The following is a 144,179-nucleotide window of genomic DNA, read 5'->3' on the forward strand; positions in this document are numbered from 1 at the left end:
TAAAGCCACATATTTCCTCTGTCACTTCTAATACCCTAGTCATCTCTACATAAAGGAGTCCTACAATTACCACAATTAATATTCATTAACAATTTATTCATGGAAGCATTTTTTATTTAAATTCGCTATTCCTCCTGGAGGGTACTGCTTCAGCCCCCAGATTTCAAAAGGTGTAAAAAATCTTTATAGCATCCACCTCATTCTCGGAAAACTTTTATGACAGAAAACCAAATAGATGAACATTCCCTTCCTCAAAATAATGCAGTTCAGCTGGATTAACCAACGAAAAGTGTCTCCTGTATTTATAACGCATGATAAATATGAATAAGTGAAGAATAATTTTTGAAGAAATCATGACTACTCAGTAAAATTTTGATTTAAGCCTGGGGTTTACTCTCTGTTAATGCACAGTCGTTAGCTAACAAACTCTAAAAACGCTTATCAGACATACTCTGCGCCAGAAATTTTCCAGGTTCAAGTGATAAAATAGAAATAAAATCGTCCCTCATCGCAAACATTCAAACACGATGGGAGCAAACCTGTCATCGCGGGGACATGCCGTGGCGGATAACGCCACGCTCACGGGATTATTTTTTTTTTTTGTATACGATGAGTTTAGTGTAGCAAACCATGGTTCCACCTGATTAAGCCAGAAAGGTGGAATGTCTCCCCCTTATCACCGCGAACCGCGGGGACCCATAGTTAAAACCGACCACTGACCGGGTGGAAACTACTCCGTTCGCCTATGCGCCAGGCTTCCTTCTCTTCCTGTTCCCTGTAGGTGAAAGGCGGACGGTGGCTGACTTTAGGAAGGTTAAAATTCTTACCCCCGGGTGATCGGATGCGAAGTCATGGCCTGTGAAAAACCGACATCGTAAGATGTTGACTTTCCAAGCCCGTGGCTGGTGGGTTGGCATCGAAGCTGCTAACGCCCCTGGGGAAGGCTAAGGGGCAGGGGCAGGGCCACCGGGCTCTCTGGACTTCGGGAGTGCGTGGCCCTGTCCTGCCATTCTGAAAGCAGAGAATAAAGCGCAGTTCAGAAACCTACAGGAGCTGGTTATGGGCCACGTAAGGGAATCGAGAAGCTGTCTGGAGCCGGCCGGTTCAGAACTATCCACTAGAAAGAGGCTCCGTGGGGCCTTTTCATTTCAGCGCCATTTCGAGATAAATGGCGACCCGTGTGGACCCCCACGAGAACCGAGGGACACCCGCCCCGCGGAAGGGAGCGTGCGTTCATTACAAACGTATGCGCCGCGGCCACGTCGCATGTAATACCCGATGCCGTGGAAATGATGCTCCGCAAATCGCTGAGCCAAATGCCTTTGTACGGTGTGAAATTTAATTTGCGGAGTTTCATAAGTCAAGCAAAAGAATTTCAGGGACATTTTTAAAGTGCCCTCAGCAAAGAACGTAAGTTAAAATCCATCCGATCAGTGAAACAGAAAAGGCACGCGCTGCATGAGCAGATGCAGGGAGCCCGCGACACGGCGCGGGGGGCTGGGGGAGGGGGCTGGGGGGCAGAGGGGAATAAGGAGGGAACAGCACACGGATAAGCTCTGCAAAGCCCGACCAGCCCCAGGGCGAGGAGACAGTGCGGATTAACGTGTGTTCGGGATCTGGAATCCAGACGGCATCACGCAGAGGCAGAGCTTGGAGCAGAGGAGGCGGATAGGGCAGGTGCCTCTCGGGGTGCAAGGAGGCATGGTCCCCAAGGGCCAAAGCAGCTGGAGGCTGCTGTTGGATCCTTGTGCCTTTCCTCGGATGGTGCGGACAGGGGCGGGGAGCAACAGGAGAGCAAGCCCCTTCCGATCACGGCCCCCCGTGGCCTTCGTTCTTCCTCTTCTGCCCTGTTAGGAGGTCCGAATGGGAGTCGGCTGGCAAAGCTCTGGTCAGTTCGCTGAGGCCCAGCCCTAGTAACTCAGGGCAGGGTCGATCTGAAGATGAGAAATAATATCTTACCAACCGGCACGGTCTCTTAAAAAATCGTGCCTATTATAGTGACGGAAGGGTGAGCATCTGCTCAGGAGATACCTAGATGGCTTATGAAGGTCTCAGTATCGCTAGGCAAGAAAGCTCAGCTATAGAAAAGGAATGGAGAGAGGAAATGCTTTAAAATTATCAAAATTAATTAATTAGTTCATTAATTAATCTTTTTTTTTAACATGTGAAGACTGTCCTTTCAGAAAAATGGGCAAGTATATTATATGAAAATGTATTCATAGGATATAGCTTAATAGTAATGATCTACTTGGAAAAGCTGCCTTTTAAAGAGTAATTTAAAAAAAAAAAGACACTTATGTGCAAAGTTAGCATATGTGAGAAACAAAAAATCTGGAATGACCCATGGTTTCTAAGTATGCTGAGCTGATATGTACTTCGAACAATTCTATTTAAACGTTATTCTAAGTTTTTGTGCTTTAAAATTACTTTTTGTGTGTGTTTGTTTTGAAAACACAATCCGCAAATTACATTTCTTTTAAAGGGAGAAAGATAATGTTCCCATAACCAGGCTTATTAAACAGTACTTCTTGGGGCTTTCTTTAGAATCCGGTTTAGTTCTGCAGCTTCTACAAGTAACGACTAATAAATAAAAGCCTGGCATTAGGTCAGGACAGTGCTTCTGTGACAAATACAAAATTTATTTATTTAATTTATTTAAGTGTAATCTTTTTACTCATTTTCCCGTTTAACAACCATATTGATGACGCTCTTAGCAGCGATTCTGAAGGACGCCCACCGAATCGGTCGGTCCCGATGCCTGTCTTCAAATACGTTCCTGCTAGAAGTCAGCAAGTCTCAATGACGCATCGTTAACAGCTTCCCGGCATGGTGTCTCTTCCAGAGCCGTCTTCACAGGTGCCCAGAGGTGACACGGCAAGAGCTCCCGGCTCTCTTCTCACATACAACGCGATTATAACAATAACCGCCACTACTGTAACAAGTCCTATTATTAGTCATAGAATTGCTAAAACGGCTAAGGACATATGTACGTGTAGAACACTCGGAATGGTGTTTAGCATCTAGCATTCAATTTTTTTAGTCTTCTTTTATTCTGTATTGTTTTGAATTCCTTTACTTATTCTAGCCTCATTCAATCTTGCAAACACACAGTTGCCCAAGGATTCTACTTAAAATACAGTTTTTAACCCATACTTTGCTAAGAGACATGAAAATAGGCTACTTTGAAGAAAACATGAATCCCTCCAGCTGGCATTACATGTGCCCAGAAACCACGACGTGTAATGTTGACCCAGTCTAAGCTTACAGTCTCTCCTTTCGTGTGCTCCTGGGCTCCAGCCCAGCTCAAACGCGCCCCCGCCCCCCAAGGCAGCTCCCTGTCTAGTCTCTCTGGGTAGAAACTTCTCATTCCACTCGACAGTGGTTTCCAGCGTAGAAGCACAAGTATTCATGAAGCCTCCCTTGTCCCCTTGAGGACATACATTTATCCCCGTGTTTATGCTAACTTCCTTATTATAAAACATCATCTGTATTACATACTCCTGACAGTCGAATATATTTTTATCTTCCATACTAAATTAGAAGGAAGTAGCTAATTAGCTGTTCGAGATGGAAAACTTAGCAAATAATTTGGGGCTTCAATTTCTGTATCCAGCTCCTCCAAACACCTTTTCTCCTATGAGGCATCAGAACTCCGTCCCCTCCAGACTGCCAGTATAGATCGTACAGGCTCAAAAAAAGGCTGACTGTGTTGATATTAAACGTAACTTATGAGAAAGTGAATAAAGAGTACAAATTGTATAATGCGATATCATAGGAATGTTGTCTTTTAAACAATTTACGTGTTATGTTTTCTGGGCAATTGTGAATTTTGTGTCTATATCTGTGACTATTATTAGGAGGGCAAAAAAAATGAATTTTTAGATAAAAAAACAAAACAGCATGCTTCAGAGAGCTTGCACAGGTGACAGAGCTGGGGACAGGTAAGAGCATGTTGACGGAACAATCACCATGGGTGTCAGAAGAGGTTTAATTAAATGACCATATTAGAGCAGGAGTAAGAACCTTCTAGAAATCAGCCCTGGTAAGTGCCAGAAGGCTGAAGCATGCTGCGTTTATTCACACCCACGAGGAACTAAGGACATATTGCGAGTGTGATTTTTAAATGACGCACTAAGGAGCACAGAGCCAGGGGACACAATGAAAACTAACGAGGTGTTCGGAGTGTCCGGCATCAATCACCTGCGCTTCTTGCATTGCCCTATTTGATTTATTTGAATGATATGATTTGGCTTTTTTTAAAAAAGCCCATAATACAACTTAAGGAAACTCATTAATAAAATTAATCGGGATAATTCTATATTAACGAAGGGCCTCCTACTCATTACACAGGTTTTTATTTTTTTAATTTTAACAATATAATTTATTTTGCTACTTTATTCAAACGTTAAGAGAGGCATGGGAAATATTAATTAAATGGGTAAGATATTGATAATTAATTTAAACGTGACCTTTTTTATCTGGGGAGCAAACGGTTCGGGGCCTCTGTGTCGTGAGCGAGACGGACAGAGCAAAGGCAGCGAGGTGCACGTGACGGCAACGCTGACATTCTTCGGTGACATTACACCGACCTGAAACCCGCCGTTAAAAGCACAGACATCTAGGAGTCAGAGAGTTTTAAAGCTTTCGTTTATTTAACCCCGCCCCCGAAGCTGGATTCTGACTCGTTTTCATCGTCAAAACATACAAACGTCGTATGAAGATAAAATGCTATTGTTTATCACCAAAACGCCAAAAAATTATTTGCTGTTACTTTAATAAAGGTATCAGGAACCGATATCGTATTTTGCAATTTATCGTGATAGTCTGTGGTTGAGGAAAATCCATTCATGGAATTTTTTAAAAAGCTATCAAATTTGAGGAAAATTCAAATTTCTAAGGGATAAAAAAGTAGGAAATTGAATGCAATAGCTTAAGTGAGTATTCAGATTATGTTGAAGATCTAACTTTATTAAACACCAGGAATAACAGTTTATGGCATCAGACCCAGTGAAATACTTTTAGTGGAAAAAATAATAATAATGCAAAACAGAACAGCGACATCTCCACAATGTGGACTGTTCTTTAAAAGTCCAAAGATACTGATCTTCAATTAGGTTTGTAGCCTTGTTTTAATTATCTAACCAAATGGAAGTTAATTATGGCAAACCAAACATTACATATCCATGGCACAATCTGATGCATAAAAATGGCATGTGGATAAAATCAGGTACAAAAAAAATAATAATATTTCCAAATCAGGTCACTGACCTTGAATTAGGCAACTAAAAAGCACCTGAAGAGAAGTAAAAAAGCTGAATTTGGGGCTTCGTAGGTATCACACAAAATGGCAGGCCTCCCAGATTTTGAAAGTGAATTCAAACAGAGAGAAACAGAACGAAAAATGGCTATTTTCAAGTTAACTAACACGGTGTGTAATTACGTTATGGAAAACATCTTGTGGAATTAATAAAGCACTTATGTAAGTAATATTTTGAATTCACTTTATCAAAAATATAATTATTTCTTAAAATAACTTGACTTGAAATACATTGAAACATTTCACGAGTCTTGAAGCATCGCATGCCTGGCCTCCCTGGATCTCCCCGTCTGAAGGTACCCCAAAGTTTGGTGATATTCAGGTGACATGGTCTGGTACAGTCCGTAAACAGAAGTTGTTAACACATGGCTAGATTTCAATACTGGCTTTTAAGGAGCCTCCCCCAGGAGCCTCCAGAGAGCGTCTCCTGAGTATGCTGAAGCCCCACTCCTAAGAGCGGCACCCAGAGTCAGCAAGGGACAGCAGCAGCTCTCCAGGCTCTTGCCTTGGCATCATCACTGTCCACCTGCCTGATCTGTCAAGGCCCACTGTTAAGCATTTCTCAGTGTGACCACTAAGGAGGAGGCCTATTCTTCATTTGAAGTCTTTCTTTTTATTTTCCTATGGAGTTTCTGTATATTACATATATGTAAGCCATCCATCTTTATCGTTATAGTTAATGTAGGTTGGAATTTTTTTTTTTTAAGTCTCTCCATTAGTGGATTTCTGGTGCCAACATCTTCTGAGCAGCGAAGCAGCAAGTCAGAGGAATTCTGTGTACTTAGGAGGAGCTGGGGGTCAGGGGCGGCCTGTGAATGGCCACACGGGACACGGCCGTCACCTGATTTATTCACCTGCCTTTCTGCTGTTCTAAAGAGTCTTGGCGTGAGTATCATACTTTTTTTTTAGATTGTTCATTCAAAGTGTACAGGTCTCTATGAAGATTTCTGAATAAAGTAATATAAAATATGGTTAATTGCTTCAAAAAGGAATCTCCGGAGGCATTAAGTTTGAATTAAAAGGCCTAAATTTTAAAGCAAGCAATGTGTATAAAATACACAGCAAAATAAAAAACCAGTCTTTCTTTATTATGGTCAATATATTTTTTTCTATTCACTGGTTCACCAAATTCATGGGAGTGATTATTTCTCTGGCTTGACATTTTTTCAATGTAGACTACTGAGAATTGTTATAATTCTTGAATTCGTCTATCATTAAAAGTTTCTTTTCCATTTATTTATTCTTGTGACTTACAGGACATGGAATTCATAACAGGTGTGCGAATGCAAGTACTTCGTCTATTGGGTTTGTAAAGTGTGCTGGATTTACGAGGTTTGAACTGTGATAGATTAGACTGCTTTGCTATTTGAATGACAGGGTTCTAGAGAATTCAGCGGTTTTGAAAATATCGGTAAGCAGATTAATAGTAATTCTGGTCTTTAAAATTTATTTTCTAAAAAAATGTACGTTCAATATTTTAAAAGTACCCAATCACTGAATCAAACTTATAGACTGTGTATATAATTCAACGGCAATTAAATATATGATTTTATTTATATTAAACACATCTGAATTAGTAAGATTTCAGGTATCATATGTGTGCCTTAGGATAAGAACAACTCAGATGGTGTAATTTGGGTCATAACACGGCCTATGATTTTGAAGCATTTAAAAAAGACTTTCCTGTTCTAAAACAAGAACATAATCCATCAAATTTTGGGGACATCGACCTCAGTGCTAAAGGACATCCTGTAGCCTAAAACGTGGAAAGAGCTGATATAAAGTGTGTACTTATGTAAGTCAATTTATCACCCTAACAGAAGAAAACATTTCTCTTAACTCAAATTAGGAAATTATTATACATTTTATATATCTTTATATAAAAAATTACAAGTAGCAAGCATATGACACAAGGAAATGGAGGGGTAACAGTAGTATTCGAGAATGCATGCTTTTTACAATGTGTCTAATAAAAAGGATATTTTTTCCAACTCAAATATCCAGAACGGACATGCAGTTATTTTCTCAAACTGTCAATTCATCATATTGCTAAGTGCTTAATCAAAAAACATCTCTATTGAAGGGTATAAATGGTAAAATACCTGATTTCAAAAACTATTTCTGAAACTGGGTATTTTCCTTTGATATGAAACAAAAAGGGGTACATAGGAAAGACCAAAAACATGAGATTGTTCTTATTGCAATCTAGTAATTTTACTCGTCCCTTTTGGCTGCGTTTAATCATAATACGACGACAGGTGTTTTTCTAGTCCGTAAGACCTCTAGCAGGTGTTTCCACGGTCGACATTTTCGCTTTTCATGGTAGCATGTTCCAAATCACTCAGGAACGCACTAGTCTCAAGCAGTCTATATAATGAAAACAATGTACATGTAACACAAAGTTCATCCAAAACTGTGTTTTCTTTTTTTTTTCACATATCACATAATGCACAATTATATAACAGAGACGTAAAACGACATAGAAACAAAATGAAACTGACATTAAAAAAAAAAAACGGTGGGATAGTCTTAATCAGGAACTAATTTCTTCTTCAAGTTTCCAGTAAATCTCAAAATGTATTTAAATACTAAGGAGCACTTGGTGGCCAGCAACCAAATTACGAAATGAACACATCACTGTGTGGCGGGGGTGTCTTGCCGAAGAAATGACAAATGTCTGTAATTCTTAAGTTTGGATAAAGGCAGTGGAATGAGTTTAGAAATATGTCCACTTTTCACAATTCACTATAGAATTTTCTTTTCACAGTCCCCATGTTTGTATAAATAGTTCTTCTCTGAAAATAAAACACAGGTAAGACATTTTCTCCCAGCGAAAAAGGCATACAAACACACCAATTTATTATTTGTTATTTTCAATATGGAGCGTGGAAATGCATTCACCTAATCCGAGAATAGTTGATAGGTCTGAAGAGTTTTTAAGCGATTAGCTGTCAAGCAAGTTTTGTTGGAGACAAATTGGTCTAATCGAGACAGACTATCAAGTGCTAACGGTGCAGCCATCGTGATATCCAGCGACACATCGGAGGTATGCACGGACAAGTGGTGTTTATCAACAGGGTCAAGCATTCAACATCACATGCTGCGTTTAATTCCGATGAAATAACCTACAGACGCATGCAAAAATGCGAGTGCACACATTGTATGAGAACCACCAAACATGCCGTGTATGAGTCTGGAGTAAAATACTGCCAGATTAAATCAATCAGATTATTATCGATTTTATATATTGGCTTCAGTCAGATTGAGATAATAGTCAAATTTTTTTTTTTAAATTATGAGAACCTTGGGTTTCTTCTGGTAGGACTTGGAAGAAGTCACTAATTTTAGTATCTTTACCTTAAAACATGTACAATTTAACTTGTCAATTGAACATCCTTTTGAATAACGTTGTAATACAATGCTTGATGGTAAATACAGTAACATTTATTTTAAAGATACATGTATTAAGAATCATTCTCCCACCAGCATTGAAGCCATATTTTTCATTATGAAATGTTAAGAAACATGTATCTCAGAAAGTGATGAATAAATAGCTCATTCCCTTAAAAAACAAACAAACAAAAAAAAAACGACAAGACAATTGCAACAAAACGGAACAGAATAGAATACGACAAGCAGAGAGGGAGCCAAGGGCGTTTGCTTACCTTGAATTTTCTTTTTAGACCCTAGTTGTATTGTATTCGGATTCGTGTTTGCTTAGAGACCCAATGAGGCAGAACCTGGAATGTTATGGCTATTTCATTCAACAAATATTTGCACAAAAAAATAAATATGCACACAATTCCTTAAAAGCATTCGTAAAAATTCATAAAACTACGGAAACAGACTTTTGCCATCGGCATGCAGAAAATATTCAATCGACTAAAATATTTTAGATCTCGAAGATGTATGAGGAGTTGAGGCAGGACGGACATTCGTAGAACAAACCGAATGCCCGGAAATAAGCGAAACCAGATGGAAATGGATTGGACTTGGGGATTTAAAAGAATGATTTCCCTAAATTTAAATTTGCTTCCTCAAAATTTTTACTAATTTTAGGGCTAATCATACAATACAGATCATACCGTCTTTACATTAAAAGGAAAATGGAGCAAATATTCCTACTAATCTTTGCTACAGTTACATATGAATATTTAGTATTTTAGCATACCATGCTATCCTATGCAATTCGTGATATAAGTACTATACGATATGTGGAAAAAAGCATTTTCATTTTTATACCAAAAATATAATACATTATATTGCAAAATATGCTGGTTCTCCATTAAAATTATTGAACAAGATGGGTTAACCACCTTGGTAAGGCAAATGCTTTGCAATTTTCATCTCGGATATTAAAAACCATAAATATGGATTGGGGCATTTGTGACCACATGGAAGCAAATTAGCCATGTAAATCTGCAAAATATATTAAAACCGTTAATTTTTATAGAAATAAGTATTATCCACGTGCAGAGGTAAGTAACGTATCTTTGGCCTCGTGTGCCCACACACGCGTACGCCTGCGGGATTTCGAGAGAACGTAAAAAGACCAAAGAGGAGTTGAGACGCTATGGTTTAAAGCGTTAATGCCAAGAGCAACAGAAACGGGGAGACAACGCGGAATATCCCGGAAGCCTCTCCGTCCTCAGGGTATAGGCGCCATCAAAAACCCTACGGATACTGACCGCTGGACGGCTTTGTCGTGCCGGGACAGCCTGTGGCTCGTGGTGGGCACGTCCTCCGCGTCGTCGAGGTCGCAGGCCTCCGCCGCCTCCTGCGAGTAGCTGTGCTTCATGATGAGGACGCTCCTCCTGCCGGGCGGCGGGCCCAGGGGCTTGGCGGGCGCGGGCGCGGGCGGCAGCTCGGCCAGGACCGCGGCGTCCCGGATGCTGAGGTTGCTGCGGCTGCCCCTGGTGCCCGACAGCTGCGAGCCACAGTGATGGTCGTGGACGCACTTGGACGAGGACCTCCGCAGCGCGTGGTAGCTGTCCAGGTCCTCGGCCACGTCGGCCAAGTCCGCCGGGACGCCCGCCCCTCTCAGAGTGCACAGCTCATAGTGCGGAGGCTCAGACACCTCCCGGAAAACTGTCTGGTCAAAGTCCGACTTCCTCTGGACATATTTTTTACGAGGCTGTTTGATCTGCACAATGACAGAAACGATTATAAGGACGATCACCACGCAGGAGGTCACGCCGATGACAGCCCCGCTGGTGTTGGTCAGCTGGTCCAGGAGACTGGCTTTCCTCTTTTCTGCAGGTCGAGGAGAGTGAAAACAACGAGGAAGACAAGACACAACCCGCCGGGCGTCAATATGGGACAGGCGCACACGCGGGACTTTAAGACCAAACAGGCTGAGCGCAGAATTCTTACGGGCTTAGAGCAACATCAACGAACTTTTCTACATCAACGGCGACTTTCACTATTCGCAAGGACCCCGCCTTCTAGCCCGAGACCCGGCCCTCCCTGCTCCAAATGCGAATAAACGTGCGCAGAAGGTCTTACGAGGCCTCCGGGATGGGGATGGGAATGACCTCTTAGTTCAAAAGCGGTTCCTTCTCCTTGCTCTCCCAGCCCCCCACGCGGGGACATGGCCTACGTTGTCCTGAACGTATTTATCCCCGATGCGGAGAACTGGAGCCGAAGCCAGAACCATCTCCTGAACCCAAAAGGTAACTAAACTTCGAGACGGCCGTTCTGGAATGGCGTCATGACGGCGACCGTGGGCCTTTTCCCGAATGCAACGAGCATAACTGGTAACAATATTTTTTTAAAACCCCAACAATTTAAAGCCTGGGAAATTGTCCTAGTGGCGTACAGCAAAGGGAGGCACGGTTACTCCAAAGTAGCTCCTCAATTTCTTTAAGAACAGTGAGAATCTATGGCATTTAAGCTCCCGCCACCCCCAATTCATCCTGACAAGAGCTGTACTCAGGGGGACTTCCGATGACCCCGGCTTCCTCTCCCCAGGGTCCCCGGCCCGCAGCGACAGAGCCTCCCCAGGGAGGGCAAGCTGCCAGCCTCCCTCGCCCCTCCCGTCCACACGCAGACGCTCGGCTCCAGGCAACCTCAGAAACAACGGGCATACGTGAACAGTGCTGGTTGAGTCCTCACACAGGACTTAATTTCCCGCCCATTCCGACGTGATCCCTTAGACACGAAACGGCTGTGCTCCCACCCGCCCGCGGACACTTCAGACCGGATCTGCCTCCCTTAGCGCACGTGTGAACCGCGGCGGCCATGCCTCGCCTCTCTGCTCCCGGCCACGGAAGGCATTTTAATAGATAATACTGGACTTTGAGCATGAGTTTTCGCCTCGTTTCTTTCCCCCTGCAAAGTGGTTAATGTCCACTCTGAATAAGAATTATTTGGCTTAACTAAAACGTGCAAGGTTTATAACCAAGCCAAGGATTGCTGTCAACAGAAACACACTCTTGCGGACAGGCTAGAGGAGGGAGCAGGGTTTGGGGGGAGCTATTTTCATTGGAAAGGAAGAACAGAATCTGGGTACCAAATTGGAGTTGAGTTTAAGTGGCCGAAAGTACTTAAGAGTATAAATGTTCCTTCCATACACCTCCTCTCTAGAGCATGCACGCCGTGTTCAATGATGGCAAAATGGAATTATGACAAGTGCCACCGCAGACTGAGGGGCACCAAGTCTGAGAGGGAACAACGCACTGGCTAAATCTCTCATTTCCTTTCCAAGGCCCCTTGGGGTCTAATGTGGAGCGTTCAAGGGTTAAGGACGGTCCACTGAGCACTAACAAATGAGAATGAGTAATGGCAAAGGAAAAGGCTAACCGATCCACTACAAACGCACGCAGAATTTGTAAAAGCCTCTCTCCACTCCATTTTTAAGACCGCCTGATCCATCTAAACGTTGGCACGAAGGTCCTCCCCACCTCCAGGCGGGGGGTTTTGCGAAGTTCAAGGACGGATCGCTCATTACCTTTACAATGGTTCTCATCCCAAGGATACACACAGTTCTGGAGTCCGTTGCACACCAACGTGTTGTTGATACACATGTTGCTGTGGCAGAAGAATGTGTTCCCTTCGCAGGGAGCTACGAGCGAGGAGAAAAAGGAGAGAGAAGTGAAACCCGACGCTCGGCAACAAACCGTTCACGTCGCAAACACAAGGCGAGGTGGCCGCGGCCACCGCGCGCCCTGGAACTGAGATTAACGACACGGCCTCGCATCCTCAGACACGCGAGCGGAGCGGTCACCGCTTCCTGCGTTCCTAACAGAGCCGGCGTCCCTCCGGAGATGCGTGGCTTATCGAACGAGCATGGGAATTCTCCCTCATAAAAATGAAGTCCATTATCCATGCTTTTTTTTTTTTTAACTTGGTGCATTCATTTAGCAAAACTTAAGTGCCTGCCATGTGCAAATCGTTATGCTTTACATTCTGTACATATAAATGTAGATGTGCTGTGCAGAAGGACTCAATTGAAACATTGAAATACTTTTGAAAAGTTTATGCTTACAAGATACAAATGAAGAAGGTATAAACAAAAGCCTATAATATTACTTAAGGGTATGGAAAAAAAAAAGAATGTCACGGAAATTCAGAAGAGGGGAAAATTAATCCTGATCAATATAAGAAAAATATGTTATTCCCATCAATATTAAATAGACATATGATGACGAGATCAGCTCCTTTGCTGTATTTCACACATTCTGGTAACTTTAGGTACAAGCGTCCATGACCCCCATATCATAACGCACAGTTAGGGCGCGGGGAGGTCACACAGAACTCCGAGGAGGTGAACAATTTGGCTACATATACATAAGAAATAGTAAAGAGTTTAATACAGAAGAGTAAAATGTGAGGTATGACTTCACTATTAGGAAAAACGTACTTCTTTCATCATTAGAGAAATCGGGTATTTTGAATAATCAGGTTTCCAGAGTCATAGTGCCTTAGGGATTACAGTATATAGACAGTGTAAAGGTAAAAACATCCCACGTAGCCTATAAAAATGCAATTTTAATGTTTATCTTCTTTGATAATAGTTTTGTGACCCTAGTAAGAACAGGCACTGTAGGAAAACATTAGATGCAACTCGAAATTTACAGTGGTTAATCAATCAGTAAAGGTTTATTCACGATCAGTGTTATCTGAACAGTGCAGTCACATTACAACGGATCTTTCACGTTCCAAGCTACATGCTGCAGGTGTTTTCGAAAGTTACCACCATCTTTAAATATCCAGCTGACCTTTGAACAGCATGGGTTTGACCTGCACGGGTCCACTTATACACGGATTTTTTTTTCCAATGAAAATTGAAAATGCAATTCTTCTTCCTTATGATTCTCTTTTCTCCAGGTTACTTTACTGTAAGAATGTGGTATGTACACACATAACATACAAAACATGTGCTAATCAACCATTTATGTTATGGACGAGCCTCCCACCCAGCAGTGGGCTATTCGAGTAAGTTCAGTTTGGGGAAAGTTAAAGTTACACAGGGGGAGATGGCTGGCTCCCTGAAGCCCTTGCCTTGTTCAAGGGTCACCTGTTTTTGCCATAGTAATCGCAATGTTCGGGAAAATACTTTGCATATGACAACTTAGCACATCTTAACGCTCCGAGAGGAATCCTTAAAAATAAAAATAAAAAACGCTCAAGTCTCAAAAATCAAATAGTATGGCGGATACAGTCAGCTCAAGCAAAGTGAATCCTTCTGGCTCTCTTTGCCCTTCCTCCTCCCTGCCCCTTCTAGAAGAATGAAGTTATTTCTCTCCTCTGCTTGGTTTGGCATTAGGTTCCTGGTTAAAGAGTAAAAAAGATGCAACAGTCATTTTGGAAAAAAAAAAAAAGGATTAAGGACTAGAAAATGTGCAGTAGTCATTTTGAAAAAAGTCATATGCCTAACATTTTATCGGGCTAGTGACTTTTTAAGCACCATATAAACCTTTTATAATGTAAAAGGTAATGACCCGATATATTGTTGCAAAAATCTGCTTTTTCGTAAGAAACTGAGTTGAATTTCTGTAGTCAAGCATAATGGCTTTTGCAGAACTGATATGGTCTGTTTAGCAGATAATGAGCGTTGTCAAAATGTGTACACAGGGCAAAAAGCAGCCTTATTCTCATAGGTTAGAGGGGCCGCAAAATGCTCTAATAAAAAAATGCAAAAGACACATTGCCTCATAAATTGCAGTGGTTTTGAAAGTACAGCTATCCATCAAGTAACGAATACCTTTAAAAGCACATGAATATTTATTGACCTTCCGGAATGAGTGGATAAAAATGATTATAATTACTCTTCATACGACTGTTTAGCTTTTAAAAATTAACACACACATAAACATGGCTTTGCACCCTATCGTTGAGTGAAAAGCAACCAGAGCACTGAGATTTGGATTCCAAATTCTCCAAATGTGACTCTTGTTTCAGTTTCTGCTTTTCAGCAGGTGTGAAAAGGCCTCATAAACTTCCCATCCATGTCCAAGCACCAGTTATCATTAGATATCGATGGCTGGCCTCAGAATGTAACAGGTAGGCCAGGGCTCTCCATAAATCACATTCCAAATACAGTTCTTTACATAACTAATTATCACATGTGCCAGTTAATCGGAATCATCCTCAATTTTTAAAATTATTATTCCAGGCGCTATTGCACCTCGTCCCCCTTACCTTTGCCAACAGATAAAGAATTGATATAAATACAAAAACAACAAAACAAACAAGCAAATCTTGTGATGGCTAAGAAACAAATGTATAAAAACTAACGCCCCCCTGAACAAAAATCAATTTTGTTTCATAGACACCAACATAAAATACATTCAGTTCTGAGTTTTCTTGATATTGTATGTCTGAATCTTTCCCTCCTATAATTGCAGACATGCGGTGGTTTATGAAAGAATCTCATTTCTAGCTCCTGCTAAAAAAAAAAAAAATAAAACGGCACCTTCCTGCCTCCCAAACCCAGCGAGGTTCGCACCGCTCTTCCGAGGGCGTTGGGGTTTGCTCTGCACATGCTCCGCGCGTCCCACACCCTCCAGCATGCGCCCCGCGTCTGCGGCTCCCTGGCCACTCGCCCTGCCCCTCCCCTGCCCGCCCCGCAAGGCCCCTTCTCCACCCGGCTGTCCAGAGCGCACGCGAACCACGTGATCAATGCAGCTTTGAAATATTCCAATCTAACAGGCAATTATCTTTCTTTCCTGAATCCTGTTTTAATTTTAAAAAGAGTTTGGCATGCGGCGTAAGTTACTTCTCCCAATGAGTTCTTAGAGGCATGACTTCTTAAAATGGGTATTTTTACATCTCTTAGGTGGCTTAACTCGTCTAGGTGCGCAGTACACATTCAACAGATATTTTGAATTGATTAATCCTTCCTGAGCAGAGGTTCGACTCCGGAGAGGCCGCAGGCCTGAATGCAAGAGACTGACAGGTGCGTTCATCGGTGGAAAATTACCTCTCAGCGCCACAGGTTTCGAATACAACACAAACCGCGATCTTCTCAGAAACTAAACCTCAGCATCGTTCCTTTGCTCTCTTACTGTTGGTGAAAAAGCATATATTCTACCGATCGGTGGAGGACTTATTAGAAATGCTACATGCACATATCCAAAGCTAATGCCTCTTAAAAACCAGCCGCTGTATGTCCGAAAGTTGCCTGGAGGAAGCCCGACGTGAGGCTTGTCTTGTCATCGGGCGGCAGCTAAGGGAGCAGGATTTCAAAGTCGGAGCCCTCGCCGGGGCCTCACCCATCAGCCTCGCTTCCTCTGGGTTCGCCTTTTGCATCCTTACCTGTGCCTATTGCTACCACCAGGTGGCGGCGTGCACCGCGCTTTGGCGAAGTCGCCTTTCCATCCATCCTGATGTTTCAACCATGAACGCACCTGGGGTAAACAAACGTTTGTACCTATCCATACGGCCCTGATTCTCCTGAGATAAAAACTTTCGCGAGAGGGAACCGAAAGAATCTTGAGCATGTTCGAAGTAGGTCGGGGAGGGCAAGAGGAAGGATGGCAGCCACATTACCCCACACGGCGGGAGGCTTCTTTATAATTTTAATAAAGAATCATGAAACATACGCCGTGATGTTACAGGTCTAGCCATGATGGACCAGCGCTTTTCGGCGTTGTGTTGCATGTTGATAAGCGCCGTTCCGATTTGTAACTAAAGGGGTTTTAACTGATAATGGCTATTTTAATGCTAAGGTTACTAAATGCTCGTTCTAATTCTTAGTCATTTCTTTCCTCTCTCATATATCTTTCTAAATTCAGAATCCCAGTAAGCACTATTTAGAAAATGGTAAAACTAAATAGAAATTAAAGTGGCAGATTTCTCTCTGAAATACTGATCTTTGAAACACCTGTGCTTTGTGGTTGGTTAATAAAACTATCTATCACTGGCAGATTGGTGCGAAGTCAAAAAACGTCATACTGCACCGAGAAAATTTGGAAATGGAAGTGATGTTTGATCCTATCTCCCTTTAAAATCATTATGCGGTCCAAACAACAGCTCTGGGCTTAAGGTCAGATGCTCCCCCCACCTCCCCATCTCCCAGACCCTGACCTGAATCATCTCTCCACGCACATTCTCCTGCGCATTCTCCATGCTTTCTACCTCCCTCGAAACCTTTTCTTTTAACTTCTTTAATTTTCGTTTGTCAAAAGTTCACACGTGTACACACACACAGACATGCGCACGCGCACGCGCGCGCGCACACACACACACACACACACACACACACACACCGTCTTGGATCTTCTACTTCTGCTCTTTTATTCCCATTTCCCCAATTTCAAATGGGAATGGAAATGGTCACAGAAACGTGCGGAGAAGCAACGAGATGAGGAAATAGCTTGGGGGACATTTACACGTCCTCGCTTCATTTCCCGAATCCGACTTCTACCAGCTTTGAAGACATTGATTTATGAAAACTTTCTGGGGCTCAAGGTGCTTCGGTCCATCCCTTTCTCTGCCTGAGTGATGCGAACAAAGCTCGAAATTATTTTAAGTATGCATAGCTTGCTGCTAAGGTTCGTTTTTAACAGTGGTATTCCAATTACAGAAAAAGAAAATGTGAACAAAATTAAATATAGTTGGAAGTCAGAATTAACCCCAAAACAAATGTTTTGTTTTGTTTTTCCCAAAATAAATGGAAAAATTTCCTCTGCCATTATACTTTTAACTTAAAATGGCCCTCAGGCTATGCGATTAGAAGAAATGACATTTTGTTTGAAAAATGATGACCAGATTTGAGGCCAGAAATAGATTTGTGCATCTTCTCTTCATCTCCTTTATCATCTTTATATATTTTTTTTGAAAAATCAATATCTGCTTCTAAAACTCTATGTTCCACTGTGACTGAGTTATCAGTCAAAATATCCAGTATGACTAAGATATATTTTAATCTCTTTTTTGATACAGGAAATTCTATTCGCAAATTTCCATTTAATACCCCTCTCGTTAGACTCCCCCATCTTTCTGCTACATGTGCATTTTCCTGACCTTCCAAAAGACATCATATTAAGAAAAGAGGAGCGCCTTCATGAGAAAATTACATTCCACGGAGAGAGACCATTTCTTTGCTCATCTTGGGAGTGAACCACATATGACTGAATCATTACTATTTGAGTCCGAGAAATTATTACAGCTTTTGATACTATGATTCTGTCTGCCTTGGGTAAGCTACATGATTTATTCATTGTTTGCAATTAGACTTGACTACCACCCGCAATGAGGATACTGTACCTCGTTGGGGATCTGACCTTGGACATGTGGCTCTACTTTCATGAATGATATTCACCTATCTGCAACATTGTTAGTTTAGACGAGATGTTCTGTTAACAGTTTTGTATCTGGTTTCCTGGCGGAATGTGGGGAGCCCCCAGAGGAGGGCTTGCCGCAAATAAAGGCTGCATCCAAGCGTGAACGGACCTCCAGAGACTCAGTCTGGTGATTCCGCCATTTCAAAGGCTAAGGATTCAGAATAATCATTTTCCATCTCCATACGACTTACGGGATAGTGCCTGTTTTCAGAGGCAAAGATCGGCGACAGTAGCTGTGGGGCCAGAATCAAAGGGCTCAGTATATATTATGCCCACGAATCTTACCAAGAATTACAAAGAATGTGCCGCCTTCGCTCTTGGCTGCGGGACCCCGGCAGAGCCCACAATCTCCACTGAGGACCACGTTCACCTCGACGGTTCAATGGACATTATGTGAAATTTCCCAAGGAATTCAACACCCAAGCGTAGCAGCCAAAATTATTTAAATTAAGGTGGTTGTTCTAGTCTAAAAAAACTGCTTGAGGAAACTGACTTTAAATTTTAACTATTACACTAAACTATGTATCTACATGCATAACATTTTTCAATGCTGTGAATTAAATAAGCAAGTCAGTGATAAATGTCCAAGAATCAATTTTATACATTAGCATATTTTTGACAGTTACTTTCTTTATGGTACATTTGGAGTCATCTAAATGTTTAGAAGGAAGGGAGGGAAATTGCTGGCAGGTTATATAATTCTATATCGTTTTTTTTTTCTTCGTTCAAAAGTCTAATTATATTTGAAAGCAAGAAACTGCTAACTCTAAAAGTTTCAATATGCTGCGAACCCATGGAAAGACACAGCTGTAGCCACCTCCCACTGCCGTGAGCCACACTCCAGACGTATATATTTAAAACCTGCAGCTGCCCTGTAATGGTTCTCCCATTTTTTTGGAAAAGGGTTTGAAGCTTAAAGTCAAGGTGTTTCAGGTAAGAAAGTGACAAAATTAATGGACTAGTACCACGTGCATACTCTTACACATTTTTTTGGCCTATTTCAGATTTTTTTTAACAAAACAACTTTGTCGAATGATTTGTGATTTTGTTCATGCAATTGTTTAACATTAATTTGAAAATTCCAAACATATATACTTTCGAAAAGTATCTATTTATATCTTTATGATATATTACCTTTCTGTATTTTCTATAGCAATGACATTTTTAATTTTTAAGTATTTTCTTTGTATTGAAGAATATTTATTCAGCAGTGGGGTTTGATAGGGACATGAGTATAAATAAACCATTACCATCTGGCATTATATACCTTTGGTCTTCAAGTCAGCCAAGTTATTTTTTCATAATTTCAGATGAAGAGTTTACCGGTTTAACAAAAACAAACGAGCAAAAACAAGGGAAATATCACGCCTACCATGATAAGCTGGACAATGGCTAGGTAAAAGTGCCACAGTCCTAAGGCCTGGAGCTTGTGTATATCACTTTGTATGACAAAAGAGACTTTGTGGATGGGGTTAAGTGAAGGATTTCAAGATGGGGAAATTTTTTTGCATTATCCAGGTGGGGACAAGCAATCCCAGTGGTCCTTAAAGAGGGTGGCGGTCCCTCAGAGGTGCACAATGGGATACAACAAGGAAGCACAGAGACTTGAGGGGTCATTACTCTGGCTTGGAAGATGGAGAAGACACTATGAGCCAGGGAATGCAGCTCCAGGCCCCGGGACAGGTGAGGAAGTGTGTTCTCCCCTCCAGCCTCCCGAGGAGGCGTGGGCTTGTCGACACCCCAGTCTGAGCTAGTGAAACCTGTTTCAGACAATCTACTTGTGTTGCTTTAGGCGCTGAATTTGTGATAATCTGTTTCAGCAGCAACAGGAAACGAATATACCTATTCACACCTAGTAGCAGGTTCCTCAGGACCGGGACCTTGCTTGCCCACCCCCGGTAGGTGCAGCTACGGCTGCACAATACGAAGACAGGAGCAGGAAAGGGCAGATGTGGGCGAGCGACAGCTTTCAACCAGGACACCCTCCCTGACAACTCCTGAGTCACGATTTGCTGTGAAATGTGTCAAGAGCACATCACCTAGTTACGTACATCATTTAAACTATCTGAGCGAATTCAAAGCATCACTCACGCCACCCGGGAGAGAAAAGGGCCAGCACTGCTTCCGGTGTGCTCAGGACGCCCCAGAAACGTGGGCTTAGCCGCCAGCCTTTGTCAGGCAGTAAATAAGCCATCAGTCGAGTGTATCTTGGAGGTGAATCGTGGAGACATTACAGTGTAGACAGCAGTGATTATTTAGTCTGAAAGAACAGGTCAGAGATAGCAGCGCCCTCAGCTGTGGACATAATTATCGCCCATCTATTGTTATAGATGAGACCTAATTATTCCAGTATAAAAAAGTGTATTACCTTTGTTTTCTTAGATTTAATAAATCCCTTTGGGATCCTGTCAAAATAAATTTATTGGTTTAAAAAATGTTTACCAAAATAATAAATATGCAACATAGAAAAATCGGAAAATACTGGCAAGCAAAATCTTACAACCTAAAAAAATCACTATTAATATACTAATTGCATTGCCTTCTATGCATACATATTACAAATAAAATATACTGTATATTAAATATTTATTGCATATATTTGCAAGAGTATATTTGTAACGTATGTATGTTTTGTTTGTTACTTGCTTTTATAATTTCATTTTTTAACGTAGTTCGACGTCATTAAGTATCGGTCTAACATATCATCTCAATAGTTAAAAGAGCCTACGCATGTTCCAAGAACCATTTAACCAAGCCATTTAAGCAATTTCCACTTTTTAAATGACTCTAAACATGCTCATTACTTGTGTGTATCATTAGGTTAAATTTTCAGTTCTACGCGTGAGACCCCACTTTTCTTTTCTTTTTACCTGTTTTAGAATCGTGATGTACAGCGCTCGACTGCCCTTGAGATAACTTTCGCTTTCCTATCAGTGCGCACATTTTCATGTTACCACACCAGCTCCACAAGTCAGCACTCCGGTTGCCCTTTTTTATAAACTATCCGGTAGGTGAGAATCACGTCTCATTCTTATTTTGATCTGTATCTTTGTGTTTACTGATACGTAGAGGTGTTTGGTTCCCCTAGCAAGGGCCATTTGTACTTCCCGATGATTTTTTTTTTCATTTTATTTGCCCCGTTTTCTATTAGTACCCTTATATAACTTTTCCTTATTGTCTCTACAAACCTTATTATTTACAGCCTAAGAATGTTTGCTTACTCGCGGCCTGTCATTTATGGTGCCAATTATTCTCCGGCTCAGCGTTTCCTTTTCTTTATTTTATTTCAGTGTTTATACTAACACGTATTTTAAATTTTGTATATCTATATATAGTGATATATCCTTTTATCCACACTGTTCATGTCAACTTTAGAAAGATGTGCCAAAAAGACACACATTCAACAATTTCTCCAGCATATTTTGTGTATTGTCGATATTTAACTCTATTCCATCTGGTATTTATGCCACTGTATGACATATATAAGTAAATATTGTTTGTATTAATAAAATGGTCTTGATCTTTTTAAGATAGACCTGCTCACAACCGCGAGTCGTGGTGTAACCATTACATTTCAATCGAGTGTCAATTCACATTTCCGTTTATGTTACATCTGGTCACATTGCTTCCTCTGCTGCATAACATTTTCTTCCTTGATGATGTCTGAACTAAATACAATGACTTTTGATCTTAGCATTTACCCCAAACTTGTAAACGTGTTTGGTTTTGCTTTTTCTAGTGAGAAAACGAAGTATCGTTGCACATTGATTATTACCAACATTTTTTGGTGTATATTCTCAGTGTTACTAAACTCTGTGCGCTTTTATGTTAATAATCAAATTATAATCTATATGTATTTTCCCCTTCAGGATCCATCGAGTTGACTTAATTGAGGAGACATGGCAGTTTTCTTCATGTGTCATAGAATTAGGAACTTGCACTGTCCAGGACAGGACGCAAATTGTGTGCACAAGAGGCAGACGGCAGCTCACACAATGTTCCAAACAGGAAAAGGTAATAAAACGGAGCCGGGAAAGGAGAATCACGGTTCAGAAGCGCAGAGATACGACTAAGATAAGCACCTGCTGGAGGAGAAACACGCTACGAGGAGAGACTCAGCCTCCTTAGAGTTCCACACGTCAGCGCGTGATTTACCAAGGAGACGAGGAAGTACGCGGCGGGGGCGGGGGCGGGGGCCAGGGTGCCGGATCTAAGTGCACGTTTTCTGAAGTGAGTCATGCACTCGAACTTAATCTGAATGAGTGTGGTAGCACCTTGGGAGGGACGAAAGAATGAATGGAGGAATAGAGACAGTAACAAAGAGAAGACTCGTCCATGGCTAGGTTAATAAAATACCAGCAGACACTCAACTCGTAAGGTCGAGCTGACGTTGGACTGATTATTTTTCTTAGAGTGCCTATAATTGTGTCTTGCCACATCTCCTGAACCTCTAAATTTAGAAACAGTAATACATTTATGAGTAGTAATATATTAATTAACATGTTTAAGCAAAATGTTAACATATGTAGGTTGATATTTGTTCTGTCCATTGCATTAAATGATTATGTTTTAGCTTTCTATTGCTGATTAATAAATTATTATAAACTTGCTGGCTTAAAACAACACCCATTTTTTTATCTCACAGTTATGTAGGGCAGAAGTCTGGGTTAGGTGAATTTTCTCCTTCGGGTCCTGTAAGGTTAAAATCAAGGAAGCAGCCTGGATTAGGTTCTCCCCTGGGGAATGGAGGCTTCTTCAGAGCTCATGCGGATTGTTGGAAGGATTCAGTCCCTGAAGGTCATAGGACTGAGGTTCCTACTTTCTTGCTGGCTGTTAACTAGGGACACTCTCAGTCCTTGAAGGCCACCCGCCATTCTCTGCTGAATGGCCCTCTCTACGGCATGGCAATGTATTCCTTTAAGGCCAACAGGAGTATCTGCTACAGCTTAGAATTACAACTTCATCCTGACCTTTCAACCTTCTTTTTTTGTGTATAGTTGGACCAACCAGAAAAGTCTTCTTTTTGATTAATTCAAAGTCACGTGATTAGGGATCTTAACTACTATGCAAAATCCTTGTAACATGATCGTGGAGTGACACCCCATGACATTCACAGATTTTTCTTGCATTTGAGGGGAGGGCTATATACAAGGCTTGTACTCCGGGGGCGGATATTGGGGTCTCTTTGGGTCATCACAAAAGTCCGCCTTTCATAGTCCACCTGCTGGGCCCTACTGCTTTGCTCCCTCACCCTTTCCCAAGTTTCACAAGAGAAACACCCCATGACAGCATCAACCCGAAGTCTAAAACCTCATCTAAATCCCACCAGCTCAAAGTCCAAACACTCACCATCTACATCATCTCAATATGGTGTGGACGAGGCTCCCGGGACTGGTCCCGGAAGGATCCTCACCTTCAGTCCCCAGGGCACAGTTTCTCTCCATGTATGTACTCATGAAACCAGAGAGACAGGTTATCTGCCCCAACGCTCCACACACACGATGGTGGTACAGGCACAGGATGACAGGTATAGAGATCCTGGCTCACACAAGAGAGACAGGAGAGTCACAGGAGTCACTGGTCCATCACAGTTTTGAAATCCAGCAGGAGACATGTCAGATTTTCTTAATTATGTTTCTGGTTCTAGGACTTGGCCCTCCCTCCAGGCTCTTGGTTCTGTTCTCTGAGTCAGACTTTCTTTCTCATGAAACATACACATGTTTGCAGCTGAGTGCTTTTATTGGATTGCTTCATGCCATTACGATTTTGGGGTTCCAACATCCTCTTTTTATGTGGTCTCGCTGACCCTTTCAGTCCAAGCTGATAGGGTTTCTGCTGACATGTTTTTCTCAAGAACCTTGTGGATCTTTCTTGAAATCCATTGGGTTTTGCTCTCTTAGATGAAAGCCATGCCTATAAATCTGTCTGAGACAATTCCTTCTCTCTCCCTGGCTCCTGCTGACATGGCTGAGCGTCCCTGCCCACACCCTCCTGGGGACGCTCCAGTTTGATACAGGATCTGAAATGTGCGACGTTAGCCTCTTGAAAGGACCTTTTCCTTACTGACATTGTAAGCTTTTGGAGTTTCCGATGATTAAGCAAAGGTCGTACGGTTACGATGTTTAGCAAATTTCATTATTTGTTTTGGACATTTAACTGTTAAATAAGTTATCTTTCTTAAAGAATATAAGATAAATTTAATACTTAAAGATGCGAGGTCTCTTTTGGGGTGCCGATATGTGTGCCCATCTCCATTGGATAAACGTGACAAAGCAACATAGGCAATGAGAGGCAGAATAAATTTGCTTCAGTGGAAGCTTACTGTAAATGTATGAGCCGTTCACAGGGAATGCTATTGTAATACTCTCATCCAAATGAGAGTGATCGCCTATCCACTGTGTAGGAGCCGAAAGCGTAGGCAGCTTTCTTCCTGTGGAGGAAGAATACCCTGTGTCTTGTGGATTAGTCATTGAAAAGTCCACCCACTTGACTGATTTCCAGAGATCATTTAATTATATGCATGGAAACTCTTACCTGTTAGCTCAAATAGAAGGATTTCTAGTTTTATATGCACAGTATGATAACATTCACCATTTCCTATATGAGCAAAATTTTAAAGACTCATAGCTCTCAATCAGTCTCACAGCTGACAGGGACTGAGAGGTGACCCAGTCCCTTCCCCTCTCCAGGAAAAATACTTCCCTTTATCATTCATGCCAGATGACCATTTTCAGACCCAACCCTCCCCGTATTCAGAGTCTACATCCTCTATGGGGACGCATTCAGTTTTGGAATATCATAGACTAAACATTTTTTGACTGAATTAGACTCAACTTGATTCCCTATCATTAATAAACATTAATCTTACCTTTCAGACATTAATCCATATCACTCAACACAAGTCTAAGGTATTTATCACATTTTGAAAAACAACAGAAAAAATTCTCTAAGATAAAGATTCCTTCTCCTTTTGCCTTTCCTCACAATTCTAGATGCTTCTCCACCCTGTCAGCCTCTTCAGTCAATTACCCCCTCCTCATTGATAATACCCAGAAAAGAACAGGCTATCAAATGTGCAGCTTCCCATGAAGATTTCTTCTTTGAGCTCTTTATTGGACTTTCCCAGTATAAGCTAATACTGAAAATAAGTATAAGATATTTTTTGTCAATTATAAAAAAAACTGGCTTATATTGAGTTTAAGGAAATAAAACCTCAGGAAGTTCTAGGAGTCAGGGTTCCTTTTTACTATTGTTGTTTGTTTAATATTTGAAATATAATATATATTTTAATCAACCCCTACTACATTTTATGGTGTGGCTTTGATAAAAATTGTAGGTTTCCATGATATTTTAAAAAACTTGATTATATCATGTAAAATATTAGCCAGTCCTTTCATATTTGCATCATTTAAATTAGCTAGTTCTCAATATGTTGTTATACAAGACTAATAAGAATATTGGATAACACATACTCTAATCTCTTATCAAGGCACAATCTATTGGATGTGGTAGAGCGATCGGCAGTGAAAACATCAAATGTGCTACCTTATAGCCTGATTCTTCATGTTCTAGTCAAGAAAATAATGAGAAATTTTTTTTGGGGGGGGGGCAAATACCTTGTTGAAATAAAGACGAACTACTTCTAACATTGTGATCAACTACTAAAATGAAGACGTAGATAGCAACTTGCTGTTTAAATCTACATTAATGCTGGAAGAGACGCCCAACACACTCCGTGACGGTGTCGAGATTTAGGAGGACCGAGGGACAACCGGTACTTCTTGCGTCTTAGAATTCTCCAACTGGGAAATTGGAGAGCAACGCAAGGCCAAAACGTTTTACTCACTATATAAAAGAACCACCTTAAAGATTCAGCGTTTATGCATTGAAAAATTATTGGCTACTCTATGCCCACCATTTAGAAATTCCCGAGATTTCAAAACTATTTTGTTTTTTCTATTTCAAAATGTACAGTTTCAGATGACAAGGTAGTGATGCATTAAAGGTGAATTTCTCAGGATTATTTTCTATTTGTATACATTTATTAAATATGAATTATTCAGGGTTTCTAAGTACAAATCTATTAATATGACTCATTATTTGTTGGAACATAATTTTCTAAAATCGCTGTGCTTTGCACTAAGTCTGAGTATCGCCCACTGTGAATTTTAAATATTTTCTGAAACTTTTTCTATTTACTCCATTCCCAAGCGATTCTCTCTTTTGCTTCCTTTAATGGGAGCGAGATAGTCAGACTTATTTGAAGTAAAGGGGACCGCAAGAGAAGCGTGCCAAAGAGACCTTACGAAACGTTTTTTATGCAGGTTTTTAAGATTTAAACTTGAATGTCACCGGAAGCGGCTGCGTGAGTCCCACATGCTTCGTGAGAACCAAACCAAAGACCAACGTCATCATCTCCCAGTTGCATAGTGGAACCGATGCCTACGCAAGAACAAGCAGCCAGAACGTAACCTGCAGCTCCTGTCGCTGGAGCAAAGCGAAGGGAAGGGACTCCCCGCGACCGGCACGACGCACGCGGTCGCTTTCGCGCCCCCGTGGGGCGCGGCGCACCCAGCCGCGCGCCGCGCACCCAGCCGCGCACCCAGCCGCGCACCGCACATCGCGCGCCCAGCCGCGCGCAGGGCCGTCCCGCGCCGAGGGCCTTACGTTCTTGGAAGGACGTGAACAGCATCTGGAAGCGGCTGCTGCGGCTGCCCTCGTCCGCCCACATGCGCACCACGCCCAGCCCCGTGCGCAGCATCACGTCGTTGGCCACCGTGCTGCAGAACTTGGCCTTCAGGTCCTCCACCGAGCTGCTGCCGTCGTACACCGCCACGAAGTTCCTCTTGCACTCGTTCGAGTTCTGCATCTCGTAGTCCAAGAACCGCAGGTAGATCTGCAAGACAACGGACGCGCCGTCACTGCCCCGGATGGAAACGCGAAGGCGGTGCGCGCCAGGACCCAGGACTCAGGTCCTGTCTCTGACCGCCCCGATGACAGTCGGCTTTGCTATTTCGCCTGCGGATCGCGGGAAGAAAAATGTATAGGTAAGCCCAGACGGTGTTTCCACGTTTCTCAGAATGTTGTCCTTTTTATATGGGAAGGTACCATTTTCTACAACTGTTTTTACCCAAATGGCCCTTATGTCCTCTTACAACTTATCTGGAGTCAGTTCTTAGTTGGCATACTGATATACTTTTATTCTGATAAAAACATGTTATAAATATTCCCGATACATTCCTGTTCAAGTTCCATAGCCTCCACTTAACTCTAGAAATGTATAGATGTAAGTAGTTCGTGTTAATGCAAAGGGAAACAGAAATGGTACCAAAAAGTAGTAATCTCCGATTTCGTTTCGTTTAAATTATGTCACGTGACTTCACTGTTTCACTTTTGAAGGAGAGTAGATTAAAAAGGACAGCGAATCTATGATTATTCTCACTGTAATATAGAGCTAAGCCATTTAGCTAAGTCCACATAAATACAAATTAAGTGAACATTTAATGAGTAAAAATTATCATTAGGTTACTTTATAGGTTACTTTAAAATACTCGCAACAACGCTATAAAGTTTTATTATTGTGGTTAAATGAAAAAGCTCAGATTCGGACGGTCTAAATTCGAAGTTAGACGTGAGGTCTTTCAACTCCCTAGTCCAACATGGCACTGCTTTGCACACATACTGTTTCATGACCAACAGTTATTATTCGACTCTGTTCCACTGTGCATTAAACAGCACAAGCAACCAATTCAACCAATGCCTTCAAATAGAAAGCGAAGGCATTTGTCCATTTGTCCGTCAATGCAGCAGCATCCGCAGCCTGGCCTCGCACTTTGTCTCAGACACTATTCAAGGCACTGGAGATAAATGGCAAACAAGAGAATGTGCGGAAAGTGTGTGTCCATTACGAAGATGTAACGTCAAACCGTGAGACGTGGTAGGACACACAGAAGCTCTGCGCTGTGGGAAGGGTACCGGGGGCGGATCTGGAATGAAGAAGGCGTCCTTCACACAGACCGCTCCTCGGAGTTTGACGTCTTGTCAGATGCGGATGCCTCTAGGCTACTTCCTCCTGAAAGCTCTCCTGTTAATGTGTCACAGACGTAAACTAACGATGAGCATTCAGTTAAAAATTCGACTCTGGCCTCACTCTATCGTCCGTTCGTCTTATTTATTTCATAATCTGTGACTCTCACAAGACAAATCCCTCCCAGATCTAGTATGCCTGCCCTGCACTTAGAAGTTTTATTATTTCAGTTAAAAGCGATTTCTCTTTTGCACTCGACGCGGTCATTGGGTTGGGCGCTAATCTTCGTTAATTTCACTCTCAGAACGATCGTTTCCCACTTCCACTGACACTTCTGCGATATGCCAACGGTCTCCCAAACGCCTCGGGTGCTTCTGCGGTACTAACTTCCCGGTTCACCCCCGAAGTCCAGCCCCATCAAAGTTATCTTTCTAAGAAACAAATCTCATAATTGCTCTAAATCTTTAACTGGCTTCAAAATGGTTATAATGAAACACTTTAAAAACCTTCAACTGGAATATTTCCCCTCTTCATATCTTCGGGCATTACACACTTATTTTTCTAAAAGCTATCCTTTATGTGCATGGCTTTAGTTCCACAGAAAGTGACCTTTCTCCCTTCTCCACCAACTTCTTCCTGATTTTCAAGGTCAAGTTCAATGGTAACATACACAGTGAAGAAGGTCCACTGCGCTCACTCCCAACCATGGCAGAATTCTTCTCCACATGCTCTGTGCTAAAATATTATTTTGAACATATTTTAAGCTCTAGTTATAAGTTACATATATCTTTTTCTAAACTGTGTTTCTGAGCTGGGCTAGGATTAAAGCGCATGTCACATATATTAAACACTCCATAAAACGTGAATGGACGTACCTTTGAATGACTGACTGACTGAAAATTCTGGGTTCTTCATTGACTTCATTTATTTAGCACCATCAAATATTTATTAGGCATCTATATGCCAGTGTTTAAGTGCTACAAATAATGATAATTATATAGAATAATTGACATACTATTTGCAACAGGAAATTATGTGATAATGCTCAAAACAACATATTTATAACTCTAAACTATGACAAAAAATCCAGACAGTGTGTTGCAGAATTATAAGGAACACCTGTTATAACCATCTTAAAATGAGAAAACAAAGTGAGGTTTAGAAAAACTAAATGACTTTCTCAAAGTGACAAGGGCCCCAAGGTCAGTACCGAACTCAGTTCTGCCTGGCTCTGGGCCACTTACCATGCCACATGGCCTCATGTAAATTCTTAAATTCTCACAGACTTATATTCCAGAGAGAAAGTTAGAATCTTCAAGAAAACAAATTACAACAAAAGAAAAAAATACTCAAGCCAAGCCAAGCCCTTTCCATTTCCCTAAGGGCACGAGGAAACAGGGTATTGATCAACATATAAATGAGATTCATAGAAAAGAAATGTGTCCCTCTGGAACAAATGGCTGTCTTAAATTTTCTCAGAAGATAAAGTGATTTCGCAGAAGGGCATTGCTGCAGTCAGAAAGGCGCTCTGCATTTCGGGCCCATGTTTCCCCATTTGACATTTCTAGAGAGTGTCTATATTCTCCGTAAGAGGTGGCTGGTTTGCATTCATACAGGAAGGGCAGTGACTGAGGTCTACTCAGAGGCCATTCTTATCAGACACGATACTGTTTGCAGTGGACATGAACAGATACACTCACTGGATTTTATATATGAAGCATTCAGTTATTTTGTAACGTCATCTTCTTATTGTTCGAGAACAGAAAGAAAAGACGCCAGTGGGCATTTAGCTCTCCTGGGTGCAGAGCTGCTACTGCAGTTGTCCTGACGAGCAAAGTGGCCGGGCTTTCTCACGCTCGCTCTGCAGGGGTCACTCGAAAGCCCTCCCTGCGTTACGGTTTAAGTAACATCTCATCGGCTTCGATCTCATGCCATCCTGTCCCCGAGGCGAAGGATGCCACGGGACGATGTTTTTATTTAAGGGAGAAAACCAGAGAAAGCTCTTCATTCTCTCTGCTGAAGAACAGAGAAAATGATCAACAAGGTCATATGTAATTCCAGTAAAACAGTAGATTACGGTCTCCTCTCCGTGAGTCTTTTTGATGCACTCTTCTTTGTAATTGGTCACAAAGTTTGAGCTGACATCATGAATTCTTAAACAGGACTTGGGAAGCTTTGGAACGCATAATCAATTGCTAATAATATCTGCCTGCCAATTACGGTAATATGGAGAGGAGACTCTCTTTTGTATATGTACAGAAGGTAAATCTAACTAGCAATTTACTGAGTAATATATTTACAAACATTCGTCACCAACTGCCCATGCTGGTCCCTCTCTTCGTGTCATAATTATATGCAGAAAACAGACGTTGTTTGTGGCAGTTACTTAAGACTTGCCAGAACAGTGTCGTCCATGATAAATACACATTAAATAAATACACCACGGTCCGAGAAATGCTGTCCTTCGTTTCAAAACGTCACACTTTGATAAATGAAGCCACATTCTAAAAAGCGAGCAGCCCAGGACTTGTGTGTTGCCGTTTCTTTTGTCACTAGACGCAGCAGGTCTTACCCCTTTAGGTAGCTGACTCCACGAAGCTGGAAGGTGGCACCATGCAGGAGAAAACTGGAACGTTATACTCTTTCCTAAAACGTTGGAAAAAACACACACCCTACAACAAATGCCGGTAAACACTGTTACAACGCTCTCCTCATGTGCACAGACAAGTAGCAAAATGATTAGGGGTCCACTTGAGTGGCCGAATCTGACAGTACCCAACCGAGACTTCGTTTAAACACAGAGGCGAATCATAACGTTTTCACTGGTCGTTAGTTATCTAGCCAGTTAATTTCTTTTTTCTTTTGTTCACCCAAGTTCTATTTGGGGGAGATAATAAGGGGCAGACTCAATCTTTAGTACTCTAAAAGTTACCACTGTAATCCATTCTAGTACCCTTTGTCTATTGCATTAGTTTTCTCCTTACTCTGTAACAAATTACCACAAATTGAGCAGCTTGAAACAATACCATTTATCACCTCTGAGTTCTGTAGGTTAGAAGCATTTGTAGGCTGGACTGTGTTCTCTGCTCAGGGCGTGTGAGGCTGAAAACCCAGTTCTTTGTGGTATTGGGACCAAGGTCTCTGTTTTCCTGACGACCATTTACCGGGAATCACTTTTAGCTCCTAGAAAACATATTCAGTTCTCTGAGTCTCTGATGTTTCCCTTGCCCACAGCCAGAAAAAAATTCTGCTTATAAAAAGCCCATGTGATTAGATTAGGCTCATCAGAAAAAAATTTATCTTTTAATTAACTCAGAGTCCACTGATTAGTCTAATTGCATCAGCAAAATCCTTTTGGCCAGGAATTTAACATAATCAAGCGTGGGATATTTTATCTTATTCACAGTCCCCAGGATGGGCCAGGACCCTTGGGTGTCATCTGTAAGATTCGGCCCACAACGATGAAGTTCATCACATAATCGACTTCACCACAACTTCACAATAACATATCAACTTATTCTTTTGCCAAGTTTTTCTGTTTATTTTATCCTAATTTTATTCAAAACATTTTTGAATTAAGTAACAATGTATTAAAAATTAGTTTGAAGTTTCAAACGATGTGTAATGAATAAAAGCTAGAGTTTTATTCTCCCAAGATCCAAAATTGTTAAATTATCTTCACTTGCACCTTTTACAAGCCTTTGACCTGTCTCTTTTCCTGCCCTAATAGATTTGACAGTTTCCCCAAATGATGCGGTTCTGTGATATCGCATTGGACTTTGGGAGGCAGGAGATGAAGATCTTGCTTCGGCACTGCTACTAACCAACCAAATATTTGGGCAGTGACTCATTACAGACTCATCGAGTTTTGGCCTTAAAAGGAGTCTAATATTTTCTCTGCCAAAAAATTTACTTGACTTTTTTTAATGATGATACAAAATCCCTGCCAACTCTACTTGGATTCCTTCTGTGGAGTCTCCTTTGATCCTTGGGCAGCTCCATCATTAAGACAAAAAACAAAAACCTTCTCTAGATTCAATCGAAAGCTATATTTCTCCATTTTCAAGCATTCGAACAAATGGTGGGATGTTAAACCATGCCTATTAGCCTTATCCTCTCACTCCTCTGTCATAGGACAATCCATCCTTCAGATGTTCGAAGTTGGCTAACGTATCCATTTCTCTAGATACACAAGTTTGTTTTTTCCAGTTTTAACAGAATGGCAGGCATTTTGCTAGGCACCGATAAGGAAGCACAACCTTCGTGCAGTTGATATTCGAGTTGCTTCTATGGTCTGATCACCCAGCGTCCTGTTCTGGCGGCTCTCTTCTGGGCCAGATCCAGACCTGGACCCCAGTGTGGACACCAGGGTCCCCTCCATCACCTTTGCTCTAGAACCTGTGTGAATACCGAACAGCTGCTTACAGAGGCAAGTTCCTACATCCCATCGCTAACCCGGGCAGAACTTCATTATCCTGACTCAGCTTATTCCTCTGTCAGATGAGTTCATGGGAGAAATAGCAGATTTTCAAAGCCTTTTCTGACTCTGGTATTCGAATTCTAAGAAATCTGGATTAACCACATTCTGATTAAAGGAGACCATCTGTATTGCTATTCTCAAAAAAAAAAAAAAAAAGCAGATATCAGATAGTTCATCTTCCATTGGTCGAAAGGCTGAGGAACGATATATACTTGACAAATTTTACTAGACCTCAAATGAGCTAGTTAGTTAGCACTGTGATGATGCGATATGTTTCTGTCACCAGTTGTCATTCAAATATTCACCGGGAGCCAGAGCTCAGGTTTAAATCGTGTCTCGGTAGCCTATTCCCATAAACTGCTAGAAACTCCGTAAAAACAGAAAAACCCACACAGACAGCCATCTCCAGTCCCTGCTTTTCTCCGTGGTGATTCAAAGCATTGCTCTCCTCTAACCTTTACTTTAACAGAGGAGGCCTGTCACGAGGCAGCCATCTCCGTCCGGCTCTGCTGGTGACTTCCCCTTTGGGCCACGGAATGCTACATTCTGTAACAGACGGGTACCTTGGGTATTGTTGTTCTGGGAATGTATAAAAAATCAGCCTATTCACCGCCTGGAAGAAAAGAGTGAGTGTTTACACGCCCATGCAAACCCTCACTTCAACGATGACAGTGACAAAGAAGTGGGCTATGACAATAAGGCGGGGCTCCTGTGTTTCCTGTTGAAAGAAAAAACTTAAAAAAAATCTTTAACTCATAGAGTCGAAGGAAAATGAATAGACTAGCGTGTGAACCCACATATTACGTGGAGGGCATAACAAACTTCAATCTAATTCCCTATAATCTCTGTAGGCAGTTGAGTTTTAAGGCACCAATAGCCTTTGATTTTTTAAAGGAGGAGTCAGTCTTTGTTTGCAGTTAGTTTTTTCAAAGTCTTGTTCAGAAGCAAGGAGACGTGCAAATGGCAAAGCTGGAACCTGGACCCTGCCCTCTGAATCTGTGCTGGAAGTTTGGGGAGACTGTGCCTCCCTTCCCGAAGACGCGGGACCCAGAGACGTAGCAAAGGAAATGAAGTGAAAAAAGACAAAAACGTCTCCTGAATTGCCGGCTGCCTCATCCTGAATACCCCGCTACCAAATTCTGCTGCATCTGTCTATCGTCAGGAGTCTTTTCACCTGGCCGCCATTGGATGCTGGCCTCAGCCATCGGGACGCCAGTCGGGGCTTCCTCGTCAGCCCCTCCGCCCTCACTTCACAGGGGAAAAACTAGTTTCCAGAATGCCGATCTGATCACGGCACTTCCCTGCCCCCCACCCTTCCACGTGTCCCTGAGGCCGTCCTAGGTCCAGTTCCCACTGATCGCCGGCCTTAGCACAGCCTCATTTCACAGGCCAGAGACACATGGTTGTAAGCCCTGGGCAGTTTCTTCCATAGATATGGTTTTAGGTTAAAGAGCAAGCCAACTGCAGAGGACAATGAGGACTTAAACTTGTCATCTTTAAATTATACCTGGACCCACAGCTACGTATAACATTTCCATTCACTCTTCAGAGGAGAGTCACATAAGGGTCTCTCGTTCAGGTTGTCAAATGATCTCCGACACCTTTATGACGTGGAAATTACACCGGACAGGGGAAAAGTTGCACGTCAAATCCACAATAAAAGGATAGCTACGATCACTCTCTGGAACGTTCTGAGCACGCCCCGTTGGTGGAAAGCAATGCCTGATGCAGACACCTCCCAAGTCTGCTGTCGAGTCTGGGTCTCACCTGGATGCTCACCTTGGATCGTGGAGGTGCCCGGATGTACCACTTGCAATCCACGGCCTCGCTAGCAGAGGCTTTGCCTTCCTTCATAATTTGCATAGATTCCACAATTCCTTCGGAGCCGCCCATCTCAAACTCACACACTAAATAACAAAATGCCAAACAAACACAAAAATGGAGCTTGAATAATAAACCAAAAGTATACGTCAGAACAGAAAACAAAGGCTTCTGAACATGATTAAATATCTGTTTTACCAACCTGGTAACGGTTTCAAAACTCCAAGGTCCTTGAAGTCAGGATCTTAAAAATCGAGAAAAAGACAATTAGTCTTATTCTGCATTTATTAGTTACAGTGATGCTCAGTAATGTGCCACTAAAGGACTCAGGAATCTACCTAAAAAAAAACACACACACACATTAAGGGAAATTAAATGGTTAAATAAAACTGCACGATAATGCTAAGATTGAAATGTTACTTTATGTGACATTTTATTACTCCAGATTTTTTTCTCAATACAAAATAAGCCATTAAAATAAAAAAAAAAAGCTTCCAATGCCATTCTTTTATCTAATCATCAGATAAGAATCTTATTCATTTTCTACTCCATAATTGAACAAGAGATGTTTTTGTTAAATATATCCATAGGTAATTCAAGATCGGGGCAAACCTCCATCTCCTCTAGATATAATTATTTTGTTTGATTCAAAAGATTTTATAAATCGTCGAAACACATTTATCAACTGAAATACTAGAGGCACGAAGTTGGGGTATAAAATCCTGGCGGATGGCGCCATCCTGTCTTCACCGGATTCTCTCCCCTAACTTTCCACACCATGTGGACTTTCAGAGTCCCCCGAATCGTGCGGTGGCCACTTGACACCCATCCCCTCCCCGGTCTCCCTGTGACTCGGCCGCGTGGGCGGATATCCATCCGTCTCTGCCCGTGAACGACAGGGGAGCTCGATTCGTCTTGGGCCTCAGAAGAGTCCTTGCTGTCACAGGCCCCAAGCAGTGCCCTGCCCCCCAGTTCCCGGAGTTGCCTTTGGGATAGGCGTGCAGCCTGCATGACATCACGGTGAGCCCGCGGGAGGGTGCCGAACAAGTTTTTCCCAATGACCGATGGACACGACGCATAGTTTTCCAGGCTCCCATTGTGTCATGTTCGATTTGGACCCTTTGGGATCGCGTGTGGCACCTTCCGGTGTCAACAGGTGCCGACGTCGGAAAACGCCAACTCTTCCGATGAGCAGCACGGACACCCGGAGACCCGGGTCCCAGGGGCCACGTCGCCGGGGCGCCACGTCCGCCGTCTGAGCTGGACGCCTCGGCTTTTTCCTTTTGAAACAATCCCCGTCCTCATGTCTCGGTTTCTCTGAATTGCATTTTCTTTTATTTATGGGTGAAGGCGCCGCAGGCCGCGATTTATCTTGGAGACGCACGGTGTCCAATTTAAAAGATGACTGCGAAATTTAGTTCCATTTTACCACGAGGGCACTAGTTATCGATTTAAAGTCTTACGAAGGTAGAAATGCTTCACGCCTGCCGCACAGAAGACAGGGGCCGCGTTTCATGTCGTCATCGAATCGTCTCACCCATATTTTCCCTTATTTTGACATCCCGCTTGCCCACCTCAGCTATCTGGATTCTTTATTATTCATTATCTCTTTCTTTCTTTCTTTTTTTTTTTTTTTGCTATTTTGCATAATACTTAATAATAGTCATTATTTCTACTCACTAGCTCTTTTTCGATTAGACAATTGCGGCCTTGCATGACTGTTCCTGATTCTCGTGCCGACGTAGCCGCTAGTCTGTCTGTTTTCTAGTCGAAGGCTAACACTTGTCATTTTTATAACTCATGCCAGACAATGTTGAGGGACATTCCAGCTCTGGGAGTTAAAAATTTATTTTTATCTTTCTATTAATGGTGGGAGCAATGACAGTTAATTTTTTTTTTTTTAGGGGGGAAAAAAAACCCATTTCTGCAATTCCGTTTGAATCAGACCCCAGTAATATTGCCATCACCATAATAGATGGCCCATATGACCTGCAAAAACAAACGAAAATAAATAACAATGATTTTTAAAAACAGCCTACACTGAATTTATGAGCATTAAGATCGATTTTCTGCCCCAGCTTGATCAAGGGCAAAAACAAATTAGCATGCAGCACAATGAAGCTGAGTTAGCGAGTCGGTCTTACACTGGTTCTTAGATCTACTCTCCACCAAGCAACCTGAACAGAGTTCGAAAAATATAAATCCAAGCGTAGTTCTCACTCGGCTTTCCATCGACCGCCCTTAGCATCAAGCCACGCCTGTCTTGAATGGACCGTGACGTCCTGAGTCCTGGCGCCCAGCCCACCCCATGCTCCTCAGCTCTCTGCTCTCTCCACTCAGAAATCCTTGGCTCTGTCCCCTCCCACAGCCCCCAGGGCTCGGGCCTCAGCACTCTGAGCTTAAACGCTTGACTCTTGACTCCATCTGCCGCGTCTTTCCCCCAGGGCCCGGCACAGCTGGGTCATTCTCATCCTTCAGTTCTTGGCTTGAGCACTGCCTTCTCGGGCAGGCCCTCTCCTGCATGGCCCTCGCTCCAGAAGCATTGTCTTCCATTTCCCTTCTCCCTTCATGGTTTCTTATAGTACAGCCGACTATTACTACGCTACCTGTTTACCTTTTTATTCACCGTACACTCCCGCTAGACCAAAAGACTCACTTTCTCTACTACCATTGCACTTGTCCATGTCTGAAGTTGGAGTAAAAAGTGAAACTGATGTTTCGAAGACGTCTTTTGCTTATGGAAAGGAGAAATCAACTCCAAATAAAATGAGAAAGCTGTACACGGGAGATGAAAATATGACAAAAGCCATCATTCCTTCAGCTTTATAGAGGTTAATAATTTGCCTTATCGCGATTTAGGAAGAAAAAAATACTTTCTAGTAATTTTCTTGCGGCAGTTTTATTGCAACATTATTTTGAGACAAATAATTGTTTGAAAAGTATTGAATATTTCAAATGTAGACATAATTAGCTCTTTAAAAGCCAAAAACCTCTCCAGCCAGTGTGATAACTCACCCGTTAAGATGCCGCGGCAGCTAATTCACTTCTAATTCCAAAGCTGTAACGAGTAATTTTTGAATTTTAAAGAGCTCATCATACTTATGTTTGAAAAATTCAGTTCTTTTTCTTTAACAATTGATTTCAAAATGATTTCACAGCTGCACTAGTGTGATATACTCCATCCAAAAATGCTCTGTTGTATAACACATAATAAGTTAAATTTTAACATCCACCAAGCCCAGGGAAGAATAAATTTTATTACACTTTTGTTTCTTATTTAGCATTTCGTCATGTTTTTTTGAGTAGATTTTTTTCATTTCCACGAGTCAGAGAACTCTGCTATGCTCATTTTTTGACAGCATCTTTACATGTTGAACAGTAGAGTTGGGTTAAGAGACAAGTCTTTTAATTTTCCTTTTAAAAGTTTGAAGTGTCTTTAAATATAAAAAATATATGTAAATATTTTTTCACTTCTTTTATAATGAAATAATGTTAATATAATAGCGTAAGTATATAATAACATGTTATTACATAATTATATAAAATGAGTATTATAAATTATTTATTTAGGAAATTTTTGAAAAAAATTAAAAAATAATACTGCGAAACAAAACGAAAATAAATAAAAGCTAAAAACTGTCATGCCTCTCAAACTAAAAATGGTAAAGTCACTGAACCACCTTTCAGGGTAAGCTACGGTATGGCGTTGGCTGGACAAGCACACACCCCAAATCTGGGAGACTGATAAAATGGGGCACAGTCGCCATGGCAAATGGCTACCGGATGAAAAGTCGGTAATAAAATCAGGACACTGCTGCTTCCCAACCTACAACAACTCTCTGATTTAGAGTTTTCGGTTAACCAAAGACGGAGTTAACGTCTTGTCTGCAGAACTTGGCTTCTGCCTGACGCGTGGGCAGGGGTACAGATGTGGCCGAACGAGCTCATTCTGCTCGAACTCATCCGGTTTCAGCACGACTCGCCATCGAAGATCTTCCCTCACGTGGAGGCTTGGCGACAAGTGTGAGCAGTGAAGAAACATTCGGTTTACCGCGCAACTTTCGAATCTCATGACTTATCCTGGGACATCTGGGTTGACGTTTGCGTTGATGGCGCAAATACAATGGTGAGTAAGCTGCTGATGGATTAATGACTCAAGACAATGGCACCAAACCTCAGCTATTAGCATCCATTGGATAATTCATCACCACGCACTTGTGGGGTGAAAAAGAAAAAAAAAAATTGGGTAAATGCCTTTTCTTCAGTATAAACACAGTGAATCTCTTGACTTTTCTCCTGGATAAGCATAGTAAATTTGTTGACTTTAAGGCAAACAACTGACAATGTTGGCTGCAAATAATAAAATTCAAGCGTTAAGCAAAGGAAAATGTAGCCATCGCCGTATATTTGACAGCTTCTCAATACTTCAGAATTTCTAAGTGTGATTGTTGACATGAATAAATATGAGTTTTGATATCAAATAGTTAAGTGTGTCAACATTTGGAAGGCAAGTATAACAGTGATGCCAACTAGCAGCGTAGGACCTTAAACAACCACACATGGGCAAAAAGCATTTGAAGAGCAAAATACATTGATAGATGTTAATGTTACATAATATAAACGTTACATAATAGAAACATTCACTGAGTCTACGGCCACACCACCCGGAACAAGCCCGATCTTGTCTGATCTCGGAAGCTAAGCAGGGTCGGGTCTGGTTAGTGCTTGGATGGGAGACCACCTAGGAAGCCCAGGTGCTGTAGCTGTTAAAAAAAAAAAAAAAACTTCACTGATATAGCTTCACATGCCTCACTGCAAATAACCTTCGGCAAACTTATTTTTCGAGGCTTAAGGTGGCATCCAACTGAAAAAACTACAGAAAGACGTTCCCCTTTTCCTACTCTTCATCTCTTGAGAGGCTGAAATTTCTTCACGGACTCCATCTGCAAGAACACAGTGCAGCAGGCTCGATGCAGGAGCAGACACGAGGATCTAGCTGTCTTCGAATACGACAGCCGTCAAGTAGATTTACGAAAATATGAAACGATGTAATTCTCCAGTTATTTTCATATTTATTAATATGTTAATATTAATCGATGTCTTCAAAATATGCTTTTTATGTTACAATGTGATTGGCTTGTTAGTGTGATTGTTTCTGTATTAATTAGCTTAAATAGCTATTTAATTTATTATTAGCTTAGATGTATGATATGATAGAGACTGAATAACATAGCTCAACAAACCTGAGCAGTTGGGGGTCTTCAGTACTTTTGAAAAGATAAGGGTATTGAAACCCAACTATTTCAGAATTTCTGCTCTAACCAACCATCTTTGTTTCATGTGTAAACGCCTTTTCCCAGCAAAACTCCAGTTGCAGTTAATTAACCTCTGCAATGCATTTATTTCATATTCCAGAGAAATTTCTGCAATGCTAGCCATACTGTACATCCTGTAGATGGACTTTCAGTAAATTGTTGTTTATCTGATTAGACTATGAGTGAATCAAATCAGAGTCATCTTCATTTTACAAATGGACAAGTTGGAGGATCAGCAACCTTAGAAAAATGCAACTTGGGTTGACCTATAACCGAAATAGATTAATAGCTATCTCTATAACTTTGAACAAATCACTAAATATTTCTGAAACTCAGGTTTGTTGTTGTTGTTGTTGTTGTTGTTGTTTTAACTAAAATGAGGATGTTGTTGGTCTAAACTTTCACAGTTCAAAAACGCCATTGCACACAGAACACAGAGATGTGCCTAGAACAATGGTTTAAGGGAAAATGGAATTGTCGGACTTGGCCACGTAACTATACTTACAAAATCCTCTGATTATAGAAATCGGATCTGACCCTCTGATACATTCAATGCACAGCTCAGTGGCCAGCCAGGCCTTAGAGAAAGACACTCGACACGTTCCTCGAAGTTGCACAACCTCTCGCGCCTCACGTTACGTCAGATCCTAATGTCATGTCTCCTCGCAACTTCCTTCGAAAGCCCCGTAATATCCGTGGCCATATCTTTATTAAATCAGCCCTCGCACCGAAAATGACGGCCCACCGCAACGGCCTCCCTCCTGTCCGCTTCTTTACCTCTCTGCAGCCCATCACACCGCTGACCCTTTGTTTCCTGCACGAGATGGAAAACCACTGTGTTTCCTGTTTTTGAAATCAGTGAACTGAATTGAAGACGCTATTTTAAAATTAACTGCAAAAGGATCTTGACAGCACGGTGCTAAAATAGCTTGCATTGCCATATTTTAATAATCTGATTTAATTCACTCTTGTCCAGAAGCACCATCACTCCGGCATAAAATCATACCGCAATATTTTAAACCTTTCTGTAAGGTTTACTGTTATCTCTGAGTCCTGGGCTGACAATCATAGCTTCACACCGAGTTTGCCTCCCAACTGTCTTAATGTCAGCACAGAGTTAAATATCATGATTTCTTTTCTCCAGCTGAATTTTAGAGATCAAAACTCACAAGAATTTCAAGAAAGAAGTTTGTCCTTTAAAATATCGCTATTAACACAGATTATACAGATTTTCTGCTTCCTTGCTTTTTTAACTGTAATATATGACGTTTCCTCATGATGCTTGTATTAATATTTTTAAATAACTTAAGAAGACAAACTCCTTCTTACAAATGGATGCACGGAAGCTGGATTTTGCTTACGTTTGCATTAGGCAGGCTTTTGTAATGTCTGTTTTTGATCAGTAGTCCCAAGGCAATAGTTCTATGGAGAATATGTATGGTCACCCTACAGAATAAGGGGGAAAAAAAAACTTGAGGTAAGGAGGGAAGAATAAGTCACCAGAAGACCAAAAGAATGATAAAGACATGGAGAGAACCAACTAGATTGTCCAAAACTTGCGTTTGCCGTTTGCATATTTGAATGAGCTGTCGTAGAACTTTTTTTTTTTTCTGTTCAAGAGAAAACAGAGTTCTCGACTGATCATTAGCAAACCACACCCTCCCCCTCCCCGCGGTTCTCTGGGAATTCCGTCATTCACTCGCTCGGTCGGTTCATCCTCAATCACGCGAACCCTGGAATGAAGGAGTCTCCTGTTTGAACTGCCGTTTTCACGAGAACCGGTTTGACAGAGCGTTTCTCGCTGGCGCAGCTGAGGTGCCAACGCTGTCAGTGAAGAAAACAGCCCCGGTGCCCCCCTCTCTCCGTTACTTTGCCTCGCTCTTTTCCCGATATCCGCTCACGTTCACGGATATGCTCGAAAAGGGCGACCTCGAAATTAGGAGACGGGCAGAGTCATTGACCGCGGAAGAGTTCAGAGCGGACACGTGGCAGAGGTAAAGGGCTGGACTGGAGGTTTCGAGCGGAGCGTGACTCGCCTTGAGGCCGAGGTGACAGTCTGGGCGCATCTAACCGCATCGCTCTGGGACCCGGGCCAGCGCGTGTGGCCCACGGCTGCAGAGGGGCGGCATGAAGGAGCCGCCGCGCCAGGACCTGGAAGCGTGTGTGAGCGTGTGTGAGCGTGTGTGAGCGTGTGTGAGCGTGTGCACACGCGGTGGCCGGTCATGTTATTCTCACGTTGGCCCCTGCCGCCCCGCTCACGTCGCCGCATGCTAAGTAAACGGCGTCGCTTACAATTAAACAGCAACAGCAACAGCAAAGCGTATTGTAAGGAAAATCTGTCTTCCCGATTGTATTAAAAAATGTAAGTGCAAGCACCACGGAAGGCTCGTAAGTGACACGGACGGACGTGCCGTGGACGCGGTGAAGCACGCGGGCCGCGCAAACGCAGCTCCGCGGCAAGGTCGTTCCCGCTTCCAGGGGGTCCGAGGAGCCGCAGCCCCTTCGGAGGAGCGCGGGTGGCCTCTGAGCCGACGCTCCGGGAGTGCTGGCCGCCACCGCCGTCGGCAAGGACACGAGAGTGTGCGTGCCAGGCCCAGCGGTGCCCGTGGGGCTGGGGGGAAGAGCCACTGCGAAATGCCACGTGCGGCCCTTGGCATTGGGCCGGGGGTCGGGGGAGATGCGTGAGGCGCCCCTCGCTCAAGCCCGAGCAGCCCGTGGGGTTACGTGAACAGGATGCGTTAACGCGACCATCGTGTGAGGACTGGGAGAATCGAGCACATCGCCAGTCTGGAGGAAGGGCCGCACGGACCACCTTCTGTCTCGAAAAGCCAGCGTGTCTCTGCTTTTAAGTCACCACTCTGATCTCTCGTCCCCGAGGCGAGAATCTTTGCGTTCCAGCCATCCTTCTGCTCTTCGGATCCACAGAATTAAGCCACACGCTTTTTAAAATAACAGCCGTGCGTGGTGAGTAATGATTTGCAAAGACTGAGATTAAAAGGGCACAAAACGATATACCAGTCAAGGAAAAAAAAAAAAAAAAACTTACATAACGATATTACGCTAACAAAATGGATCTAAAAGCCAAACTAAAATATTCAACCAAAAAGTAGGTCAGATATTAATTTTGTAAAGAATTCACCAGAAAGATTTATCGATGTTGAGCCTGTATCATGAAACCGAAATGACTGCCAGGATCCTGCCTTCCGCGGCTTCGATCTCCTCCTCTCTGAGAGACGAGGGGGGGAAGTATCGGCTGGTTTCGATACAAAGCCGAGGACCAGGTAACGGATACGATGCGGATCCCTTCCAGTCTGAAGTGCTATGGAGATATAAGTTACCCCAGCCAAACGCAATTCGGAACTTTAGTTCCTGGGTGACAAGTGGATTGAAAAACGCCTAAAATATCACCGTTGCTGAAAACCATTCTTTACAGAGTCACATCCCACTGTTATAGACTCACCGTCCCGTTCTGTGCACTCCGCTCATTTCCGCGACAAGGCGTTTGACTTCGGGGTTACTGAGGGGTCCGTCTCCCTTCCTCAAATGCCCGAGACCGGCTGAAAAATTCCTGCAGGAAATTCCAATGTAGTTCCTGCTGCATCCAAATAGTGCCAGATACTGGTGAATGTCCAAATATCCACTTTTCCCGTAATCCATAACAACATGTACAGGATACAACATAGACCAGCTCCGAAATCATACCCACGTTTTAGATAATGGTAACATTGAGCAGACCTAAATATGTATGAAGCCGTTTTAAGACGCACTGCGCCCAATGTCACGACTGGCCGCGTCAGGTCTTCTCGAGGGATGCAGCTATCCGAGTACTAAAAGGATCGTCACGTACTTGTGTTTTCCTCTAGTAAGCGACCTCGGCTCATTTTAAAAATGGGGAATTATTGTTTGCAATGAGATCTCAGAATCATCCCAACGGCATTTGTCACACCCATTTGGATCCTCTGGTGCTCATTTCCCCAATGTGGCGGTGGATCAGAAGGTGTCCGAATGCTGAGAATGCCACCTGAGAATCCAAGTGATCAGAGTCAGGCACCTACTTTTGAACCGCATGTTGAAAAAGATCGCTCCACCTCTGAAAAAGAATTATTTCTCAGAAGCGGAACTCCATCTCGGTGGACTGGGGTGAGCGCCAGACAGAGCTAGACTGTCAGAGGCCACTTGGACCCCAAATCGATCATCTTCGAAGGCTTGTGAGGATCAAGCACATTTCCGGTCTCCATCAAACACAACGTGGAAGCGTTCACTAAAATGTGCCTTAGAACTTTCAGTGGAGCTCCGCTGACATTTCTTTCCACTGGCATTTTAAAACATTTGTGCTATTGCATAAATGGTGCCATGCTGTAAAAATACGGAGTGATCCATGTGCTCTTAAGCCAGCTGTTTGTGGAGACACTTGCTAAATCTGGACTCTGCTCAACTTTCTATCATTCCGATAAAAGAACATCTACCGTTATTTCATTAAGAAGTCTGAAAATAATGCAAGGTTTCCCCAAAGTAATGGACTAAAGCATTATAAATCAATACCTTACTTTTTAGGTGAGAAAAAGAGAATTACGTCCCTTGTGTTTAGCCAGAGAGCATAACCGATAGGACCCCATCGATCAATTTTTTTCCCCTTAGACTTTTCATTCGTATCAATCCTTAGCCCTCTCCTGATTAGCCGAGCTGAAAACTCAGCTAATCAGATGACAGTACTGACTTCACTTCTTCACGCTTTCTTTTCATCGAGAAAGATAGCAAAGAGCTTTCAATTATCACATAAAATCTCTCAGAACCGACCTCCCTCTCCAGCCCACTATGGTTTTCCTGTCCCAGCCTTCATTCTGAAGGCACCAAATCCCAGCCAGTCTCTTTGCCCTGGTCCTACCTTCTTCCAGGGTTTCACATATAATTTTTGAGCTAAACTGACATCAAAGGCTTGTGGCCAACACCAGCTGCCCACCGTGGGAGCGACGGCGTTGGACCAGTCCCGTACTCGGCATTGCAGGAAGCCGGAAACCAACCCGTCACCCAACAAAGACGTGAGAAACATGCGTCGTTGCCACTTTAACACACTAAATTTTAGTTTTTTAAGTCTTTTTTTTTTTTTAACCCTACAAAGGTTGATACAAACACCAAAAGGTCATTGCCGTTCACAAACCTACATACGGCGGTCAAAATAGCCTGTAATAAGGAGCCTCTACGCGGGCTCTCACTGTCCCACTGCCGAGTAACTGTGCCCTGGTGTGATCACTCTCCCCGGAGTATGAGCTGGTGACTCACGGCCAACGAGTAGTGACTCACTCCCAGCGATGGTGCTGGGATGTCGCCCTCTGAGATTTCTTACAGAGTCAGTGACTTCCATCTGGTTCTCCGTCTCTGTTTCTCTCTCGTACGTTTGCTACAAGGACAGTCAGTTCTCATACAGAGACGCCCACAAAGTAAGGACATGCTGTCTCTGACCAATGACCACGGAAGAACGAGCCAAGTAAGGGGCAGTGTGAGCGAGTGAGGACATCTCCTCACCCACTTGAGCCTCGAGATGGCTGGTGATCTTGCACACAGAGTTTTTTGGGGTTTTTTTTGCCTTAACATGAGCTTTCGGTTGACATGCATTAAGAAAATCTAACCCTCGTACTTCTTGATTTTTAGTAATTATTATTAATCAAAGATATCAAACGATGGTGATAAACAAAACCAAAAGGATGCCTACATATTTAGCAATAATTGTTTGAGAACTAGCAGGAAGGGTACATAACATGGATTTGACCATGCCATTTACTCACTTTCGGAAGACTCCTAAAGGCGAAATTTTCAAGCGGAAAACATATGCGCTTGCCTCTTGCAATTTCAGGAAACTAAAAAATATCGACAATACTGTCTCTGAGAATTTCTGCTTCTGGAGTTTTGCTTCTCCTTATTTAAGAAACGCTGTCAAGGCACAATGAGCAGTTTGGGACATTCTGCCACGGAGCGCTCCAATTTCTGGGCCTCGCAGCATAGGGAAGAGTTGAGAAGCTTCTCCTGTTCTTCTTCAAAATAAACACATGCAGTTTCATTTTCAGAACAAAATATCCCCTGTACCATATTAAGTCCATTCTTTGAAAAAAAGTTCTTATTTAGCCTAGTATTTTCATATTTTAAAATTAAACAGGAAACATTTTTTATTCCAGAGAATTCGCTGCTTATTGTGATGTTAGGATGGACTTAAGGACAGAAAATTTATATTATAATTATTATTATTTATAGTGTGATATTTCTTTGGGAAAAATTATATCAGAAAATATACTAACTATAATTTTATAAAAAGATTTTCTTGTTTACCTATTAGTCAAATAAAGCAAATAAACAAGGCATACTTTTGAAACTCCCATGATAGTCATTGTAATTTAATCTTACATATAATTTTCCAATATTAACAGCACAGAAAATTAAAAATTAGCTAAAATATGAAAGTGTGTGTGTATATTATATATATATGTATATATATACATATATATGTATGTATGTATGTATGTGTGTATATATATATATATATATATATATATATATATAAAATTCTATTTTCCCACTAATTTAGACTGAAATGTAGATAAGCTCCACAGAGTGGTCCTTTTCTTAAATTTATTTATCGTTTTTATCTACCGCTGACTTGACAAGCCACAGAGAACCGAAATCCTGGGTCCATGTTCTCCCTCCTCCTCCTGCTTTCCCTTTCCCCGTCTTCCTTTCTCTTCGTCTCTGAACTTCCTTCCCAATTCCTGCTGAGACGTATTCTGGAGGGCTCGGATGTGAAACCACAGCAGTCACGTGCCAATCACACCCAACTCAACAGGAATGACAGAAGTCTGCCACAGGAAAACTAACGTATTTCATTCTAATAAATGGATATATACACTTAAAACGACCCTTAGTTTATTTATACATTCAATAAGTGCTTGCTTCACAGAAAATGTTGAGATTCCAAAGAGCTCTATAATTGCTGAGATGCTGAGAACTGTTTTAACACTTTATAATTAAGTAATGCTATGATTTCAAAAATATTTGATGTCACTATTGGATTGATTTCAGAATGAGATATTTTCATAACATTTCTAAGTTTTGTCCACATAGTCAAGCCTTTACACCTAAGGATGCCAACACTTAAATATATATCAAAATCTGGAATTGAAGAAACTAACTGGAAATATTTTAAAATATTAAAATATAATTGTAATTTCATTCCTTAAACTGCATGTTTAAAATTTCTTTCCTTAAACATTGAAATTTCTAATTGTCAACTGTCATGGAAATCCCCATATAGTGAGACATGCAGCAAAAATGAAATAATATTGAGCATAAAAAGTAATATTAAATGTAAAGGTGTTGCTAAATATGTTGAAAATTAAAAGTATACTTTTTCTTTAAATACATAAAAGTTATTTTGAACTATATTTGACATGAAGAGGAATGTAATTTCAGGATATTAAATTTAAATATCATATTATATCAAGACTTATTTCTCTCATCTCATTCTGTTTTAAAAGAAACACTCCAAGTCTCTATTTCAAAATTTACTTTGTTGGTGACAGATGCACACAATAAAAACTCAGACATGTTTATAGCATGATCGTGGCACCAAAGAGGTTCAAAGTTTTCTGTTTTTGCTTTTGCACCAGAAGGCGGTGAAGAATGTCTCAACTGAAAGCTCCATAAATGGAGAAACTCAAATTTATGAGCTCCTGTAAAAAATTTTAGAGAGGCCTTTTGACATACGGATGCCCATGAATGTTCATTTAATTTTTACATAGAAAATGAGAGACGAATAAATAATTTTTATTTTTCATGTTTCAGGGAAAACCAAGAGTAAATGTGCTAGGATTACATTTTATAAGCTCCTCTTTCCAAAATGTCAACGGATGGCAACGCGCCTCGACGTGGAGGGGTTAAACAGAGGCCGCCACGTCGGAACCCGCGCGGGTCGGAGAGGAGCGCCAGCCGCAGGACACGCGGCCTCGCGGCCTGGGCCACCCCCGCCCCGCCGCGCAGAGGACGCCGCGCCCCGGCCTGCGCCCCCCGCTCTCGCGCTGTCTGCTCGGCACGGGCCTCGCCTCCTCGCCGCGGCTTCGGAAACGTGCAGGGTGGCGTGCTGGTTAAGGGGGGACCTGCTCTGGCCCGTGGGCTGCCCAGGTGTCCAGCCGAGCGTCATTCCAGCCGTGCCCGGGAGGGCGTGTCCGCGTGAGATCCCCCTCGGGAGTCTAGACGGAGTAAAGAACGCGGCCCTCCCGGGTGTGGGTACGGGGGCCTCCCCACCCCCGGGTGGGCTGAAGCCCTCAACAGAACGAGAGGCGGCCTCGAGTGAGGGGGGGCCCTCCACGGGACTCGGAGCCGAGACCCCAGCTTCCCCCGTCTCCGGACTCAGGCCGTAGGCCGCGGGACGGCTCCTCCCAGGTCTGCAGCTGCCCGGTTCTGAGTGACTCCACCATCCGCTCTCCCAGGGCCCAGGAGATAGGCCGGGACGATGCCACCTGCTCTCCGGGGTCCCCGGCCTGCCGACAGCAGGTGTGTGGACAGCCAGGCCACCATCATCACGCAAGCCTGTTCCTTACTATGAGTCTCGTCTACATGGCTGCAGAACCGATCCTGCCTCTCTGGAGGAGGCTGACTGATGCCCACGGCGCGGGCCCTTCCTGACGCGTCCTGCGCGTCTCCCTGGCCTGTCCCCCGCCTGGGGAACGGCCCTCGCCCCCTCGGCTTCCCAACTCTGCACGGACACGCTGCGCCGTCTCCGATCCTCAGCTCCCCACCGTTCCTCATCTCGGAGCTGAGGTCTCTTTGCCTCCCACAGTCCTTTCTTGACATAAGTAAATAAAAGTGCGGGACTTGACCCCAGAGGAATCGGGCGATACTTAGCAAGCCCCTCCTGAGCGCCAGGCCCTGTGGAGAAACTTTACCAATAATCCTCACGATGACGCCTGACTCACAGAGCGGTTATCTTTCCACATTTTAAAGTCGAAGAAAGCGAGAGTCGAGGTGACTGAGAACATCGACGAAGGCCACGCAGTACAACGAGGGCAAGGCTGGGATCTGGACGCGGGCGCGGCCGCCCCCCACTGCCTGTGGGGGACATGCTCCGACACCCCCGCGGAGGCTCCCGAACCCCACGTCGAACACTGTGCTTTCACCTGCACGCACACACTTGCGATAAAGTTTAACCTATAAATGAGGCGCAGGAAGAGATTAACAACAATAACTGATGATAAAACAGGATCATCGTAATAATAACGTAAGGGTCATTCAAACACAAGCCCCGTGATGACCTGACAAAGAGACGGACAGGCCTGGAGCTTGACTGGGGTCCGTCTCCGCGGCTGGAGGGGTGGGGGAGGGGCGGCTGGGCAGAAGGCGGGCCGGTGGACCAGGCAGGGGTGCCCAGCTCCGTGGGCTCACGATGCCACGGAGCTCAGTTTGTCCAACAAGCTGGGCAGGTGAGGGGGCACAGGGCACAACCTGCACCACCGTGTGACTTCGGGGGTGGCAGCAGCCACCCCGCAGCATGGATAAGAAAGAAGACAGGACCAGGGACACCCCATCCTAACTGTCCCTCCCAGAACCTGGGACAGTGGGGGGTGAGCGGACAGCGGGGGCGTCATTGCACAGAGGGCGTCAAAAGAAAGAGAGTTGAGTCTACGGCCATGTCACCCCGAACGTGCCCGATCCCGTCTGAGCTCGGAAGCTAAGCAGGGTCGAGCCTGGTTAGTCCTTGGATGGGAGACCACCTCGGAAGACCAGGTGCCGTAGGCATTAAAAATAAAACATAAGGGATTGTAAACTGACAAGGTCCTTGCAATAGGTGAGGTCAACCAAGGGTTGCCTCGCCTAAAAAAAAAAAAAAAGAAAAGAAAAAGTGAGTTGAATCTTTAGTACGACTTAAAGGAAGAAATTCCTGGATAAAATTAAGTTGTCTACTACTGCCAAGCGAAACCATGAGCCGAGAGTCAAAAGAGTGAGTTCAGTTTCGAGAGTGACATTTTTCTGTGCCTGAGTTTTGTGTATCGTGTAGCTGTGCAATAAATAATAATTGTGCTACTATTATCAGAACGGCGTGGATTGTGATAGGAATAAAAGCTGGAGACTTAGCTCACGGCAGACACGGTTTCATGAATTATTAAATTCGCATATGCAAACAGATTTCTGGAGAAACATGGACAAGGAAAGCAACGGCAGCAATGAATTCCCCAAACTCCTCTCCAAAAAAAAAAAAAAAAAAAAAAGATTTTCGAAAAATGCATCCACGCCCACCCACACATGCAAAGCCCAGCAAATGCCACAGAGGTGCCGCGGCCCCCGGGTGTTTCCTACCTGGCTCTTTACGGAAGAGAAGCTCGGCGACGATGGAAGGACTGTGATCTGGTCGCAAGGAACCAGCAAACGGTTGGTTACATGCAGGAGAGCCTCCGACCCGACTTTAAAAGCTCACGCTGGCTGCGTGGCGAAAACTACTTGTTGGGCACGAGGGCTTGACTTCGTTACACAATTTTATGGCTGTAGCATTTTGTTCTACAGTACTAATGTTTACTCACCCAAAACTCCTACTGGATTCGATACACGCTTTGAAAATAGGTAGCGTGTTTCGGTTTGTTTTAATCTCAGTCAATCTGTCTCTCAGAATTCATAACGTTTAGTGGGCCCTGGCGAAATACCCGTTTAAGAACTAAGCCTCTCAAATCACGTCATGGGAGTTGGCAGAAGGTAACTTAATTTCAAATGATATTTTCACGGCATTCTACTATTAATATGTTTCTCCTCTCATAAACTTTCTGTGAGCCTCAGAATCATGATCTGAAATTGAATTTACTGTTATCTGTCTCTGCAGACGTGGTGCAGGTGAATTAGGCGGCCCTTCTGGCCGATAGAAAGTGTTCTGGGAAACAGTCACTAACCCCAGAGGGCACCGTCACATGACGTGGGGTCCCCAACACTCATTTCCTTTCTCGAGGTAAGAAAATCCACTTACATGATCATAAAAGAGATATCGGATTAAATGTAAAATTAAGATGCTCTCGTTGGAGCAGTAGAACAAGAGTTGTCGTCATTATTCTCGTGGACGGTCTAATCAAGTGAGACGCCTCCAGCCGCGGGCCCAATGGCCAACCACGCCGGGCGCAGGAAGAGGTCAGGAGGGGCCTTTGTCTTTCAGTCGAGGCTTCTCTTTCCACATTCCTTAATTTTCAGCCTTTCGGTGTGTGCACAGTGAGATTTTAGTTTCAGGCGTGTTTCTTATAAATATTATGTTGCTGGGTTTTTTTTTTTTTCCCCCTAGTCTAATCCACTTGTCACAGTTCTTTAATTGGTGAATTTCTCTTTATATTTCCATTGGTTAGTAATATATCTGGGTTTATTTTTACCATCACATTTTGCATCTGCTCAATGCTCCTTTTTCTCCACGTTTCCTTTTTCTGTTTTTTCCTGCCTTTCACCTGATCTGTAAGATTTCTCTCTTGCCTTTTACTTCTTTGACGTCTTAGAAACTATAGACGGTATTTCTACGTATTTAGTGGTTCTCAAGATGTAAGTTACTGATTTAATGGCAGCCTTCCAATATTTATAAAGGCTCAGCAGTGGGTCCGCAGGATTTTAAATATATTCCCGATAATTTCTTTTCATGTTTAATATATTTAGTGTGAAATGTTTTTGAAAATAACTGAGCATTTCTGTTTCTTGTCCTATGAATGGCTAGTTCTGAGAGGCACTGTGCGCGCGCGCGCACACACACACACACACACACACACTCACTCACTCACGGAGGCCCCGCAGCTGTCACCGGCTGCAGGATGACCCTGGGGCTCAAACAGTCCCGCAGCCACAAGCCGAGCCCCTGCTGGGCCGGTGGGGCCCGGCCAGGAGTGACCTGCAGCAGGCGGGGCGGGAACGCCGGGCATCTCGGGCGAGAGGACAGGCCCAGAGGAGGAGGGAGGTCAGGGAGCAAAGGGGCCGCACCCCGGCCTGAACGTCTGGCGTGCGGGACGGGTTTCCCATGCACGTGCTCCCAGAGCACCACTTCCGTGAACCCAGGAAGGGCACACGGGGAGGGGGCCCCGGGGGTCTTTCCTGCACCCACACTTTGGAAGGGTGCTCGGGGGTATCCGTCCAGTGTCATCCTGTGCTACTGGCAGAAACAAAGCAGGACAAGGCAGCTTGGGAGGAAAATGTCCCCGAATGACTCGACAGATGGCAATAGGTCAGAGGACGAAAACACACTGGCACGTTAGGACTAAGCTCCACGGCTCTGAAAGCCTCCCTCCCTTCATCATCGTTGTCACTATCACCATCACCATCATCATCATCATCATTGTAATAGAATTGAAGTTTATGCTTGAAATTCAGGGAAGTAAAGGAGCCGACAGAAAGGAGAAAGGGCATCTCTACACGACAGCCGGCCGCAGCAGCACACAGTAGGTCTCAGAGTTCGAATCATCCAATAGCGTATAACCAGTCTGTAGATACACATAGATACACGCGCAATGTTTCAAAAAGAGGCATTTGCAAAAAAATAAATAAATAAATACACAATAAGAACTTACGAAAAGCAAAGAGATCGAAAATGGAATTTCCATATATGTTTGTCAATGAACATGATTGAAGACTGGCAATATTTAAAAAAATAATATAGTTACAAAGCTTTCAGGATTGACGAAAATATGAAACACTGGTCTAGGAAGTATAGAAACCTCCACAATCAATTGATCAATCAATCGATCAAATAAATGAACGGAAACCCAAGCCTAGATGCATGGCATTAGAATCCCTCAACACAGAAGATGAAGATAAAATATTGAAGGGCCAGCAAGAAAGGCCACGTCGACGAAAGGAAATGGCAGAATGATTGCAGACAGCTCGTGGCAGACACCCAAGCCAACAGGCTTCCAAACAATATCTACTAAGACCTGTCAACCGAGAACCGTCAGTCAGCAACAGGGACTTTCAAGGATGAAAGGGAACTGGAAACATTTAGAGAGTAAGTAAACACGGAGGGATTTTATCTCCAAGAAACCTGTTCTGAAGGGAAATTTGAGGATGCAGTTCGTTCCAAGAGAAAAATGATCTGAGAACTGTCTCAAAGGCAAGAAAGATAAATAAACAGATGGGATAGTAACAAGAAATGCTCTACATTTCCGATCGAAATTCAACTTAGAAGCTCACAGAAACGGAAACATATAAATTTCATTTAGAAGTTGAAAACCACAATTATTGCATAAAAAAAAAAAAAGGCATGGGTCAAAGAAGAATCTTTAAAAGATTTAGAAGTGAATGGTACTGAAAGGCATGAGATAAAACCTAAACAGGATGAGAATCGCCCCCTCGGCACCAAGTTCATGAAATACGACGCTCGACTTACCGAAAAGGGTTGAGCGCCCTCGTGGACCTGATCACTGGCCCACCTAACCCCACGAGCGGTTTTCTTTGTCGGAATGTGAGAAGCTGGTTCCTTTTCATGGAAGAATAAAGGGCCAAAAATATCCAAGACGCTCCCGCCAGTTATTAAATCTTATCATGATAGCAATTATTATTAATCAGCATCGTCATCATCATCGCTGTTTTTCAGCCTTACTACATCCCCGATGCGCCTGGCAGAATTCGCACTCATGAAGTCGAAAGCTGTATTTTAACATCCAGCTTCTACTTTGCCCGTTATAATAGAGCTCTGTTTGTTTTATTCTAGCCTGTGTTTAGTTTTTGGAACACAAGCAAATAATTACCTCCTTTGCCCAAAAGTGGACTGAAAAATGGGATGAGGACAGAAGAGGGGCCTCCGCAGCTCTCCCACGGGGGCAGGGCGCGCACGGGGGCGCTCGGTCAAGGTCACGGGGCAGCTCTGCTCTGGCCACGCTGTCCCGGGTCGTCACTGTGGCCCTGCGAGCGACGTGGCCCCTGCGGGGAGCAGCGGTGCCTTATCCTGGTTGGAGACTAAACCGCATTAAACAGGTGGGTTAAGTCACTTCTAAAGATAGCCGGAGGGTACCCGCGGGGGAGAAACAGAATCCTCCCACCGAGAAGAGAGAGACTTCTGGTCGTGCACGCAGAAGAAGGGCGATTCGGGAGAGACCATCGCGCGCCTCGGAGGATGCCTCAGCCCAGCGCCCAGATCCACGCATCCGGCTGGGATCGGAGACGAAGCCCCGGGAGGTCGCAGGCTGTCCCATCCTGTCGCGCGGTGGACGTAAGTCACCCACAGGACGGGCCGGGGGCCGCCGGGCTGCGGGAGCGGAAACGCGGCTGCCGGGGCTGGCGCGCGGGCACACGTGCCACCCTGGACCGCGGTCGGACCCCGGAAGCCAGGGTGGCGGCCAGCGGCGACCCTCAGCAGCGCAGCCGCCGCACGCATGTCCTCGGAAGGCCGCTGTCCGGCCACTGTTCTGGGCGCGGGAAGGGACTGGACATCTACGCGAGGGTCCCCAGCGAGGAGGACGACGGCGGGCGTGGCCGGGGCCTCAGGGGCAGGGAGCGGCCTGCACTTCTCGGGGAGCAGAGAGAGTGGAGGCGGAGGCCGCCCGGACTTTCCAGAAGCAGACTGCGTTTGGGGAGCAGGATGGGTGGGGGGGAGGCGGCTCTCGCTGGGCAGAAGCAACGCATGAGGAACCTGCCCTGAGCCTGCTGCCGAGTGGAGCCAAGTCTCGGATAAAGAAGTGACTAGAAAAAATCCACTTTAAAAATCCACTTTAAAGCCCCCCCCCGACTCCGCACGGCCCCTCGGGTCCGACCGCCCCCTCGCTCTTCACCCCCGCCCCACACTGTTCCCCTCGCAGCGAAGTTCCGCAGGGTCCTTCTGCCCTGGCGGGCCGCCAGGCGCTCTGTTTTATCCGCCGCTTAGTTCTCGACAGTCTGCGCTCTGCCTTTACCACGGGAGGAAAAGCGCGCTTAACAAGGCGATCGCTTCCTCCTCCTGATTGCAAACATCTGACTGATAATCGTGTCCCATGTGTCTCATCGCACACGCGTCGCCGTGACGCGGTCTCTCCTCCTCGGTGTCCCGGCCCCCGCTCCACTGCCTGGAGCTCGCCTTGCCCCGGGGCTCACGGGCCACCCGTCCGAGTACTTGTTTTCGGTTTCCTCAACGAGCGGCCTGCCCAGTCCCTTGCCGGCGCACCTACTCACATGCTTCGTCTTGATCTCTCTGGATAATTCTCTGCGGAGCGATGCTGTCCACGCCCAGAGCGCTCACAATTTAGCATTCTGTCCACCAAGCGCAGGGACGACGATGAGCTGAGTATGATCCATTTCTGCGCAGAGTTACACGCTGATGCGTCACCTAAAAAGACCCGGGGTCACTGCGCTTCTACGTTTCAAAGGTGCCAGAGATGAACCAGAGATGAACCAAGGCAACTCACTGTCTTTTTTCTCTGCATGGAATCGGAGAGCGTATGTTAAAAGTTTTGACATGTGCATAATTCTTGAAGCTCGGTCTTCCTGTTTATCTCCGGTGCTATGACCGGCACCATTATCAATTCATCTGGACAGCCTCTTGATTCATAAGCAATTCCGCCCTCTTCCCATCTACCGTCTTGTGAGCCAGTGCTGTTCCTCTGTTTCGGCTATGATCATATCCATACATGAAATCTTTCCACGGTTTCCATCGTTTCAAGGCTAAACTGAAATACGTTAGCATAGCAAACGCCGGCTTCCACCTTGGATAACTTTTCCAAACACATCGCTTTTTCTGTCTTCGTGCAGCACAGCCTCTATTTCAACCAAGCACTTTTGTCTCTGGCCGCCGCGGTCCTGCAGCCTGGCGGGTCCTCCGCACCTCCCTGCCAGCTCGCGCTTCTGCGAGCTTCGCAATCAGATTCCGTTTTACCTCTTGGGAGTGTTTCTCCACCGCCTAGCGCATCTGAGCTCAGGTCCCCTCAACTTCCCTAAAACCACATGTTACCTTTGTCACAGCATGTCACACTTACGTGCGCCGCAGACCCCCACCTCTCCAGGTAGGATGTGACGAGCAGGGTCTGTTTGTTTATTTGTCGCCTTCAGTGCCAATCACACAAATGAATGAATAACCAGGAGACGAACTCGCTGCTACCTTGTAAGTTCCTACTGGCCCCATAACATGCTTATTCTTAGATTTCGATGCACTGTAAAATATTTTCTAATGTTTTAGAAAAGTAAATTAAAACGTAGTCCCTAAAGTGTATCATAAATATTATTTCACAAGATCCTAGAAATTTCCATGTAACTCAAAATGTTTTTTAGGCAAAACATCATTGCTTGCAATAGTTGATGAGTCTCAGGTCTGAAATCAGAGTGAATTGCATCATGGTCACAAAGATCAAATTTCTTTTCGGGGTCCCATAAAAACTTCAGATTTTATTGACTCGCATTTATTCTTCTAAAAGAGCCACTTCTAAATGATATTGTGAAAGAATTAAGAAACGGCCTCGCAGCCTTCTTCGGCTTCATTAACCCCAACGCTGCAATAGCGAGTCTTCTCGCCGTCTGTTGAGCTTCCCGGTGGCATCTGGCGGTTGGAGCTTGTGAGTTTTCTCACACATCTGGCTTCTTAGCGTCATCCAAAGGGTTGATATGCGACTGGACTAGTTTACTGTATGTTGCTGGCTGCTCCCACTTACAGGGCTGTTGGTAACGCATAGGCTAAAGGAGGTTTATTATAATTCAGTTTTCTATTTAAAATTTCATAGCTTTGGTGTTCACAAATGTATTTTGACTTATAGAGTAGTGTAAGAAAAAGCTGTTCTTAATACAATTTGACTAGCAAGCGGTACTATTTAATTCCACTTTTTATGTGTAACGTATAAGCTGGCGATGTGAAACTTAAAATGAGTGGAAATTAGAAACGCCCTTGGGATAGTTTAAGGAAAATAACTATGACTAATTTAAAGATTTAAAAAATATTTACTCTGTTTTATTTTCTCTGAGCATCAAACCTAGAATCGATATGTATATATTGATTCCAAAAGGGTCACAGTGGACACTAGCTAAGATACAGCCTCAGGTGGAGGGAGGTGAGATCTACCTGGATACATTTAACAGACCGACAGGGAACTGTACAGAATAAAATACGATGCTAATACCGGCCGCAGCTCTGAGGGTGAAGCCTAGAAGGTGGATGCTGCGGGCATTTAAAGCAAAGTCCCAAGGTAGGAAGATTTGAGGAAGAACAATTTCATGGTTGGAGTAGAGCATTTTCTCTCAACCGGGGAAAATGCAGGAAGTGCTGTACTTCCGATGATAAATAGTGAGGAATCGGACAAAAATACGGCCAAGGGCGGTAAAGAGCTTTTCGGAGGAAACAGAGTTGCTATTTCATTACTTCCCTCCCCGCGTTTTGTCTCTTTGATGGCTGCGGCTGCTGCCAAGTAAACTTTAATAGATAAAATCAAAAGAGAAAAAAAAAATAAGACAAAATAATCATTTAGCTGAATAATCGATTCAATCCAATGGGGAATTTTTCAGTTGCATTTAGGTCATGACTAAAAGTGCCCACTTAGAAATATTTTTTTCTGCCCTGGAGACAGATCTCGCCACGCTTCTCACTCAAATGTTCACTAACGTTTCAAGTATTTACACGGAATCCAGAGAACGATAGTGACTGCAATAAATAACGTACCCAAACCTCCCGTGCCTTCTACTTGCATCGTCACAGTAACCCAAAGAGTTGGATCTGCTGTTCCCACCTTGCAGGTGGGGACCCGAACGCTGCCGAAGGCCAGGGCGACAAAGTGAGGTGGCAGGATCGTCACCAGACTCTCTGAGCCACGGGTACGCTTTGCTGCGGCAGAATCTTGAAAACACCAGCTGAAACTATCTGAATCTGTTTAACTTTATGCCTGATCTTCAGTGTTTGATCCTAACCATTTTCTCCACATAAATACAATCTATGCTAGACACTAAAACACAGAAAAAAATTTGATCCCGAGTTACCAATTCCATTGCTCGCTCGCTCTCTCTCTCTCTCTCTCTCTCTCTCCCGCCCCATGACAGCACTTACAGGAGAGGAAAAGGTCCTTGTCCAGATTATCACCAGATCCCCTGTGCCCAGTACGGTAGAACCTCAGAGCAAGTGTACAATATTTATTTAATTCACAAAAGCATAAACGAATGAATGAGTCGAGAAAGACACTCTAGGCAGGAGAAACATGGGCAAAAGCACTGTCATCGCAGACGGATGTCACGAATGACAGGAGGTCGTCCACGGGAGCGTGGTGGGGGAGGGCTCCCGGTACGGACGGGGACCAGACTGTGGAGGCCGGGGTGCGAAATGGTCCGCTGAGCGGCTGAGCGGTTCTTCCTGGGGAATGAATCCGATGCGATTTCTGTTCCATGTAATTGGCAGCGACGGGTTAGATGAACGGGGAAAGCGTATCTGAGCAGAAGGAGACGGGGGGGGGGGGGGACTACGCCTGGCCAGAGGAGCCGCGCTGGGAGCCGCGTGAGCGGGACGGGGGAGGAGGCGAGGCAGGAGACCCTCGAGCACCCGGCGATGAAGACGCCGTGAGTGAGGAAGGGAAAATCGAATACGTTTCGTACAATGTGAACCTGAATTTCTGGGCGAACCACAGCGCTGCTGGTCGATAACAAATAAGACGCAGGAAAAGACTCAGGCGTGGGGGCACTTTTAGCGCGTGGGGGGATGCGGAGCCCGTGAGGTCCTGCGAGATGCCCAGTGAGTAGCTCTGGCACAGAGCCGGCTCTCCAGAGGAGGAACGGCGAGACGGATGAGAGAAGCCAGGTGGTCTGAGGTTGCGGATAAACGATCACCGTCGCGACGGTCGGCAAAGTCAAACTGGAGTCAAAGCATCGTTCATCTTTACCGTGAAGATGCCTGTGATTAAGTTTATCATTTTAATGTTCACAGTAAGAACCGCACAGGTGCTAAGAGCAAGCGCTGAGGGTCAGACCGCACGGGATTTCAGTTTTCCTGCTGTGATTTGCAAACTGGGTAACCTTGGGTAAACTGTTTGTTTTTTTAACTGTTCTAAGTTTCTATTTTCTTCTTTCTAACACAGTGACACAGTTTTATACCTAATTCACTAGGCTTCTCTCGATGGGGTTGAAAGGGAATCATCTCCCCTTACTTCCTACACAGTCTGACTTGCGTAGAGTTTCTTTCCCATCCTGGAATGGGACCTTGGGAGAACCTGACAGCTCTTCAAATTTTTAAGGAACTTCTCGGTGTGACCGTTACGACTCACTTTTAGACATTTCAGCTGTTTGAAATGGAATTGCTGCGTATCACCAAAACTGGTCGCCCTCCCCCAATTCCATCTCCCAGAAGGCACCTCTGTGGAAGCCCCGGGGCGGGCAGGGGACACATGTCACTCTTTCCTCTCCCTGGTTCCCTCCCTTTTTCATCTTTGCAACCGGCTGGTTGGAAGAACGGGTTACAGAGAAAGCTGCAAACGTTTGCATGTTTAGCTGGCCACACCTCCGGGTGTCCTGACGGCTCACGAACCATCACGAGTGGCATTTAAACAGTGGTCCCCACACGAAGGTCACAGTGACGTGAGCGGTCTGGATTCTTCTCCCCTGAGCCATCTTCTTTGACTGATTTGGCTTGGGACAATTCTTGTGACACCAAGAGGTTCGGTCTCCTTGACGGTCCACCTGGCTGGGCGGTGACCACTAGGCCCACAGGAAACTCGCTCATTCCTGCTGCGCCAAGACGCGGGACTGCGGGCTTGACCTCCTTCTGCCCCTGAGGCTTCTCCTGCATCGCAGGCTGCTCCGCCGGACTCCGGCCCATGGCATCCTTCGAGTAAGGACCAGGCACCGCCTCTTCTGCCGACGTGTGCTTCCTGACTCCGGGGAGCACGTGTCCCCAGCTCTCTCACGCCTCGGTGCTCCAGAGCATCTTGGCGGCAGCCACTCCTAGTGCCGCTTCTGGCAGAAACTCACATACTCCCAAGACCGGCTTTCCTAGAGAATCCCTCACCGGAGTAAAAATTCTCCTATTCTAAGACTTTGTGAGTGTTCAGTTTTGTGTTTAATAAAGGTTGTTAGGAAGCTGAGGGTGAAATCTGCAGCACGAGCTTCGTTACTTGAATTCCGCATGGATATATTTAACTGCTGTCTTTAGAATTTAGGATTATTTTTACCCCTTTTTCTCAACTGTAACGTTTGGACTAAAATTTCAGTCAATAGGAAAAATTACATCCTCTACAGTCATAGTAATAATGCTTAAGTTTTTAGGGCTGTTGTGGACAGGAGAGGCAATAATGTATAAGGAACCTGTCGATTTTGCTGATGGTTATTGGTTTTCTACTGTTCCACACAGTGTGGACACCACATGACCTTTAACAAATTTAAATTGCCGTTATTATAAAGTCAAAAGAAAGTAAATAAAAGAGCCGATCGATATTTCGTTATTGCACAGCTATTTTAAGAACTGACTATCAAGGGGACGTTTTGCTGAATGCACGGAGTGAAGGTTCCGAATCTGCTGTCTCCCAATTTGAATAGAAAGAAACACTGGAGAATCCACAGTTAGACGGTGTGGGCGCGGTCATCCGCCCCCGGTTATTAGTCACAGTGACGCGCACAAGGCACTTTACCATAACTGATCATTTGTGTGCCCGGAAATTCCTAAGTCGAGAACCTGCCCCCTGAGATGACGGCTTAGGACGCGAGCCTTGGGAGGTGATGGGGTTCTGGGAGTGGAGTCCTCACGACGGGGTCAGCGCCCTTACAGAAAAGGCCCAGAGAGCTGCCTCCCATCTCTGCCGCGTGAGGGGTCGGGAGGGGACGCCATCTGTGCCCCGGGGAGGCCCTCGCCACATGGGATCTGCAAGCTACTGGACCCATTGGGGACCACTCCTCCAGGGCCGTGAGAGACTAACTTCTGTTGTTTATAAACCAACCTATGGCATTTCGTTATAGGGGCCGCAACAGATTGACAGGCCCTAAAGTTCAAATTACTTTTTTATAAAAGAGGGGAACGAGGCAATCAACACAAACTTGTTTCGAGAAATCGAGTGATCAGCGTTCTCAGGGATCGGTATGTTCTCGTGGACCAGCGAGCGATTCCACAGAGTGAGATTGTTCGCGTGGCCACAGCCTTGGACGACATCGAGTTCTACGTGGTCCTCTTGTAAACGAGCACATAGAGGCCCAACTGGGCAAAGGACTCGTCCAAGGTCACGCAAAGGACACATCGGGCCATGATGCTGCGTAAGTGCCTTGAAGGCGAGATGACTTCTCCTCATTTCAGAACCTGTTAAATGCCTTTAAAATGCCGACTTTAATTTCTCGTCACAAAAAAAGAACAAATTCTCCCTGAGGCATCGAGTGTAGCTACAAAGATATCATCCACATTGAGGAAACAGAAAAGGGGGAAGGGCTAGTTTTTTCTGAGGCTCCAATGTTCGCGCATAGTTAAGAAAGGCGGTTAAGCTGGTTTTGTTTCTAACGCAGCCCTGACCTGGCACACCTACCCTGATTGTCTGTCCACACCCTACTCCGCCCTCGAGGACAGGGACACTCTCTGCGGCCATCGCTTCCTGTGCCTGACACGAGGCAGGTGCTGATGAGCAGCAGCTAATGAAAGCATGGACTCTATGAATGAAGGATTTTGCAAAGTCCTCATAGTCAGAAGTTGTTCCTATCGCTCCATGGCTTGTCTCCCTGTCTAGCATTATAACCTCCATGTTTCATGCTTTCGAGGCCAGCAGGTTTTTCTGTCCAGTTAAGTCATCACTGCAATTGCCGATGGCCCCAGCTGGAGGAAGGACCATTCCCCACTCGGGAGAGAGCGGTCATGGGGCCGTTCTCCAGCCAAGACACTAGCCCAGGATACACATCTACAGGGGGGAGAGGCCAGGCAGGGTTCTGAGGTGAGCGCGGGAGATGGAGGAGGGGTCGGGGGCAGGGTAGACGGAGGTGAGAAGCGCCCAGCGGAGGAGACTAACGCGCTGAACACAGCTCCTGCCTCCGCGTCTGCCTGGCCGGCTCCCTGGAAGCCAGGCTGCCTCGTAAGTGTTCATTCTTGGTCTAACGACATCCAGTGGCTACGTGCAGGCGGTTACTGGATCTGAACTTGGAAGCTGTCTTACGTGTCATCAGCGTGTTAGTTAAAGGCAAATGAACATCCCAGCAAACGAATCTTTGGGTGCCGGCCAAGCATTTCACGTTTCAAGGATCAGTCTTCCAATGATGCGGGCAATGGGAGAAGAATACTGAGAGTGACCTATAAAGATCTCGGAAAATCCGTGAGTGGCCTAGAGAACACACATGCGCATTACACGACCCAGTAAAAAGTTCGGGTTTGCTCCGACAGCAACTTCAGAGATAAAGGGAAAACAGAGCTTCGTAAACATCACGCTCCGGCATCAGGCCAACGGCACGGAGAGAAGACCGGGCCGCCTGGAGTTCAGAGGGAGACAGTCTTCCCGGCGGGGTCAGTGTTTGTGGCGCGGACGCAAGCGAGAGTGACCGGCACGGCGCGTGGTCACGAAACGACGGCGGCGAGGACCTCGGTGGACAGGGCGGCACAGACGGATGGGGACCCCCGGCGCGGGCGCGCAGAAATCTGTGAGCCGCCTTCGTAGGGCGCCGCGGACCCACACGGTCCCGGGCACGGTACGAAGTGCTCTGCAGAGGACGGAGCCCCTTCCTCGCGCTCGTCGGCAGCGCGGATGTGGGGAGCGACCGCTGTCTGCCATGTGACAGCCGGTGACAGCTCTTCTTCTAGCTGCTCAGCAGGGGGTGGGGGAGGGGCTTGGGAGGTGCCGGCTGGAGCCAGGCTCGCAGAAAGGTTGAGAGGGGTCTGGGGTCAGGGAGACGAAGAGACTATTCGAAGGGAAAACAAATATTTACATAAAATAAGTTGGAAATTTCCTCTCGGTATTCGGAATAATGGCGGAACGCAGCTCCTCGAGAAAGGTGCAGCGAACCGGCGCCAGGATGGCTCTGCCGCGATTCCTGTGCTCCTGGCGCCGCGGCAGGCAACGGTTCCTGAGATCGGCCTACAAACAGCGAGAGAAGACGCTGCGAAGGAGCCTAAGGGACACAGGAGACGCGAGTATCGTCCTCCTCAATCCTCACGACGTTGCATTGAACAGATAACACGAGCACCTGGCGGGCCAGGACGCCAGAGCCCGGAAAGGCTGGCCGCTTTGTTGTCATCAGCGCTGGACGGTTTCCTAACAGCGCAGCGATTCCTGCCCAAACCTGCGCTCCTCGAGCCCCTGCATTTCCAGGCTTCCCGAGCCTGACGGGCCCTACTCGGCTCCCGCTGGCCGGCCCCACGGCTGTGTGCGCCTCCCTGCGTCATGTGACTCCCTCCCTTGCCACCGCCCGCGCCGACGAGGGGCTGCGCCACTTTGACTCTCATGGTCGACGAAATGCGGTTAAGAGAAAAGACATCGAGCTCGCTCTGAAATTTAACAGCAAGGTAGAACTGATGGATGCTATTTTTCTGCTGAGTAAAGCTCACAGAATGTTCAGAGAAAAGGTTTGGGGGTGGGAGGGAAGACGTTTTCACTGTGCCTGCAACTTTGCTTGAAGTTCGCAATTGTTTCGAAATTAATTTTTAAAAACACAAAGTAATGACTGTGGGAGGAAATGTTCCAAACGAATATGGTTGGAATCCATTATTATTTCAGCATTTGAAATTGTTATTCGCCCTTTTTTACTGGCTGACAACATACAGACTAAGTAAATTAATCATTTTTCTATGGCAAATGTATATGATAATGTACTCAACACAGGAATGTTACTTTATAGCTTTAAAATTGATTCATAAGGCATAAATGAAAGCGATATTATCATTATTAATATTGAGCATAAATATTAATGGTTATGACGATGATGAAAATAAAATATAATTAAGATCTTAAAAATACAGAGGAAGTTTTTTTGCTTAATTATGAAATAGAGACAAACAATGCAGTACATGAAAGATAGTAGATTAGAAAGAACAGATAATTCTAGGATCACTGACAACATCTCAGACCCCAACAATGAAATCACAAAGGTGAAAAAAATCAGTTTTCTTTTGAAGCAAACAGATATTTACTTGTTAACAGTGGGGTATAACACCTAAACATATACACTTCCTGAGTTCACATCTCGGCTTTGCTAGGAGGATGACCTCAGCACAGCATGTAAACAAATCTATTTTTGTTTTTACTCCAAAACAAGAATGGCAATGATAAACCTCATAGCCGGACCGTAAACGTCAAATGAGATAATGCATGCGAGATGCTTAGAAGAGTGCCTGGCACGTGATAAGAATTCAATAATTGTTTTTATGAAGATGAATATTGTTTTTAGGGGATTGTAGAAAGTAGGAAACAAATACACAGTAAGCTCAAGAATAAATTCTGCCTCTCAGTTAGTCTCATACTTCAGCTTATAGTGTAGAGTCTAGACCAACTGTGGGTCAAAACCTTTCATCGTTGTTCAATAAACCTACGAAATAATGAGTTAGAGATTTAGAAGTCATCTCAAGGAATATCACGTCACATATGAGATAATGTCAGTGTTTGACTGTATCATTAGGTAGCAAAATTCATAATGATAATAGGCCAAGTGCCGGTCTCATGAGGAAACTGAAACTCGAAGAGACTAAGTAAATTGTGATTGCCAAAAATAACAGAATAAGAATATTTCAAAGCCAGAATTTAAATTTGGACAATCTGGAACAATGGCCTGTGTTTCATGAAACTGTACATGTTACATACATGCACGCACACACACAATATGAAACTATAAAAAAAAATGAGAAAAAAACAGGTTTATGGAGAGATGGGAAAATACTGCATACCTTTACAAATAACCCATAGCAATGGCGGGCATATGGCCAATATCCTCTGAAAGGAACTGAGTGTCTTCCAGTGTATTTTAAAGAAAAGGCCAAAAAAAAACTCTTTGCAGTTGAATGTGCACTATAAGTTATGGTCTCAAATGATTCGTAATATTTTTTCTCTGATGAAGAAATATATGTTACATTGAAAATAACTGGAAATCATTGAGGAAGTTTTCTAGAACAGGGGTAACGCCCAGGCATAAGAGAATAACTCTATCCACAGATAATGAGGACATACCAGATCATAGCCTCAGAGCCATTTTACCTTAGGTTGACAGAAAGTTGGGCTTTACTGGGGATTACTTTATGATCTAGAATAGAACATGTAAGGTACCGTTAGAAGAAAACATATCCAATTCAAGCTACACAGAGAAAAGTTCAGTATGATGACCATAAATGCCAACACCGACCTTAAAAGCAGGAAACTAAACACCCGATGTATCCATATAACTTCTACCTTTCTCCTAAAAAGTACATAGAGAAATGGTATCTGGATTTTTTAATCCAGAAAATGGGGGAACAGACCAAAAAAAAAAAAAAAAGTAAAAAAAACTGAGGCTGGCAGAGCCAACGGGTGTGTTGTGGAGCCTGAAGATCCGGCAGCCCCGAGAAGCAGCAAGTGGGGGACACACCGTCAGGGTCCTCGGGGAAGAGCTGCGGGGCCCTGGCAGGCGGTGGCTGGGGGGGAGCGGGTGGGGGGGTCCTCGGGGAAGAGCTGCGGGGCCCTGGCGGGCAGCGGCTGGGGGGCGGCGGGTGGGGGGCGGAGAGCAGAGTCGGGAAGGATAAGGAACCGATGGACGGAACGGAAGCGGCCGAAAAGGTCAGACAGTTATAAGCGTGGATGCATACACCACCAAAGATCGTTTTCATTTAGAACTGAGATGCAAATGTTACTTGAAGAAGATTACCAAAAAAAAAAAAAAAGTACCATGCATATGCAAAAAAGCTGGGAATCATTTTCTTAGCAGTTACCCAATTACCCGTGCCGGCAGATCGCTGCAAGGCTGATTCATTCTAAGCCCATGGAAACCCTCGATTGCAGACTTCACTTATCATTGCCATGACAACCCTCATCAATTCTTTCCTAGTTCATCAGCCACTGACCATTCTGCGAATTCTACCGAATCTGCCAGAGGAAATACACTCTCCCTTCAGACTTCACCGGCAAGCGCAGAGTCGGAGGCGCTGATGGCAGCGCTGATTTCTGGATCAGATTTCTCTCCAAATCACTTAGAGAAACCCCCTGGGGCTCTGAAGTGCGAATTTCTGAAGAAAAGTTTCCAGGGAACAGAACAGCATTCTGATGTGGGATGTGACAGACAGAGAACAGGATAGAAGTGACGTGTTTATGACTATGATGTCCTCCTGATTACACAAGTCGGGCGTAAGCCCTTGGTGGGTACACGCCTGCCAATTACGAAGAACCCTACTAGGTTATCGCCGCTCTGCGATGTCCGTGGTCGTCTAGCTGAAGCGAGGTATCTGAAAGTAGCTGGGGAGGGGAAAAGCCCTCAGGATGTGCGAAGCGGGGCCTCAGGCCAGTCAGCGCAGCTGCGAGGGCGAGGCCAGCCGACGGGGGTGGGGGGGGAGACCACGGCCGAGGCGAAGGCATTGGGCAAACACCCCAGGGCGAGGCAGACTCTCGACGAGCACCAGGCTCCACAAACGGCTGTTCCTGGCACAAGCAAAATGTCGCCATCCCGTGCACAGCTTCGGAAAGAACTGCGAGCTGCTGTTTTGCTGGGGCTGGGGCCATATTTATGCATGAAGGTGACATTCACATGAAATCAAGTGATATCTGTAGGTAGATGATGGGTGGATAGATGATAGATAGAGAGATAAGAGATAGATAAAAGGTAGATAGATAGATGCTAAATACATAGATTATAGATAGATGAGAGAGAGGGGGGGGAAGGGGGAGAGAGAGAGAGAGAGAGAGAGAGAGAGAGAGAGAGAGAAGAGAGAGAGAGAGGTAGAGATGATAGATACAGATACAGAGCATCAATTTACACATGGGAAAGTCCAGCTAAGAGGGCTGGGTATCATGCATTTGGAACGAAGGTATTTTAATTTCTGGATGTCAAGTCTAAAACACAGTGGAGTGAAAACCCGGGTCTGTCAGAGCTTGTTCCTTCTCTGCGGGCTCTCGGAGAAACTCGAGGCTGCCCCCAGCCCCCTTCCATCTTCAAACGCAGCAACGACCTCGTGAGTCTCCCTCGTACCGCACCATTCTGACGCCGGCTCTGGCACCCCACCCCCCTCTTCTTTGTGGAGCCCACCGAGATCATCCGGAATAGCACCCCTCGCTTCAGACCAGCTGGTTAGCGACCTTAATTCCATCCACGACCTTACTTTTCCTCTGCCGTGTAATAAAACGTATTCACAGGTCCCAGGCTTTCAGAAGTAGACATTTCATGGGCCATTATTCTTCCTCCCACAGTCCAACCTGGGGCTCTCGGAGACTCAAGTCCCTCCCACGTGCAAAATAGATTCCCTCCACTCATCAGCTGCAAGTCCAAATGCTATCAGCTCACCCATCCCACATCTCAACATCTACAGCATCTAAATCAGGTACGGATGAGGCGCTGGATATAATCCATTCTGGGGCTTGAGTTCTCTCCATCTGTGAACCTCTACGACTCAAGAAACATCTTAGCTGCTCCAAAAATACAATGATAGGGCAGGCATATGATAATAGTTATAGACATTTCTGTTCAAAAAAGGAGAAAATGGAAAGAAGAAAAATAAATCTACCAGTCCCAAGCGATGTAAAATCCAGCTGGAAAATTCCACTTGGCTTCCAGGCCTAGGGACAATCCTTCGTGTTTCTTAGCTCTACCATCCGGGCTCAGGGACCCGCCCACTGGGCTTGGGGTTCCACCCTCTGAATCAGTCTGCCTTTTTCATGAAAGAGAGAATATGTCTGCAGCTGAGTAGTTCCATCGGCATCTTTCTTGCCTGTGGATTTTTGGGTTGTCTGATAACTTTCTTTCACTTCGACTTCTCAGTTTCCTTTTGTTCAAGATGACAGCATTTCTGCTCGTATAACATTCTCGACAAGCTCAGTGTCTCCCGTGTATGTCACAGGATTCACTCTATTAGCCAAGAGTCTCCTCCACAGGTCTTTTCTAGATCATTCCATCCCTAGTTTTGGCCTCTACTGAGATAACTGAAGGGATTTATGAGACACATTAATCATTCCCAACAGCTTTTTGCGATACCCAAACTCAATCTTTTTATCTTTCTAGAGGATTAGCAAAAGGTTGTCCAGCTCGACCCTCGGTTTTTTTTCTGTAGAGCATGTTTGTTTCTCCAGTCCCAAGACTCCCTAAATTTTCACTGACAGTGAATCTTTTTCTGACTAAATATGAACAGGCTCTCCTTTTCTCCATTTTCCAAGTACAGTTGAACCCCTGTGCAGCTGAAAATCCAAATAGGACTTTTAACCTCCCCCCAAACTTAACTACTCATCCTTCGGTATTCATGGGGTGTTGGTTCCGGGGCTCCCATAGGCACCCCAATTCACGGATGCTCCAGTGCCACATACAGACGGCATAGAATAAGGCGCCCACTGGGCCCTCCGCATCTGCAGATTCCTACCTGCTGATGGAAAACACCCAATCAGAACAGCTGCATGAAAAAAGAATCCAAAAAAATGAGGATCGTTTAAGGGGCCTCTGGGACAAGTGTACCAACATTCACATCATAGGGGTACCAGACAGAAAAAAGAGAGAGCAAGGAATTAAAAACCTATGTGAAGAAATAATGACCAAAAAAACTTCCCTGACCCGGTGAAGGAAACAGACATACAAGCCCGGGCAGTGTGGAGAGTCCCAAACGAGATGAACCAGAGAGGCCCACACTGAGGAACATCATAATTAAAATGCCAAAGGTTACAAACAAAGAGAGAATCTTAGAAGCAGCAAGAGAAAAGCAATTAGTTACCTATAAAGAAGCTCCCATATGACTGTCAGCTGATTTCTCAACAGAAACTTTGCAGGCCAGAGGAGATTGGCAAAAAGTATTCAAAGTGAAGAAAAGCCAGGACCTACAACCAAGATTACTCTACAGAGCAAAGCTATCATTTAGAATCAAGGGACAGGTAAAGAGCTTCCAAGACAAGAAAAAGCTAAAGGAGTTCATCACCACCAAGACAGTATTACAAGAAATGTTGGAGGGATCTCTTTAAGAAGAAGGTGAAAAATATGAATAATGAAATGGCAGCAACTACATATCTATAAACAATTACCTTCAGTGTAAACGGACTAAAATGTTTTAATCAAAAAAATGTAGGGTGGCTGAATGGATAAGAAAACAAGACCCTAAATATGCCGCCCATAATAGACTCATTCCCGATGGAAAGGCACACACGGCCGAAAGTAGAGGGATGGAAAAAGATATTTCCTAAAAATGCTAACAAACAAACAAAGAAACCAGGGTAGCAATACTAACACCAGACGGAAATGACCTTTAACACAAAGGCTATAACGAGAGACAAATTCACTTCTGGGTGTTTATGCAAAGAAACCCAAACACTAATTTGAAGGGACATGTGAATCTACAATGTTCACTGCAGCATTGTTTACAACGGCCAAGATATGGATGCAACCCGGCTGCCCATCAATGACTGGACGGGCAAAGAAGAGACGGTACATATACATATACACACAGTGGAATATTTCTTAGCTATCAAAAGCTACGAAATCTTGCCATCTGCAACGGCATGGATGGCCCCAGTGGAATACGTAAGACAAAGACGAAGGTCTTACGAGTTCAGTTACATGTGGGATCTAAAGACAAACAAAACAAACAAACGAAACAGAAACGAACTCATAGACACAGAGAGCATTTCGGTGGTTGCCAGAGGGGAAGGGGGTTGGGGGACTGGGGGAAAAGGCAAACTGGTCGCTAAGGAACAGTCACGGGGGTGGAAAGTTCGGCGTGAGGAATACGGCCGATAATACTGTCATACGTGTGTGTGCTGTCAGATGGGCACTAGATTTACGCGGGGGATCGCTTTGTAAGTTACACAAATGTCTAATCACCATGGCGAGCACCTGAAACTAATAAGAAATTATATGACAACTATGTTTAAAAAAATAAAAATTATTAAAAATAGAAGAAGCTAGATAATATTTGCATAGCCAAAACATGTAGGATGTTTATCATTTGAAAAGCGTACTTCTTGCTTAGATGTTGGATGTTAGATGTTAGAATTTTCTAGCAGATAATTTTACCAAGCAGCCCGGTAACTAAAGACATCCAGGAAAAAACCCGAGAACACAGAATGGAGACAGAGCGTATGCACTGTTTCTCGTTCGTTTCTTGCATATCCCTCTGACGCGAAGGGCGGGCGCTGGTCCTCGGATGCTGGGACCGCCACGAGGCCAGGTGCAGGGGAGGCGTTGTGATTGGGGCGCGGCCCGCGAGTGTCTGTCCATTCGACACCTTCCTGCGAAGTAGCAAACAGTGCAGTGCCGGACATAGAGATGGAGGTGGCCCTGCTCCAGGGCATCTGAGTGGAAATGGGGCCCCGCACTTCTGAGCCCCTCAACCGAGTGCCCTTACCATGCATGGCTGTACTCAGCCGCCCTGGCGGGAAGGGTGGTTCTGGTGACCCCGGGGGCCCAGCCTCAGGAGGAAACTTCAGAGGGAGGTGTAATGAAGGAGGGAAACCTGTGGGGGACCTGGGAGAAAGGAAGTCTGGGTTCTCCTCGAGTATTTAGCAGGTGAGCTGCAGGTGTCGAGTCATGGGACCGTTACGCACAACTCACCACGTCGGTAATGGCCAATAACTGAAAAGCACAGGACATGAATCTTACACTTCAGGCTCACGGCAGAGGCGGACGTGGGGAGGGAGAGAAGCCACGGCCTCTTTGGTCACTGTGACCCGAGACACACTTCAGACAACATGAAAGCGGCGGATTTCTAAATTCATACACCAGTTACCGGTGAAATCTGGGTGATAGAGTATTATGCCTTAATTAAAGTTCTTAATATAACTGTACTAAAAGCACTTTCAAGGAGCAGTGTAATTAGAGTCGTGATCTCTACCCTTTACAGAAGGCGCATTCAGCCAGCGGTTACGTAACCCAAGTCCGAGGGGCCGCTTAGCATCTACGCGGCTCACAGAACCTGAGCCACGTACCTTCTCTAGACCTTTAGAAGCTTTTAAAAAAAGGCAGGTGAAGGAGATGAACTCCAAGGTCTTTCAGATCTGAAGAAAATGCGCATCTAAAATGGAAATGCCCCCGAGACTCTATGCGGTCTCGACCCAGCTACACCACATTCGAAACCATGCGGTCCAGCAAGTAACCACCACATCCACATAAACACGCCTGAACACGCTTCTCCACCTCCCAGGACACAAGGTGAGGGAGGCATTCATTCTCCCCGTGCAGGAAACTTCTTAAAAATCTCCCCTTCTCCTTCGCTACTGCTTTCAATATTCTCTGCACAGATGGGAGCTAATCCTGGAATTTTCTCTCCCACTCTCAAGTTCTCTCCTGAACACCCACCCAGGCCCAGCAGCATTTCGTCTGTCTCTCTCTCTCTCTCTCTCTCTCTCTCTCTCTTTCTCTCTCTCTCTCCTCTTTCTTGCCCGGGACCACTGTCGAGCAGATCATGGGCTGGGTAAAGGAGAGTCAGGGGTGGCTGAACTTGCCCTCACATGAATATCACTGGTTCCTAGTGACGTGGAAAAATTTGTCCCAATGTGACTCTCAGGTGTTAACTTCACTTCTTGGAAAATATGCCTCAGGAAGACACGTGATTGCGCTCATACGTTTTCCATTTGACAGCCTTCGCTGGGACAGAAATTAAACTATTTTGGGTCTACAGTGTAAATATAATAGAAAGATAAAATATCTGACCTAAGTTTATTCAATCCTCTATTTCCATGTGAAAAACAAAGTAATCGAATAAAGTCTTTCTTTTAATCTGAGCTTCTCAAACCTTTTATTCTTTCATCTTTCAGGGTGAACTTCAAATCGAACTTTAGCTGTTGAAAAATATGGCCTAGATTATGCATTTTTTTTCTTTTTTACCAGAGCATATATCAAAACTCTTATTATCTAGACAAGAACATTTAGGAACTTTCGACATGGTTAATACACATGCATTCACATTTTAGATAAAAGGAGAAAAAGTATTGCACTGAATAATTAAAATAATGTTGACTCTATGACAATATTTTACCTAAATAATATATGTGATTTAGTATGCATAGAAATATTTTTTAAAACACTCAGTTTTAAATCTCCACACTGCAGCAAATCCTTCCCATTGCTCTGAAGTCAGTCAGCACAGAGTGTGAGAAGGAGTAGGACTTGGGCGGAGTGTTCCCCAAACCCTCCGAGCTCCCCAGATCGAAGGTGCTATTTCAGTATCGAAATAAATTCAACTTATTTTACAACTCGACTCTTTTCAGTGCCTAGACTGTTATAAGTTTGGTAAATATAATTTCGATATTATTAAAGTCCTTTTATCACAAGTATTTTCTTGTCATTTGTTTTTCTGCAATAAATTTGGTTCAAATCTTTTTAAGAAAAAACCATCTTATGAAGACGAGAAAACAGTATCATTCTATTACAACGAGCGCCTTTATACGTTTCTTGTTAAATTACCTGTGAGTTGTCAAATTTTCCCTCGCCCAACTGGGAACATTTTCGGCGATTCTCAGCGCATCGCTCTCCTCAGAAGTGAGAGCGTCCTGTTGAGGAGACATCCCAGCACACGTCCGTCCGTCCGCAGGAAGCAGGGGCGTTGTCCCCTTGGGCTCTGCGCCCCTCGGCCCTTTCCTCGGCCTCGCCCTTGCCCTCCGGGCCTGCGGACCCCGGGACCTGAGCCAGCTGGCTCCCGTCTCCGGCACCTGCTCTCCTCCTCACGCCCGTCAAGTCAGCCCAGGTGATTCATCCCTGCACGTGGACCCGGGGAATGAGGATCCAAAAATCACCACGATCCACGAAATGGAAAGGACTCGTCGGAGTGAGTCAGGAGACCGAGAAGGCCGCTTCGATGCGTTTCCACGGCATGTCCTGTGGCTCGGCCCTCCTCGCCGGCCTTGTCCAACGCCACCTCCCGCGGGCCACTCCCGGCCCCCGCTGGGTCGAGCACAGCTAGCAGCAGCTCAGGACCAAGGGCTCAAGGGTATCTATTCTTTTGAGTAGAAAATAAAGTCAAAGAGACCAAGTCCCAGGAAACGGAAACAAGTTTTGAGATGAGAGCTCACAGAAAGGGCGGGCTGGAAGCTGCCCGCCCGCAGCAGTGCGAGACCCGGGGCGCCCCTGGAAATAAACCCTTGTTACGGGGATGGACCGTCGAGACCTGCAGCCGGATGCTATTAAGCATGCGCGCGACCTAAATCAGCGCCGGTGCGGAGTCCGCGCTCGCCGCCCACCTTGTGACTGTAACCCAGACCCCGCACGCATGTGCTGAAGGCCGCACTGAGCTCTGTGATTCTAGGAATTCTTCCTGATAACGTGCATGTGCAGGTGTGTGTGCGTGCGTGTGTGTGGACACGCGTACTTGTTTATTCGGTCTTGTCGGCTCGGCCGATGGTTCGTTCCTGCCAGTGGGTACAGTCGCAGCGTGTTGGCATCAAGTTTCAGTGACTGGTAAGACTGAGATGCAGATTCCAGACTGTGGTGGATTCACGAACATCTGTCCCTCCCCCTACCCCCCCCCCCCCCCGCTGCTGTTTCTGCGTTGACATGTCTTACGACAGCCATCGGAAATAACTTGAACCCACGCGGAGGCCCAGGCCCACTCACACCAACCTGACAAGCAAAACCGACATCACGTAGGAACCGGTTTTGCATATCTGTCCCCCAAACTCAGAGAAAGGGGCGCCGTAGTTAAAAAAAAAAAACCTGGGGCACTCGTTCTACTCATCTACACCAAGCGCATTTGCTTTCGAAGAACACGTGACCATATTCATGAAAATAAGAGCTCCCCGTCGCTGAGGTCTCACAGGAAGTGAAGAAACTCATCGACATGCGTTAGTTGACAATCGGCCCATGTTCCAACGCTCCTGTGAGGTGGCCAATATTATCCTATTTTACAAATGAAAATATCGGGGCACAGAACGGTAAGGATTATGTGCAAAGGGAGCGAGAAACAAGGCAGCCGGGACCGGAAGCCAGCTCGGTCCCTCACGGCCCCGCCAGCGTCTGGCTCCCCCGGTGACCGGGTGGTGTGCCTTCCCCTCCAGTCTGCGGCTCACGGGGCGCCCTGGCGACCTCGGCAATGCCTCGTAACGTGAATCACGAAGCTGGCCCGAGGAAGTCTTCCCCACTCAATTTCCCCAAACCCCCACTTGAAGCCAACTGCCAGGGGAAAATTAAGCCAGGTTAAACCGAAGCCCGCCTGACACCTGACTCCCGAAACGCTGTCTAGGGATCCCTCGTCCCAGCCCTTCCTACTTCAATGGCTTCAACTGGCCTCCTGGCTACTGCCCCCTTCGGGAATGAGTTTTAGACGATGAGGCCATCGGACAGTGGCCGGGGCCACAGGCCTCAGCTGCCAAGGCCACGGAAGCTTCGCGCGTCCCCCGTCCATGGTCCTGCCTTTCTCTCGTGTGTCCCCGTCCGCGTCTCCACATGGCCGAGGAGACAGAAGCCTCGGCTTACTCCTAACGCACTGTGAACCGTGGAATCGCCTCCTCCTGTTCCCTCCCGATTCTGTTTGGTCCTGATAATAAAATCTTCTACAGACGGAGCAAGCTGGCTCTGAAGAAGCGAGAGGAGCACCGTGCCGGGAACGAAGGGGCGGGCAGGGTGGCGGACCCCGCGCCACCCGTCCCATTGTCCCCGGGACTCGCCGGTGGGTCGTGTTGCTGACGGTGACAGAGCGCGAGCTGACCCCCACACCGTTCTGTATGAAACCACAATCCTAAATCCTAGACGTGATTCCCACGGACATCTAACCTATAAAAGCTTAGCCTATACCTGGTTATACTCAAAATACGCAATTCAGAAAAAAAAATATATATATATATATATTTCAACCCTAGACGCATAAAGGCATCCAGATGTTTGCCCCTTCTTGGGAACCATCACATGAGTTCGAGCACCACATGTAAGATTTCCACGACGTCTGTGAACTATCTAGTATCAGCAAAACACAATTAGAACCACAATCTCCTCATAAGGTCATAAAAATGTTCCCAATGTTAACTATACATGACAGTTAAGATCTGACTTATTTAACATAGAGCATATCCTCATAATGAAAGTCATCATCAATTTCACATTCACTTTAAACTTTTAACGCTTGCGCCGAGCGCCACAGCCCTGCTCCAATGTGACCTCCCTAATATGGATTAAAAATGTCAACAAATCTTACACATGTTCTCGTTTCATCCATCGCCTTCATAACCTAAGAAAAACGACATATACAAACTGAAAATAATGTGCAATTATATATAAATAATGTGCTTTATGTAACCTGAATCATTTTTCCATTAAAAAAAAAAAAATGACTTCACTTCATCGAATTTCAAATTGCTCCAGCCTGACATCCTCACAGTTTAAAAATGTGATAACCCATTTTTATTGTGATAAATGATAACTCATCATAAAGTGAGCCAGTCAACATCACAGACTCTTTTAAATATTAGCAGGTTAAAAGGAAAATTGACAATTTTTATAATTACAGATAATGACTGCCAGGCCTTGCAAATGAATTATTTGGCTGCTACCGGTCTCAGTTTTCCTTTCATCCTAACTCTTAGGGATTTGCATTTCTATAAAGAGATTAGACTGCTTTATCCAACGATCCATTTGCTTTAAAAATTGTAATTTTCAGAACAAATGAATTTTTTATTCAAATTCTCCAAAGATCATTTTGATGGATACATTTTACCATACTACAATTGCCTTTTCACATTTATTGGGATTTAATGTATAATTAGTTTCTTCATTGCAGACCGTCTTTGAAATGACACATTTCGGCTTAATGGAAGTCCATTTAATTAACTGTTGCCGATGACCATCCAGACCCCTGTGCCCCTGCATTTTATCTCTAATGGAGGCTCAAGGAAATTTTACTTTCCTTTCGGAATTTGTGAAATGAAAGGAGAGAGCACTGTAGGTATGGTTTTAAATAGAACTGGAAAATTTTTTGCAAAATTATGAAGTCGTCTTACAAAAGTTCTTATACCAAGACAATAGTTCTTCCGCTAAGAAAGGTAAAGCTATAAGGAGAAAAACAAGCCTACTTACCAGGTGTGAAATTGTATCGAGCTGAAAATCCCATAGACTCCAGCTCTCCATCAGCAAAAAATTTAATCCATAGAAATCTTCCACTGGATTTTATTGTCGGTGGATTCTGTTGTCCACAGAAACGTCCAATTATTGGAGAAAATCCAAAAGGTCCATCTCGAACTTCAATATGATCAAATTTGCACTCCCAAGATGGCTCAATAGAGTACTTTTCATCAAAGTAAAGTTCGATGCACTGTCTTGGGGCAGCTGAAAAAAAAAAAAGAAAAGAAAAATTATGTCTAGAAGGCCCTTCTTAAATCTTTGATTTTTCTAATTCTCTTCAGTTTTTTTCTGCACATCCATCAGACTTTGAGCAGTACATGCACAGAGACACAAATCAGCACTCCAATGAATAATATTTCCGCAAGAAAGTCTAGCGGATGATCCTTAGACATTGCATGAAATATTTTGCTGATATAAAACGACCATTTCGATGTCCAACATAGAACTAACAAATTACTGTATTTTCGTGAAAGGCTGCTAACTCGGGTTTACAAAATAGAGAGGCGTCTCTCTGTCACTTCCCACGGTTTCTGGACTGACCTGTTCTAAGGCCAGAGACCACTTGAGAATTATTTAGCGCAGAGCTATGCGACTCTTCCAATAGTCCCAATCAGATGGCCCTGATTGGATCAAAGTGTGCGAACGAGGGAATTAAAAGTGATTTTTCCCTGAGCATGAACATTATCATGTCACCCTCAGGTTCAAACTTGTTCAGCGGGTCCCTAATGGTCACAGAAAAATGGTTGATGCATGTGACAGGTAGGGCCCTTATGACTTCCTACAATCCACACCTCCAGGGACCCCTCAGCTCGCCTGCAGCCCGAGCGCCTGCCACTTCAGACAGATCGTGTTTTCTGAGATATCATGCTTTTTCAGGTTTTCATGTATTTTCTCACTTGCTTGAGTATCAAAATACTTCCAATTTGTCAACTCCTCTTTATGAAGGCGCATCTTGCTCAAAAGAAACCTCCTCTCGAAATCTACTCACTCAAGACAGAAACCATATCTATTCACCTTCTTTTTGCAACACTCAGCATAGTACTTGTCGTGAAGAATTTCTCAAAAAAAATAATAATAAAAAAGTTTGTTGGTTGAATTGTAAATTGAGCATATTAGCTTCATAAATGTCTTTACAGCTCTCCAAAGCATCACCTCAGAGGGCGGCTCTATAAACGTCCACGTGGGCGTTTGGGTGTGTTTACCTTGCTAGTGCCCTTCCATTTTCCCTTTGTCATGCCCAAAACAGTTCAAAATCCTGGCCTTTCAGACTAATACTCAGCCAGGGCACTCCACGACAGGTGTAACAGTTACTGAGAAATCCAAACTTTTTCCCTAGTTTATAAACAACGGTTGCCTTGAATCCTTCTTCAGAGACCGACCCCCTACAAAAATCTGAAAGTTAAGACCCAACACAGCAGGGCCTGCTCCGCATGAGGCCAGCAATCGTTCTGAGAGACTGCTGTCCACGCCACACCAGTTCTTAAACATATAGTGCACGTCACCCCTGATGGCTTTAAAATTAAAGCCTTGCATGCATGGGTATCAAAAATTTATGTAGGATGGAGATACATGATGACTTGGAAATTAGAGACTTTAAAATATAATCTTGAAAACTTTCCAAAATAAAAAGCGAAGATCATTGCTTAAAGGTCAATGAATGTTAAAAGACTGTTTTATGGATTATTTTTAATCTCTAAACACATTTCCGATACTTTGGGCATTGAAAAGAGACATCTATTATTCTTACAAGAAAAATCAGGAATGGTTTTATCTACCACTAACGTGTACCACAGATACACTACCCACCATGACGACAGGTCTAAGAGAGTATCAATGATTATTTTTTACTCTGAAAACTGGAAACTATTTGGAAATAACCTGGAAAACCATGTTTCTCTGCCCCGATGTCCACCCTCACCCCGTATCTCTCCAATAACAAACAAGGCAAATGCTTATGAAAGGGACCTGTTTATATATTAGCATTAAAGTGCCACTTTAGGTATCATTATCCTGTGGGATGTGTCTGCATGTTCAGCTCCTCTTTGATAAGCCAGTCTGATGAGTTTCATGAGGGGACAAACTATTTCAGACTCCAGGATATTTCTTTTAGATGTGAACAACGCACGGCTAGAGATAAAGCCACGGGAACAGCCTTGTGCTAATTTACCTAAAACTCTATCAAGCAACATCCATCCATCTAGTCTTCCCTGTTAGGACACACCTGGTCTTCTAACATGAGTTCATTTATTCACACCTTCATTTTTGTTGTTGTCCAAGTTTTGTCCTACACAGGTGGCCTGGCCACTCAGTGTTCCTTCAGGAAACACGCTATCTTTGTGGTTTCTGGCAGACCATGTGATACGCTATCATTGATTTTCCTTTGGTCCAGCATGTCGAAGTTAACTATGCACTCAAATCTGAAATTCCACTAACTGAATGTTAAAAGGCAGTAACATAACTTAAAACATAAGTGTGTGTCACAGTTTTTGTTGTAGTTGTAGATAAAAAAAAAAAAAAAGAAGTGAGTGATTATGGTACATGTAAACCATTTGAATCTGTCTTGGTCCAACTCCCTAAACATTTTCTTCTGTTCAAATCTCTCAATTCACAGTGGCCTTTGTTTCACTTGAATTTTTTCTTTAAGCCGTCGTTGATCAAAAACTGAGGTTCCTTTTCAAGAGGTCTAAACCTCTTGGAGAATCTTTGGACATGCTGAGAACTGTGAGCATTTGCACCTGAATAGTGCACATCTATGCAGAATATTACCAATCTCTTGGAGGGAGTTTTAGGACAATCTGAAATCCATCCACCAAAGGGACCCTCCCTTCCGTGACTGAGATTCTACCTGTATTTATCACAACCTCCTTACCTCAATAAACTTGATCGACTGTTTACCCCTCTTTACCTTGTATTTTAAATTTACCTTTTCTATAGAATGGGCAACTCTTCTCAGAATTAAATATGACAATTAGTCTCATTAAAAGGAGAAAGCAAAGAAAAGAAACCACCTCTCCGCCTGGGTCCATCAATGTTCCCATGTGCTCCTCCATTCCCTGCAAGATGGCTCCCGCCCCGCCGTGTCAACGAGAGCAGACATCCGGAATTGTTAACAGCTGACTGGCCTCATGCAGCAGCCACATCTGCTTTCACCTGATTTTTCTGTGCTGTAGCAGCCGGATCTTTGACTACGACCTGATTCTGGAAAGTTCATCCACGCCAACTGGTGTGGCGTCTTCTACCTGATTTTCCAGTCCATCTCTCTGGCTCCTTCTTGTTTACTCTGCCCGTCTCATACATGTTGTTTCCCAGGAATCTCTTCTACATCTCCTCTCACCTCTTTCTAGATCTTGCTCTGGGTGCCAATGGCATTCTGATGGAGATCGTAATGTAATGCCGTCATATAATGATGCCTGCGGCTCTGTCTAAGACCGATTCAATCAGCATTCCTGGGGGCAGACCTACGCATCGCAGTTTTTCAGAGTTGAAAGACAGTGTTCCAAATGATCTCTCCAGTTAATTTTATCGACACGACTATCCTCAATGGCAATCGCTACATTTATGACCTATAAATACACATTTTCAACCTGGCACACTGCGCCGACTCAAAGATCGATTATTCCGGGCTCTTCATGAGCTCTCTCCATCCACACCAAAATCGAACACGACGCTTTTCCTTCGAACCCTCTTTCTCCACCCATTTCCCTTATCTGGCACAGCAGCTCCATCCGGCGGGTCGCCAAGCCAAAACCTCGAGAACAGGCCCGGGAACCCCTGCGTTCTCGTTCCCACGGCTCGCCACTCGGGGTCCGCTGCCTGAGTGCCCCGCCTTTCTCCCTCCGATCCATCACTGACGTCGCTTCTGCATTTGACTTCGTCTTTCACGGTGAGTTTCTCCTTCGGTTACTTCACGCAACTCTCGCTTTTTGCCCCCTCTACTTACGCAGCATTTCGGCAGTACCCCATTGTCTATGACAAAGTTCAGGCCTTTCTGGGGGGACCCGCGGAGTAGCGAGCTCTCCTGCACCCGAGACTGCCCAGCTCGTCAGCCCCCTGGCTCGTTCCTGTCCTCGTCCCCTGCAGAAGTCAGACACACGGAGCCCAGACCTTACGGAAAGTTCCACGACGCACGCACCATGTCTGCTTTGTTCAGTACTCTCTAACCTGTGCCTGAAACAGTCGTTGTTTCAATAAGTATTTGTTAAATAAATGTGCGAGTGAAAAAAAAAAAGTGACTGGTGTGAAGTATTTCAAAAAGGCTACAGAAGTAGCATTAACTGTAACCAAAGGTTCCAGTTTCCAGCTTCAAGCTTCGTCCTTGGCACAATATAACTAGGAAGGAAGGCGCATATGTGCATGATATTAAAACCAAATGTCAGCAGTGCTTTTTAATTCTAAAAAAAACAATAATAATAAACATAAAAGCACGGTTGACATGCAAAGATTTGCTTTTGAATTAACCTTTAACTGAGAGAACTAGTGAATATTGTTCTTTTTCGAATAATTTGACGTTTAAATGCTGCTTCAAAACACAAGTTATGCGAATTTAAGCAAGATGTTAAACTTCTCTGCCTCAGTCTCTTTATCTGTAAAATAGGCTTACTTCCTATGATTAAATGTTTCCATATACATTTTTTCTTTAAGTTCCCAGTGTTATATTTGTGATAGAGATGTAATATTAACTTAAAGGAAGCACTGATTTTAATCCAGAATTTCCACATCTCGACTTCCTTTTCTCCCAGTCCTGAGAAGGAGAAAATTCGCCGGAGCCGCTCCCTCAGCGTCACCCGTTCACGGCCAGCGCCTGTTCTAGTCACTTCTCGTCAAAACTTCGACCTCGAGCACGGCACGGGAGAAGGAAGACCTCTGGCCCACGATTTACAAACAGAAGAGAATCCTAAACAGAAATTCTTGAAGCCAGTTAAACACAGAGCCTTTTTCTCTGAAAGACGGAGCAAATGAATGTGTCCCTTATGTATAAGTAAAAACGGCCTACATCTTCCGTCACGGCAGCTCTGGGACTGCGGGACGGAGTTCGGAGACAAGTTAGTATCTAATCTGAGCGATTAGATGCTAAACACCTATTAGATTAAAACCTTCTACCACTGGTGAAAATGTCATCAATTAGCTATACATTTTTAAATCTTACTGAAAGAGAGGTGGACACAGTCTACGCATCCGCCCTGGGAACTCAGAATTCCAAATCAATTAAACCAACCGCAAAATAAACTCAGCTGTTGATTTGTTTTTAATTCCCCTTCTTTCCCAGTTCATAACCCTAATGATTCCAATAATTGGCTTAATTCCAGATCGCACGGTTATTTGATTCCCTGAGAGACAGGTATGTGCAAAACCAATTTTCGTTACGGCGACATGCACAGAGTCCCCACTCGGCACAGAGGTGACCAGGTGCGCCCCTCACCTTCTATGATGTAGACGCACTCTCGGTCCGGGGGGTACTTGCTGGGGTAGTTGGGAGAGGTAAAGACACCTCCCTCCGCATGTTTGGTCCAAGTGCCACACTGCACTGACTTCTGTGTCTCTGAAGTGGTTTGCTTTTCTGGAAAAAAAAAAAAAAAAGTTAAAAAGAGCCATCATCCAATTTTCTATAAAACTAAAAATAGAGAGGACATTCTTATACTATCCATTAGTAAATTAATCTCTAAATGCTGTCTTAGTCAAAACCAATCAATTTTACACACTATAAAATGTTCAGATATTCTGAAATCTTAAGAGTATGGAAAAAACAGAAAAATGCAAATAATTACAAGTCTCCCACCCTCAGCTTTCCAAAGAAACACACCTGTTCCTTTCTTGGTTGCCCCAGACAAATGGAGGATGATTAAACTTGCTACAACTGAAACAGAAAAGAAAAATCAGAGAGAAGATTAACATACACTGAAAATGATCGAACGCTATAACAACATAATACAATTAAAAGACAAAAATGATATCAAATCAGGTTAATTCTATTAAATTTTATTGCTGTTAACTGTTCCAACTGGCCTCAGAACTCATACTAACAGATTCAAAATGTACGAATCAGGAAAACTCAGGGGCGCCTTCAGCAAGAAATGCCGGTTCAGAAGGGATGAGCCCGGACTCCCGAAACCATCGTCTGCCAGCGACCGAGAGGCCATACAGCTGCCTGCTAATGCCACATTGCAGCGGCAGTTGAGGACCTGCACCGTTTCTAAGCCGCCCTTTGTGAGTGGCTTTGCTGAAACGTCCACAGGAACAGACCACGACAGCAGGTAAAAAGGATGAAAAGGAGGAGAAGCCTACAACTCGAAAGGACTCCGGGGCTCCAGGACCGAACCTGCCACGGTGCCCATGCTGGGTTCTAGAAAGTAAACACCCAGGCAGCTCCTATGGCCGGAGGAGGAGGACAACAGAGGAAAACGGATGAGTGTGGATCGGAGGCATTTGGCAGCATTTAGAGAAACGTGTCTCATAAAAATGCGTTGGCTCCAAGGGCTCCCGTCCTCAGCACTTTCTAAGCTACACGATTAATATCTTCTACCCTTAACTTTGGTTGCATATTTAGTATTTTCCAGACATAGATTATTAATTTAATGAAAGTGGTTTTATAAGCTCTTTACTGAGTCCATTTTTTTTTTTTTCAGTATCAAAAAGAGACTCTGGTAACTGAAGAGTGAATCTTCAAAGACCATTGTGATCTCGACTTCTGCGTTACCACTGCGTGGATTCGCTGAGCATATTTACAAAATCTGAAACTAGAAATGTATTAAAGTAATCTAGTTTTCACAATATTTTATTTTTCCTCTTCTACTTCATTCTCATTTTCATTTTGTTGCCCAATTATCTAAAAGCTCTGAGTTCCACTGGGTGCATCATCACGTTTCCACTTAAAACGCCTTGGGGAACCGGGAGGCAGTAATTCACAGCGGTTCCCTGAAGCCCACCACCCAAGCTCACCAACGAACGTAGCCTCAGAGATTAACCCAAGACATGTCTCTGGGCCTTGATATTAGTATCTGGGAAATTATTTTAATCGTATTACTTTGTTCTCTAGCCTGGTCATTTGGTTTAAGATTAAAACATCAGTTGCTGTCATTCTGACTGTTTAAACAGAACAAACCCTTATTTTAACTTGCCATGATTCTGTACATGCACATGCACACAGGTATTCAGCCATCAACGTCAGGACACAGGTTTGCTGTTTTCTTTACTCTGTTTTTCCTGCTTTTACGGAATCACAGTGTGGAATATGTACTCTGACGCCGGAAAGCATCAGCCACACCGGTCTCCTAACTACATGGCTAGACACTAGGACTGTAATCCGTGCTTCATAACGTGAAATTTCCACCAAACATTTTCTTATATTGGCTTTGACTTGATGACTTGTGTCGCTCCCCGCTGGCTGCACGGGGGGGGGGGGGGGGGGGGGGGGGGGGCACTCACTCCTACCTGAAGCAGCATGAGCGGTCCACCGACCCGGAGAGTTGAGGGGCCCCAGCCCTCCCCTCCTAAGGCGCTGCGTTCAGGGGACCCGAAACCGCCGACTGGAGGGGAAGGTGGGCCCGCTGAGCTCCAGAAGCCCCCGAAAGAGGACGAGCCCCTCTCGCCCCGCGAACGGCCGCCCGCCCGGCTTCCCCCGCTTCCCCGCCGCGCGCCCCTCGGGCCCACTCCCCAGCCTCTGCAGCACGTGCCGCCCCGGCCACGCGGGTCCTCGGCCCCCAGGACGTCCTGGTCTCGGGAGGGCCGTTCCCCCCGGCGGATCTGCGACCCCGCGGCCGCCGGCCGCCCCCACCGCCCGGCCCGTTCTGCTGCAATACAGAAAGTTTGCACCTGGGCGGGACGCGGGCGCGGCGGGGTCGCGGTGGCCGGCGCCCCGCGTCCGGCCGCCCGGGAGGCGAGGGCGCAGCGCGCGGGCGGCGCGGCGGGCAGGGACTCACTGTGAAGCAGGCTGCGTCCATGGGTCATGTCTGTTCCTTACACCAGAGGCTCCGGGCTCCGCTAATTCCATCTAGAGACGGGGAGACGTCCGGCGGCGGGGGAGCGCTGCGGGGCGCGGGGCGCGGGGCGGCCCGCCTGGCCCGGAGCGCAGCGGGGCGCGGGAGCGGCAGGAAGGGGCCCCAGCCGCGCGGCACAGCGCCCGGCGCCGCGTCCTCCGGCCCTGGCTCGCTGGCTCGCGCTGTCGCCGCCGTCACCGCCGCGAAGCCAGCTTCCCCGCCGCGGCGCGCGCATCACACCCGGGCGCCGAGCGCCGCCAGCAGCGCCGCCGGCGGCAGCGCCCTCCCGCTCCGCATCGCCGCCGCCGCCGCGGCTGTCAGCAGGGCGCGCGGGCGGGGAGCCGCGGGGCGCCCGGGCCGGGCCGCGCAGGCCGGGCGGCGACGCGGGGGCCCGCGCGGACCGACGGCAGCGACGGCCGCGGCGCGCTCAGGCGCCGGCCTCGGGCACCGCGGGCAGCCGGGCGGCGCGGCCGGGCCGGGCGCGTGTCCCGCAGCGGCGCTCGTGTCCCCGGCCCTGTCCCCAGCCCTGGGCGCCCGTCCGCTGGGGCATCGAAGAGCCGAGCAGAGGGTCCGTCATCGGCGGGCCGGGCCGCGCGCCACCTCTGCGGTCTCCGAGCGGCCGGGTGGGCGTCTGGGAGGAGGGCGCGGGGCGGAGCGGGGGTGGGGACGCGGGGCGGGACGCGGGGCGGGGACACGGCAGCGCCCCGAGTGGGCGCCTGAGTCACAGCCCTGGGCTGCGCGACCCTCCCGGGAGCCCGCGGCCGGGGGGGGGGGGGGGGGGGGGGGCCCCTGGGCTGCGCGGCGCGGCCGGCGCCCCCTGGGCTGGCGCGCGGCGCGGTGGGGCGACGGTGGCAAGGACGTCGCCGCCGCCCGGATCTGGGGGGGCGGGGGGCCGGGGGGGCCGGGCTGGGAACTGTCACTCGGCCTCCCGCCCCGGGGCGCAGAGGGAGCAGGCAAATCCGGAGCCGGATCCTCGTGCAGGGGGAGGGCGCGCGGGGGTGGGGGCGACGCGGGACGCCCCCTTCGGGGTTCGTGTCTCACTTTTTCACGGTAAGGAATTGCGGTCGACCTGTCCCCCACCCCATACTCCCCAACTGCGCAGACGAAGCGGGGTCTGTCTTCGCGGGGTGAAGGTTTGGCCGGGACTCGGTCCCAGGTCGGCAGCCGAGGCGGGGCGCGCCCGGGGCAAAGGCGGCAGGAAACTTTCGGGGTCGCCCCCGCCCAGCGGCGCCTGCAAGGACTCGGGCTTCTTGTGATTTCCCTTCACCCTTCCCAAGAATGTCACGACGCCCCAAGGCACACACAGGTCACCCCCTCCCGCCCACCGGGGACCAGCGCACGCGCCACGCGTGAAACTCGGGGGGAAAAGAGTTGCCTGGGAAACGGCCCCGGAAAAGCCCCAGCTCGTAAACCGCGGATAAACGAATAGGAAGGGACAGTAAACCGGGGCGTGCGGGGGTGTTCCCCCCCCAGCCGCAGCGGCGCTCCCCCCGCCGCCTTCTGTCCCGCCTCCCGGCCGCTGCGGACAACGGTGCCGCCAGCCGACCCGACCCGCGGCCTCGCAGAGGCCCCGAGCCGAACCCCGGGCCCCGGGGACACGCAGCCGCAGAGCCCCGCGCCCCGGCCCCGCCGCCCAGATGCGGGTTCCGGTTGCGGATGGTGGCGCTGAGGGTCGGGGGCAGGAAGAACCAAGGGAGGCGGAGAGTGGAGAGGCGCCGCGCTGCTGAGGCTAGGGTGCCCTCTGGACGCACGGAGGGGGCCCGGGGCCCGCGGCCTGCACCCCCCAGCGCCCGCACCTGCTGCTGCGGGCCGCCCACGTGGGCGCGTGCGGCGGGCTGGGTGCTCGCGCAGCCCGGGCGCCTCCGTCCCCCAGAGGGGGCAGGTCGCCTTCCGATCATTTGAGGTCAGGGATAATGAGGGGACCCCAGGTCCAGAGGGGGTCCCCTACCCCCCAGGCTCCTTCCACCAAGCTTTCCTTGCTTCCAGGCAGCCGCCAGTCCTCGACTGTGCGGTAGTCACCAAGTGGGGAGGGGTGAGCGTATGTGTGCGCGCGCGCGTGTGCATGTGTGTGTGTGTGTGTGTGCGTGTGCGTGTGGGTGTGTGTGCGCGCGTGCGTGTGTGTGCGCGTGCGCGCGCCCATTTCCTGAAGGGTGGGTGGGCGGCAGGGAACCGAGAACTAGAGAGGACAGGCGGAGAGAGACTGCGCGCCCCATGCGCGCCCGCCCGCCAGCCCCGCGGACGCGGCGCCTGCGAGCGGAGCCGGAGCTCAGGGGCCGCGGGCCGAGCGCGGGGGGCGGGCTCAGGACCGCCGCGTGTCCGCCCGCGCCTGCACCTGTACGCGGGTCGCGACACCCGGCAGAAGGTCCGCGGGGCAGTGTGACCCGCGCGTGACTCTGGTGGCAGCGCGCGGGCGGAGGGGAGGGGCGGTTTGCGCGAGGATGGGAGAGCAGGTGAAGGGCTGACCCCGCTGCAAGGAAGCAAACGCCACCAAGGAGTGGTGGGCCCTCTGAGGAGACAGATGAAGAGATGAGGAAGGACGGGTCACCGGAGGGGACAGGGAAGGTCCTCGAAAAATGGCCGCCGACGCAAGAGGGTAGTGGGCTGTCAAAACCTTTAAGACTGGATGGCAAATATTTTTTCACAACCAGGAACACAGCTGGACGAAAAGGATAAAATCCTTCCATGAAACAGTGACACTAAACATGATCTTGAAGGAAAATTCCTGCATTTCCCTAATGCAGCGGGAAGACAGGATGGGCATCCGGTCCTCGCTAACTCCATCCACTTCAGGACGTCTAACCTTTTCCCTTCCATTTCCCAGGACGCAGATTTTGCCTGACCAAGGAAGTAGCCACCGAACTTTCGCCAGACCAGTGGTCCTCGGTCAGGAGCAGGGGTCCAGGAAACTCAGGACGGAAATCTCAGAGAAAGGAAAGGGCAAGGGACCCGAAAGTGTGGTCCGTGCCCTCAGTACCCCCGCAGCCTGGCATATGTCCGTGTTCCAAAGCAAGTTCTCGTCAACAGCGTGCGTTTGCTCCCTGAACGCCAGTGCTCCGGTGGGCAGTGCCCGGGGCTGCTCCCGAGGGAGTGAATGCAGGTCCTGGACCCGTCCATGCCGGAGGCCCCGGCTGGCACAGTGTCCACTCACCAAAGGACTGAGACAGGCAGATGCTGAGGCTCTTACCCACTTCCCTAATCTGCCCAGGCTATGGCTGCAACTTTTCCTTGAAAAATCCATTCCCTTCCTGCACAGAGGTGCACAGCCGTGCCCAGACACCTGTAACCATCCGCCACATCCTGCTTGCTGGGCAAACTGCCTCTGCACTTGTGAGTTCTGAGCCACCGCTCCCTGAGTGACGCTACCTCCCCAACGAGAACCCACGAAGTTTTTCTTTCCGAGCGAAACCAACATATGAGAAACGTCCAGCTTCTCCGAGGGAAGGTTACGCATACACATGGTCAGATTTCAAGACGGGATTATTTTGAAAGAGACAACTTATAAACCGAGCGCTTTAATCAATTAAATGTGCTGTCGGAGGAAAGTGTGCTTTGCCACAGTTCTCCAAGGCTAACATTGAAAAGGAGACAACTCAGAACTTCCGGCAGAACTAGCGAATGCTTCTTAAAACGAATGAAAGTGTCGCCGGTTTCCTCTGAGCTTGACCCTCGCAACGAGAGCGGCACAGATTGGTGGAGGACCCTGACCCCTGGATGCCGGAGCAAGGAGCCTCTGTCCATACAGGTGTCGTTGTCCAGAGGAGAGAACTGAGCTGCAGGCCTGCCGGCGCTGGTCTGCTGTGTCCGCGTGGGTCCTCGTTAGGGAGGCGGCGTCACCAGGGAGTGGCGGCTCAGAACTCACAAGGGCCTGTGCCTGTAAGAGGTGACATGGCCAAAAAAAATAACTACGGTAGTGTTTCTGACACGTCCTATGTTGGATTCGGTTCTTGAAAATTTCTAAGTATATCTTAATTGATTTGCCTCATTGTGAGATGTGAAGTTGTTTTTTAAAAAATTTTATTAACAATATACAAGCCATAATATTAATCAGAAACGTTTATTAAGAAGTAATATGCTGCCAAAATTTGTAATGTTTTAGAAATGATCTGCTACGCCGTAAATGCAACCGGTTTTAAACCATATTGGTGCAGAGACTTCTCTTCGACAGTCTGTAAATGTATCACAACAGAGTGGAACGTCTTCATAAAACAGAAGAGAGTTAAACTTCTTGAAATTTTACATTGAAATCAGACGGGATAGTTTATGAACATGACTAGAGAAATAAAACACGGCCTTCTGAAAAGTACAAATATACAATTGTACTGTTAGACGCCACAAGAATATAAGCCTCCTGTGGGCAAGAACTATCCTAAAACTACATTATTCGACCGGCTTTCACCGGTACTTACAGACCCGCGGGTATCGCCCATGTTCCATGTTAAACGACGCTTGTGCTCCAGGAATAATGCCTTCTTATCTCTGTCTGCCACAATGTGAGGGGAATAAAAACAATTCCATGATCCACTAACCTATGCTAACATTTTAGAAAGACTTTATTTTCCTTCTGATTAATATTTAATTGACAATAACTTGTAAAGATAAAATTAAGAATTTTTGTATAACCACCAGCTTAATCAATAGCGGGTGCTCTGTAAATCCGCACAGACCGAAAGGACATTTCTGAAGACAGAGCCTGAGATCCAAAGGGCAGTGCTCCCCAAGGGGCCACCTTTGTCCTGAGTGTCATGTCACAATGTCTACTCACTGTTACTGTGGGAGAAAACAACTCTCCAGCCCCAACCAAGAAAGAGATTTAACCCTATGTGAAAACATATAAAACAGCTGAAGAATGACACTCTCTATGTATTCTATTTCAAAACATCCACTAATGAACACAAACAAAACTTTACTTTGTTTGTATCAGATATGTGAATGTTACTTATGGGTGAGATTTAAATTTTCATCCTTAATCACGTAAATTAATAGCATTCCCTAATGCACTTGCTTCATCTCTTTCGAGCACAGCATGTTATCATCGGGTGTCAGGTGGATGATTTGGAAAATAATGAAAGCCGAGAGTTGCTTGCTGCAAACAACCCTGAATGTTAAGGTACCGCAGGACTTAGCTCTGACTCATGAAATAATTCCGAAGAGAGAAACGCGCTTCGTTTCGGTTCACGGAAATAACTGTTGAATGAAAACGGTGCTTTTTTATCGTAGCCAAGTCACATATTGATCCTTCCTTCTTTGTCCGCTCTTTCTCATACTTAACACGTGTACGGACATGGCACAAGTATCTTCATTCCTCTTGTAAGACAGGAAGAGAAATACGAAAAGGCTCTTTCCCCCAATTTTAGGGCTGACCAAGTTGCATAAAAATGCAGTTTCGGGAAGGAGCGATACTGCGGCAGAATTTCTGCCAAGCAGTCATGGTTATAATAATTTTTACAAAATCAAGGGAGTATGTTATCAGCGCTTTTTAGTAAATGTATCATTTAAAATAATAGTTCTTGAAATCGTTTTCTAATTGACATACACAGTTAATTTTTCAAAACATTTCTCTGGGAAATCAAAGGATTTATTGTAGCTACGGGCTATGTATAATACATGACTCCTGTCGCGGGTGCATTTTCTCTAAATCGACACTTTCTAATGGAGTGAAAAAAGGGAAGAGATTGTTGGAAATGACACAAAGCAATAACATTCCAAGGGCCACTCCAAAAGCTGTCTTAACACAACCCTCTGAGCAGAGTGAGCCTATGTCGAAGGAACAGGCAGGCGAATCATGAAAAAGAGAAATGTTATGTTTGCATTGGATACCGTGTGAAAAATTATATTAAAAATATATTTTTTAAAGGTTTTGCCTGAAGACTATATAAGATGGAAGGCATACTTTGGTATGACAAGCAGACATTCTCACCAGATTAGGGTATGAGAACTGAGTAATATCTGAGTTAAAATCAGAGAGGTTGAGGTTTAAATTGTTTTTAACAAGCCGATGCTTTTGAGTATTTTATGAAGTCCAGTTCTGGCTGATGCTTGCTTCGCTTACACGTTCTAACTGGACCACAGTTAACCAACACTCCCCAAAGTCAGCAGCCCTTTTAAGCCAAATGGACAACTAACTGACAATTCACTACAATCTCCACCAGCCCCGACGACTCCCAGACGCTGGTAGGCACTGCCCACATCACTTCATCATTTCACCTGCACCAACATAGTTTGACATCTCTCGGTCAACACCTTTGTGACTCCAGTTTCGACCACCTGGGGCAGGCGTCATGAGGGCTTGCCTGCCTAGCCTCTGCGTGCACCCAGCGGGGAAAGTGTGAGCGACCTCCCAAGCATGACTACTGAGAGTTGGTCCCCGCCATCCCGTAGTTTGGGTCTCGGGTCCCAGTACCCTACCAGTATCTCCTGGACAATCTATGAAGTGACTACTTATATTCTGATTCATATCCCAGGGGTTTTGTTTTGTTTTGTTTTCTGGGAAAAGACAAAGAAAACCATGGAGTTGATCCCAGAGTGTTCCCAGAATGCCGACTCTTAGGACCGAGTTCTGGTTTTGAACTGGAACCCCGCTGCCCCCGGGTCGTTATAACCCCAACTGCTGGGCTTCTGGCATAGGAAAGAGGTAGAACGGGGCGCCTGGGCACACGCCGTGCTCCCACTGTCTCCACATGACAGGGGGCTGTGACAGGGGCCGAGTCGGACCCCGACACCTGTGACGGAGACGGCGTTGGCTGTGCCTGAGAACTCTGAGCACTCTGACCCCCTCGTCCCTCCGGGCCAGCGTGAGCATCTCACCTGCACCTGCGGGACAGGAGCAGCCTCCCTTGTCTCAACCCTGGAAGTCCCCGCTCCAGGGCAGAGGGGACCTACGTGCTCTCTCAGGGTCTGACCTCATCTCCTCGCATTGATTCTAGACCAAGTAAGTACCACGTCCCGGTCTCAGCACGGCTTAACCGGGCAAGTCCTGTCTCTGTCCTGAGACAGGACGGATCGTTAGTAGAATCTCAGGATGGGTCTTGAAGGTGCTACAGCAGCATCCTCAGATGATTCCTTATAAGCCATTATTTTCTCAATATTTCGAGGAGATATTCCTCGAATGTCTAGTGTGTTAGTAGTTCAATTTTAGTACTAGCTTCAGGTGCCCTCATCAGATCATTCAATTATGAGTCACAGGAAAGTTCCCCCATGTCAAATTTGTCTTACTAGTAATTATACTGCATCCCTAGCCTGGTCCCTGCTCATTAATTTTCAGGTCCTGCTAATAATTCTTTCTCTCTCAAAACAATAACAGGATTTTCCCAACTGGGCCATGCTGATCCTTACACCTAGTCATTGGTCTAGAATCAGCGAAGGGATGTGGGGGACTGAGTTTTAAGTCACAAATGATGATGTCATCCTCAGTTTAGAAAATGATTGTTTTTCCTGTATTTGAGCAAATATGAGAGCTTGAGATTTTGATTGAGTTCATACATAAGAAAATAGAGCTAGCCATATTTTTGCACACTGATTACATAGACTTTTAGATTTATACCCAGCTGGCTCCTTTCACTCTACAAAACTTATTTCCAAATTTCAATGAGGCATATCTCATGACATTCACATAGCTCCTTTAAAAATGGGAAAATATTTGTAATAGCTGTTACAGCTGTAGACGCCTACGACACATATTAAGGATGACTCCCGAGAATTCAGGGCGATAATAAAATCAATGCCAAATGTATTATTTGCAAATTTGTGGTCACGACTATTACCTTAGTGAGTAGACATTTATCTTTTTTGTTTGTTTGTTTGATTTTGGAGTTCTTTTCTAATTATTTTTAAATGACAAAGTCCTCCGGGGAAGAACAGAGCTCTATATAAAGCCTCTTCGCATTTTTGTTCTTCTTTTTGAGAAGCTTCTGTATTGAAAGAACAGAGCAGATTTGCGAGGGAGACAGAGAAGAAGGTCAAACTGATTCATGAGCAACCCAAGGGCTGTACTAAAATAACACTTCTTACACAGCCACGGGATACGATTTGCACAACCAAGGCCGACTTTACTAGGCAACAATACTAACAGTACAGATTACTTTTAAAAAGAATGCAAGTATTATTTTTAATTCCCAAAATAGGAAAAACACACTCAATAAACAAAAACAGATTACATAGGTAGACGATAGATAGATAGCTAGTTACATAGATACATAGGTAGATACATAAATAGACAGGTAGATGATGATGATAGAGATAGATGATAGATAGATAGATAGATAGATAGATAGATATAGATAGATGATAGATAGACAGACAGACATGATAGATAAATAGATAGATGATAGATATAGATAGATAGATAGATAGATAGATAGATAGATAGATAGATAGATGATAGATAAGGAGAAAATGAATATTCATGTTAGAATTTAATAGCTTATTTTTATCTATCTAGAATTTACTTTCATGTACCATCCTATCTTCCTGAAATGAAGGATTTGCTTTTCTTTAGAAAATCTATATATTCTAAAGATGGAAGATGTCATTCTTGTTACTCTTAGCAATAAGAATTTTTTAGAATTTATTCTCAGTATATACCTTTGACTCATATTCTTTAATTTTAGGCACACAACTCAGGATCCATAACTACATACATATGGATAGAGGTACTTGAACAGAAAATCTGCTCTCCTAGAATACTGAATGTAAAATTAAAGCCCATCACTGCAGGCAGAATTTTGGGACAGGAAAAGAAAGATGGAACCCTGTTTTTAAAGAACTATTAAAATCCAACAAGTTTGCACTTTGCTTAAACAATGTAAAATGTAAAAATATATTGTTCCCCTCCTGTCTCCAGAGTTACAGGGAGATTTACGGTCAGGCAACTAATACATTGAATTCTGTGGCCAAAATGGCTGGTCAGGAAGGAGTATGTGGCCAAATCAAGCAAATGAGACCTAGGGACGCCATTTCTGTCAAACATTCAGATCAAGTACATTGATCCAGGCACCTGCGGATAACAGGAGCCAAGTGGATGTTTACTTTAAAGCTTTACGAATATGGGTAAAATGGTCTGTTGAGTATCATTGATCCCACTAGACTACTCAGCAATTAGTATTTTATACTAATATACGATATGTCTATACTGTTAAGAAAATACGGATGCTACAAAAGAAGCAAGCACACTTTCAGCATATCAGGACCACCGAGAGGAAGAGGTGGGTGGGCTGGGGTGGCCAGGAGCCTTGGGGAAAAAAGCCAATAGAGAGAAAAGCAGAACAGAAACAAATTATTCCAAATAATTTGAGCTTCTGGATTAAATTGTGCCTGAAGTACTACTCCTGGGTTTTTCCATTTTATGAGTCAATAAGTCCAGTTTTGCAAAAGTTGGTTTGCATTGATTTGTTGTCATTTGCTCAGGAAAGGATTCCTAATTGATATAACATGATTTGAAGTAATTTTGTCTGTTGAAATCTTGTTCCAGGCCGGTTGGCCAGCGGGCAGAGTGGTGCCCAAACTCCAGGCTTCGTCCCAGCGGGAGTACAAGTTAAAGATGGAAAACGCAGATCAGATCATCAGCTGATCGATGGATTGTGTGGTATAAGCACCCCTAAACGAACCCGTTTTTCCTGGGTTTGAGTTGTTGATTGATTATTTATTTTTTCATGGGGCCAAAAAGATGTAATATGAAATCTACCCTCGACGGGGTTCAGGTGTGTGCACGTTGCTGGGGGTCACGCCTCTGGAGCTTTTCCGCCCTGCATGTCTACCCCCACCAAGGCGCCATCCTACTCTGCATCTCTGAGGCTGGCTAATCTCGATGCCTCACATAAATGGAATTACGCAGTAGCAATCCCTGTCTGACTGGTCTGTTCCATCTAGCTTCATGTCCTCAGGGTCCACGTACGTTGTCAGATACGGCAGGATTTACTTTTCTTTAAAGGCTAATATCCCGTTACACGTAGGAAGTACATTTTCTTTATCCGTTCATCCACTGATGGACATTTAGTCTGTTCCCTAGTCAACATGTCACACTGGCAACTGTGAATAATGCCGCAGTGAACCGGCGGGTGCAGCTACCCCTTCGAAACCTTGATTTCAAATATAAATTTGGATCAATACCCAGAATTGGGATTGCTGGATCAATTTCTAATTTTTCCAGGAAGCTCCATACGGCATCCCTTAGAGACTGCACCACTGCGTAGTCTCGGTGACAACGTACGAGGCTCCCAGCCCCGCATCCTCGCCAACACTTACCTTTTGGCTTTTGGTGTTGGTGTGAGGTGGCCTTTCACTGTGATTTTGATTTACATTTCCCCGACGACTTGTGAAGTTGAGCGTCTTCTCATAATCTATACTACTAATGTTTAAGTCAAATTTTGTTTTTTTTTTAATAAAGTACACAATAATTTTTCTCCATACCCACTAAAACTTAGATTCTGATTATACAACTTTTAAAACTGTGCTTAGATTTGTCTGTACTGAAATTCAACATTCGTAATGAAAAAAAAAAAACATTTCAGAAATATTGGTGCCCTGAAGAAGTGTGACCCGACATGTCTGTATAAAAAGGATTCGATATTGGAAAAATAAAACATCACGTGCATAATTCGCAGCTAGCGAGGCTGTAAGTCACCCCGTCCCTTATCCTATCCCCCTTTCCGAAACCAGTTTCAAGAATTCTCATGTAGCTAAAATATTGTTTCAAATATCATTATTTCCGCAAGTTGTGTGCCACAGAGATTTGCTGGGAGAGGAACCAGGTGTCTGGAGGAGCAGAGCAGGTGCAGGAGGAGCAGGTGGACCCACCTGTCAGGGCCGAAGCGGGCGTGGTCACTGGCGTGCACAGGGACCTTCGGTTCGTTCTGCTCTTCCCGGCCCTGACGAATGTCCACCCTCCTTGGTCTCTGCATCTCCGACACTGAGTGAAGTTGAAATGCCCACATCGCACAGCAGGTGCTCGAGGAGGGGATGGAGGTCTCGGCGAGTGGGCGTGCGGGGCGGGCGCAGGCGCGGGCTGGGGGACCGGCAGGTGGTGACATGCCACGGGAAGCCCGGACAACGCGCCAGGCGCCATCACCGCCAGGAGGGGACGGTGACAGGAGCCCCGGGATCTCTACGTCTCCGCGGGGGCCCCCTTCTTCACGCCAGGTCACTCCAGAATTAGGCGTGATTACAGCAGTGGGGCCTACGGGACCCGGACAGGACAGGACGGATCTCGGTCACCGCGGCCCCGCCTTGCCTCTTTCTGAGGGTGTGTGTGTCCAGAGCCCCAGTAAGGACGCCGGTCGCGTGAGATCGGGGCCAACGCTCTGCAGCGTGGCCTCGTCCTGACAACAGCCAAATCCCTTCACGTCTACAGAAGGCTCCTGCGAGGTCCCGGGTGTCAAGACCGCAACGTAGCATTTCCAGGAGGACACGATTTCGCCCCGACGCGGAAGGAAGGGTGATGATGTCAAAGCCTTTTGAGGACCTCTGGACCGGGGTCCGCGCCGACACTATCGTTTGAAGACCCCAAGCATCATCGCGGTCCCCGGTGGAGTGGGGACCCACGGCGGCAGGGAGCCAACGTCTCTTGCTGTGGGGCAGCCAAGCGGAAGCCTGTGGAACCGGCCCGCCACCCTCGCCGAGGCAGCCAGTCAAAAACTACTGCATTCAGGCGGCGGCGATGACGGAAATCAGAGCCACCTTGAGTCCAAACCAGTCCAAGCCGCGACAGCCCTGGCTCACGGGGTGTTCCTGAGGCGCGCCTTTTTCTTTCCTTTTCTTTTTTTTTTTTTAAAGACTGGGGTAGGGTCTTGTGAACTTGTACTTAAATACCAGTAGAGGTTATTTCTGTCTTTCTGAACTGAAGAAAGTAAAATCCAGAAACCGTGTGACTTACATGCCAGTCTGTTTGTTCGTTCGTTTGTTTGATTTCGCCTCCTCCGTTTCGAGGCGGGGCTGTGAGCACGGCCCGGGAGAGCGTTTGCGCTGGGTCCGGACGCGAAGCTGCCCGGTGGCCTGAGTCGCAGGCACGGGGCAGAGGCGAGCGGCATCCTCACCCCGTGACAGACAGAGGCAGAGCGCGACACTCACTCCCTCCGTCGTGTCGGCAAGGGGAGGCGTTCGCTTGAGAAGAAGAGCACTTTATCCCGTGGACACCCGTTACTTCCTAAATGTCCTCTTTATTTCAACCAAACTCCAACCTCTTTCATTAGGAAAAGCTACACGAGCAGATCTACTCCTCATTATATAATGCTCATTAAATGCAGTTAATTGGAAAACCTACCCGAGTTTTTATTTGGCAGGCTTTATGACTAGAGCATTTTCATTAAGCAGAATTTCCAAGGGATATTGATAATGGTTTTAAATCGAGAACGAAATCGTCCCACCTCAAGAGAACGAATGGAGTAGACAGAGACCTTGTTTGCTTTTCATTAAAGAGCGATCGTGCCGCACCTGCTCAGAGGACTCCGCGGAGGCTCAGAGGACCGAGGCTTTATGTGCCCGGATCTCTCACGACCTGTGTGCAGAGAGGCCAGACGGGCACCTGCCGTCCTGCATTCTCGGTGCAGAAGGCCGGGGCTGTCAGCGGAAGGGCCTTATGTTTGTTTATCACTAATCACGATAAACAACATTGGATGGCCAAGGGAGAGCAGGGGACGCTTACTCTCTACCCAGAGCCATGAGACAGTGGGGGGGGGGGGCACCGGGCAAAGCGCGCCCGTCGAATATCCACTGTTTCGAAGCCACAACACGTCTCAAGTGATGTAGGGAACTGCGTATTGCAGTATCGACGCGTTGGCTTGGATAAACGAACGCTGTCTTAGCGTAAGTCCCGGGAATGAAACAAGCGACATAATAACGAAATCAACTAAGCTAAAAGTTAGTTTTTCTCCCCGTTCTTGAGTTTGTTTTGCTAAGAACCCAGAAAATAGCAAGCATTATTATTATTGATATTCATATTCGATATAAACATTTTCTGCTAATACTTTAATATTTAATAGTATGGGGCTTGATAGCGAAATGAAAACTATATGATAGCGTATTCAGGGAAAGTTACACTCTATCAGAATATTGTAAAGTTCTCCTTTAGCATATGGCAAGGAAAAGGACTTTTGAGCTTCATGCTGTAACTACAGAAACAGTATCATCTTAAAAACAGGAGCAAACAGCATCAGAGCGTGAAGCAAATCCATTTTATACTCTTTATTGCTAAACGTAACAGTCCCTTTACAACCCCCTGAGTATTTGTCAAAAATGCTACTGTATAAATATCGATCGTTAAATTCAGTAATCTCCTTGGGTTTATGGAATTATACCATATGGCACATGGGACACTCACATGCATTCATGAAGATTATGATGTAAATTTGGACAATAACAAAAAATTACTGAAATCGATACAGCAATTTTAAATATTTTTAAATGTGTCGATAGTATGTAATAACCTCTTCCCTTATGAGGAAGTCTAGTTCTAAATATGTTTACTCTGCCTATTGATAAGACTTTCAGTAGCCTATAGGGCAGACTTCTAATTAAATTACTTTTACTTTTCCTACATTCTTATGAATGGATTGAATATCTAAAAGAATAGAGTATAAATAAACACATTCAGAATGTTTAGTTACCATAAATTATATTTCACCCAATTCAATGAAATTTTTAAAATTTATATAATTTTTATGATACGGACTTGCAAAAGTTGAGGAAATGACATTTTTCTTAAGTTAAAAGAGAAAACATACACTTGGCTTTAAACTGTAAATTTTGTGAATTCTTTGTCACATGAGATACACTTGTTCAAAGATGGAATATTCTTAGCTCCACAAAAGGAAACTTGTAAGAGAGAGAGAGCATCAGCGATATTTTAGGTCCTGGTCAGAAAAAACTTCAGCGTCAATAAACTGTTAACGTTAACGTGAGGTCAGATACGTTTCCACTATTCCTTTCCTTCCCTGCCATCTTTATTCTAGACTCAAGCACGCAAATTTTTCTAGTTCAGACTTTGACGATTAAGTGCACAATATGCTCTTGCACATAATAATTACAATTCAATTTATTCAATATATCCTGCATACGTTATCTAAAATACATGTTTTATCTATTATTATCCTATGGACCAAACATTATGCTAATAAAATTGAGAGGTAGCATTACAAATAATTACTCCTGAGATTCAAAATAAAATGTCGTTTTAATTAAAACAGTTTCCGCATTAATGGATTGCCTGTCACCTGTGTGCTTACTAAGCATTCCCCTGGCCATGAGACAGGCATTTAAAATGCATATTATTGTTTTGAGTTAACTGACCTAATGAACTTGGAGGGTAACTAACACGAGTCAAAGAGGATTATGAAAGCAGTGTAGAAAATTATTGAGGGAACAGAAGAAATTACCAAGATTTATCACTCGGCAAGAAATGTACATTGTAATGCACGGTATGCATTGGATCGATCGACCACAGTCAAGCGAGCTGAGAACCATCACTTCGCAGCTCCGTGTGTGCGTGCGTGTGCGCGCGCACGTGTGTGCGCGTGTGTCTAACACTGAAGATCTACTTTCTTGGTGAATTTCAGTACGTGTTACAAGCTGTCGAGCAGTCACCATGCCGTGTGTTAGGTCGCCAGGACTCACTACTCTCATAACCAAAAGTCTGTGCTCTTTGACCAACATCTCCCCATCTCTCCAACCCCCCAGCCCTTGGTGATCACTCCTTCTACTCTCCGTGTCTATGAGATGACTTTTCATTTTTTGGTTCCTCATATAATCGAGGTTGTGCGGTATTTGCCTCTCTCTGCCGGACCCGCTTCACCGAGCGTAGTAGCATCCTCCGGCTTCACCCATGTCTCCACAGACGGCAGAACACCCTTCTTTTCTGAAAGCTGAATAAGATTCCGCACGTATGTGCTGCATTATCTGTCCACATGCCACTGGACACTTAGTTTGCTTCCACGTCTCGGCTCTCATGACAACATGGTGGACTCTTTCACAGCTTCCCTCCCGGGCTCGCCTCCCGCGAGCTCCCCGGGGGCCGCGCATACATCTTCGCCCATTTCCCAGACACACGATGTGGTGATCATTCCTTCATAGGCCTGGTTTCCCTTAAACAACGGGACCAGGACGATATTCTTCCTACTTCTGCTTCCACTGCGTCTGACAAATTTCAAGTTAACTGACCTTCGGCTTTCTGGTCAGTTAGCCTACAAAATAACAACTAGATTTGAAAAAAAAAAATAACGATTTTAATACAAAGCACTTTTCATTACGGAAAAGTAATAGTCACGGTTATGATGTTCAAAGAGAGACCACGGTGAGCCCCAAATCCTCTCATTCATTTGCACATCACAAACACTGGTACGTTTGAAGCAAACCTGTTTAGTTTTGAAAACCTTTAATAGAGACCCTGTCTTTTCTTTCAAAGAGCTGGCGAGGAGACTCTATCTCAATAAACTGGACAAAATATTACACGAAAGGAGAAGTTGTGTGTGCACCATTCGACCTGACCGCAGAATTCCACCTAAACACAGAACCGAGAGACCTCTTACGTTTGTAGACGGGAAGGATCGGCCGCTCACCCCAGACGGAGCACAGAGTTTACCGCGGTGTGACAAAGAGAGTCAGCGTTCGGCGCTGAGACGAAACACCGCACCCGTCTGTGAGGGCGAAGGCAGGCCGGCATTGTTGGGGGCGGCGGCCTAGCGTGGAGCCACCTGGAGGCGTGGCCTTCACCTTACGTGCTGCGAGCCTACGTCTACAAGTTACCTGAGCGAGAGCCAAATCCAAGTCATCAGAATAGAACGAACACCATTTCCAAGTGGGACCATTTCAGACTGTAATAAAATGAGAAAGGTGCACGTATCTACAGATGCTTTTAAATATGTAAAGAACTCATACAACTCAACAAGAACAACAAAACAAAATGAAGAATCCAATTAACAAATGGGCAGAAGACCGGAACAGATACTTCTCCAAAGATGAAGTACAGGTGGCCAATAAACATATGAAAAGATGCTCAAGGTCACTAATCATCAGAGAAATGCAAATTAAAACCCCAATGAGAAATTACTTCACACCCATCAGAATGGCTGTCATCAATAAATCAAAGAACAAGTGTTGGCGAGGATGCGGAGAAAAGGGGACCCTCATACATTGTTGGTGGGACTGCAAACTGGTACAGCCGCTATGGAAGACAGTACGGAGGTCCCTCAAAAAATTAAAAATGGATCTACCTTTTGACCCAGCAATTGCACCTCTGGGTATTTACCCCCAAAAAATCAAAATAATAATTCATAAAGATCTATGCACCCCTATATTCATGGCAATACAATTTACAATAGCCAAGATATGGAAGCTACCTAAATGACCATTGACAGAAGACTGGATAAAGATTTTATGGTTTATATATATAATGGACTATTACTTGGCCATTAAAAAAATAAAATCCTACCCTTTGCAATGACATGGATGGACCTGGAGTTTATTATGTTGAGTGAAATAAGTCAGACAGAAAAAGATAAATACTATATGATTTATGAGGAATCTAGGAAACAAAAAGAACAAAGTAATTAAAAACAGATTCACGAATAGAGAGGACAATTTGGTGACAGATGGAGGGGCTTGGGGCCCTGGGAGAATGGGGTGAAGGGTTAAAGAAGTACAAATTAGTAGCTGATGGAAGGTCACGGGGATGGGGAGCATGGCACGGGGAATGTGGTTAGCATTAACAGATTGGCTAGGTGGAGGGCCGGGGAGAGAAGGGGTAATTAGGAGGATCATTTTATAAACTATAGAAATGTCAAACCAATGAATCGTATACTTGAAACTAATAAAAAAATATATTAGTGACTTCTTAGCTCTGCATACAGCAGCATATTTAAGGGTGAATTATATTAATCTTAAAAAGAGTGTACTTACTCTCCTTAAATAATATTCAGTATATTTTCAACTAAACATGGGGCATTATTCATTTTTCCCTTCTGAAATATGGAAAATGAAAAGAGTTAATATTTTTTCTCCTACATCGCTTTACCTGATCCCTCCAGATTTGCCCAAGACGGATGTTATTTGAAAAGAAGTCTCACCAAAGTTGTCTTTACACTTCAGAAGATGCTCTAGAGCAAGGACCTCGGGACACTACCTGCGTTCGCCCCTCGCTGGCCCTGGAGCACCCCAAGGCTTCCTTTCTTCACGTGTTTCTTTTAAACCGTCCGCAGCCCGCCTGAGTGCCGCCGCCACGTGGGATGGAGGACCACGGGTGTGTTTTTAAAGCGCGCATCCCTGTCCTCGCGGTGTCCCGGGAGACAGTCCGGCGCAAGCCTGGTTCACAGTCAGACCCCTCGGCCTCTGCGCATCCTGTGCCACCACGAGCCTTTCTCTGACCCAACGGTCACCTCGGGCTTCAAGCCACCAAATAAAGCTGAGACGATCCGCAGAGAGTCACCCGACTCCAGAATAACGAGCTCCGAAGGCCGAGAGAAGAATACGAATTTGTGCACAGCCTCGTGCGAAAGCAGAAAGCAACGGAAAAAGCAAAACAGACCACCGGCCTCCGCCGGGCCGTGGGAGGCGACGAAGTCACAGGTCACGTGCAGCGAGTCTCCCCGAAATGCCATGTTTTCCCGGAGCCTCGGCGGAGCGCAGAAGTGAAAGGGTCTGTTTTAAAGAGGACGCTGAGCGTTCTCGAGGTCCTCATTTCCGCCGCATCCACGGTGCCGCCACCTCGCCTCGGCCAGGGGCAGCACCCAGGACGCAGCGTGGCATGCGCCTGATGCCACCCGGCCCTGGGGGGCCAGGCCAGGGCAGCGCCCCCGGACGGCCAGGGTGAGTTTAGAACCGTTTTCTCAGGTAACCGGAGCATCACTTCCGAATTTGATACCTAAGTTAAAATGTAAACGTTAACATACTCGATCTACGTGGTTTATTTCTCACGTGTCACGCATCGTGTGACGCCCACGCGCTTCAAGTGCTCCAGATGTTTTTCCCTTTGGCGTTCTTCCTGTGGCCTTCTTCTGGCCACCGTGTTTGGAGAGAGAGAATGATGTCCACGGGGAGAGGTGTTGATTGTCCCCCACCACCTGCTTACATCCGAAATCTGAATAAGGCTGGCAATATGGAAACATTTTCAGAAAATCTCTCTCTCTCTCTCTCTCTCTCTCTCTCTCTCTCTCTCTCCCCACCTCTGTCTGTTTGTCTCTGTGTCTGTCTGTCTGTCTGTCTGTCTCTCTCTCTCACGCACACACACACACACAGAATGCCCAATTTTTAATATTAATACATACATTCTGTACCTTTGACAAAGCAATCTCTAAAGAAAAATACAATTATTAGTTCTGCTTGCAATCTATTTAATAGTGACTCTGGCAGAGAAGCAGAAACCAATACGAAAATGAGGCGACATCAGAACAAGCCAACTATTTTGAGATTTGACGTTGTTTCATTTGGAATAATTTAAAAGAAGTAGGGGTTATGTGATGGTCATTTATTTATAAACCATGGCTTCCTGTTATAGTCATACTTTCTGTACATGCATAATCACAACAAATTATAATAACAAAAATAGTTAAAATTTTGTTTCGGAATGAAGCATGGCACACTATTCTGAACAATGAATTGAGTATGACATTGTATTTGACTGTGTATCTGACTCAGAATCATATGGACCTTTTTTCAACTTAATTTGCTGATACAAGACTTAATATACTTTGTGTCTGGTTTTCTAGACCATTCAGTTTGTCTGTTTTGGTAGCTGTTTTGGAAAATGGTTTGTACTTGCTAATGCTTTATTTACTGTACGATCAGGAGGTGTTTATGTGTTGGGCTCACCAACTTTTGTGTGAGTTGTTGAATGCAGACTGTTTTATGTGATTTCCAGGCCCAAATACAATGATTTATATATCATAGGTTGTTTTAATAAATACGTTAAAATTAATCTTAGACTTTTATCAAGATGACATTAGCAAAACTGAGTATATAATAATCATTTTTGGCTCCTTCATACGTGACATTTGCTAAATATCACAAATTAGTATTTTAAGTGCTTATCTATAAGTTGCCTATTTCTCAAAATTGTGGGAGACAGGGAACAAAGTGTTATTTTTCTTAACGTTTAACAAATTATTTGTAATACTGTTCAAATAACTTAAATAAGGAAAATTAACTTCGTGCTCTCATACCCAAGAGATTCTGTTATTTCTCCTGTCATGTGAACGAATTTCTGAATTTTCACCTTCTTCATTACTTTCTTTACAACAATATCCAATTTGTCAATGTTCCTCAGACTCGGCACCGAGCATGAAACGGACTCTGCAGGTGAGTGCTAGACCCTCGCTCAGGTCCACCGTAGGACAAGACTTCGGTGGTGGGAAGTAAGATGTACAGCGGTAACGGAGGCCGGCAAGACGGAGCCAGACTCTCTGACTCAACGAGTGACCAGGAGGGAGTCCATTTAGATGGCAGCAGGGGACTCGTGACCGTGCCCCCGCCAGCCGCAGGGACGCACCTCGCAGCCGCACGTGGGGCGCGGACCCCACTCTCCGACCCTTGGTGGAGGCCATCGTTCTTCATTCTGTGAGTGATTCTCAAAATGGGAGTTGTACTCACATTCGTGCACTGCTTCCCGACCCCGTCACCCGATAACAACACCCCGTGGTGGACTTCTCCATTCTCAGAAGCTGCCTACGTGTAATACGAGTCCTTTTCGGTGGATAATATGGACATAATCAAGATGTCACTTATTTCTAGAGCTTTTTACAGCCTATCACCCTCTAATCTCTTTTAAAATAACAGGAGAACATGTTTTAAGACAGTGGCCGTAACTAATAAGGGTCATTCTCCCTAAAACTATTGGAATATGATTTTCTAGCATTTTGTTTTCTATAACAAAAAAAAAAAAAGCATATTCTGCCCAAAGGCTGTATTTCAACCAAAAGATACCCCCATACTTATTCCAACTATACAAATTCACTCGTGGTTACAAGACAATTATTATTCCTGCAATTAATTATCATCTCATGTGTCACTTATGTGTATGAAATACATGCAATGTCTTTCCAGTGCATACAATGTTTTACTCATTGTTAATGCTCAGAAAACGATTTGACCTGGGGTATCAAGCGTTTCACCATATCGGTCTCATATTGAGGAAACGTGCAGTATCACAAGGCCACGTTACTATGTTCCTGTGAAGTTAGAAGGACCATCGATATCAAAAATAAAAGATCCTCCTAAAGTAAGAGTGCGAGATGCTGAAAATTTTCAGTAGAAAAATACTGCCAAATGTACAAATGTCAAAACAAACCAAAACACTACTGTTGAATCAATGCCAGTTGGTGGTGTTATGTATAAAGACACTAGAATGAACACGATTTATAGTCAAAAGAAGACGCTACAGCCCCCAATGGAGGCACGCCCTCGGAGAAGCGCACAGAGACCAGCAAGACCAGCGTTCACAGTGAGATTTCAGCAAAAAGGCAAAGAAACACTTTTCACAGCTAGAGAGGCGAGTAGCGAAAACGCAAATATCACTGAAATAGTTATCTGAGAGTTTGGTAACATGATAAGATGGTAACACAGCAAGTCACGGCCCTCGCTGGTCCCCAAACACACCGGGCACAATCAACATACCTTCTGCCAAAGGCTGTGTAAATCCTGAGACAGACATCAGAGCCAAAGAACCGGGCAGATAAAAATAAGCAAACAATCACTTGTGTATCTTCCTGGAAACGGTTAAGAGATGCCAATCAAACCTTGAATGACACTCGTGATAGTCAATGCTCGCCCTACGTAGGTCACCCACCCATTGCTTTATCAATCCGGAATCTGTTTACAGTTCTCGGTTCCCAGGAAAGCTGCACGTCCGAGCAATCATGCTTCTCACGAGGCGTTATGATGCACATGGAAGTCACGTTCCTTTGATTTTTTTTGTATTACTGAATAGTCTATAGTGGCATAATTAATTCATGGTCTTGACAGTTTAACTCATCGGTCTCTCGGCAGAATTTGTTGTGAACTCCATTAATAATAAATAGCAATGTTATTTGGGAACAAAAAGGTCAAAATTTATACAGCAATAGATGTAGTATTATGTAGATTTCTTGCCAAGTATGTTTTACCTGTGTTTTAAAAGTGAGGAAAAAAAATGAAAACAGAGAAAGCCAGAATGTAGAGGGGATTCTGCAAGATAAGCAGCCTGGACTTGTTCTCATAAAGGACAAACACATTGAGCGGACTTCGCTGGTGTCGGGTAAAATAAAGAGACATGAAAACCAAACGTCGCGTCTGAATCACGAGGAGGAGAATGCTGTGGGGAGGACTTCCGAGACAATCGGGGCCCTTTCAACGTGAGCCTCAGGAACGGGAGGGTTACACAGCGATTCTGGGATGTACTCTCTCCCGTTACGGGGACGCCCTGGGAAGGACGAAGGCGGCAAACGATCTTCTTTTCATCATCCTGTTATGAGCTATGCAATCAAGAGGAGACCGGTTTTTGCTTGCAGGAGTCCTTACCTGTGGCCCGCTCCCCGCAGGACATACCTGGTTGTCCAAGGTTACTGACAACGAACCAGTCTGCATTCTGAGGGGGCGGGGGTGGGGGGGGCTCCTTGGAAACCAAGGGGCTCACAGCGGCGATGCAGCCGAGTGTGAGATGGTCTCGTGACTCCATGGCGCTCGTCCACGGTAAGCAGCACGCGGGACTTGCTGAGGGACCGCGCGTTCCTGCAGGAAGAGGACGTCCAGGTGGCCAGGAAGGACCCGGACAGCCGAGGGCTGGTCACACCCGTTCCTGCTTTGCTTGTGCCTTTTGAGTATTTCCGTCTTGAAAACCATGAGGGAATCTGACGTGGATCTCATGAACAGGAAACTGTTGTCTCGCTCTTTTTCTCTCACTTTTGGTAAATACTTCCAAAAGACGCGGAAGTTTCTTTGAATTTCTGTTTAACTAACAAAGAGCTAAATCATTATTTTTTGAGTATTAATCCCACAGGGCGAATTCATTGTGAATTATGTACCTGTAATGCACGAAACGCCAGTTCGGATTTAAAAATGTATTTTGCTACTTTCACAGAAATTTTAAAAATTCAAACAGATCTACATTGAGATTGGTGGATGTTTATGGGTTGATCCGTCTTGATTTTCCCAGAGGCTCCACAGGTGAGCGGCTCCTTCATGATGATCTTCCTCAGAGACTTTCACGGGTTTGGGGGGAATTGTGTAAACTTCCTCTTATGAATCTACTTTATTCAGAACCATGAATAAAGCGTGATTGCTCTTTGCTTAGGAATGAAAGGATGTAACATCACATTCAGAGTCTTCTTTTTCAGACAAATAAGGATTCTCAAACCAGATGAAACCGAGAATAAACAATATTGCTAAATAGAGCATTCGAGCATCTGCCAGTCAAAACGCTGCTTACATTTAACTGAAGGACCCGGCGATGAGAAGGTGGGCAGAGTCCCCAGCAGACGGCACCCCCATGAGCGGCAGTGTGCGCACGGGGCTTTCGCAGGCGGTGGCTTAGCCCGGGAAGGTCAGTGGTCACTGGGGACCCCTTGATCGTGTTCCAAAGTGAGGGACGACACAGGGTCCCGCCTCCGCGCCACGATCTCACACAGGACCGTGTCGGCGCAGAGCGATGCGGAAGACTCTTCCTTCCACACAGCCTCGACGGCCTAATAAGCAGCGGGTTAGGTACGCGCCAGCTCCGCAGGCGCCTCCCCGCGACCCCTGGCCCTGAGGGCCCGCCCCGCCCCCTAGTTCCACAGCAGGGCTCCTGGCGCCGGAGGAATCCGGGGACTGCGGCCCCAGAGGCGTCCTCCCGCTGCCTTATGTGCCCCCCGGGCCCACCCTTTTGGGGACGGGGACACTAGTGACGATCTTGAACGACGACGGAAGCCGGGACTACGAAAGCCGAGGTGCCGGAGTCCGCGTGACGCGCGCCCAGGAGACACGGGCGTTAACCTCCTCTCGTTCCTTTCCCGACCTGAAATCGGCAGCTCATCCCTTCATTTTCTTCTGATTAAATACGTCTAGCTATATTTGCAGCTTTTTCGTGACCTGCGGAGCCATAAATCCAATCCTTTCTCTATTTCTCCTTCTTTCTTGTACTACTGGACTGCGGTGACAGGTTTCGGTTATTTTTCCAAGAACTATCACGAGGATAAGTTTCTAAAGAAGCCAGTGCTCATGCCTGCCCGGCGTGGCAGAAGGCGGCGGCCTCCTCTCCTTCTCGGGCACCACCCACCCACGCCCCGTCCTTTCCGACCTGCTGCAGGCATCTCTGTCCCGCGGAGAGGCCGGAAAGGCAAACCGGCGCCCCCTCTCTTCCGCATGGCTCCTCCCAGTCATTCTTCCCTCCACCGGCTCTGTGGTTTGCCGGCTTTAGAAAACCCCAGATGGAGATTCACCGTAAAAAGCTAAACATTCACCGCCCCCTGTGTTCCCATGCAACATCGTATACTTTTGTTTTGTTTTGTTTTTGAGATGTTGACTAGTAAAAGGAAAAGATGATATAGAAACAAAGGTACGTGCTTTAGGCTGCTACCTTGCAGTGCTTGGAATAAAAAGGAAAATGGGCTAGACAGGTGAATGCTCATGAAGAAGGGAGTCAACTTTTCTGCACCTGAAAATGACAGGTTTCTCATAACGTAACGGTTTTGGAATCATTGCCACGTGGCCGGACACGCTGCTTCTCCTGCAGTCTCGTGCGGGGCACTCCGCTCTGTCTTCAGAGAATTCGCCCGCCAGGCTGGGGAAGACTCCCCACGATCAGGGAAGGCGTCACCTCTTCACGTGTGGGCGGGCGGGGGCGTTCTGTGCAAAGCAGCCACCAGGGGTAGCTTTCTGTCTCGGCGCGCACGGCGCCACACCCCCGGTCCTGCTGACAGACGCCCTCCGACCTCACGCGTGAAAGTTCTTCCACTCGTCTTCGTCCCAGTCCGTGGCACGTCCAGCGCTGGGGACTTAAAAGCAGCCTGTGCGTCCTAAGAGGTGTTCTAGCTCCATCATCCCTCTAGGAACAGCATCTCGGTCAGCGCTGCCCCCGACTTACGGATTTACGAATGACAGACGAAAACTGAGAGAGGAGAGGGAGCGAGCAGATGTCACATACACGAAGTGTCAGAGCCGGGACTAAAACCCAGGCCTTGGTCGCCCCCAAGGGCACGGACATTCCTCAGGCCGGGGTTCCCAAAACGCAGCGTGCGTTGGCATCACCTGGGGGACGTGCTCCCACAGTCGATCTGGGCCGGGGACCACGAAGCTGTGTCTCTCTGTCCGGCCCCAGCTGCCGCCGATGCCGCCGGTCCGGGGACGTCGCTTCGAGAGCAGGATGGCCCGCGCGCTGGCCTGGAGGCTCACGTGAGCTTTCCGCGGGTTCGAAACGTGCACTTCGACCTTTCCACCTTCATCACTGTTGTCGCTTAGGGTCACCACGTGCGTGCGAAAAGAAGCAGAAGGGGGTGGGTTCGGGAACCATTTTCATCTCCCCTGGAGATCTGCTCCCCTACCTGTCACGAGGCGAATCGCACCCCGTGTGGAGAAGCAACAGGTGCTTCTCCTCGAACTGTGGCCACCGGGGACTCGGCGGCTTTGTCTCGTTGACAGCGGCTAGCCGCGAGCACTTCGCTCTCGCGAACCGTTTTAAATAACGAGCGTTAGGGAGTCATTCTTGCTTAGCTTTTTCGACAGAGTCCTTTAAATCTGAATTTGGAAGACTGCTCTGGCAGCCGGCCAGGCCATCGACATTATAAAGCTCTTAGCCATCTCGGAAGACACGGTGCCAAATACGTTTTATGAGTGACTTACAACTGTTGAACTTAAGTGAAAATGAAAAGAACAAATCTCTCGGGTCTTTATCGTCTAAAACGTTACTGCCGAAATGTCTCATCGGCCGACAAGCCTCATGCCTAAGGATCCGCAGGGCTCATCACGACGTGTCCTGCGAAGATGCAGGCATCCAAAACATGTCGCAATGTCACCATTACGAGCTAATTCCTGATACCCTGGAGCTCAAGAGCTTAATGAGGAACTCACGGACAATTTATTTTTTCCTAAAACGCTCTGGGTGGTTATTTGCGACCTTGTCTTGGACGGGGCCAACGTGAAGGTCATCTCCACTTCCATCCGCGTGATAGAAAGGAGGGAGGAAGAACTGCGATTTCGAGGTGTCGAGGGGAAACTGGTCCCTTCCCCAAGGGCTTAAGCATCGCCCCGAGGCCACAGCAGAGGGTCCTCAGATGCAGACAATTATTTTCTTACATTCTTTTCCTAATTTCCTTGGAAAATTACATATTTCTTCTCACATTTAAATTGGCATGCAGTGCTTTTCATCACAGTTTCAAATAGAAAGGACATAATTTGCAATATTATAAATATTGACATTATGAACGAAAACTATTGAGTCGCACTTAGATGTATGCCATAGACCGCAAACATCAATGGCATTTATTACCCACCACAGTCCCTTTAAAATGAAAATCTCTAATGGTCACAAATTTTCCATCATTACATTTTTGCTAAGCAGATTCCTTATGGGTAATTACTATAGTCTCTAATTATTTTCCTTATTAAAAGAGATGTCCCTTTTCTGTAAGATTTCTAGGTACATGTGAATGATCACTTAAATACTGCTAATTTCTTGACCAAAAAATACGAAGAACAGAAAGCTTCAACGACCAGCCTTATAATAACAGATGCCTAATATTTACTCAGTGCTCCCCACGGGTTAGACTATTTTCTGGACTGTACTTCACAGAAAAAGGTCAATTCCCACATTTTACAAATCTGTACACTGATGCTTACAAATGAATAAGATTTTAAAGGGTGTTGCTGTTTCTCTTTGATAGAAGCAAGATTTAAATCCAGTTCTTAGGAGTAATAAACATTTTCCTCTCCCTTCCACTAGGCTATACTGAACTTTAAGGTATTGAAAATTATTGCTGATTGTTAATAAAAATATAGTGCAATATTAATTTCATTAAATGAAGACATTTTAGCTGATTGGTGAGTTTTTTTCCTTGATCTTGATAGGATGTGTTATTATATAATATAATTACTTTTTAAATTTATAGAAAAAGTGACAATTGTTAATAACTATAAGATAAGTAAATAAATATTTTTGACTTTAGGATGAAATTGTATATTTTTAGGTTTTGTGAGATGGACTAAGTTAAGAAAAAAGTAAAGAGTATGATATAAATATTATGTTTCCAGAAATATGTTTCTTAGAAAATGTGTGGAAATGTATCCAAAGAGAATGAGCAACATCTCCTTCCGCAGAGGTTCGTGTGTATCATTCATTCACGTGCCATTTAAACATGTGTCGCTTTTCATATTTATCGAAACACAATCGTTAAGCAAAGGTTTTATGTTTTATTCATCTCCATTTTCTTACCACAGATTTTTAAAAAATAATTTGTACATGATTACCTGAAGCTTATGATTTTAGCTAAAATGGAAAATTAAATTTTTACTCTGTAGGAAGTTAACTATAATATCAACAGATATATTAACCTTTGACTCTAGATGATTTTCTCCTGCAGGAAGCAGGTGTCTGAGTAGCTCAAACATCCTTCTCAGAATCATGCATTCACTGTTAAAAGCGTGGGGCCGGATTCTATGAACTCTACAACACTGGATTCAGACAGATAAATAATGTCACTTCTTTTTAATCTGACGAGAACTAAATCTTAGATAATCAAAGTTAAAAATAATCATTTTTATTTTATTATTTTTTTAATTCTCAAGAAGGTCAGCGATTTAACCTAGGATTTTAGTGTGTTCAGCTTTAAGCCATATATAATTAGTATGCTTTAAGGCAGGGGTCCCCAGTCCCCGGGTCATGGGCGGGTACGAGGCTGGGGCCTGTTAGGAACCGGGCCGCACAGCAGGAGGCGAACAGCTGGGGGCCCGCAAAGCGTCACCTACGTCTGCAGCCGCCCCCCAGGGCCAGCATCACCGCCTCAGCTCCGCCTCGGATCAGCAGGCGTTAGATTCTCATAGGAGCGCCGGTCCCTGGTGCCAAAGAGGTTGGGGACCACTGCTTTAAGGGACGTTGTCGGGAGCACCGTTCGGCGGGTGGTTATGACCACGAGTGCATGAGGATAACGGATGCCCCTCCCCTGGCCGACGGCGCACGGGAAGCTCTGTGTTAAGCACACAGTGTGCATATTTTAGTTCTTACTTATAAAACACCTAAGAGACCCCTTTCTGGAAAGGAAGAACACAATTCAGAGAGGTCAAGTTGTTTCCTTAACATCACTCAGCTGCGCAACAGGCTTAGAATGCAAAGCCAAGGTGTCTGAACCCGAATGCTGAGTTACAGCGTTATGCTTCGTTTAGACTCATTTCTAAATGGTTTCCAGATTAAAATACTAATTATTCTCCATAACGATCCTCATACTTACTGTTCTCTTTTCATTCTCTCGGCAGCCCTGAGAAGCGGTAACCCCCTTATCTTACTGGAAGTCATGAGACCGAAAGGTCCCATATGGTGAAGCCAAAGTTAGAGCTAAAACCTGAGCACCCGCCCATCGGCCGGGCCCCTCACGGCGGCACAAACCCCTCCGCCACCTTCCGGCGCCCAACCCGGGGCCACGCGCCCCCAGGCCTGCCTTTCTGTCCCCGCCTCTCCTAAACGCCCGGCTACTTTCCACGTACACATTTTAGAACAATTAATAGAGGAGGCTGGTGAGAGCAAATACCTTGACCTTTAAATTCAAGACACCTTTGATGATGATGATTCTCTCCACGCAATTGAAGCTGAGGCGGTACTTGAAAAGCCATAGTCAATGTGAGCAACCCTGGCTTCGGGCTCTGAGCGCGGCTCTCAACTGAAGCAGCATGAGCGACCAGCGTGACGCTGGCTAGAGACGTTGATCGCAACGTGGATGCACCTCAGAGTCATCGTGGTGCGTGAGAGCGAGCGGTCGCCAAGAGCGTGCGAATGGAGGCCGTGCGTGTGCATCGTGCATACCCCGCGACTCCCCGTATGCGGAGAGCAAGGTCACCTACCGCAGAAAGGGAACAGCGGCTGCCTGCGGCCGGTAGGGGTGCCGCGAAGGGTTGCGGGGCTACTTCGGAGCTGGGGGACACTTCCCGTCCCGATTGCGGTGGGAATGCGCTGGGCGTGACCGCGGACCTCGCCCACGTCTCTGATGCTGTTTCCTTTGCGTGGCGCATGGTCCCTTCTCTCGGAGTCCAGGTAGACAGCCTGCCTCTGCGGGTGGCGCTGGCCTCGGGGCCCCTCCTCCTCGTGAGACTCGGCAAGTGGGGGGCTTGGCCTGTCTACACTCGTGTTTAATCCAGAGCCCTGCAAAGTGATGCTTAACGTCAAAGCAGGAGACATATCCAGGGACAGACAAGGCGAAAGCCCTGCCCTCGGAGGCCGGGAGCCGGCCGAGAGGGCCCGTGGGTGCGGCGTGGTCGGCGCAGGTGGAGAACGGACAGCGAGCGTGAGTCTTCGAGGTCGAGCTCAACTCCTCTTCCTCCTGGAAGCATCACTGAGCCGCGTAGGGAATTTTTCTCTCCTTCCCATTTTTCGTGGTGTACGATGATTTTAATGTATCGCTGAACTCGGTTTGCTACTATTTCGTTGAGGATTTTTGCATCAGAGTTCAGAAGAGATGTTGGCTTACGGTTTTTTTTTTTTTTAATGTCTTTGTCTGGTTTGAAAATCAAGTCAATGGCAGCTTAATAAAAGGAGTTTGGAAGCCTTTCCTCTTCTTGCATTTTTTGGAATAGTTTGAGAAGAATAGGTGTTGATTCTTCTTTGGTAAAATTTGCCTGCGAAGCCATCTGGTCCAGGACTTCTGTTTCTTGGGAGGCTTTTGATTACTGATTCGATTTCACTGGTGGCAATCGGTCGGTTCAGATGTTGTTTCTTCTTGACTCAGCCTTGGAAGATTGTATGTTTCTAGGAAGGTGTCCATGTCTTCCAGATTGTCCATTTTGTTGGTGCATAATTGCTTGTAGTATTTCCTTACGATCCTTTGTATTTCTGTGGAGTCCATAGTTATTTCTCTGCCATCGTTTCTGATTTTATTTATTTGAGTCCTTTTTTCCTTGACAAGTCTGGCTAAGGGTCTGTCAATTTTGTTTATACTTTCACAGAACCAGCTCTTGGTTTCATGAACCTTTTGTATTGTTTTTCTAGGCTCTATTTCATTTATCTCCACTCTGATTTTTATTATTTCCTTCTTTTTATTCACTCAGGATTTTGTTTACTATCCTTTTTCTAGTTCTTTTAAGTGTAAGTTTAGATTGTTTAAACTTTTTCTTGTTTCTTGAGGTAGGCCTATGTTGCTATGAATTTCCCTCTTAGGACTGCTTTTGCTGTGTCCCATAGATTTCGAGTCATTGTGTTTTCATTTTCATTTATTTCTAGGTATCTTTTTATTTCTTCTTTCCTTCCAACTTTTGTAGTACTTCTAGATTATAGCCTATATTTGGTTCTAATGAGATACTGTGAGTAATGTAGTGTGTACGTGAGTGTGTGTGACTCGTCTCCTCCACAGACATGAGTTTATGATGAGTTGAGAGTTGCTCTATAGTCTCTGAGTGTCCAGAGGTGCATCGTGCACAGAGGTGGAGGCCAGGAGCGGCTGCCTACTGACATCCACGTGCCCCTGATGAAAATAACAATCACTCATTTTACTAAATAGGCTCCTATGTATTTGAAAGGTCCATCGGCCAAAGTGCATTATAAATAGCATGATATGTAGAAAGACGTGTGGCTTAAGGTCACAGTCATTACACTGGGATTAACGCCGCTGTCTAGATTTAAGACAACTGTGAAAGTCTCCCGATGGCACCGGCATTTGAATAGGTCTTTGTGGTATAATTGTGCTTCAGTTAGCATTTTCTATAAGTCTGCGGCAGAGGAGCTGAGTGTAGTCCGGTCTCTGATAACAGCACTGATTCTCCTGCACTGATTTTCAAACGCAAATTAATGGTAACTATCATTTGATAAGTACAACTTAACATGAATTATGTCTCGTATCAATTAAGTTCTGAATTAGTTTTGGTAAATGAGGACGTTATGTAACAGGAGCTCCCACTACGTGTTCATCTCAGAAACGCTGGTCACTCTTGCACCTCGGTGCCCCTGCGGGAGGCATGCCTGAAGGTTCGAGGGCTGAACCCTCCATCGACGTGCTTTACACGTCGCCTTGGCTCACATAACGCTTCACGGCGACAGGAATGCATCTGTAGAGCGAGGCTGCTTCCATTTGAATCTCACCAAAGACTTGAATAAAGTAAAAAAGAAAGAAAGAAAGAAAGAAAGAAAGAAAGAAAGAAAGAAAGAAAGAAAGAAAGAAAGAAAGAAAGAAAACAGTGACGATCCAAAAGCAAAAGTTTCCCAACAGAGAGATGAGCAAGACACTGAGGTTCAAAACAGAAACAAACGAACGAAAACCCGAAAAGGAAGCTCTGGGTCTGGAGTGAGTGGACCGAGCCAGGATTAGTGCTTAAGAAACGAGTCTGGAATGAAAGGCGGAGGCCGAATGACAGGGATTTTCAGATCATGCTAAGGGGTGTGACTTGCATCGTTCCAAGCCAGGACACAGTTGTGTGTTTTGTTTGGTGCAGCTTTTCTGTGCCCACATCTTTTCATGGGATAAAAATTTCCAATTCTTTAACCTAATGCCAACACGAGGGCTGACGCCCCCAGGGAGGCCCTCTCCTCCGGCTTCGGCGGATGGCTCGCACACGTAGCTCTCCTCCTCCGCCCTGTCTTTCCCTAAAGGAAACAGAATTTGCAGTGAGTCACGCTCACCAAGCTGGAGGCACACGCTCACAAGAGGAAAATAGTAAACGTTTCTTGAATGTCTAGTCCAAAGAGAAGAGATATGTGGGGTTTTCTGGTATTTCACGCAGTTTCACATTTCTTTAGAGAAGATAAAGCGGCCGGAAGATCATTTAAAGAAATATGTCTCCATTAGACACGGAACGGAGTCTATGGTTGAGTTAATATCAGCTGAATCCTTGGATCCACAGCGGCACAATCTTCCATGGCCCTGGGCCTCGAGTCACAGCAGACACGCGACCAGCCCGGAACACAATGGCCGGGTCCCTCCCGACGCGAGTTTGTTGTCGCCAAATGCCACCCTGCCTATCTGAGGCTGATGTGTAAGCGTTAGGACGAAGATGACAGAAATGCGGTGAGATGCTGGACATCCGCACACTCGTGACATCCACTCTGCGTGTGGCGTGAACGTCGGCCGTGAGCTCGCCGAGGGACTGCAGTCCGCTTAAGGACGCGGGCACCTCTGCGTGCCCCAGAGGATGAGCTGGGCCGGAGCAGTCAGCCACACAGGGGACCAGGCCGGCCCGGCCAGTGATGCCCCGCAGTCGGGGAGCCCTGCACCCTTCAGCCTCCTTCACCCCGATTCTACCGTCTTTACACCACCTCTGCGATGCGCACATGCACCTGCCCCAACAGTCCAGCTTCCGCTACCCACGGCCCAGAACCCGAGGTCCTACCTGTCGCCCCCTCCCCTGGCGAAGCCCCTACTCGACTGTGCCCAAAGGATGTACCTCCCTGCAGCCGGCACAGCTCCGCGCCAGCAGGGCACGGCGGCGAGACGGCTTCGCGAATTCAGCGAAACGCCCAGGGGAAATGACTTGAGTCGGACAATGTCACAGGCCCTCCAGGTGGTCCTCACGCGGCTACAGCGCCAGGAAGCAGAGGTTAGCAGTTCCCCGCCAGGCCGGAAGTCCGCGGACCCGAGTGTCTTCAGGGCTCACCTCGTGCTTGTGTGATCGTGGATGAGTCTCGTGTGTCCTCTGAATATCATTTCTTTATTTACTACATATATATATATCTTTCCCTAATTTCACTGATTTCTCTTAAAAATACATTTAAAACAAAAAAGGACTATAGTCTATTCATTAAAAACAAAAATGTCTTCCGTGTTTTACTATACAACAATTACACCGATGACATTAATAGCTGGAGTCTTAATATTAACACAAACAAAATTTTGCAAAGTCAAACAGCCTTTAATCAAGTAATTCCTCAGGCAGGAATCCATCAAACTCAATATGTTAGCGGAAATAAAATCCGCTGAGGATATAAGCAAATCACTTAAAACATTTTAAAGGTTGCGTCGATCAGCGCTGCTGTAACAGCTAGCTGTTCTCATTCTGCCTGTAAACACCCTCACGCTCTCTTCCCTCTACCTGCACGCCACGCTGTTTTTTTTTTTTTTTAATAAAACCATTGATGATAATGCATTAAATCTGCCAGTGGATACATGGGCACTGCAAATATATTTTGAGTCCTCATGGCATTTTAGATGGAAGCGGCCGGAAATACGAGGATAGAAAAATAGTCCTCAAAGACGTACGAGGAAAAGCGCATTCCACTCGCACAAAGAAAGGCCCCAGACACCTCCGCGACGCGGGCGTGAGCAGTGCCTGGAACACCCTGACCTTACTGCCTGGGGCCTGTCGTGCCCTCGGTAAGCACGGCCGTTATTACGCTTAGTCCTGCTCTGGTGTTTTCAAGTAAAGTAAGCACTAAAGAGAATCCTTTTACTCTTTGGGCGGAAGATTAAAATATAATGAAATAACTTCCAGTGCAAACTCTGAAAAATGCCCAATGTAAGGCAACACGGTTTCTAGCGCAATTTTGGCACGTTCCATTAAAGACGCAATATACGCACAATTGGGTGCTAAGATGCATAAAACTTCTGAGTTTCTTTTAAAATAAATCTTCAAAACAAATTTTATAGGTGTCCCTTGAAATGGTCTTATAGCAGTTATGCATGCATCTTTTTAATCTTTTCCACCTGCATTTTTTTTTGACCTTTGGTACAGTAATTATTTCAGCCGCGATCACTCATCACAGTGGCCAGATAAAATGTCACCCATGGTCGGAAGACTGTAGGGTCTGCATACGCAGGTGCACTCCCCTCTGCTTGGAAGCGGATAAAGGCACATGGCATTTTCCTGGTCCCGCCGAAGGTAAAGGCGCGGCGTTGTACACAGGTTACCGCGGCAACATAATGGAATCCTGTATGAAAGTTCTCTACAGTGCTACAGAGTCGGGTGAGCGTAAGGCGCTATTATCACTTCCACTGTCATTAGCACTCGAGCTATTAAGAGTGATTACAGCTGCGCGACGCCCTCTGTAAATTTAGTGTCAGTAATAATAACACTGTCAAATACTTAGAGCCCTTGTCGAGCCTGGTTCGCGACTAGATAATTTTTTCTTTCTTTACTGTGGTGAGGAGAAGAGGAAGGCAGCACGTACGGAGCCCCGCTGCGGCCCGTGCGTTTGGCACCACGACGTCAATCCTTACAGTAACGCCGCGGGTTAACTATCGCCGTGAGGGGGAGAAGGAAAAGGCTCGCGCGGTGAGGCGTGTGCCGGTGTCCGAGCCCAGATTTCTCGGCTTAGGATCCGAGGCGCGTTCCCCCCGCCACTGTGCTTGTTCTAAGAGGTCCGCCCTTTGCCCGCAAGGCGCTCACGGCGTATGTGGAAGAGGCTGCCCACGGAACAGGGACTCTCGCTCACCGAGCCCTGAACGTGCCAGGCCCCCTACACGCGTTACCTCATTTAGTGCCTTTTTAACATTTTGAAACCTATTTTAATTAGTTTCGGATATACAGCGCATTGGCTAGACATTGCTATGGTTTACGAAACGACCCCCCCAGTTGCTGCTCCCCCCCCCCCCCCGGCCCTCCACCTGGCCTCACATTACTGCCGACCGCATTCCCCGTGCCGAGCTCCCCACCCCCGCGACCACCCCTCATCTAACGAGCTGTCCTTCCTTAACCCTTCGCCCCATCCTCCTGGCCCCCCAGCCGCCCCCCCCCCATCCAGCACCACACTGTCCGCCATATTGGTGAGTGTTTTTGATTATTTGTTCTTTTCGTTCCTTAGATTCTGCATATAAGTGAAATCACATGGTATTTATCTTTGTCTGACTTATTTCACTCAGCATAACCTCTAGGTCCATCCACATCATTGCAAATGGTAGGATTTCATTTTTTTAGTGGCTGAGTAATATTCCATTGTATGTATGGGCCATAACTTCTTCACCTGATCGTCTATGGATGGGCACTTAGCTCGCTTCCGCATCTTGGCTACTGTAAACTGCACTGCCGTGAATATTGGGTGCATACTGGGTCATTCGTCTGCATTCTGGCGTTTAACATCCTTAGCGACTGCATGGGGTTAGTTACGAGCCCACTCGTTGAGCTGGGCGGAGACTTTTCTCCACCCGATCTGCCCCTGTCCTTTGGCAGCCGTCAGCTTGTTCTCCGCGTCCGAGTCTGTTTCGTTTTGTTACCTCGTTTCTGTTTCTGCTTTTTCAGCTCCCACATGGGAGAGCGGCCACGAGGCCTTCGTCTCTCTCTGCTGTCGTCGGCACGTGCCCTTGTCTGAGCGACGGGCCTGAAACCTGGTTGTTAAGTGTCGGTGGTGAAGTTAGATGGGGGGTCAGGGGGGGCCGGTCTCCCTCCTTCCCTCCCTCCCGTTGTTTCTCCAAGGCTGTCCGACCGGCTCCGACTCGCGGCAGGGGCTCGACGAGAAAAGAACAGGCCTCAGGTGAGCTCCTGCGGCTCCTCCCTCTGCAGGGGCCTCCGATTGGCCATGTACCAAAGCCCCTCGTGCGGGACTCTCCAGAGGAACGGAACCAGCGGGACGGGGCGGGCCGGCAGGCCGGAGACGCAGGGAGGAGCTGCGGTTTGAGGCCATCGGCCAGGGGCCGCCCCCGCTCCCCTCCCAGAGAGCGCGGTCTTTCTTCCACGACGGTCTTCAACTGATTGGACAAGGCCCACCACATTGCGGAGGGTTACGGGTTCCACTCAAAGCTTATTGATGAAATGTTAATCTTATCTAAAAAAAAATTAAAAATGGCTTCACAGAAACACCTAGAACAACATTTGCCAAAATGCCTGCGTACGGCGACCGGGCCAAACTGACACCACCAAGCGGCCCTGCGGCCAGTCTGGGGATGGAAGCAGCCCCCCACACCCCCCAGCCATCACCCTCAGGCAGCGGGCTGCCGGGCTCTTGGCTGCGTTCCAAATAGCGATGACACACTTTCCAAAATCTAACCACTTCCTCAGCGGCCGCCACCACGGTCCGGCCGCCGTCAAGCCTCTGCTCCCGGCACCCGCCGCGGCGTCTGCGTGGTCTCCCCTCAGGGCGGCGGGAACACAGCTTGCCGTGACACCCCCGTGCCTGAGAACCCGGCCTCGGCTTCCCGCCTCGCTCAGCCGAAGTGCGAAGCCCTGGGCGCGACCTCCCAGGCCAGGGACACTCCGGGCTCCCGCGTGCTCCGGCCCCGCGTCCCGCCCGCGCTAGCACTGGCTGCCGCTCCGCCCGGGACGCGCTCGCCTCAGAGCCGCGCGGCTGACTCCCTGGCCCGTGCCACACCGCGCCCCCGTGTCCCCTTCTGAGTGGCGCTGGCCGCGGCCGTACCCCGACCGCGCCTTTAAACACTCCAGCCCGTCCCCATCGGTGTTACTTTTGGACGGCCGTGTGGCAAATCGCCGAAAACTTAGCCGCCTGAAACGACGCACGTGTGTCACCTGACGGTCCTGCGGGGCGGAGGTCCAGGCGCGCCCGACGCGTTTCTGGCTCAGCATCTCACAAGGCGGGTAGGTCAAGGTGTCTCCTCGGAGGCGGCAGGTGCGGCGAGCCTTTTCGTGGGTTTGTCTGCCATCGGGAGCAAACGGAGGCGAATGCGACGTCGACGAGGTTTTATCCTGAAAGGCGCGAGTCCCGCGTCAGGCCTTTACGTTGATGGAAACGAGACAAGAGGTAACTGTTCCACCGAGGCTGCGGGAGACGGGAGGCGGTTACAGGAGCAAAGTCAGAGCCGCGGGCAGCGACGGGGAGAGGGCGTCCGCGGGGCGGCCGGGGGTGTGAACGGGGGGGGGGGGCGGCGGGACCCCTCGTGCGCGTCCTGCGTCCTCGGCCGAGCGGAGAGGACGTGCCGCGGTGTGCGGTGTGCAGGGGGGGGGCACGGGACGCCCCTCCGGGGACGCGGGGCCGCTCGAGGTCGGCGGCTGTGAGGTTACGGTGAAACCATTCGACCAGGTGGTTTGAAACACGGCGGCCGCAGCTGCCGGGGAGCAGGTGAGGGGAGTTAGACTTAAAAGCGGTCGAGATAACTGACCGAGAGGTCGTCAGGGAAAGAAGAGCGAAACGCTCAGAACCAGCCCAAGCAAAAAGCCCCAAAAAACCAAAACAAGCAACAACAACAACAAAAACAAATAAACAGACATGGAAAAACCACCCACCCACCCACCCAGGCAAACGTGCTAACACATGGGCCGATAGAAACACGGGAATGCTCACGCGCACCTGTTCACCGCACCCGAACCCTCGGCCCGCCACGACTCCGCCAGCTGCGCCCGGTAACGGTCCCGGCTTCGCTGCGATCGGCTCCCCCGGCGGCGACCTCGGGTGCGGCGCTGCCCGGAGGTGTCAGGCTTCAGGGCCGGCCCGGGCGAGGCCTGACTCCCGGCGCCCCACGGATCGCCCCACGGATCGCCCCACGGATCACCCCACGGATCGCCCCACGGATCGCCGTCAAATCGCTGCTCCAGACCGCGCGGCGTGGAAGCTGCGATGTGTCCTCACGCCTTCGGGCAGCTCGCAGGACGGAAGGCGGCGCCGAGCTGGAGCGCGGAAAGTTCCAGCACTTGAAGAAGCCCGAAGCCTGAGAAGAAAAGCGGGGCGCCCCGCGCACGACTGCTCCCCGGAGCCCAACGTCCATCTCGGCCTTTTCTTCACTGCGGCTTCTAAGGCGTCCGGGCCAAATGATCCGGATGCAGGCGTCGGATTGAGGTGCACCTTCCCGCCTCCAGGCTCTGCTCCCAAACCTCTGTAAACTGTGGGCTCAGCCACTGTCACACCTCCTTCGGCGACTTTCACGAAGGTCCCCTTTAAACCCCAGCCGTGGGGGGCGAACTGGCATCCGTAATGAGCAGGGATATCCGAGCGCCGCCGTGGAAGCGAGTGAGTGGAGCGAAGCCGCCCGGAGCCGATGCCACGTGACCACGCCCGGCGCGGGGCGCGCCCCGATTGCCAATGGCAGCGGCGGGAAAGGCTCGCCTTGTCCCCCGGCTTGTGCTGGGGGCAGAGCTGGGTCCTCTGAGTCCTTCTCGTTCCTCAGTGAGCAGCCGGTGCTCTCAGTGCCGTTGCTAGCATGCCCCGGGCTCCGAGGCTGTGAGGAGCGTTCAGGCTGAAGGCCAGGGGAGGACCAACGCCTTCCGCAGGGTTAGCCGCTCCACCTGCTTCTGCTGGCTTCTGTTGTGACCTTCCGAAAAGTTGGAGTAATCCGTTTCCTTCTCAGAAGACAGCAGCTGGGCAACTGGACTGAGGGGCCCAGGCGTTTATTAAATGCGACTTCACGTGTGTGCGGGTGTATCTGTACTGTCCCCCGGCTATTTTCCAGCGTCAGGTGCTCCTTGTTACATACGTCACATGCAGGGAAAAAAAAGAAAAAAAAAGCAGGCTTATCGTTTGGTTTTTAAATGAATAGGTTTTACTTATGCATATCCATAAGTAAATAGTTTTCCCCCAGGCAAAATATCTCTCTTTAGATGTAACATCAAAAAAAAAAATCTTTGAAAATGTTCTGTAGCTTATATGTTATTAAAGAAAGCGGATAGTGGAAAAAGTGCACAGATAGAGCTAAACACTTTTGTAACATTCAACTTATGTATTTAAAGTAAACGACTTAAGGACAGCACTCTAAGCTAAAATGAGTCTGTCACAAGGATGGTGGCCCGTGTTAAGCCATGAGTGTTGACGGTGACGGTAAGCCTGCTTCCTGACTATCGTGGTCACATCACGCGCTCTCAGTCACCTCTTCCTTTTGAACCTGTAGCCATCGAGGGGATAAGCTGGACCATGAACACCTAAGACTGTGATAAACTCAGCTAGGATGGACGGCGCCGGGGGCCGATCGCTGCTGTAAACGTCCCGCCTGCACGCAGGTGAGACTGGCTAAAACAGGTTGTGGCTAAGGGCAGAAATGCTCGTGCTCCTCAAAGCATTCCGTGAGCGCCTACTATGTGCCATATCTCTCTGAAGAAAATGCCAAAACTCATTTATTAAAAAAAAAGAAAATGGCGTGGTCAGCACATATCTATTTCACTATATTAGACATTCATTTTCATCTCTACTATGGCACTGCAGTTTTTTTTTTTTGGTGAAATTTCACTGAAAGAGAACATTTTATGTGCCCCGGTAAATAAACTACACAATTAAAAGCACTGACACATAACATGTTTCATATTTTATTTTGGCTGCAAATGAATCTCATCTAGACACATAAAGATACTTAATAAAGTAAACTGCAACAAGGCTGGGCCATTGAGGGGGGCTTTGGATATAATGTAATAAAATAGTGGATATGTTTTATATCCAATATAAAAATGTTGAAATCTGTGTTTACTGTGTACTTATAAGAGTGAGTCATTAATTTTAGGAGAGAAACAATGAATTTCTTCACAGGTTGTCAGAACAACTTATGAACAAAAGATTTGACAATTAACGGTGTATTTCCTGCGTTTAATGTAACCGAAAACCCCCAGAAGCTCCCACTGAATATGGGTCCTGGTGTCATTTATTTCCAGAAGCCGCCACAAGAAGTGAGCAGCAGCGAGATGTGCGGTCAGGCGGGCAGTCCGTCCGCCGAGGCCGGGTGGGACTTTGCTCGGGGCGTGGGGGTGGCACGCGGGTTGGGGGCCACGCTTCCCTGTCCTCGAAGCCCCCATCACAGGTCCCCTTCACACTGGCTCTCGATCAGCTCCGGTCACAGGCTCCACACGTCCATCCAGCTACGGAAGGACGAGCTCCTTCCCCGTGAGCCACCTGCCTCTCTCTGTCCCTCCTGGACTGCCCTCCGACCCTGCGGTCCTTCCTCCTGGCATTGCGTTATCAAGAAGTACGCGGAACGCAGCTCTTCCCCCCTGGCGCTGACCCAGACTCGGTTAAAGTGCCCTCGGGCATGTCTCGTCTCTCAGTGGACCTCTTCCTGGGGTTCTGGGGGGTCTCTCCCCCAGCACGGCCTGTCTTAGGGAGCTTTCGATTCTTAATTCTGCGATGTCACTACTTACTGGAAAATTTTTTTCTTCTTCTGAACTTGGTCGACTATGAGTTTTGATAGTTTGCAGTAAAGTACCACAAAAAGGATATAAACTAACAACAACAAAATCCTTCAAACAAGCTAAAACTTGCGATAATTGTCCCCACATCGAGCGTTATTGGTAATCCAAGGTCGCTGACTCACAGTGACGCGACTCATTCCTCTGACCCCGGGCAAAGCAACGTCCCTCCTTTGGATTTCAATACGTGAAGCCCAGGCAAGAAATCCATCTTCCTGAGCTGTCAAAATATGATCCTGCTACAAAACACCAAGCAAATGCAGTTCGCTCTGATTATCTTGTCATCAGAAGGTGGCATTACGCCTTTCTCTTAATGAGGACCTTACTCGTGAGATTCCTGAGCTATCGAATGCAGTCTAATCTATTTTGGAATATTAATTGGTTTTGAACGCGCTATACTTATAACAAGAAGAACACGGTTCCTTGTTCAGCGCAATCCCGTTTTGTATATGAGCTGCGGTGACATGCGGACGGGCCCGGCCTATGACACGGTGGACTCAAAACCAAACTGGCGATACAGACGTTGGGGACACTCGATTTCATGCCAGGTTTGGTTTTAATTACAATCTTTTCTCAAGATTAAAATGATAACATCATTCTAAAACAATTTCTATTAAATATTATGAAGCAAATCATCCTTGTTCACCTATTTTGTAATATTAGTTTATATGGTCAGTCTATATCTATCAATCATCTATCAATCATCTATCTACCTACCTACCTACCTATCTATCTCATCTATTTTATCTTTCTAGCATCTCTCTTTTTCCCCGTGACCTCGTACCGTGGGACCCCTTACTGATAAGCCTTTAGTTGTTACTAAACCCAACTGCCCTCACGTGTGGACCACTGGACACTTCCGATCAGGACTCAGTCACTACCTTGCCTGCTCCTCAGCATCATGTTAACATACTCAACTGACGTCAGGCATAATCACAACTTAATAAAACACAAACGAGCAAACACTTGTTAACAGCGACCTTTAAGCAAATAAACACCAATCCATAACCTAAGCTAAAGAGAATGTTAAGGACAGCCCTAAAATTTTCTGATCTTAGTGCAAACGTCCATGGAGGTGTTGTAAACCATGTATGACAGAGGAGAACATTATTGAACAACTGGATATATTTTTAGTAATATATTTCAGTTCGGAAACTTCCTTTACGAAAATATAAGCGCACACCAACGTTCAATACATATGACCTTATGAAGTTGCTTAAATCTTCAATAAAGTCCATCCCCAACTGGCATGAGTAAATTCAGAGGCCAAAGTACTTTTCTTGGAAAAACTGAAAGTCACTAAATGTTATCTTCACTTACCCAAAAGACCACGAATTTTGTGGCCGCCCTGCCAGCAAAAAGAACCTCTACATAAAACCTTACTTATCTTTAACCAAAATAATTATTTGCAGACTTAAGAGCAGATGTTGACCTTTACAGGTTATATATAAAGAATTAGCTGCACAAACTGCACTCTCCAAATCTCACATTTGTTTAGGAAACAAAAATCTTCCATTGTTTCAGCTCTCTAGACCTTCGTCTCCTGTAGCTGATTTTTAACAATGTCTTCCTGAAGTCACCCCTCCATCTCTTCAGAGTGCATTATTACAAGAAACTATTACCGTTTCAATTAAATGGGCAAATATCGAACTGTGCAAATAAGATAAAAAGAATTTTAAAAAGTAATTGCCTGAAATCCAAATGAACGGACAGATGTCTCCATTATAAAATTCAACTGATTTAAAACTATTGACAAATGCTTTCGGATAGTTACACTCTGTGATTTTTTAAAAGGATGTTAGCTCTGGAATCCATTGGCGTGACAGGCAGGCCTCAGAGCACAAGCGTCAGCCGTCGATGGTGTCCGTGCGCATAATCTGAGGCCCCACGCGATCCTCACGCCATAACGCGTCTCCACCGAGACGCGACCTCCATTCGTGTGAGATTTCAATAGTCCTGGAGTGGACTCTTTATTACTCTCCTGAAAAAAATTAAAATTCTTCTTTGTACTGTTTTGTTGCAAAGACACGCGCTGTTCTTCTGCACCCGGTGTTCAGATCTTGGACAAGCGTCTAACGCCATCGTCTGTACCTGGTCTCCTCATTTTTCCCTTCATTCAATAACGCCGCGTCCTCGGATTGCGCTTTACGGTGTGAAAACATTTCTATTTCGCTTCTTTCAGATTTCCAGTGAGTCGGAAAGACAAGTATATTCAATACTTATTCAATGATAAAATATATATATATGTATATATATATATGTTACCCAGAACTCATTACCCAGAACTCGTAACTGTTCTAATTCGCAGACCATGGAAATTAGGATGGGGCGCCTGGGCTGCCGTCGGGTGCCTGATCGTCAGCTCGACCAGGTCTGTCCTCTACCCGACCGCTCTCCCCTGTCTCCGCTGGATAGCGCTGCCCAACCATGCTGCTTTCGAGACCTGAAAGCAGCCCAGGAGTCTGCAGGGAGATCTTCAGCATCGACCTGGAGTACGGCTGGTCCTTCCTGATTTTTTTAACAGTATTTTCAGCTCCTAAACCGATCGGGCAGATCTCACTGCCTCGCATGTGACCCCTGTGGAGTTCATCACCTTCCTTTCACGCATGCTGCTGCTTCCTGGAGTTCCGCCCCGGCCCGGCCGGCCCGTCCGGGGTGTGCTCCTCCTCCACGCCGTCGGAGAACGCGCTCCTCCGCGCCTCCTCCCAGCGGGGCCGTGCGCCCTGTGGACCCTGCGCGTGCTCTCCGGCGCTGGCCCGTGCCTTAGTTCTGCCTCCTGCACCAGGGCGTGGGACTGAGGAAGGACAAGGCCGTGTGGAGGGGCGCTCTCGCGTTTACCGAGTACCTAGGACGCGATGCCAGCCCACCAGCACCTCCTGGGTGGGGACGTGATCTTCCCCGAGACCCAGGATGACGCACAGTCCACAGAGAAGCCGGCGCAGGGCAAGTTCGAGAATGTCGCCGACCCAGGCTGGCGGCGTCTCTCGAGACCCATCCTCGGCCGCCCGCCCTTTCTTCTGAGGGTGACGGCGTTAGACACGGGTCTTGCCTTCAACAAGGCTCGTCCCGGAGATACCACTCCCCAGAAGGGCACTCCTCCAGCCAAGTCGGGAGCCCCATCAGAAATCCGGGCAGGGCAACTCGTCCTCCTCTGGTGTCTGGCGCCGGGGCAGCAAGTTTCCAGGGGCGACAGACAGAAGGGGCATTAGGACACGCCCCTACATCGAGGGCATTCTTTTAACCTCATGCAGATGAGACCCGGGAGGGAAACTGACTTCCGATGCTACGAAATTGGTCCTGACAAAACAGACGGGCGTATCTGTGTTCTTCCTGTGAGAATCGCACCCGACAGCATCTGTTATTCTCAGAAAAAAGTTAGAGATGACGGTGGCCGCCGAGACGTGGCGCTGATGTGGTTCCGGTTGTCACTTAGCATGTCCTCTTGTCTCAGTCTCGAGCGTTCTGACTTTAAGATCGAATTCGGTTTCCTCTCACGTGTTTTTGTTATAAAGAGCTTCAGTGTTCACAGGGTTTGTAACCACAAGGTGTCTTATTTTATTTTATTTTAACAATTTGTAATATTACTCTGCTCTTAAAATACACCTTTTTATCTGATAAAAATGCACGATTTATATAGGGTAAGTGTGAGTGTGATAAAAAGAAAAGACTGTACATTTAGATGTTTTTCAGGACACTTAAAAACGCTGAGTTACATTTATTCTACAGTTTAACGTGCTGGCGCGTTTCAGAAGCGCGCTGCCGAGAGGTTTTCCCGGATTGTTCTGTGGGATTCCGTAGCAAGCGAAGCCCGTTTCTAGGGCCTTTTTCACGCGGTTCTCCAAACATCAACCTCGAGTTTCTCTGTGACTCCCTCTCTCTTATTTCGACGTAAATAGCGAATCTGCAGTTTCAGATAGAAAAGGTGAGCCCACGAAGGTGACCAAGTTCCCGCTTTAGCCGTGGGGAGAAAAACGTCAATCCTGCCGAGGAGAAGCAAAGGGAGGCGGGACCCAGTGCGGTGGGTTAATACGGGGCTCTCCTCGCGGGCGGCGTCGGAAACGGAGGGTCCTTGGGTCGCCAGGGGTCATGAGTCTTGTTGACGGGATGTAATCAAGCGCCGACCTCACTGGCACACGCAGAGCCGCGCCTTGCCCCGCAGAGCTAGGACGCGAGAGTCGTCTGGATCTGCGACGGGAACTGGGCTCCAGCGTGGGCCGCGTGGACTCACCGAAGGAGCTGGTGGGCGAGCAATCGCGTCTTCCACGGAGAACGGGATGCCGGCGAGGAAAGCCACTCGGGGGGCTCGCGTCCTCGGGCGCCTGGCTGCGGGTCCCCGATGGCGTGTTCACCAAACCAGACCGACAGCGTGTGAACCTGACCCTGAGGGACCGGTGGAGAAGCGTGTTAACTTGCCAGCTCTGTTATCCGTAAGGAGTCGGGATGATTCCGCATCGGATTACCGAAGTGGCCCCTTTCTGGATGCTGTTGAGTGTGACTACCGGCCGCCGGCTTCTGAGGAAAGAGGGAGAAGTGACAGGTGTGACAGCGAGGGGTCGCCTGGACCTGGCGTTTCAACTCCGTGCAGGTGCGAAGAACACGCCGACCATTTGGCAACTCGGGGTCTCACTGTCGGCAGCGAGGAGGACACAGCGATAGGTCACCTTTGTGTCGTCCGCAGTGACAGTGCAGATAATGTCCGCGGACGACGTGGGCGCAGCTAAATACTTACCACGGAAGTGACTGGCAGCGTCTAAGCCTCTCAAGAAATTGATTAGTGGTCACACAGGAGCGACTGCAAACAGTCTCGATAAATTAGAGATCTTAACAACTGCACTGAATTCCTTGTCGTGAATACAATATAAACGAGAAGGTGTCCTCGCTTGTCTGATAAGTAACTTACTGTGTTAACAGCTGAAAACTGTTTAAACATCATCACCTCTGCAAAACCCTGTGAACGCGCTCGCCACCCCCCACCCTCACCCGCACCCTCACCCCCACCCTCCCCCGCACCCTCCCCCCCACCCTCACCCCTGCTCCCACTCCCAACCTCCTCCCCGCCCCCAGCCCCTAGGCGCCCTGTCTCCCTGCTCCCCCACCTCCTTGCAGGGTGCTGCCTGCTAACGAGGTCGAGCGCGACGTAACGCAGAATTCGCTTGTTTCCTCTTTTCGACGAGGGCTTCCCCGGCCAGCCTGCTGCACACGGGCTGGGGGATAATGCCGGTGCCCAGCAGAGTAGAGGATTCTTTAAATTAATGAGCACGTGGTTGTGGCTAAACAAAACGGAATCATTTCCTTTTAATCCCACATTCTCTTAACATCGCGAGTTCAAATTTTCCAACTGTAATTTCCCACTTCATTAGAAGTCAGGCCCCTGACAATGTGACACGTGAATGTGCGTGTGTGTGTGCACGCTTGCACACGCCTGTGTGTATTGTACCAAAGTAGCTTTTTCTGTGCCCTTCATTGGAAGTGAAGAAATCAGTCCGCCGACGAACATTTTTCAGTGCATAAGTCAGAAAAGCACGTTGGACTTGCATTCAACAGTTAGGGAACTTGTCCCCTGCTTTTTTTTTCATTCACTAGGAATATAATCCTGGGAAAGCCACTGAATTGTTTCAAACATCCATTTCTTCATCTGCGAACAAGTGATGAATGCCATGCCCACCTCGAAGAATCCCTGTGATCATCCATAAGATAACGTCCATGGAAAGTCTTTGTAAAATGGATCAGTGTGTTAAAGTCAGAACGTCTCCTCAGGCACAGTCCCACAGACATGCTCTGGCGTCGATGATGCCACCGCATTTTAATTAGCATTTCATTGCTACACCCCTGTTACACAGAGGATTTTTCAAGGGCGAAGACTTCGCTTCACCGACATGGCAATGACATGTGACAAAGAGTGGCTCTCAGCGAATATTTGTTGATTAACAGGCTACACAAAAGGAAAACTAAAGCAGAATCTCATACTTAGAGCAGGTCACGCACTGGACGTTTCTACACACTGCTGTGCAGCATCAGCTCCGCTGGGATGACTGGAGAGAGCCTGGGACCAGGAAGCCACCAAGTCACCGGACGCGCAGGTGCCGCCCGCCGCTGTGCCTCTGGACGTGGAGCGGCGTGACCCCGTCAGGCGGGGAGATCAGCCCGGAGGGAGCATCTGTCTAATCGCCAATCTACTTAATTTAATTATATCCGGTTTTATGATTTGTTAAAAATATATTTAGTTGTCTAACTTAATTAGCAGAGTACTATTAATTACTCCCTTCTGATGTTCGGGGCCCTTGATTATATCACGTGTGAATTTTCAGAAGCAACTTTGAGGAAGGTTATACTAAATGATTAAAAAAAACCCAACAGCTTGACAAATCCAACTACGCCCATCGGGTGGTTTGGAAACAGCTGAGGAAACAGTTGTGACGAGATAAAGCGAGCGTCGTCGCGGGAAGAGGCGTGAAAGGGAAGCCGGGAAGCGGCAGACGCCGGGGCTTAGCGGGACCGCTGAGGAGGAGGCCACGGTGAGCACGCGGCTCCCAGACGCCGCCCCGTAGCCCACGGCGGGGGGTGGGGGCGGCCGCGGGTGCCTCCCCGGACCCCGGGGAGGGCCGCGCGCATTTCACGTACGCGTTTGAAAACCTGAGCTCCAGCCGCTGTTCCTGTGAACTCGGTGACGTGCACACGTGCACACCGCCTGAGTCCGCTGAGCCATCATTTAGCACCTACTGTAGGCAGGGGTCCGTGCCTTCGACGCGTCAGGAATAAAGCAACAGACGATATAGTACATTGCTCTAGTCTTAAGGAAGCTGACAGACTCATCAGAAAGGCAAATTACTGTGAAAACCTGACTCTGTGTGCTGTATTTTTGCCACAAAATGACATTTTCTCCAGCGATTTCCAAACAAGCTAATTATAAGAACCAACTGGCCAGTTTATCTAAAATTTGGATTTCTTTCAAAGCATTCAACAACTGCTTAAATTTCATAGAAAAGTAGACATTCCTAAAAGTTCATGTTTAGTAAAATTGAAACAAAACTGGGCATCGTCACAAAATTTTAATTTCATTTTGAATTTTACTGAAGAAGATTTAAAAAAAAAAACACCTTTTAATCTACTGTTAGGTCAAAGCACATAAGAAATAATACTTCACTTCAAAATTAGCACGACTCACAGAGTACACGGCGGTCCTACAGCTCGTGTAAACATACCCTGCAAAAATGCTACTCTTTCGTTCTAATTTTTTGTCTTCTGGACTCAGACTGGTGAACATGTCGTCATAACCCCAAACCAGCCCGCAGGCGTGAGTCCAGCAGCATCCGCCCAAGCGTCACCGCGTCAGACCCGAGGGCTGGACGGAGTGGAGAAGAAGACCGAAGGGACGTCGGCGAGCCGGCATCCCGGCCCAGGCCCCACACGCGGCCCGCCCCGCGAGGGTCCTCACGTGCAGAATGCCATCGAGGCCTTGTCATCTCGTGACGGTCCTTCCGGGCTAGTATTTCGCAGCGCCGTGACTTATTTTGTTTACTTTTAATAGATTACGTCCAGAAGTTATAAAAGAAAGGATCCTGAAGACGAGCCCACTCTGGAGAATCGGACGGAGACCATCAACACAGCCGCAGATTCTTGGCTGACCAATTCCACGTCACGCCGACCCGGAGGAGGACTCCGAATGGGAGGGTGTTTGGGGACGAGGTGGAAGGAGAGAGGGGCGAGTCTGAGCCGTAGAGGTGACGGATCGCCAGGCAGGAGGACACGCAGGTCGTCGCGCCACGGCCGACCCAGTGCGTCAAAGCGAGGCGGCGGCAGCAGCCCCGGCGTGACGACCGTCACTCGGGGACACGGAGCGGGCGTCCTCGCCCGAGCGCGCGCGGCCCGCCACGGGAGTACGCGATGGTCGGGATGGAGCCTCCCCTGCCTGCTGCACTTGCTGCCCGGGACCGTTTTCCTCCGACACAGGGGTCTCCCGCCCCGGCCGGCCCTACGCGGCCGTTTCCGCCTCATCGCCTGAGGCGCCAGGCTATTCTCAGGAGACTGACCGAGGGTTTCCCTAAGCGCGGGAGCGTGTGCTTCTCCTGGAGGAAGACCACACCGAGGTCCTTACGTACACATAAAGTCGGGCTGAATCATGTGCCGAAATAAGCGAGAACGAAGTGGACAGACCCACAACGTTATCTGTCTAGAAATGAAATAAATGTCGTAATGAGACTGAGTTGAACTGTGCAGTAGGGAATAAAACGACTCGGTTCTATGACTTATGCACCTAAAGTGATGCCTTCCATGCATGTCTCATGTTTGAATGTGTTGAAAGGGATCGGCCCACAGTATCGGTGACAGTACACACACGCACACACACGCGCGCACACACACACACGCACACGCGCACACGCACACACACGCGCACACACACATGCATGCACACACGCACACGCACACAGTGAAATAAAATAAAATATGCGCTTACAGGATTTCTATTTTTGGGGGAAATCTCTTTTGAATGCCAAATCACTGGATCGCACCTGGCAGGCAGTTTTACTTCAATTGGCCTCCCGAGCCCATCCCGACAAAGACAACTACCACGATAACGGAAGAAGGACACACATTGCAATTGCTATTTTAACGCAGAAAATAACAGAAGCTCCGTTTGAGAGGCACCTGCTGAGTGAAGGAGGGCGCGGTGCATTTTTCCTCTCCTTTTCTCCCGACTTCTTTCCAGAACTTTCCCAGAGCAGTGACTTCAGTTCACTCCCACTCCGCGCGTAGACGAGCCTGTGCTCCCACCTCGTGTGAGTGAGTGCGTGTGACTCCAGGGCAGCACATGGGGTCTCCGTAACCGCATTTAGGGTACAGTCGGACGACCGCCTCCCTTCCGATGGGAGAAGCGGGGCGCTTGAGCCCGCAGCGGCCCTCGCCAGGGGGACGCGGCAGGAGACGCTCTGCGCAAGGCTCCCGCCTCTCGGCACCCCGTCCCGCCGGCGTGAGTCTCCATCGTGGACGCAGGGCCCCCCCGCCCCGGGCCGCGAAGAGTCCTGTGTCTTCACCCCGAACCGACATCGGACGAGCCTTTCAAAAAACGATGAGCGTTCGTCCCCCTCGTCGCCGATGGGGCGCGTCCCGCAGCCCCGTCCTCCGGCTGCGCGCGGGGCGCAGGAGGACGGCGCCCGGGATCCGCTACCGCTCTGACCCTACAGGTCGGCGGGCCCCTGGGAGGCCGCGCGCTGTCCATTTCTCTTCAATTCTGAAAGAAGCGACCCCATCCGAAAGCACCTGGCTTGGGCGGGCATCTGGGCCCGGGAGCACAGGTCAGGGGACTGTGGGGAGGGAATTCACACGCGGTGTTGGAACTAGAGGCTCGTCTGTCTGGCGGTGGCGGGATCAAGGCGTCAGGTGACAGGCTGGGCCAGGCCAAACGCGTCGCTCAGAACAAAAAGCAGTGTGGTCTTTTCCAAGTCCAAGCACGAGACGTTTTCCTGGTAAACGGCTGGAATTAACAGCGCATTTTCAGATTTGCAGATGGACAGTCACCCTCACTGTCTCCCAGAGGGCCGGGTCCCCTCGGCCTTTTCCCTGGTGCTGGAAGGCCAGTCCAGGGCCACGATGGTGCCACATCTCACGGAGTGACCGCTGGGGCCGCCCACACTCCCACCTGGGAAGGGATCTAACGCCACAAGAGACCGCAGAGCATCGTGCGCTGCTCACGACATCCGCCCGAAGCCCCCGAAGCTTAGAGAACGTCACGGCCCGGCGTCCGCACGGGACGCGAGGGCGGCGCCAGGCCGAGAGCTGGTCGCTCACAGCCCTCTGCGCGCACGGGACGGGCGTGGGCTGGGCTTCGTCTTCCAAGCTCTGCTGGTCTGTGGGCTGTGCCCGGGGCGGCCACACGGGCAGCAAGGACGGCCGCCCCAGGGGCCACGCCTGGTGGCCGCCCCATCGACCGAACAAACGGCTCGCCTTTCTGGGACTCGGTCTGTGCATCCGCGGAAGGGACGCGGTGCGAGCTGGCGCCTCACAGGGCGGTGGCCGGCGTTCCGAGCTGCCTGGGACATTGCGGGTGCTCCGCGCTGCGCACTGGGCTCCGACCCCTGGCGGCCCTGCGAAGCGCGGCCTCCGCCCGGCCTGTCCTCGCCCGGCTCAGCCCCGCGAGCTCCTGCCCGCGGCTTCCCGCTGGGAGCCCGTCCCTCTCATGGCCGGAATTCCTCGTCTCCTGCCGCCCTGATGTTCCCCGACAGGATTATCTTTCCCAAAGCGCCCGTCTGCTCCCGCGACGCGCCCGAGTCGGACAGTGTGAGCGTTGTCCTCTTCGCCTCCAGGGACGTGTCGGGCCGACTCTGCTCTGGGACCCGCTTGTCCATCTTCCCGGCGGTTCGGGGCACCCGCGGGGGCCTCCTGCAGCGCCGTGTTTCAAATAAACCCATTGTTTTTTATTTTTCTATCGGGCTTCCTTGCTGTCCGACGTCCACATCGGTGCCTAGTGGCCGGGAATGCGAGGGTGCGGGTGACCTCGGCCGCGGCCCAAGCCTCGGAACGTTTGAATGCTCCACTAGCCCGGCAGCCACTCCCAGCTGGGCTCCACGACGATCCCTTCTTTTCTTGCCCACTGCTTTCCTTTTCATTATACAAGTAACAATCGTTGCAATTTTTTCACACAAGCAAGTAAAAAGTAAATAAATAAGACCGTCCTCTTCCCACCATTCAGCATTTTGAAAACTTCCAGCGCATGGCCATTTCCCGTCCAACAAAGACAAGGTCTGTCTGTGAGAGCGTCACGTGACGGCCTTTTGCACACGACTGCTCCCGGCTCGTCCCGAACCGCGGGCACCCTCGGCGACCGTACGGACGTTGGACGCGCCCTCTCCCGGCGCCCCAGCCGCCACGCGCCCCTGCGCCCGGGGGCTCGCTCTGCGCCGCTTCCTCCCCCTGACTCCTGTTCGTCCTCCGGCCCGGGCTGCGCCTCACTTACCGCATCGAGACCTGCTGCTCACGCCTCTGACGAGTCGAATCTTCTCTGATTCTACTGCTGTGTATGCCTTCCGCATCCCACCTGGCGAAATTACACATTTATGTCTGCCGTGAGGATTACTGATTAACATCGGGTTCTGATGGACTCCAAACCCCGCGCGTGTTAAGGCTCGTTCTCTGACCCCGGAGCTGGCCCTGCCTGGCGCGGTGGCCCCTGGCTCGGCCCTCACTGCCAGACCCTCCGCGGGACTCCGGCGCCGTTCTATCTCCACACGAGGACACGCCCGTTCAGTCACGGGGGTATCGCGATGTCTTTGCTACGAGGCACGGCAAGCCTCCCTGCACTGCTTTGCTCAGTTTCACAGTTTCATGACTATTCTTGCATATTTTTCCAAAACTTTTTCTGGCGCAGAAACAATAGCTAACACAATAAGCACAATGACAGAAATATTAATCATTATGATTTTCATAAAAGCTAATTTACACATATTAATTTAGGAAATATAGTATTTTATGACAATCTGTACTTTCAGGCACTTGATTTGTCTGCAGTTATTTTAATATCATAAATAACTTGTGTCCATACGCAAGCATCTTTGCAAGCTGTATTTCTTTAGACTCCAAAAGGCCTAATAGCTGGTAATATTTAGTTTGCGTATTCATATTAGAAAAATAAAATGAGCAAAATGAGGAAATCTGAAATAAGTACTTCCACTAAGATGGTATGTCCTAGACATAATGTAGCTTTTATACACTATCCTGAATGGATGCTGTCCACTGAGGCATACTAATGAGCAATCTATTTTCCTAATTTGCATGAGCAAAAGAATTACTAATGACATAACTTTTTTATATAGCTTCCAATGAATAGCATGACTATATCGATAACATTTTAGAACACATAAAGGTAATGTCTGAACACATAAAGGCAATGCTATATAGGGAGCGGCTATAAATTGGATTTCTATACCTCATTTTTATGTGGTTTTTACCATTTCTGAGGACGGTATGACCAGGACCAGGACCCGCAGTGCTACGTGCCGGCCACGAAGCTCTTCCCGCGCCTACCTCGTGCGCGGCCGCACAGACTGCCCACTGCCCGGGGCCGGGTGTCCCCAGACGCCGCCGGAGGAAGTCGCCCGGCCCTCTGGGGACGGCCGCCGTGGCTCCGACAGGTTCTCTGTGGTTACGAGCAGCACAGCTCCTGCCCCCGTGGGAGGAACCATGGATTGTTGGCGCGGAAAATTGGACGGGGGAGGTGTTCGAATACCTATATTTGGTCTTAATTATTTAGCAGCCAGGTCACAAACGAAGACATTGCCATTTGCAAACTCCAGCTACTAAGTAACATAGCTATTTTTATATACACAAATCGAATCCATCTATCCAACCCACGCCAGCCGGGCAGCTTAGTAAGACAGCTATTTGGTAGACAAAAAAAAAAAAAAAAAAAAAATTCTGTTTCGAGAGTCAAAACGCTGTGTTCGTGTTGCAGATACAGTGAGAATCGTATTGTCCTTCAAATGCACCTTCAGCTCTTAAAACCTGTATCCGAAACGCTATATGCAATAGGAAAGCCGCATACGCCGCCTATAAAAAATCATAGAAAAGAACATTTTCTTTTGCTTTTATGGCGACTGAACAGACTTGGGAGGCAGTAAAAGTTGCGGAGGACGCATCTGAGCAATGCTTCCTCCTCCACGCTCCCTCCCTAAGCCGTCTGAGGAGCCGCCCTCTGAAGGGAGGCACACGGGGAGGAAGGTGCGGGCCGCTGCCCTGCCCCGCCCCCTCCCAGGCCCCCGCTCCAGTCCCCCGTCCCCCCGAACCGCAGGCCGTTTCCCCCTCCAAAGCGCCTTCTGCCTCCTCCCTGGCAGCCTTGTGCGTGTGCTGCTGCCTCTGCCGGACCGCCGCGCCCCTGCCCGCCTTCCGGGGTGACGGCTCTTCCTTTTGGGGGGGGGTCCACCTCCCCACACCTGACACCTGCCACCACACAGGGCCGGTGAAAGCCGTGGGAGGGCCCCCTTACCTGCCACCTGCCTTTGGGGACTGAGAATGGCAATGGCCTTCATCCTACCACGGAAGCACCCAAGTCCCAAGAAAGGCCTCGAGTCCCATTCCGTGACCGGGAGAGGCACACGGAACGCGCTATCCAGCCGCCTGCCTCCGGTCGCGAGAGGACGACGTTTTTCACATTCACACCCGGGAATTCATCCTGTTACCGGATTTTTGCCATGTGCTTTTTAAAAAAAAAAAAAAAAATAAGAAGAAGAAGAATCATGCTGTTTTCCTCATTTTCTGATAACCCGACACTGTGTGGTTCACGGGACTGACCTATCAAGTTAGGTTTAGCGCTACGGGTAAACCGCGGCGGCGGTTCAGAATTACGACATGTAAATACTCTTCTTGTAACAGCCATTCAGTGTGTTTCCACCATGTGAGCGGAGGTGACCACAGGAGTCAGAATAATGCCGCAGCTCCTAAGCTTGAAACGCGAGGGCCGAGACGTCACATCGGGGAGCGGATGCTGAGCTGCACGTCGCCTTCGACCTGCGCTCGTTCCTCCTTACAACGGCGCAGGTGCCGGGGTGTCCGAGAACGGCGCAGGTGCCGGGGTGGCCGAGAACGCGCAGGTGCCGGGGTGGCCGAGAACGGCGCAGGTGCCGGGGTGTCCGAGAACGGCGCAGGTGCCGGGGTGGCCGAGAACGCGCAGGTGCCGGGGTGGCCGAGAACGGCGCAGGTGCCGGGGTGGCCGAGAACGGCGCAGGTGCCGGGGTGGCCGAGAACGCGCAGGTGCCGGGGTGGCCAAGAACGCGCAGGTGCCGGGGTGGCCGAGAACGCGCAGGTGCCGGGGTGGCCGAGAACGCGCAGGTGCCGGGGTGGCCGAGAACGCGCAGGTGCCGGGGTGGCCGAGAACGCGCAGGTGCCGGGGTGGCCGAGAACGCGCAGGTGCCGGGGTGGCCGAGAACGGCGCAGGTGCCGGGGTGGCCGGACACCAGGGGGAGAAGCGGGGGAACGAGCCCGCGTGTTGAAAGTCGCTCTCGCCGCGGCGCTCGGCCCCGTTTCGCGCTCCTCGCGGCTTTTCCTTCTGTGTTTAACGTCGCGGTCCCTCACGTATGACTCTGTTCTCCCGTCGCCGTGGCGATTCTTGCTGCCCTCGGTCGCAGAGCCGCCCCTCCCGGAGCCGCAATCCGACCTTCGTGCCCCGTCGATTCACTGATTCGCAAGCGTGGGCCCACCTGCACGGTGTGGCCCCTGCAGGGGCGGCGGGCCACGGTCCGCGCGGGGACGCGCTGGCCTCGGGGGGCGCGGGGCGCGTCGGGGAGGGGGCAGGTGCGTCCGCGGCGCGTCTCCTCCAGGGCCTCCTCCCGTCGCCCGCGCCCGCCGCCGGCAAACGCGTCTCAGGCAAGGAGGCCACTGACCATCAGGGCGGCGGCGTCACCGTCGGCGCTCGACTCGCTCACAAATCTCCTGGAAGACGTCTGCCTCCGAGGGCGACACTGAGACCGTTATGAAAAGGATCTGCAAAGTACTTGCCAGCATGGACATGCACAATGCTGTGCTCGTAAAGCCACGTTTATTTTTCCCCCACGATATGCGGAGAGGTGACCACCGAAGCTGGAACACGCCGCGAGCTTCTCGACAAAGGCCCGACGGGGACGCCGAAAGGCCGGACAGCCGCGCAGACGCGAGGCGGCCACCGAGGGAGACGACGGGGGGAGGGGCCGAGAACGGGCCTGGGGCAACGGGGAAACCGCCCGGCGCCGCTCGGCTTAACGCCGGCTGTGCCATGGAACCGGGGGCTTCCCATGCGTGTACGCGGGTCGGCGTGGGGTCGCCTGCAAGGAGACGTGTGACCAGATGCTGAGCTTTGTCGTTGTTGTTGAACTTGGAGCGTCGAGAGCCAGTCGCTTTGATTTTTTTCCTCCGGCCAAGTGGAGCGAAGCCTGCGGGGTCCCGGCCAGGCCCAGCCTGACGTCTGGCCAGGCTTGCTGGGGTGGACCCGGGGCTGGAGGGCGACACCCTCGCTCCCTCCAAGGAAGAAGAACGGAAAACGATTTCTGCTTTCCTCGGTGTAGTTTTCTCACGCGGGACTCTGAACTCTTAGGCAAAATACCATCTTTCTTCCGTTTGGTGCAGCCGAGTATACAACAGAGCATAGCAAACCATCACTGAAAATGAAATGAAAACAATTCTGTTTCTGTTACGCGGAGATAACAAATATGCATAAAAGAAGAAGGTGGTAAATGTCACAGGACAGGAGGACTTTCTTTGTAACCTCGAACTGACTTTTTTTTTGTTGTTTCTTTTTGTCTCTTACCGAGATCAGGGGAGGCGAAAATGCTGTGGTTAAGGACGCGGCAGTGGGCGGTGGACGAACAACATCCAGAAGGATCTATTAACGATGGTGTCTTAAAATAAGTAAAGGCAATTGTTCATTGGCCAGAAGCCATACCCTATAATTCATCATGTTCTTCCCAAACACTGTGCGGCGTATTCATTACGAACAGCGAGGATGAGATGCAGCGTCTCAAAGTCTTCAGGCTGAACGTTAGAACCGAAGCGAAGTATTTGGCAGAGAAGTCACGCTAGGAGAGCCTTGATTACTTCTACATGGAGCTGCCAGCCAAATTCAAGGCAAGCCTTCCGTCGCGCCTTTGGTTCTTAAAAAGAAACAAGGAGACACGATCGAAATTAACTGCAGACGACGTTCTGTCGAAATGAGTGTGATAACAAACACGAACAGATGTTCTACTTATTTGTAAATTTATGTTTTGGGGTTTTTCTGCACATGTTAGTTAATATTGTAAAACTTTCTTTGTAGGATACGGAGTTTTTCGGGACGACTCTAGGACTAGAAGACGCGTGCGTAGAGGGCCACTCGTCCCAGCTCGCGTGGGCGGCTGAGCCCTAACCTCGCCGCTCCCCTGTCAGGTCAGGGTGGCTCTCGAGATGTCCGCTCTCAGGTGTGACCGGCTTTACCAAATACATGCGCTATGACCTCAGCACGTACGTTCAAAATAAAAGCTATTCCATCCGTATAGAAGTACCTAAGAGCATTATATAGGATTAACATTATTAGTAGAACTACTAGGGAATCAACACTGTCATTGTTAAATGACAGGCATTTTAAATATTATTTCAGTGTAGCCAACACAAGCGCGAACCTTCTCCTCCCATCCTCTCCAGTGACCGATCCTAAAAGCTCCAGTCAGTGGGCTGTCTTCTCTTTACGGTTAGCTTTACATTTGTCATCTTAAACGTAAGCAATAGTTTCTTGGTATCATTAGTTTTGTGGCTTAGCTAATATTCCAAAATGATCTTTTTAAACATGTGGCATGCACGCCGTGGAAAATGTTAAGGGCCAATGTAATACTAACTTCTGATGCTATTGAATTCCATCTGTCGATTCAGGTGCAGGAATTAACGGAGCCTGGGGAACTTCAGAGTCTTTTGGGGACAATGAATGGTGATTGTTCAGATCTGAATAGCTTCCGAAATTCACTCACTCACTAAACACTTACTGGGAGCCTAAGCTGTCCTATGAATAGTGACATCATCCAATGGACAGACGCGGGCACCGACAGCACCCCACCATTTATTTATCGGTGTCCTTCTTTACTCTGTCTACCGTCACTGAATGATTTAGTCTGAAACTAAATGCTTAGCATTGGATGAAATGAGGTAGAGAATGTTTCAGATAAGTAAAAGTACTCACTAATAACTGTAGTTTAACAGACAAGAATTCATATGTCTAAATTTTTTTACAGAATTGGGGAAGAAAATCTCAATAGTTTCTGACATGAGAGAGGAAATAATGGATTTTTAAGGAAATTCTCAAAACTGTAGTTTTAAAATGGCAATGACTGTCTATTTCACTAAAGTTTGGCATTCTTATTAAAGAAGCGATATTTTGAATGAGATAACATCGGTAGGCAAATAAAGCAAAGTCTTTATACAATTCAGTACTTAATTATAGTTGGCTACAATAGTATACTATAATAATTTTGAAAAAAATTGAATTATTTTTCAACGATTTCTTTTTATGTAGATCCTGTACTTGGACAAGCAAAAAAAAAAAATCAACCTAAGAATTTTCAGCTTCCAAAAATATCTTGATCCTTTGTTAACTGCCTACTTAAAATACAACAGACTATTTACAAATACACTAAAGAAAGAAATCATATGTTCTGGGTAACATTTCTCCTGTTAAATTTCCTGTTATTTTCTGGGAAGCACCAAACACTATTTAAAGGAATTAATTACAGCTTGTATTTTTTTGGGGGGGGGGCGGGGTGGTAAAAATAGGATTAAGGGAGTGTTTTAACTTAACACTTTAAGATTCCAGAAAAATGTTCAAACAATGAGATTGGCCGACGAGCTTCGTAGCCTCAGGGGCAATGATGGAAAAGCCGAATCGCGGGCTCTCCGGGGCGCTGCGTGAACGCAGCCCGGGCACCACCGGAGGGCGCGGGGCGGCAGCTGAGCGTGCGCACCCCGAGGACCGCGGGCTGACGTCCAGGACTTGAGAGGCCGCGCCCCGTCCGCGCACCCCGAGTCGCTCACGGGGACTTGTCCGCAGCTCTCCGAAGCTGACACGCCGGTCGTGTTTTATTTTTTCTCTTAGATGCCACTGTCTAGTGTCATGACGACTGTGGAAATGGAACGACTGGAAGGTAGAGTCTAATTCGTTTTCATTTTTCCATAAGTGTCCAGTTCTATTTTTCCGGCATACACTCAGACACACACGTGCACACTCACATACGCACTCACACACACTCGCACACATGCACACACACTCTCACACATATGCGCACACACGCACACACATGCATGCACACTCACACAGATGCGCACACACTCGCACACATGCACACATAGACACACATGTACACACACACCCAACACACGCACACACACTCAAACATACGCTCACACACATGCACACACGCGCACACACATGCATGCACACTCACGCACTCACAGACGCACACATGCACACACACACGCACACATACTCATGCTCACACACATGCACTCACGCACACACGCACGCACACACGCACACGCATCGACAGCCCGCAGGAGGCCAGACCCGTGCGCTCCGCGACGTTCAGCAGCAGCAGCGAAACCTCACGATGGCGCCTCTCAGGACGCGAGCCTGTGTGTGAACACCTTACATTAAGGCCGCAAAACATACATGTGTTTTTCTTTATCCGCATCTTTATATTTTGGTTTGAAAGTCACCTTTCAAAATTCCTTTGTGTAGAATAATATACCCATAATCACTAACGGTTTGTTATACAAAATAGTTCACACGCGGAATTTTCCCCGGGTTAATGTCACAGGCTCATTTGAAGCTCTGCCTACGGGATCTTCGAATTGTTCCCCCGTGGATGCTTATGTGATTTTTACTGTTGTTATTTATCTTCCCACTGATTCATTGAGTATTTACTCAGGAGAGACAGATCCTGAATGCAACTGAAAAGCAATCAGGTCCCTTTTCGGTGCTATTTCTAGGAAGAACATTCTGATGCTTTCTCCTGCTTCGTGTGCTCCTTCGAGCACGGGCAGTGAAGGCGGGGAACACTCAGCTCTCGTGCGCGGGACCGGCCTCTCACACCGGGAGGGGCGTGTAAGACACACAACGGTCATTGCATTTGGAGGGGCTATTTTAGGATGGAGAAGAGATGCTGAGCGTAACTGCAGATGGCATCATCTTTCGAACCTTTCTAACCTGGGATTGCAAGGAATGTAGAAAGTATAAAAAATAACATTCCTCTCTCCAGTATTTTCATAATACTACAACATTAGGTTCACGGCTCTTGTCATTACATTACATAGAATCAAGCTTTCTAGTCCCAGAAGTATCCACTCAGTGAAATGACTTTTTATCCTAAAAATCATACAGTTTATTTCAATATTTGGATCACTAATACTATTAGAACACATGTTGGCACTGAAAAAAAATGGATGATCCTCGAAATCAGTTACCGCATAAAGTTTGGTGATAGAACGACTTTTTGGCTGTCTCTCCACGACCGAGTGGGTTATTGGCTACCTCTTCCTCTTTATTCATGAAAAAGTGATATTCCTCTCATCAGTGAAAATTATCTACATAACGGATAATTAATTTCACTGTATTAAAATTAAAAACTGCTCTCAGAAAGAAAATGAGTGTGAACAGCGCGACCATCGCGTGACACCAACTACAAGTTCATCCAGTTCCGCAGGGAGACGGCGAGAGGGTCTACCCTGAACCGCCAGGGTCCGGCACCCGCACGTCCGGCAGAAGACGCTGGGGGAACACGGCCAGCACCCCTGGGACCCGGGACGGGAGCCGGGCCGCGGGGGCCGTGGCGGCTTCGCCGTGGGCGCTGCAGGCGCTCCCCGCCTCTGCCGTCGTCAGTCACCTGGGCCTCAGAGGCTGACAGCGCCGTCTGCTCCCTTACGGGCCAGAGCGGAGAATCCAGATCGGCCTCGCTGGGCTAGAGCCAGCGTTGGGCGAGCCGGCTCCCCCCGGGGGCACCGGGAGGCTGGCCCCGGCCCCTTCCAGATGAGGGGCCACCGTGTGTCTTGGCTTACGGTCCCCTCCTCCACCTTCGAAGCCATCGAAGCGTCATAGTACGTCTTCTGTTTTCTCTAGCCTGACCGTCTCCATTTTATGAGGACCCCGGCAATGACATCGGTCTACCCAGATCGCCCAGCATAGTCTCCCCGTCTCAAAAGCCTTAATTCAATCACATCTGCCACCCCCACATCTGGTAACACATTCCAGTGTCCCAAGGATCACGATCTGGACATACTTGTGGGGCCCGTAGTCAGCCTCTCATAGCTCCCGAACCTAAACTGAGAGCAAACTTGTCACCCGGGCTGGCTGATGAGTCAGTGTGACGACGGGAGTATTAACCGGTGGAAGTGCCGACCTGCAAACTCTTATCATGAGGAAGGAACGCAGTCACATCTGCCGACTGGAAGCCAGGCCATGAGGTCGATGTGAGTAACACGCTGAACAATTAGTTTAAAATAAAATACATGTAGCCTACCTCCAGTAAACGCAATCCACGTTTAGACCTAGAATGTGATTTAAATGACTTGTTTACCATTTAGGCTCTGTTTTTCTACTGAAATATTAACAAAGAAAATAACAGGCTTCCCGAAGGAGCCTACAAGACTATTCCCACGCAGTAGACCCTTTTCAGGCCTGATAACTGAACGCCAGCTCGAATGACCCACACAGTTAAAGAGTGAAAAAGACAACCATGTCAAGGGTTAACTCCATAAATGGTCTTAGAGAATCTGGAGTTCATTTGAATTTTCCTCCAGGCCGATACTGGCTCCACAGTACCCATGAGCCAACACTTAAGTTAATGTTTCTACACGAAGAACAGATTCCACTATCAAGCCAGTCACTCCTGTAAGAACTGCTAAATTGTCCTGATATTGTAAAACCATCCCGAGCCCACAACGTTTGTTATTATTTACAGTTTTAAATGCAATTTAGGCAACTAAGATTCCAACCTTCTCTGTTGAATAAGGCCACAGGCAGATACGAACGTACTGTCTTCTTCCTGCAAATCTCCCGAGAAAAGCATACAGAAGGACGCACGGAAATGCCTGCTGGTGGCCGGGGACCCCTCCCCCCCCAACACCTGCCCAATTCTGAATATCCTGTCTAGAGCTTCTGCTGTTGAATCGGCTGCATTTGATAACATGCTTTAGACCTTGAAACAGCTGCAAAGAAGGGCTTGGTAAGCAGCCTGAGGCCGTTATGTTATTTGGCTGTCAGGGCTAACAATGGCAGGACAGGCTTGTGTTCTGTTTTGTTTGTTTGTTTAAGGTTTGCACTGTCTGGGCCCGTTGTGTCCTCTGCCACACAGAATGTCATGTCCTTGGAACCTAATCCCTCAGCGCCCCAGGCACTGGGAAAAATAAAGCCTGATACTTGGCTCTGTTCACTTACATTTTTACTTTTTGTTAATTAAAAGAAAGAAACAAACAAAATAAAACAAAAAAAATGAAACCAGAGCAGAACCCCTTATTTAACACTCAGACCGATGATCCGAGTCGACGATGAAGTGTGCATTTGCCAGTGAGGCTTCCAGCGGCTTAAGCAGCTGTGGGAGCTCAGAAAACCCCAAACTGGAGAGGCAGACGAGGCTTGAGTGCCCTCCGGGGCGTTGGGATCTGCAAAGCGGCCACCAGCGAGGCCGCAGAGAGCCGGACCCTGTCTGTCCACGGTCTTCGTCCGGGCAGAGCGCTGCTTGAGTAAAATGGGAAATGGCAAGCCGTGGGCAGTAAAAAAACGACGGTCTTTTTGATGAAAATGACATAATTGTCAATAATGA

General features: G+C 46.9%; 1 protein-coding gene, 1 non-coding gene and 1 pseudogene across 3 annotated transcripts; 2 read left to right on the forward strand and 1 right to left on the reverse strand.

Annotated features, from left to right (window-relative positions):
- Positions 1 to 7,157: 7,157 nt before the first annotated feature.
- Positions 7,158 to 83,853, reverse strand: NETO1 (neuropilin and tolloid like 1). 2 transcript variants are annotated; one of them, XM_036230139.1, is made up of 11 exons: positions 83,728 to 83,853; positions 81,612 to 81,665; positions 81,231 to 81,368; positions 75,767 to 76,015; positions 34,636 to 34,677; positions 34,380 to 34,519; positions 26,773 to 27,001; positions 12,267 to 12,380; positions 10,006 to 10,570; positions 8,983 to 9,057; positions 7,158 to 7,684 (listed from the first exon to the last, which is right to left on the reverse strand). In XM_036230139.1, the coding sequence occupies exons 1-10, from the start codon at positions 83,753 to 83,755 to the stop codon at positions 8,997 to 8,999; spliced, it is 1,620 nt and encodes a 539-aa protein (XP_036086032.1). In that variant the 5' UTR covers positions 83,756 to 83,853; the 3' UTR covers positions 7,158 to 7,684; positions 8,983 to 8,996. The 2 variants fall into 2 exon arrangements, with proteins under 2 accessions (XP_036086032.1, XP_016003871.2); XM_016148385.2 differs by having other exon boundaries at positions 7,485 to 8,112; positions 34,392 to 34,519.
- Positions 39,081 to 39,199, forward strand: LOC118610360 (annotated as a pseudogene).
- Positions 49,410 to 49,528, forward strand: LOC118610230. Its single transcript, XR_004953852.1, has one exon. It is a non-coding gene; the product is annotated as a 5S ribosomal RNA (ribosomal RNA).
- Positions 83,854 to 144,179: the final 60,326 nt, after the last annotated feature.

The sequence above is a fragment of the Rousettus aegyptiacus genome, unplaced genomic scaffold (assembly GCF_014176215.1).
Source record: "Rousettus aegyptiacus isolate mRouAeg1 unplaced genomic scaffold, mRouAeg1.p scaffold_m13_p_12, whole genome shotgun sequence".
NCBI lineage: Eukaryota > Metazoa > Chordata > Mammalia > Chiroptera > Pteropodidae > Rousettus > Rousettus aegyptiacus.

Coding starts and splice junctions, on each gene's coding strand:
- NETO1 (XM_036230139.1), bottom strand. CDS start 83,755: ATGACCCATGGACGCAGCCTGCTTCACA. Junction 34,678..75,766: donor TCGATACAATTTCACACCTG/GTAAGTAGGCTT, acceptor TCGATTTTTAAG/ATCCTGACTTCAAGGACCTT. Junction 12,381..26,772: donor GTTCACGTCCTTCCAAGAAC/GTAAGGCCCTCG, acceptor CCTCGCTCGTAG/CTCCCTGCGAAGGGAACACA.